This window comes from Ranitomeya imitator, chromosome 2 (assembly GCF_032444005.1).
Source record: "Ranitomeya imitator isolate aRanImi1 chromosome 2, aRanImi1.pri, whole genome shotgun sequence".
In the NCBI taxonomy this organism is placed as follows: domain Eukaryota; kingdom Metazoa; phylum Chordata; class Amphibia; order Anura; family Dendrobatidae; genus Ranitomeya; species Ranitomeya imitator.
Genome location: NC_091283.1, coordinates 288,107,971 through 288,220,078, shown reverse-complemented (window position 1 = coordinate 288,220,078; position 112,108 = coordinate 288,107,971). Strand labels below are relative to the sequence as shown.

Sequence of the window (112,108 nt, the reverse complement as noted above, 5' to 3'; positions counted from 1 at the left end):
TGTAATAAGCTGTTCCTATCTGTGCTCTTCACATATAAATCAGTTTTCAAAGAGGACCCAACCTTGTACACCAGTGTATCTAGGAATTGAACCTGTTCCTGAAAATGTGTAATTGTGAAGCTGAGTTCTGGAAAAATGTTATTTAACTCATGGTGAAAATCCAAGAGTTCACTAAGTTGCCCCTCCCAAACTACAAACACATCATCAATGTAGTGCCACCAGGCCTAACATGACAATTAGTAATCAAATATTCAGACAGCTTAGAGTCAATCAGGCCATCAGTCAAGGCCTCATTGACTATAAGCTGTAATTCTCTCTGGAAACGCAGCGTAGGATCCCCTGTCAATTTACAGTAGACATCAGTGTCGGCCAATTGGCGTACTATCTCTGCTTTATATTTTACAGTATCCATCACAACCACCGCCCCACCTTTATCGGCGGCCTTGACTGTAATGGATGTGTTATTAGAGAGATTGTCTAGAGCTCTCTTCTCATCTATGGTAAGGTTATGTTGACCACGATTTCTGTGTGCCCTTCTTAGTGTCTCAAATTCTTTTTCAACCAACTGGATAAATGCCTCAACTACATGGGTTTTAGTAGGTGGCTGGAACTCACTTTTACTATATAGACCAACGCCCTCTAGTGAAAAAACATCAATATTCCCAACATCAACCGGACTCATTGCATCTTGTTTTTTATCTGCAAAAAAAGATGTTAAGCGACACCTCCTAAAGAAAGCAAATAAATCGGTCTCAAGTTCAAACCAGTCAGGTAAATTTGTGAGGCAAAATGAAAGGCCCTTTTCCAAAACATTCAGTTCAATTGTAGGCAAAGTTACAGAGGAAATATTTTTTCATGTTCTTAATGCGGGAAATATTTTACATGGAATTTAACTCTTTATAAACTTCAGAGAAGTCACACAGGGGAGAAGCCTTTTTCATCTTCAGAATGTTGTTTTTTTTAACAGAAAGTTGCACCTTCTCATTTCTTATGTTTGGTCTCTTTACAATAAAAACACTCATACTTTCCTTCCATGCCGGTGCTGATCCATTGGTGTCGCGATTCGCATTCCCGCATTTCTTATCGAAGGGCTCATCGTCCCACTTCGGTGCCATTACTACCCCTGCTTGGATAGAAAAGCACTTTTAACCCTCACAATGCAAGACAGCTCAAGCCTGTAAGTCCAGCAATTTCTCCTTTCTTAATATCGGTTTGACAAGAAAATAGCGCAACAAATCTCCTTGGGTTCTCACCGAATCCCACTTACTGAGCAATGTTTGCTTCACATGGAAATTTACTTCCTCTCCTTCCAAGCCACAGGGGTTTCTGATATGGGGAATGCCATAATCGATTTGTATACCATATTGCATCTATCCCTATTAAACAAAACATAGAGCAATATATACAAAGGCCGGAGACCACATACAAAACATAAATACGTTCCCTCACTTCTAGCCTGTGTAGGGGTTGTACTCGCTCAGATGCATAGGAGGCACATTCTCTTCAGCGTTCATGTAGGTTTATTCACTCGTTGTCAGGGACGAAGCGGTTGCGAAACGTGCGTTGGAGTGGTGTGTGGGGGAGCTGAGGCGCGCACTCCTGGTCGGTATTCACGGTTTATTATTATTTTCATTTATTTATTTATTTTTTCTCTGTGCATTATCCATCACCTATCCTTTTGGATACTTATGTGCATGTCCATTGTGACACTCATGTCAAAGTGGAATTAAAACCGTTTGCCACACTTTTTGTGTTTGATGCATGGTTGATGAGTGATATAATCTATATATATTTTCCCACATTTCAATTCTGATTATATGCATATTGTTCATTTTATCAAATTTATCACTGCAATATATAACATATATACAGATATTAAACACTAATACACATATTTCACGTTTTTATTATTTTTTCTTTAATTAGTTGACACATATTTTTTGACACTTATTTATATATATTTTTTGCACATTAATTTTTGAATTTATATAGTTTGTAATATATATTTTTTATATCACGTTAATTAATTACAATATCACTGTTTTATTTATTTATATTTGTATTTTTTGTCAATTCGTCAATCATGCATCAGATACAGACTCATTACATATGGATATGCGCATAATTATAATTGGATAATCTTTATTGATTTTTTATTATTTTTTATTTATTTTTCAATTTTGTTTCATACACAAATTATTTATTTATACCATCACATGAAATGTTACTTATTTAATATTACTTATATATATAGTGCTCATATATTTCAATGTGAATGGTTGTTTTTTTCTTTAAGCCGTGATATTATTTATATTGTTTTATTTCTGCCGATCAGGTGTTGTACGCCCTGGCCCCCCCACATGCTGATCTATATTGCACATGCATATATATGTTTTTCTATTTTAGATTATACATATTCCAAATATATGGATATATTTTAATAAAAATGCTATTGATTGTGCTATGTCTGTTTTATAATAAAAATTTATTGAATTTCTAAAAAATTGTCTTGGTATTTGTTGTTAGTAAATATTTTCTTTTGGGTATTTGCTTAGTGTGGAATATTTACTCTTTTGGATATTTTTCAATATTATTTGGTATTTCTTTTCTATATAGGATTTCTTCATTATCTGCTGGCAACCTGCACGGGTTCCTGGGCACCTCTTGGGCTCAGAGGTGCCCAAAACACAATGTCTCTTTCTTTGTTTCACACTGACCCCGGTCAGCATACCACGGATCTCCATCCGTTCTCAGCTTTACAGCCCAAACACATTTTCTCACTGATCCCAATCAGCATAACACGGATCTCCATCCGTTACCTGTTGGTGCTGCACAGGTTCTCGGATACCTCTCTTCTCCTCGAAGGTATCCCACGAACAACAGTTCTCACGGATCCCGATTAGTATTTACTCACGGTTGTGGAGCGCCCCCAGACACAGGGCCACAAGTCACTCAGTACCGGTCCTTTCTGTCTCAGTTCTGGGGTTGTCACGGTGGCTGGACCCGGTCTGTGACCCTGCTAAGGGGCGTCCAATAAAGGGGTGTTGGTGCGTAGTGGGAGGAATAACGAGGACACAGGGTTCAGTTTCTTTACCTTTTACTGAAGGTTTCAGGCTCCTCAATCCAGGGCACTTTCAACAGGGCTGTCTGAGACCGGCCGGTCCGAGGGCACATCCAGAGATCTCTTTTCAGGTGGATATCAGTGTCTACCCACTAGCGCCTGTGTGTTGTAGTGCTTCCCTGCTGAGCATTCAAGATAGTCCTCACAACTGCTGTTCTCATCCGTTTTAGATCTTTCTTTCTCTCCATCCCCCAGATATGCTATGGCTAGGACGCACCCTTAGGACAGGTAGGCCTGGAGGTATTCTGGAACCCTAGTGTCGCACCTCTCCCACTTTGCCTCCTATGTCCTTCTTAGGTGTTGTATGGTAGACAGCCAAAATGTAATTAACTGTCCTGCCGTTGTTTGAAGTAATGCGTGGAGACTGTTACTTCTTTGGTTCTCTGGCCACCGACTATGCGCCTCAGTAAGATGTTGCCTCTCTCTCGGCACGACTCCTACTGGATCTCCTCTGTGCTGATCTCGTTTACACTGCTCCACCATATCCTACCTTTCTTGTCTCTTTCTTAGGGTACCGCCGCAAGGTAGTGCAGGCGCGGTCCCGTAACCATCTGTCCTTTCGCTAGGTACCTGCCAGATTTCCCAGGTCTGACAGATCCTCCCTGGAACTCTCCCAGGCTCGTTCTGCCTAACTTCCTGTCTGACCCCTAGTTTTACCAATGTGAGAAGTGGCCCAATAAATAAGCCTTTTGCTCCCCCTAGTGGCCGGAGTGTGAAGTGTAGTGTGTGCTTAGTGATACCTGGTCAGAAGAACTCCTTTAGTGCCATCAGACATACCATCACTCCCCTTAGTGGCAGAGCGTTCATGTAGGTTTATTCACTCCATAAACCATTTAAGTCAGCAACACAAAGGTAAGCAGTCTTACATCAGACAGACATAGCATAAAAGTCCTCAGTGTCCATAGTAGAGCTCCGCTCTTTCTCAGACCTGTAAGGTTACGTTCACATTAGCGTTTTGCGTGGTTGCGTCGGGAGCAGCGGCGGCGGCGATGCATGCGTCATGCGCCCCTATATTTAACATGGGGGGCGCATGGACATGCGTTGTGCTGCGTTTTGCGACACATGCGTTTTTTTGCCGCAAGCGTGGGGCGCAGAGGACGCAGCAAGTTGCATTTTTTTTGCGTCCAAATTTCGGCAAAAAAAGGACGCAGCGTTTTAGCGTGCGTTTTGTTGCGTTTTTGTTTGCGTTGTGCGTTGCGTCTCCGACGCAACATCGCACAACGCAAATGTGAACGTAGCGTTTAGCATTTAGCATTCAGGCTGTGCCATGTCCAGCACATAGGCTCTCCAGCCTAAAGATGGTCTCTGTGTGTTGTTCAGGACGCCTGTCCCCACGTGGAACCGTCCAACACACAGACCACTCTGCAGCGTCCAGCCAGGACACATGGAAGTTTGTCCACCCTGACAGACTTCCAAACACTCTCTCCACATGGGCTACACACACCTCTTTACATAAGTGTAACCACACCCAGATACCTGTCACATGGCCAGTCAGGTGAGTGTGACATCACCACAGGTCCTTCAACACAAAACCATCTTAGGTGTTCAAACACACCTCTTAGGGTGGGTTTGTAGGTGACTGAACCCACCCATCTCTCCAATCACCTGGAAGCCTTCCCAATGGAAACAAATCCCTCAGCAGTAGATCTGCTTGAGAAAAACATACCCAGGCTTCCATCACAGGGCCACCCACCTCTGCGATACATACCGCCCATTAATCACATGACCAGTCGCTATGCTACACCTGTCACAGCTTACTGACAAAGTACAGAGATTAGAGGATGATGTACACGTTTTGGACCATAAAAATGCTCATAAACAAACACTGGATCTTCACAGCTAGCAAATGAACCGTCTGTAGAATATGGTTGATGACAAAGGAAATCATAATAATATCTGGATAAAGGGTTATACCTGAAAGCATCAATATACAAGCGATTATGCAACCACTGGTCACATTATTCAATAATATCCTTGGTGATTCTATTGATAAGGAGCCAGTGGCGTAGGAAGGGAGGGGCGGGCCTCACCGGGCGGCACACTGCGGGGGGCGGGTCGCCGGCGCTGCAGGAGGAGGGAAAAAAAAAAAGATGTGTGCCCTTTAAATCTTCAAGCACCCCCCCCCCCTCCCCGTGCCAGCGCTAATACTCACCTCTCCTGGTTCCTGCGGCTGCGCGGTAGCTGCAGCGTCTTCAGCGCCCTCTGACTCTGCGACGTCTCAGGGCAGAGGGTGCGATGACGTCATCACTGCGCGCTCAGCCTCTGTCCTGAGCGTTGCAGAGCCGGAGAGACGTTGAGTGCACCGGACCTGCGCTGGGAACGGGAGAGGTGAGGATTTTACTTTTTTTTTTTCTTTGTCTGACTCTGTCTGTCTGGGGGCAATGCTGGAGACCCTGGGGCAGATTTCTGGACAGACTGGAGCAGATTTCTGGACACACTGGGGCAGATTTCTGGACAGACTGGGGCAGATTTCTGGACACACTGGGGCAGATTTCTGGACACCCTGTGGCAGATTTCTGGACAGACTGGGGCAATGCTGGAGACCCTGGGGCAGATTTCTGGACACTGGGGCAATGCTGGACACTGGGGCAGATTGCTGGACACGCTGGGGCAATGCTGGACACTGGGGCAGATTGCTGGACACACTGGGGGCAATGCTGGACACACTGGGGCAATGCTGGAGACCCTGGGGCAGATTGCTGGGCACACTGGGGCAGATTGCTGGACACACTTGGGGCAATGCTGGACACACTGGGGCAATGCTGGAGACCCTGGGGCAGATTTCTGGACACACTGGGGCAATGCTGGACACTGGGGCAGATTGCTGGACACACTGGGGCAATGCTGGACACTGGGGCAGATTGTTGGACACACTGGGGGCAATGCTGGACACACTGGGGCAATGCTGTAGACCCTGGGGCAGATTGCTGGACACACTGGGCCCGGGCAATGCTGGACACTGGGGCAGATCGCTGGACACACTGGGGGCAATGCTGGACACACTGGGGCAATGCTGGAGACCCTGGGGCAGATTTCTGGACACACTGGGGGCAATGCTGGACACACTGGGGCAATGCTGGACACACTGGGGCAGATTGCTGGACATACTAGGGCAGATTGCTGGACACACTGGGGGTAATATGCTGGACACACTGGGGCAGATTGCTGGACAACCTGGGGGTAATATGCTGGACACACTGGGGGCAATGCTGGACACACTGGGGCAGATTGCTGGACATACTAGGGCAGATTGCTGGACACACTGGGGGTAATATGCTGGACACACTGGGGCAGATTGCTGGACAACCTGGGGGTAATATGCTGGACACACTGGGGGCAATGCTGGACACACTGGGGCAATGCTGGAGACCCTGGGGCAGATTTCTGGACACACTGGGGCAATGCTGGACACACTGGGGCAATGCTGGACACACTGGGGCAGATTGCAGGACATACTGGGGCAGATTGCTGGACACACTGGGGGTAATATGCTGGACACACTGGGGCAGATTGCTGGACAACCTGGGGGTAATATGCTGGACACACTGGGGGTAATATGCTGGACACACTGGGGCAGATTGCTGGACACACTGGGGCAGATTGCTGGACACACTGGGGGCAGGACTTGAGGCATGGGCATAATGTAGATACAGGGCATGATTGGAGACACGGGGCAGAATGAAAGACATGGGGCAGGATTGGATCATGGGGCAGGATGGATACGATGGAGACAGATGGGGCAGGATGGGGAGATCATATGGGGTAGAATGGATACTCATGAGGGCAGGATGCGAGAACATATGGCTGGAGCCAGGAATGAGACACACGGGGCCAGGGTGGGGAATAGTATTACCATAGGGGCTAATTAAGGGATGTTATTACTGCAGTGATGTATTTATTTTATTTTTTGAGTATACTGTTTTAAATGGGGGGGGGGAGGGCGGTCCTGTTAGTGTGCAGAGTGACACTATATCGCCTTTTTTTCTTCATGTGGTGTAATGTAGAAGTTGTTAAAAATTAAGTAATGTGTTCTGCAAGCGGAGCTCGAGATAACTGTGTTATTTCCTGCAGAAACGAGTGCTGGCTGGGAGAAATGATGGCGGTCTGTGCTGGATGAAAGATGAATGAAGGACTTCATCTAGAGACGTCACTGGTGAGTCAGTGTTACCTATACACTGACACTATACACTATATACAGCGGTCCTGTGTACAATGTCACCAGTGATCACTGTATTACCTATACATTATATACAGAGCTCCTGTGTATAATACCACCAGTGATCTTTGTATTACCTCTACACAGACACTGCATACAAAGTACAGATCTCTTGTGAATACTGGCACTTATGGTGATAGTATTGTGTTTTTTTTTCTTTATTACTGATCAGTATTGTAGTATTCAGTCACTATGTGGTGGTAATATGTGGTCTGGAAATGGTGTTGTGGTATTTGTACCTTGTATGTGCTATTTGGTCACCAAGTGGTGGTAATATGTGATCTGGTCATGGTGAGGCGGTATTTGTCCCTTGTATATAGTATTATTCGGTCACTATGTGGTCTGGTCATGGTGTGGTGGTGTTTCTTCCTGTATGTGATATTATTGGTCTTGGTATAGTGGATTCTGTTGTGTATGGCGGTCATTTGTTCTCTCTGATATTAATTAATTAAAAGTCACAGGTTTGGCATGTGGGGGTGACACCATTAGGCCCAGTTTAAGTTCTACAAAACTGGAAAACTATTTTTGGTAAACTTTGTGTGTATTGAGCGGGGGGGCGGGGGGTTGGGGTGGGGGCGCCAAACTCGGGAGCAGCCCCGGGCGGCAAAAGCTCTAGCTACGCCTCTGTAAGGAGCTAGAGATCGATAGGTTGTACCGTACACTAGACAATCATGGCTCAGATTCTGAGAGTCCAATAGACATTATCTGTCACACATTTTTTCAATGTAAATGAGCCCATTCTTTGATGCCCTGGACATTCCCAGAATCCATATATCTGACTGGCCACCTGCTCCACCGTTGCCACAAAGCGCTCCAGCACGTTGCAGAAGACTTTCAATGGATCAGGAGCTTGATGGTGATAAATACAGATGGGAAAGGAACCTGTCAATCATATGAGCTCCTGAAATGAAACTTGTCTTATGTGATGAGAGAGACAGTTTGCAGATGTTTGGTTGTTTCTTTAAGAATAGAATTAAATATAGCTTAATAGAGTTTTATATGCCTCTCACCCACTATATAGAATGTCTCAGTTCATATGAGATCTTAGAAAGACATATAAGTTGAGTTCACATTATATTACTGTAATATCAGGCTGTATTACATTACTCACTATATATTCCATGGTTCTGAAGCGCCCCCCAGCGCCTAGGGTTTACTCGGTACCGGGTCCGGTCGTCGTTAAAGGGGTGGTCACGGTGGCAGCGACCCGGTCCGTGACCCTGGATGTCCAAATTAAAGGAAAGGATTTTAAAGGGGTTTATAGAATAAGAAATGTTTGTGACGCCACCTGTGGTATTCGGTCAGAGTTGACCGACGCTGCCTAAAGGGGTCCTCTGGGAGTGATGGCACTGCAGCAAGGATGGTATGGCTTCCCACAGGTGAAGCTGGGGTCCTCAGGGTTCCCGCTGCTGTAGTAGGGACATATGGTAGATGGTGTAGAAAGAACTAGAGGACACAAGGAGCAATCTCTTTACCTCTTTACTGGTGTAAGGCAGCTACAGTCCAGGGTAACGGATCACTGGTACTGGTATGGTCCGGCCGGCTTGGAAGCGATTCAGGAATCCCCCTAGTCAGGTGGGGTTGGACGCCTTCCTCTCTGCTCCGTGTTCTAGTCCCTTACTGCCTTAGGCCTCACACAAGGTCCTCAATTTCTCTATGTCCCCCTTGTTGGTAGGACACTACCCGCATGGCAGGTACCTCGAGCCTTTTGACAGGTGTCTCTCAGGTGTATCACAAATCTTGAGGAATGGATTATTCAAGAGCTTTGAACAAATAAAGGCCGATTTAAACCTTCCGTATAGGGTGTTTTACCAGTATCTGCAAATAAGAATAAACGCCATACTGATTTATAGATATCTCACAATAGATACCATTTCTACAGCCGTGGATACAAAAGGTCTAATATTCCTTATTTATAGGCAGTTACTGGACCTATGTTTGATAGTTAAGACAAAATGGGAGGAGGATGTGGGTCCCTTATCTGAGGAACAATGGGGGGAAAATGCTGTATTTGACACCTAAACTTTACATGTCGGAGTCACAAAGAATGTCCCAAATTCCTCATGCATAGGGAATATAGATCCCCAAGTATTTTGTATAAATCAGGTTTATTGAAGCAAATAAACAATACAAACAATAGTACAGTGCTGAAACAATTGTTAAACTCAACGGGGTACAACCCGCAGATCGTATAAAAAGAGAAAGTCTCAGCAAGTATTAAATGTAGTTAGCCACTGCCAACGATAACACTTTCAGGTTAGCAATGATACTTTTCATAATTGAAACAAATAAGCAGCATCAAAGGCAAACAAGCATTACTAGCTATATTAATCGTTTATATTAGTATAGAATGTCACTAGATATAAAAAGTAAGCAAAAGTAGAAAGAATTAAAGAAACGGAAAGAGGTGGAAAGAAAGAAGAGAAGAGAAAAAAAGGAAAAAAAAAAGGGGGGGGGAGGAAAGCGGGTGAAGGTAAGAGTGTACGCTAGGTATGAGGAGTGCGACACCCCTCCCGGGCTGATCCCAGGCCCCATGTAGTGGAGAGAAGAACATTGAGTCACCAACATTGGCTCTAAGCCACGACCGCAGATCCCCAAGTATTTTATTTAATATTGGAGCATGAACGGATGACACATGCACTAGATGTGGTCACAATGACTCCCACCTGATGCATATGATGTGGGGATGTGAGAATATTGGCGACTACTGGAAGGTGGGATCGCTCTTGTACTATCTGTATTTGGTATCCAACTTCAGTTGGAACCTAAAATCTGTATCCTAGGACTCCTGGGAGAGGACGTAGACCCAGACTCCCATATGGCAATAGCTCAAGAATATTATTCTAGCCAGAAAGTTGTTGGCACTATATTGGATAGACAATTCTCCCCCAATGATAACAGAACTATAACCCAGGATAAATATCACGCTATGCTTGGAAAGGGAAGATTATATTAAAGGAACGCACTCAAGAAATCCATCCACATATGGAACAATGGTTTACTACTCCCGGTATTGCTTCATTAAACCCCAGAAATCCTATACTGGAAATCGGGAATTTATATCCTCATACCCCAAGTGTCAGCAAAATAATATTTGTCTCAGTCCACACAATTGCCTCTTCTTAGATATACAACCCCCAACTAAAAGAGCCACCTTGATAGAATACAGCGTTAGTGCTGCACAAGGTGGCTCTTTTAGTTAAAAAACCCTGGGGCGGGTGACCTGTTCCCTTTAAGTATTTCAAAATGAGGTAATGTACAAATAACTAATAAGCATATTCCATAAGTTACTAGTGTTCTTCTAATATGGTAGAGACTACAAATATAGCAGCAAATCACCAAAGGTGGTTATGAGACAGGAAAAATAGAAACCAATGTAAGTCAATGGGTCAAAATAGTATATAAACCGACCTAATTCATGTTCAGACAGATCTCTTAACAGAATCTCCAACCCTGACCACATTATGCCTCAAGACCCCATATGTAAGAACCAATGAATGATTGTTTTCTCTTCTATGACCTAATACTTATTTTTGTGCGCTATGAACTTTTCTTTATTTTTGTAATCAATTTTTTTAATGAACATTAAACAAGATTTGTTTTATCCACACAATTCAATATTGCTTTCCTTTCTATCCTCACCATGCTCTTACTTAAAAAAGTAAGAAAGTGTTATTTTTTTCTAACAGCTGCCTTTAAGAAGATCTCTCAATGGTGATGCTATTATGTCGAAACTCGGAATAAAAAGCCGATAGTACTCCACAATTCCAAGAAAAGCCCTCACTTGCTTCTTGGAAAGCGGTTGCGGCCACTCTTGAATTGCCTTGATCTTGTTTAATTGTAGCATAATTTCGCCCCTCCCAATGACATAGCCTAGGTACTTGGCATATTTTTTCGGAATTATGGTGAACCCCGCATTTCTTAAAGCATCCAGAACCGTCAGTAATTTTGGCAGATGACAGTAAGGGCTAAAGACAACAATGTCATTTGAGGTATGCTGCAGCATACTTCTTATGCGGAGTCAGGATCCAATTCATCACCCTCTGGAAGGTTACCGGGGCCCCCTGAAGACCGAAGGGCATTCTGGTGTATTGAAAACACCCATCAGGTGTCAAGAAGGCCATCTTCTCCTTGACAATATGAGACATGAGGATTTACCAATAGCCCTTCGTCTAGGGTTGTAATGTACCTTGCGGAACGAAGTCTCTCAATGAGCTCGTCCACATAAGGCATTGGGTATGCATCAAATCTTTAGACTTCATTCAGCTTGCGGTAGTTGTTGCAGAACCGCCACTCATCAGGCTTTGGCACAAGGACGATTGGACTCGATTATCCACTTTTCGACTCCTCTCTCACCCCGAGATCTAGCATCCTCTTCACCTTATTTGAAATCACCTCCTGACGTGCTTCTGGAATTCTATAGGGTTTGAGGTTCACCCTGACATTCTGTCAACACGTCATGATCTACCACCTGAGTATGCCCTGACAGCTCCGAGAACAGGTCATGGTTCTGCTGCAGCAGCTCCCGACACTGTTGCCTCTGGGTGGCCGTTAGAGTCTCCGCAACAGTGACATCATCCACTCTGGCTTTGGGACTGGGTCACAGGCAAGGGGCGTCCAGCAATTCTCAGTCTTGCCAAGGTTTTAGCAAGTTCACATGATAGACTTGGTGCGACTTCCTTCGACGCGACTGTGGACCTTGCAATTAACTTCTCCCAGTTTTTCTACAACCTCGCATGGGCCTTGCCTCTTAGCTAGCAACTTGCTCTCCACCGTACGGATAAGCACTAGCATGGGGTTCCCGGGCTGAAACTGCCTCAGCCGTGCCTGTGCCTGGAGAAGATTCTCCTTCATGATAGTCATTACTTTCGCCATTCTCTCCTGCAGCTGCGAAACAGAATAATATTAGGAAGAAGAAAAAAGACACAAGACGATAATACACCGATAGGATTAATAGAGAGGAGATATTGGAGAGCACTACATGTAATATTCAGATGAATCCAATCATTATTTTATAGAAAAATTACTTATTAAATGAATCAAAACATGATGGAACAAAGCTCTGCTTCGTACACACACAGCTCAGCTCCGCACACGTCGTACACACAGAGCTCTGCTCAGTACATGTCGTACACACACGGCTGCGCTCCGTACAAACATGGCTTCTGTCCGTACACAAACAACTCTGCTTCGTACATACTGTACACGCACGGCTCAGCACTGTACACCCCGTACAGACGCAGCTCCACTCCATACACAGGCAGCTTTGCTCCATATATCCCATACACACACGGCTCTACTCCGTACACCTCATACACACACGGCTCAGCTACATCCACACTGTAAACCCCTCCTGACCCCACACATAAGCTTCAGCTCATTCAGTAACATTATAAGGCCTCTTTCACACTTCCGTCTATCAGCTCCCGTCGAAATACGTCGAAATTCAGGATCCTGCAAAAGAATTTGTAGGATCCTGCATTTTCCCATAGACTTGTATTAGCTCCGTATCGCGATGTATGGCCACACGTTTGATCCATCGTGCACTGGATCCTGCGGAATTTGACGGCCCGTCTTTTGAAAAAAGCATTCCATGAAAAGTTTTTTGTCTGCAGTGGAAAAACTTGCCCCGACGCCTCCTGCGGCATACGTCGTTCCACAGAATGGGAGCCTATGGACACTGGATCCTGCGCACACTGTGAAACCCCAGAATCCAGTGACGGACGCAGTTTTTACATCTGAGCATGCCTGGAAGCATATTTGAACCCGGGGAAAAGTCAGTCTCTCTCTCGTTTTCCACTATTTTTACAACGTCCATCGATACGTCGGTTCACCGCACTCTGACTCAGGACGACCACCGACGGAAGCGTGAAAGAGGCCTAACCAGCACAGTAGAGTAATGCGTACACCGAGGTCCCAGATCATGTGACCCCTGACTCCTCCCCTCCTGTGACCTCATCACAGGTCCTGTGCCCACACAGCAGCCATATATCTGGTGTGCAGCTCTGCAAGTGAAGGTATGTGGAGATTCCCCTTTACTGGCGCATTAATATTAGAAATATATTGCTTGGTCTTCCAGACCTTATCTTGACCTCTACTGTTCCTGGTAACTGCTATTTCTTAGTTACATTTCGAACTGAGGAAAGGGCAACTTGAAAACGCTTTGTTATCTTCTTATATCCTTCTCCTGCTTTCTGGGCCTCCACCATTTTCAGAGAGCTCGGCGGCTGCTTCTATGTCTTCTATATTTGCATCTCGCCTTCCTGTCTCCATTTCTAGCACTGTATTCTGTAAGTAGGGAGACTCTATTGTGGTGCAGGATGTCGTTACTCACATGCTCTGGGTACAATGTCCTTGTGTCTCTCCCACTAGAAGCTCCTGATTTTATCATCCATTATCAGTGTCTGTTATGTTCTTTATGTGCAGATATTCTCTTCATGTTGTCACTGTGGTCACCGGTCTATGTGGGATAAGACCCTTCCAGATGAGACACTTTAGATTTACATATTAGTTTTGTGTCTCCCTATTTGATAAGGCTAGTGATGAGCGAGTATACTCATTACTCGAGATTTCCCAAGCACGCTCGGGTGGTCTCCGAGTATTTGTTAGTGTTCGGAGATTTAGTTTTTGTTGATTCAGCTGCTTGATTTACAGCTATTAGCCAGCATTAGTACATGTGGGGGTTGCCTGGTTGCTAGGGAATCCCCACATGTATTCAGGATGGCTAACAGATGTAAATCATTCAGCTGCGGCAATGAAAATTAAATCTCCGAGCACTAAAAAATACTCGGAGGACCCCGAGCGTGCCTGGGAAATCTCGAGTAACGAGTATACTCGCTCATCACTAATGAGGACCAATCGTTTATTGACATAACAGTGCAGTGTAACATCCCCCACACATAGTGTATAGTGTAATAAACCCCCCATAACATACCTGGTAACATACACAGATCACCTCATTATACCACCATATCCCTACATACTGTATAATGTTTCCACAGTACCGCCATCATCCCACACATCGTACACCATGTATGCCTCCGCTCTGTATACGTGCGGCTCCACTCCGTACACCTCGCACACACACGGCTCTGCTACATCCACACTGTAAACCCCTCCTGACCCCACACATAAATGTACCCCTCATCCAGCACCATGACAACCAGCACAGCAGAGTCCTGCATACACTGAGGCCCCTGATCATGTGACCCCTGACTCCTCCCCTCCTGTATCCTCATCAGAACTCCTGTGTGCACAGAACATCCATATATGTGGAGTGCGGCTCTGCGGGTGGAGGTCGGTGCTGGAGGCTCCATTATTCTCTATATGGAGGTCGGTGCTGGAGGCTCCATTATTCTCTCTGTGGAGTGCGGCTCTGCGGGTGGAGGTCGGTGCTGGAGGCTCCATTATTCTCTATGTGGAGTGCGGCTCTGCGGGTGGAGGTCAGTGCTGGAGGCTCCATTATTCTCTATATGGAGGTCGGTGCTGGAGGCTCCATTATTCTCTATATGGAGGTCGGTGCTGGAGGCTCCATTATTCTCTCTGTGGAGTGCGGCTCTGCGGGTGGAGGTCGGTGCTGGAGGCTCCATTATTCTCTATGTGGAGTGCGGGTGGAGGTCGGTGCTGGAGGCTCCATTATTCTCTATGTGGAGTGCGGGTGGAGGTCGGTGCTGGAGGCTCCATTATTCTCTATGTGGAGTGCGGCTCTGCGGGTGGAGGTCAGTGCTGGAGGCTCCATTATTCTCTATATGGAGGTCGGTGCTGGAGGCTCCATTATTCTCTCTGTGGAGTGTGGCTCTGCAGGTGGAGGTCGGTGCTGGAGGCTCCATTATTCTCTATGTGGAGTGCGGCTCTGCGGGTGGAGGTCGGTGCTGGAGGCTCCATTTTTCTCTCTGTGGAGTGTGGCTCTGCGGGTGGAGGTCGGTGCTGGAGACTCCATTATTCTCTATGTGGAGTGTGGCTCTGCAGGTGGAGGTCTGTTGTGAATTCTGTGGCTGAATTCACTCCTGTGGTCACAAGTGGTACTGCAGCTTCTGAGCTTCTTCCCTCAGGTGTTCTGGTGAGCTCGTTAACTGCTTCGTTACTTAACTCCGCCTGATGCTGCTATCCCTGCTCCTTGTCAATGTTCCAGTGTTGGATCTGAGCTTCTACTGCTTGTTCCTGTGACCTGCTGCTCTGTATAGCTAAGTGCTTTTTTTGCTATTTTGTTGCTTTTTTTCTGTCCAGCTTGTCTTTTGTTTTGCTGGTAGCTCTGAGAAGCAAAGGGTGTACCGCCGTGCCGTTAGTTCGGCACGGTGGGTCTTTTTTGCCCCCTTTGCGTGGTTTTTGCTTTAGGGTTTTTTGTAGACTGCAAAGTTCGCTTTACTATCCTCGCTCTGTCTAAGATTATCGGGCCCCACTTTGCTGAATCTATTTCATCCCTACGTTTTGTCTTTTCATCTTACTCACAGTCATTATATGTGGGGGGCTGCCTTTTCCTTTGGGGTATTTCTCTGGGGGCAAGTCAGGCCTATTTTTCTATCTTCAGGCTAGCTAGTTTCTTAGGCTGTGCCGAGTTGCATAGGTAGTTGCTAGGCGCAATCCACAGCCGCTATTACTTGTGTTTAGGATAGGATCAGGTGTGCAGTCTACAGAGTTTCCACGTCTCAGAGCTCGTTCTTTGTTTTTGGGTATTTGTCAGATCACTGTGTGCGCTCTGATTGCTAGGCACACTGTGTCTCTGGATTGCCTTCATTACACCTTTCATTAGCAGACATAACAGAGGTCGGTGCTGAAGGCTCCATTATTCTCTATGTGGAGTGCGGCTCTGCGGGTGGAGGTCGGTGCTGGAGGCTCCATTATTCTCTATGTGGAGTGCGGCTCTGCGGGTGGAGGTCGATGCTGGAGGCTCCATTATTCTCTATGTGGAGTGTGTATCTGTGGGTGGAGGTCGGTGCTGGAGGCTCCGTTATTCTCTATATGGAGTGCGGCTCTGCGGGTGGAGGTCGGTGCTGGAGGCTCCATTGTTCTCTATATGGAGTGCGGCTCTGCGGGTGGAGGTCGGTGCTGGAGGCTCCATTATTCTCTATGTGGAGTGCGGCTCTGCGGGTGGAGGTCGGTGCTGGAGGCTCCATTATTCTCTATATGGAGTGCGGCTCTGCGGGTGGAGGTCGGTGCTGGAGGCTCCATTATTCTCTCTATGGAGGTCGGTGCTGGAGGCTCCATTATTCTCTAGGTGGAGAGCGGCTCTGCGGGTGGAGGTCGATGCTGGAGGCTCCATTATTCTCTATATGGAGTGCGGCTCTGTGGGTGGAGGTCGGTGCTGGAGGCTCCATTATTCTCTATGTGGAATGCGGCTCTGCGGGTGGAGGTCGGTGCTGGAGGCTCCATTATTCTCTATATGGAGTGCGGCTCTGCGGGTGGAGGTCGGTGCTGGAGGCTCCATTATTCTCTGTGGAGTGCGGCTCTAGGTGGAGGTCGGTGCTGGAGGCTCCATTATTCTCTGTGGAGTGCGGCTCTAGGTGGAGATAGGTGCTGGAGGCTCCATTATTCTCTGTGAAGTGTGGCTCCGCGGGTGGAGGTCGGTGCTGGAGGCTCCATTATTCTCTATGTGGAGAGCTGCTCCGTGGGTGGAGGTCGGTGCTGGAGGCTCCATTATTCTCTATGTGGAGAGCGGCTCTGCGGGTGGAGGTCGGTGGTGGAGGCTCCATTATTCTCTCTATGGAGGTCGGTGCAGGAGGCTCCATTATTCTCTCTATGGAGGTCGGTGCTGGAGGCTCCATTATTCAATGGGTCAAAATAGTATGTAAACCGACCTAATTCTTGTTCAGACAGATCTTATACCTTGAGAATCTCCAACTTGGACCACATTATGCCTCAAGACCCCATATGTAAGAACCAATGAATGATTGTTTTCTCTTCTAAGCCCTCACTTGATTCTTGGAAAGCAGTTGCGGCCACTCTTGAATCACCTTGATCTTGTTTAATTGTAGCATAATTTCTCCCCTCCCGACGACATAGCCTAGGTACTTGGCATATTTTTTCGGAATTATGGTGAACCCCGTATTTCTTAAAGCATCCAGAACGTCAGTAATTTTGGCAGATGACAGCAAGGGCTAAAGACCTCAATGTCATTTGAGGTATGCTGCAGCATACTTCTTATGCGGAGTTAGGATCCAATTCATCGCCCTCTGGAAGGTTACCGGGGTCCTCTGCAGACCGAAGGGCATTCTGGTGCATTGAAAACATCCATCAGGTGTCGAGAAGGTCATCTTCTCCTTGACAATATGAGACATGATTATTTACCAATAGCCCTTCGTCTAGGGTTGTAATGTACCTTGCGGGACCAAGTCTCTCAATGAGTTCGTCCACATAAGGCATTGGGTATGCATCAAATCTTTAGACTTCATTCAGCTTGCGGTAGTTGTTGCAGAACCGCCACTCATCAGGCTTTGGCACAAGGACGATTGGACTCGATTATCCTCTTTTCGACTCCTCTCTCACCCCGAGATCTAGCATCCTCTTCACCTTATTTGAAATCACCTCCTGACGTGCTTCTGGAATTCTAATGAGTTTGAGGTTCACCCTGACATTCTGTCAACACGTCATGTTCTATCACCTGAATATGCCCTGACAGCTCCGAGAACAGGTCATGGTTCTGCTGCAGCAGCTCCCGACACTGTTGCCTCTGGGTGGGCGTTAGAGTCTCCACAACATTGACATTGTCCACTCTGGCTTTGGGACTGGCTCCCAAGTAAGGGGCGTCCAGCGATTCTCAGTCTCACCAAGGTTTTAGAAAGTTCACATGATAGACTTGGTGCGACTTCCTTCGACGCGGCTGTGGACCTTGCAATTAACTTCTCCCAGTTTTTCCACAACTTTGCATGGGCCTTGCCTCTTAGCTAGCAACTTGCTCTCCACCGTACGGATATGCACTAGCATGGGGTTCCCGGGCTGAAACTGCCTCAGCCTTGCCTGTGCCTGGAGAAGATTCTCCTTCATGATAGTCATTACTTTCGCCATTCTCTCCTGCAGCTGCGGAACACAGAATAATATTAGGAAGAAGAAAAAAGACACAAGACGATAATACACTGATAGGGTTAATAGAGACGAAATATTGGAGAACACTACATGTAATATTCATATGAATCCAATCATTATTTTATAGAAAAATTACTTATTAAATGAATCAAAACATGATGGAACAAAGCTCCGCTTCGTACACACACAGCTCAGCTCCGCACACGTCGTACACACACAGCTCTGCTCAGTACATGCCGTACACACACGGCTGCGCTCCGTACAAACATGGCTTCTGTCCGTACACAAACAACTCTGCTTCGTACATACTGTACACGTGTTGAGGGAGGATCTAAATTGATCCTTCACGGTTGACTCAGTGATTTCCAAATTTACAGGGCGTTGCCGGCAACTGAAAATGACCAGACGGAGACGCGTGCCTCTGTGTGGGGGATCGAGCAGATCTCTGGGCCCCCGTTTATTGTGTTGCAGTTTTATCATATTAGCAAATTCTACTTCCACCAATCAGCATAAGAACATGCTCACAGTTCTTAACCTGTAAGAATGCAGGAAAAACTTAACCCATAAAGATACAGGAAAAAACGGAAACTACATATATGGTCGTGTCTTTTTGGCATAAAAAATGTATTAACAGGTGCCTCAAAGTCTTATCTAGCGATACACTCCCGAGTCCCCTCCCTGGCTCGAGTTAGAACACTCAAGGTCTTTATACCAATTATAAACCATAGCCTAGTTGAATAACAAAATATTATCTTCGTGAGAAACAGGACAGAGTTACTTCATAGCAGCTGTAACCTTCTACCTAAGTAAATAACAGAATTTATCTTTAACCAACAAGAAAATGGAGTCAAAGCACAAAATGGAGAATCTAGCACAAAATGGAGAATCTTTCATAATTTGTTCCTTCACATTCCCCCCTAGATAAATTTTGTTAATTAATGTCCAGCATCAGAGGTACTATCCCAGCTATAAGCTCGAGGGTACTGGTCTTCACATGACTGGTGCCATGTTACCAGCCATGGCTGTTGCGGCGCACCCGTCCCCCCTGTATACTAGAATTTACGAATAACAATTATTGATAACGGTGGTGAGGATCTTTTGAGGATAGCCATGCGCTTGGCTTCAACATCTTCATCAGATTTCTTTGTGAAATCGGTGTAGAGAAGAGCAGGGGTGGCAACGCTTTTGGTTTCATCATTAGTTGTCTTAGTGCAGGATTTCCTAATACATACAGAAATACACCAAAGAACAAGTTTTAGTATTACATGTATTACATAACAAGGATAAAGGCAGCGATGTGTAACAAGCTTTGCAAGATTCCAGCTATCCAGCCGCAAGTCCCTCAAACCAATTGGCTGGATTAAGAAAGGAGAAGGTGTCTGCCCACCAACTGTCCTTATTACAGTCATTGTCTCTATCATATTGATCTCTGACTTTTTGAATATCTTCTAACTTTAACTTTAGAGTACTATTGGGATCTGTATAATAACAGCATGCGGCTCCAATATTCTGACACATACCACCCTGTGCTGCTGTACTACAGTATATTGATTAGTGACTATGATAAGTTAGTTTTTGACAGCAACAGTAGTATTAAGTATATCCAATATATCCCCAAATTTGATCATCTAGATAGTCTGTAGCCCTAAGCAATTTATCCCACATTTGTGTAATCATAGGGTAAATGAAAATAGAACTGACAATTTTATTGGCTATACCCATCTGTACTACTAATCTTTCATGATATTGTACAAACTTATTATTCAAGGATATTGGAGAATTTAGACTGTCCCATGCGGTTACCAACATTATTAAATGGAAATACAAAAAACTAAAACATTATGTTCCCTTATTTGCTACTAGTCTGTTTGACCAGCTTGCAGTGCGATACGTGGATCCACATCGGCCTTCCTTCCAGCTTTACTGACATAGGAGTAATGAGGAGGACTTGGTAGGGACCGTCATACAAGGGTTCTAGTCTGTGTTTTCTGACATAGCTTTTCACGACCATAAAACCACCAGGCTTCAAATTGTGACAAGTGTCGGTTTCTGCTGAATCTGGAAGGGAAGAATAAACTAAAACATGGGTGTTAGCAAAATTTTTACCAAGCTGAATAACATATTGAACAGCACGGTCAGTTTCTTCTGATAACTACTGAAGCTGGAAACTTGTAACTGAGGGCCTAGCACCAAACAATATCTCATATGGGGACAGGCCATGTTTTGCAATAGGGGCAGTACAAATGTGGTACAGTACAATGGGTAGGAGCTCTGGCCATGGAGCCGTAATCTCCTGCATAATTTTGGTCAATTGTCCCTTCAGTGTGCCATTCAGCCTCTCAACTTTCCCACTGGATTGTGGATGGTACAGAGTATGGAGGGCTACCGTGGATCCAAGCAATGTCAGAACCTCCTGATACACATGAGAAGAAAAGGCCGGGCCTTGGTCACTTTCGACAACTTCTGAGACACCATATCTGCATATGACTTCCATCACCAGTTTCTTTGCTGTGATTTGCAGTCATGTTGGTAACAGGGAATGCTTCTGGCCAACTGGAGAACATGTCGACAACCACCAGACAATACTCATACCTTCCAGACTTAGGCAAAGTGATATGGTCCACCTGGAGCCTTTGAAAAAAATAGTTGGGCTTAGCAAGGTGCTTCGGGGATACACGTTGAAGTTGACTGGGATTGCAGGTCTGACAGATATTACATGCACGGTTGAGTGCTGTCAGGACTGTAGAAATACCTGGAGCCCAGTAGGATTTTTGTACCAGGTCAAGGGCCTGGTTTTTTCCTCGATGTGTGGGCCCATGTGCCCATGTGGCGATAGGGTACATCCGCTTAGGGAGACACACAAGTTGGTCCTTTTTCCAGAGACCATTGTCCATATGTGCTCCATCAGCCTTCCACTGCTTCACTTCTTCCTTTGGAGACATTCTCTGCATCGTCATTAGGCAGTCTCGCTGAGAGCGTGTGGTCACCATAGTTGGTATGGTCTGTTCAACGGGTAGGAGAGCAGCAGCTTTTGCTTGCATATCCGCAAAGGTGTTACCAACAGTCTGTGGACTGTTCCATAGTACCGTGCTCCTTAACTTTTTGATAATGGCCACCTGGGTAGGCAATTTGATTGAGTACATGAGGGTTTTAACAGCTTCAGCATTCTTCACTGGAGTTCCGGCAGTAGTAATAAACCCTAGATTGGCCCAGAGGCCTCCGAAACCATGAGCAATACCAAATGCATACTGTGAGTCCATGTATATATTAGCCCACCTGTCTTTGGCCAGAACACATGCAGTAGACAGAGCCTGAAGTTGTACTTGTGCTGACAGGGAGGGAGGGAGGGAGTGCAGCTCCGGGCACTACAGTGTCTTCCGTAGTAACAGTGTATCCGGTGTGGAATCTGCCAAAATCATCAGCATATCTTGAACCATCTTTCAGGGCATTGTAGAGAGGTTGCATTGTGCGGGATGCGTCCGGTATCCACTGACAACAATAAGTACATAGTCCAAGAAAACGCTGGAGTTCAGTCTCATCTTTTGGGAAAGGAAGGGAGCTGACGGATATTTTTTTTTTTTTTTCCTCTGTGAGGTGTCTGGCACCCTGAAGGAGACAGTGACCCAAAAATATCACTTGACCAAGGCAGAACTGAAGTTTCGAGGCCGAAACCCGACAGTTCAGATCTGCCAGATACTTGAGGAGGCTAACAGTGGCAACAATGGCTTCCTTCTCTGTCCATACACACAAGAAAAGGTCAGCCACATACTGAAGCAGCGTGACATAGGGGTGATTTAACTGCCAGGGTAAAAGACACTAGCCCATATTTTTTGCAAACTGATTGGGACTGTTTTGGGCCCCTTGTGGCATAACTGTCCACATCAATTGTCGTCCCTGATAAGTGAATGCAAACACAATCTGTCAATCTGGGTGTAATGGAATGCTGAAGAAGGCATTGGCGAGGTCGATAACTGTGAACCAAGCAGCATCCTGAGATATCTGGGACAAGAGTATGTGGATTAGGCACCACTGGAGTTTCTAGAACAGTAGCTGCATTAACTGCCCGTAGGTCTTGTACCAGCCGGTACACAGGGGGTTGGCTGGGTGGAGTCTTTTTCTTAACAGGAAACAAGGGCGTGTTACATGGAGAAACACAGGGTACCAGGGCACCATTATCGAGTAACGTTTGTATTTGCCCCTTGAGGCCCTTCTCCTGATCATATTTCAAAGGGTATTGATTTACTTTAGGAAAAGGGGCACCAGGTTTGAGAAACACTTTTACTGGTTCTACAGGCATTATTGGGGGTGAATCTGGGCCTATCAGGGCCGTCATAACCGTGGAAAGGACGTGTAAGATACAGATCTCATTATGTTCATCTGCATAGGGGTTATATAACGTAAGGACCATCATCTTGGAATTATATTCTGGAGCTTAACTGCGATAATAAATCTGCCCCCAGTAAATTTACCGGACATGTGGGCGAGATTACAAACTGAGCAGTAACTTCAGGGAAAGGTCCCACAGGGATGGGTTTTGTGAGAGTATATTTATTGGGTCTTCCATCTACTCTAATTAAAACAAGCTCTTGATCTGAGAATTGACATGGCAGGGCTTGGGAGGGAAATTCCCACACATAGGGTTAAAAAGGGATATTGGAGTATGGGACTGGATTTGTGTAAGGTGGGAGGGCAGGAGCTAAAGTCTGTTGCTTGGGCCACTGATAAGGAACGGAGCTGTGTCCTTGAAGCTGCGGCTCCTTGAAGCTGCGGTGGGGGCTAGAGAGCGAGCAAAAATCGCTGCAGCTGCTGATGTAACCTCTAATTTCCCTGCTGATGCAGAATGGGTTAAGTTCTTCTGAAAACTTTGTACTACTTTTTTTCAATGCATCGTCCAGAATGGAAGTCTCAATATCGGATCTGACTGACATTATTGCCTCTTTCAATTCAGATTTAAGGCCGTACATCAAAGCTGCCACAAAAAGGTGTGAATGGGCTTTATTATACAGTGAAAATTCCAGATCTTTAAATACTACCATAAGACGCCCATAGAACTTCTTGGCAGTCTCCCCCTTGTCCTGTGTGACATCTGTGAGGGAGGTAGCTTGGTCCGCTAGTCTATCTTGTGCCCAAACCTTTAAAGCATTACAGAAATCAACATCACTCTCATAGGTTCCCCCCGTTCACATTATACATTATGCCACACTCAATAATTGGAAAATACCCCTCTCCAGCCTTCACATGGAGTAAGTGTAACAGATCTCTCCGGGGAGTGGAATAAATCTCTCGATTCGCTGCTATTTGTCTATAGAAGGCCATGGGGGATGTTTCTGAATCGGGTAACTAAAGTAGGAGGGGGTGGATACTCATAACCACTAGCAATACTAGGCATAGCAGGGACTGGTGCTGGCGGTCGCTGATAATAAGTGCCGTCAGCGTTTAGCAAGGGAAAGGTGGGGGCTACAACTCCGGGTCTTCTTGCTTCACAATTGTAACAGACCTGTCTCCACTGAGAATTAGTAACTCTGCATACATCACAAATCCACCCGGCAGGATCATAGGGTGGGGGCGCACTGAGTTTTGGCAACCCAGGATATATTGGAGCTTTGGGGTTAAGGGGCACAGAGCTTACAGTCGGGAGAAGAGGCTTGATTTCCTGGGGAGGGACCTTATCATCTAGTAGGGAGACCCCCTGTTCCAGATCATCATTTTTAATTGTTTGTCTTTCTGACACATTATTCTCAATCGCTTTCTCAATACCTTCCTGCACCACAAAACATCCGGACTTTATCATAGGAGTAGACAGCTTTCCTTTTTCAACGTAGCAATAACAGAGACAATCAGAACTCACTTCCTCTGTTAATTCTTTATTTGCTATATATCAACCACTTAACTTGAAGCCGGTGAATCTTTTACCAATCTTTCAATTACACTGATAACCAAACAATCTCTTACAACTTTCCTTCTAAAACTAGGCACAATATTTTACCTTAAACTTACAATATTTCTTTCTACTTCAATACAATATTGTACTATTGCTTCAAACAAAACACAGATCTCCCAGCACATACTACACAAGGATAGAAAATTCAGAGAGAACGCAGCTATGTGCCCCCTCCATACCAGAGACACAGAACAGATAAGAACATCACAGCATTCCTCAACACAGAAAGAAGAAAGCAATAGCGCAGATGTTTGACCTACCCCTCCCATTGGGTATCTTAAAAATCTACACACAGTAACGGAATACAGCAGTTCTCAGACTTAATTTCTACAAAACCTTCATCCCACAATTCATATGCCAGAACACCTTAGAAAAACCAATGATTGAGAATATTTTCCTCATCTTTGGGCTAACAATATCAGATTCAACATACAAATACAAAGTCTTCTCTTACTTACATGGAAACATGATTCTCCTTTAGAGCTAAATATCCTTACTTTACTTGTGCACAATACCAAGCGGCCTTACGGTTTGTTTCACGGGTCTCTCTGTCCCCCACTGGGACAACCCATAAACGCGGTACTCAGTGAAAGGAGGAGGGTGTCTTAAACTTCCCTCCGGACACCTCTGGATATATATACTGTATACTTCTATATATTCCTGAGTTACGTATCCTACCCAATCTTCGATCGCCTCACCACGCCTTATTCTAACAATGATAAGGAATTCAGGATATTTTGACTATAAAGAGAATTACAATCACTGGTCAATCCGGGGTGTCCATCCCTTATGAGGTACGGTTCGAGCACTGGGCTCCCAACGGAACTACACCTCTATATGATTCCACCCAAGAATCACCCCACCATTGGGGACAAACCTCAGATCCTCTTTGCAGCAAAAACACAGGAAAACCACACCAAACGGTCAGTCTGGACAGTGTAACTGCCAACTTACCGTGGTTGTTGTGGGGGATGATCAGTCCCAATTTTCCAGTGCCTGTGTCCGCTCCGAGGGTCCTTTGTCTTGTTGTCGTCCGGGGGCTGAGGCGTTCCTGTTTGGGGCCCCACGTTACGGGCACCAAGCTGTTGAGGGAGTATCTAAATTGATCCTTCACGGTTGACTCAGTGATTTCCAAATTAATTTACAGGGCGTTGCCGGCAACTGAAAATGACCAGACGGAGACGCGTGTATCTGTGTGGGGGATCGAGCAGATCTCTGGGCCCTCGTTTATTGTGTTGCAGTTTTATCATATTAGCAAATTCTACTTCCACCAATCAGCATAAGAACAAGCTCACAGTTCTTAACCTATAAGAATGCAGGAAAAACTTAACCCATAAAGATACAGGAAAAAACAGAAACTACATATATGGTCGTATCTTTTTGGCATAAAAAATATATTAACAGGTGCCTCAAAGTCTTATCTAGCGATACACTCCCGAGTCCCCTCCCTGGCTCGAGTTAGAACACTCAAGGTCTTTATACCAATTATAAACCATAGCCTAGTTGAATAACAAAATATTATCTTCGTGAGAAACAGGACAGAGTTACTTCATAGCAGCTGTAACCTTCTACCTAAGTAAATAACAGAATTTATCTTTAACCAACAAGAAAATGGAGTCAAAGCACAAAATGGAGAATCTAGCACAAAATGGAGAATCTTTCATAATTTGTTCCTTCACACACGCACGGCTCAGCACTGTACACCCCGTACAGACGCAGCTCCACTCCATACACAGGCAGCTTTGCTCCATATATCCCATACACACACGGCTCTACTCCGTACACCTCATACACACACGGCTCAGCTGCATCCACACTGTAAACCCCTCCTGACCCCACACATAAGCTTCAGCTCATTCAGTAACATTATAAGGCCTCTTTCACACTTCTGTCTTTCAGCTCCCGTCCAAATACGTCGATTTTTGAAAAATTTGTGGGATCCTGCATTTTCCCATAGACTTGTATTAGCGACGTATCGCGATGTATGGCCACACGTTTGATCCATCGTGCACTGGATCCTGCGGAATTTGACGGCCCGTCTTTTGAAAAAAAACGTTCCATGAAACGTTTTTTGTCTGCAGTGGAAAAACGTGCCCCGACGCCTCCTGCGGCATACGTCGTTCCACAGAATGGGAGCCTACGGACACTGGATCCTGCACACACTGTGAGACGCCAGAATCCAGTGACGGACGCAGTTTTTACATCTGAGCATGCCTGGAAGCATATTTGAACTCGGGGAAAAGTCAGTCTCTCTCTCGTTTTCCACCATTTTTAGAAGGTCCATCGATACGTAGGTTCACCGCACTCTGACTCAGGACGACCGACGGAAGCGTGAAAGAGGCCTAACCAGCACAGCAGAGTAATGCGTACACCGAGGCCCCTGATCATGTGACCCCTGACTCCTCCCCTCCTGTGACCTCATCACAGGTCCTGTGCCCACACAGCAGCCATATATCTGGTGTGCAGCTCTGCAAGTGAAGGTATGTGGAGATTCCCCATTACTGGCGCATTAATATTAGAAATATATTGCTTGGTCTTCCAGACCTTATCTTGACCTCTACTGTTCCTGGTAACTGCTATTTCTTAATTACATTTCGAACTGAGGAAAGGGCAACTTGAAAACGCTTTGTTATCTTCTTATATCCTTCTCCTGCTTTCTGGGCCTCCACCATTTTCAGAGCTCGGCAGCTGCTTCTATGTCTTCTATATTTGCATCTCGCCTTCCTGTCTCCATTTCTAGCACTGTATTCTGTAAGTAGGGAGACTCTATTGTGGTGCAGGATGTCGTTACTCACATGCTCTGGGTACAATGTCCTTGTGTCTCTCACACTAGAAGCTCCTGATTTTATCCTCCATTATCAGTGTCTGTTATGTTCTTTATGTGCAGATATTCTCTTCATGTTGTCACTGTGGTCACCGGTCTATGTGGGATAAGACCCTTCCAGATGATGCACTTTAGATTTACATATTAGTTTTGTGTCACCGTATTTGATGAGGCTAGTGATGAGCGAATATACTCATTACTCGAGATTTCCCAAGCACGCTCGGTTGGTCTCCGAGTATTTGTTAGTGTTCGGAGATTTAGTTTTTGTTGATTCAGCTGCTTGATTTACAGCTATTAGCCAGCATTAGTACATGTGGGGGTTGCCTGGTTGCTAGGGAATCCCCACATGTACTCAGGATGGCTAACAGATGTAAATCATTCAGCTGTGGCGATGAAAACTAAATCTCCGAGCACTAAAAAATACTCGGAGGACCCCGAGCGTGCTCAGGAAATCTCGAGTAACGAGTATACTCGCTCATCACTAATGAGGACCAATCGTTTATTGACATAACAGTGCAGTGTAACATCCCCCACACATAGTGTATAGTGTAGTAAACCCCCCATAACATACCTGGTAACATACACAGATCACCTCATTATACCACCATATCCCTACATACTGTATAATGTTTCCACAGTACCGCCATCATCCCACACATCGTACACCATGTATGGCTCCGCTCTGTATACGTGCGGCTCCACTCCGTACACCTCGCACACACACGGCTCTGCTACATCCACACTGTAAACCCCTCCTGACCCCACACATAAATGTACCCCTCATCCAGCACCATGACAACCAGCACAGCAGAGTCCTACATGCACTGAGGCCCCTGATCATATGACCCCTGACTCCTCCCCTCCTGTATCCTCATCACAGGTCCTGTGTGCACAGAACATCCATATATGTGGAGTGCGGCTCTGCGGGTGGAGGTCGGTGCTGGAGGCTCCATTATTCTCTATGTGGAGTGCGGCTCTGCGGGTGGAGGTCGGTGCTGGAGGCTCCATTATTCTCTGTGGAGGGTGCTCTGCGGGTGGAGGTCGGTGCTGGTGGCTCCATTATTCCCTATGTGGAGTGCGGCTCCGCGGGTGGAGGTCAGTGCTGGAGGCTCCATTGTTCTCTCTGTGGAGTGCGGCTCTGCGGGTGGAGGTTGGTGCTGGAGGCTCCATTATTCTCTATGTGGAGTGTGGCTCTGCGGGTGGAGGTAGGTGCTGGAGACTCCATTATTCTCTATGTGGAGTGTGGCTCTGCGGGTGGAGGTAGATGCTGGAGGCTCCATTATTCTCTATGTGGAGTGCTGCTCTGCGGGTGGAGGTCGGTGCTGGAGGTTCCATTATTCCCTATGTGGAGTGCGGCTCTGCGAGTGGAGGTCGGTGCTGGAGGCTCCATTATTCTCTCTGTGGAGTGCGGCTCTGCGGGTGGAGGTCGGTGCTGGAGGCTCCATTATTCTCTATTTTGTGTGCGGCTCTGCAGGTGGAGCGTCCACACCAGAACTGTAGCAGGTAAAGACCCCAATATCCACAGGTGTCCCTTCTAATTGGGGGGAAACTATCATCTAATAATCCTCGGACAGTTCTGACAAACACGGAAAAGTGCCCCTTTATGGAGGTGACAGAAAGTCTGTTTAGTCACTTTAGCTTCATAGTATCAGCTCTAATTAGTGATGAGCGAGCATACTCTGTACTCGCCCGAGCATCCCTGCACTCGTGTTACTTGGCGAGCAGTGAGCATTTTTGTGATTATTCGGCTGGAGCTCGGGTTCCCACCCTGCATGTTTGGCGCTCTTTAGAGAGCCAATCAGCATGCAGGGATTGTCTGCCACGCACTGTAATGCTGTAGCCATGTTGGTTGTGGCATTACAGTGATTGGCTGGCCGCACAGCGTCATCAAGTCTATAAGAGACCTTGCTGTTACGTGTTACGGAGCCACTCAGCACCCAGAATATGTTGTGCAGTTATATGTATGTATAATAGGTTCCATGTGAGATGCATGTCCCTAATGCATCAACCAACAGGCTGCGCCCCTGGGCAGAGGACACGATATTCCCCTTTTGTCCGGCCCCCCCCCCCCACCTTTGTAATACCCACAGTAAATATCGGCAGGCTCCGGCCACCTTCGGCTATTGTAATGTATTTCTGGCCTGCCGCTTTTCTATTGGCCTACCCTCTGTATCTGTGTGATATATTCTGTGTCCTGTGAGTAAAGTGTTGTCAGACTGGAAATACGTGGCGAAACAGTGATCTTTTATATGCGCCCATGTAACCAAGCAATTCCAGCCAGCGTCCTTCATTCAGACTCCAGCCAAAGCAGAGTAGACCTCCGGAAACACGGGGTGGTACTGAAAGAGGTACCCCAGATTGGTAGACCCCGTTACACTGATGGCAGACACCGGGATATGATACCCCTTCCACAGGAGGAAAGGAACGAATGGAAAACAACTACCAGAAGTTAAAGAGGACTACATTAGAAGATCTGGTGGAAGCCCGAGGGTTGATCGCCAGCAACAAAACAAAAGCAGATTTGATAGCAGCCATCATGGAACGCGTCAGTGCAGCGCCCCCCAATGTGAACGTGGAGGAGACTGAATTCCAGAGGGAGGTAAAGAACAGACTGGCGTTCTATGGCCCAAACCCTGCAGTAGAGATCATATGAGAGGTGATGGCTGATGTGCGCACTGATCTGAAGGAAAAGACGGCCGAGTGGACCAGGATAGAGCTAGCCAAGATGGAGATGGCAGGGCGGAGAGAGGAGAGTCAGCGAGCAGGGGCAGCTCTGGCCTTCGACCAGGTACCTTCAAAAGTAAGCCACAAAAAGATCCAGTATAATGCCTTCCGACAGTTGGGGGAGGCAGAGGAAGACATTGATGGCTTTCTGCAGGACTTTGAGCGGCAGTGTGCCCTTCATCAAGTGAAGCCGGAGGAACGGGTTCAGATTCTGGCCAGCAAACTGACAGGCTGGGCAGTGGACGCCTATCGCACGGTACCTGATGAGGACTGTATGGACTATGAGTGGATCAAAGAAGTGATCTTGGCCCGGTATGCGCTGACACCAAAGGCATACCGCCAAAAGTTCCGCGGACTTATAAAACGCGTAACCGATACCCATGCTGAATGGGCCTGTAAATTACGGCGGTCACTGCTACAGTGGGTACAAGGGAGCCAAGCAACCACTAAGGAGGACGTCCTCCAACTCTTCTTGTTAGAACGATTCTTTAATGGACTAACCCCCGAGACACAGGAATGGCTTCAGGACAGGCGGCCAACGACTCTTGAGGAAGCCGCTCATCTGGCCGATGAACATCATGATGCCAGGAGGCCTCAGTTGTCCGGATCAAAGATGGTCACTAGGGGTCTGCCCATGGACATGGAGGGCCCCAAACCACCGAAGATTGTAGGGAGACCAGCTAGAAACCCAGTCTACCACAGTCCCCCTGGGGCGCGATGCCACACCTGCCGTCAGCTGGGCCACCTGCAAAGACAATGTCCCAACCGGACTCATCATACCCAGTGGCCAAAGGCGGGAACAGCTACCTTCAGCCGGGCTGCTGTACACTGCTACCAAGGCGAAGCTGACCTGGCATTGGGGGGCTACGACTAACCAAGGGGTGGAAGAGATGGAGGAAGTGCTGCATGAAGTATACCCCGTGCAGGCAGCCCGGGCAGATAATCGACAACAGCATCGACAGGTCATGTCGGTTAATTTATTATTATACATTTTTATAGCGCCATTTATTCCATGGCGCTTTACATGTGAATACGGGGCAAATATAGACAAATACATTAAACATGAGCAGATAACAAGGCACACGAGTACATAAGGAGGGAGGACCCTGCCCGCGAGGGCTCACAGCCTGCAGGGGGTGGGTGAGGATACACTAGGAGAGGGAAGAGCTGGCTGTGTGGCTGTTCAGTAGGTTGAGGATCACTGCAGGCTGTAGGCTTGTCGGAAGAGGTGAGTCTTCAGGTTCTTTTTGAAGGTTTCTATGGTAGGCGCGAGTCTGATGTGTTGGGGTAGAGAGTTCCAGAGTATGGGGGAAGCACGGGAGAAGTCTTGGATGTGGTTGTGGGAAGAAGAGATGAGAGGGGAGTAGAGAAGGAGGTCTTGGGAGGATCGGAGGTTGCGTGTAGGTAGGTACCGGGAGACCATGTCACAGATGTATGGAGGAGACAGGTTGTAGATGGCTTTGTATGTCAGTGTGAGGATTTTGAACTGGAGTCTCTGGGCGATAGGAAGCCAGTGAAGGGCTTGACATAGGGGAGAGGCTGGGGAATAGCGGGGGGACAGGTGGATTAGTCGGGCAGCAGAGTGTAGGATGGATTGGAGTGGTGCCAGAGTGCTAGAGGGGAGTCCAGAGAGTAGGAGGTTGCAGTAGTCGAGGCGGGAGATGATAAGGGCATGCACTAGCGTTTTTGCAGTGTTGCGGTCAAGGAAAGCACGGATTCGGGAAATATTTTTGAGTTTGAGACGACAGGAGGAGGCAAGGGCTTGGATATGTGGCTTGAAAGAGAGGGCAGAGTCGAGGATCACCCCGAGGCACCGGGCGTGTGGGACTGGGGATAGTGAGCAGCCATTGACATTGATGGATAGGTCTGGTGGAGGGGTAGAGTGAGATGGGGGAAAGATGATGAATTCTGTTTTGCCCATGTTCAGTTGTAGAAAGCGAGCAAAAAAGAAGGCTGAAATGGCAGACAGACAGTGCGGGAGTGGTAAGCAAGGAGGAGAGGTCGGGTCCGGAGAGGTAGATCTGCGTGTCATCAGCGTAGAGATGGTACTGCAAACCGTGGGATTCTATGAGCTGTCCCAGGCCGAAAGTGTAGATGGAGAAGAATAGGGGTCCCAGAACAGAGCCTTGAGGAACACCGACTGACAAGGGGCGAAGTGAGGAGGTGGTGTGGGGGAGGGAGACACTGAATGTTCGGTCTGTCAGATATGACGAGATCCAGGAAAGGGCCAAGTCTGTGATGCCAAGGGATGAGAGGATTTGTAGCAAAAGGGAGTGGTCTACAGTGTCAAAGGCAGAAGACAGGTCCAGGAGAAGGAGGACAGAGTAGTGTCGCTTGCTCCTGGCAGTTAGTAGGTCATTGGTGACTTTAGTTAGGGCAGTTTCAGTTGAGTGATGGGAACGGAAGCCTGATTGTAACCGATCAAAGAGGGAGCAGGAGGAGAAGTGGGAGGACAGTTCAAGATGGACGTGTTGCTGCAGCAATTTTGAGGCATAAGGGAGAAGAGATATCGGGCGATAGCTAGACACAGAGGATGGGTCGAGGGAGGGCTTTTTGAGGATGGGTGTGATCTTGGCATGCTTGAAGGATGAGGGAAAGACACCTGTTGTGAGAGAGAGGTTGAAGAGGTGCGTTAGGGTTGGGATGAAGACCGTGGAAAGGTTAGGGATGAGGTGGGATGGGAGCGGGTCAAGCGTGCACGTGGTGAGGTGTGATCTTGACAGGAGGGTGGAGAGCTGATCTTCTGTCATGGTGGAGAAGCTGGTTTTTGAGGAGCAGGGTTGAGGAGCTAAGAGGGGTAGTGGGCGCTGTGGGCCAAAGCTTTCTCTGATCGTATCTATCTTCTGTTTAAAGAAAGAGGCGAAGTCATCAGCAGAAATGAGGAGGGAGGGAGGAGGTGCGGGGGGACGGAGAAGAGAATTGAAAGTGTTGAAAAGCTGTTTGGGGTTGTGGGACAGGGAGGATATGAGAGATGAGAAGTAGGTTTGTTTTGCGGCAGTGAGCGCAGACTTGAAGCTGGCGAGGGACTGCTTGTATGCAGTGAAGTGGTCGGCAGAGTGGGATCGCTTCCATCTCCGCTCGGCAATCCTGGAAGCCCGTCTCAATTCTTTGGTCAGGCTGGTCAGCCAGGGCTGCCTGTTAATTGTACGAGTTTTACTATGCATGAGTGGGGCGGCCGAATCGAGTGTTGCTGTTATTGTGGTGTTATAAAAAGTGGCAGCAGCATCTGTGTCATGAAGGGAAGCTATGTCTGTGAGAGGGAGAAGGGACTCAGAGAGTGATTGTAAGTTGAGATGTTTGAGATTTCTGCGAGGGTGAGTGAGTTTGTGGAGTGGGGGTTGCACACTAGGAGAGGAGAGGGACGAGAATGTCAGTAGGTTGTGGTCAGACAGGGGGAGGGGTGTGTTAGTGAGATTAGTAAGGGAGCAGAGGCGGGTGAAGATGAGGTCCAGCGTGTGGCCATCTTTGTGAGTGGCCTCAGAGGACCATTGAGTGAGGCCGAAGGAGGCAGTCAGTGATAAAAGTTTAGAGGCAGCTGAGGTGAAAGTGTCAATGGGGACATTGAAATCACCCATGATGATAGTGGGGATGTCAACAGAGAGGAAATGAAGTAGCCAGGTGTTGAAGTGGTCGAGAAAGGTGGAGATGGCTAGTTCTGGGGGCGGTAGATGACAGCCAGCTGGAGGTTGGAGGGGGAATAGATGCGGACAGAGTGCACCTCAAACGAGGGAAGAGAAGCGGAGGGTGGTAGCGGTATTGGAGTGAAGGAGCAGGTGTCGGACAGGAGCAAGCAAACTCCTCCACCGCGTTTGTTGCTGGGGCGAGGGGTGTGAGAGAGGTGGAATCCGCCATAGGAGAGCGCAGCTGGAGAGGCCGAGTCAATGGGAAACGGGAATGCAGGGACTGAGATTCCAGGGCAACTTTGACCCTTGTGAAGCCTCATCTCGTCCGGGACCAAGAGAAGATGGACCGGATAGTGGCAGTCCGTGTTGCAGGGGAAGCTATACATCGACTGCCCACTGCCAGGATTCACATGAACTGGGGAGTCGGGGATGGCCTTGTTGAGGTCGGCTTGATGGAGGATTTGCCTGCAGACGTCTTGCTGGGAAATGACTTGGGGCCCATGTTGTCTGCCTTCTCGATTGCCCCACTGGCTGAGACATATCCTGTGACCACCCGGAGACAAGCTCGAGCTGCGGAGGCGGACTCACACTCAGAGGAGGCCCAGGTAAGACATCCCAGCCCTACACGTATTCTCATAGCCAGACACATTTCTTGGGCCACCCCAGATGAATTTAAGAGGGAGTTACTTGAGGATCCTACGTTGGAGGGATATCGAGGGAAGGCACAGGAGGGGAGAGGGGTACTGGAAGGGGAACAGTTTGTATGGAAGCAGGGATTCCTCTACCGGATCACATAGCAGCACCACACAGGGACGAGCCCCACTATAAAACGACAGCTGGTAGTTCCCAAGAAGTATAGGCAGGAGTTACTGCGAATCTCTCATGACATACCCTTATCCGGGCACTTAGGCGTCAGTCGCACCAGGCATCGTCTGACACAAAACTTCTTTTGGCCTGGGGTAACCTATGAAGTTCGTCAGTACTGCCAGACCTGTGACAATTGCCAGCGCATTGGCAAGAGGGGAGATCGATGCAGGGCCAAATTACTCCCCCTCCCCTTTGTGGAGGAACCATTTAGCCGAGTAGCGGTCGATCTGATAGGGCCGTTAGGCAAATTCAGTCCATCAGGGAAAAGGTATATATTGACAGTGGTAGATTATGCCACACGGTATCCAGAGGCGTTTGCGTTACCTAACATACTGGCAGAGACGGTGGCGGCCGCCCTGCTCCAGGTTTTCTCACGGGTTGTATTTCCCCGGGAGATTATCTCGGACCAGGGTACTCAGTTTACAGCAGAGGTGACCAACATTTGTCATCTTCCCCCACTTATGTATTTGGAGGCTATGTATATAAAAGTTGTTATACGGATTTTTTTGCTAAATTCCTTAAGACTGTGTTAACATATTTTTGTAGTACTGTAAACATTTTTTGGAGTGTCTTATACAATTTCGTGACACCATTTTGCTGGCCAAAAATATTTAGCTGCAGGACAGACATTTTACACTGGGCTTTGCCCGCCACACGGATCACATATCATTGTGCTCAAAATTGTGCCATTTCAGGCCTCCATGGAATTGTTTTTGTTGTGTCTTAGCCTACTTATTGACACAATTTTACTGGCTGACAAAAAAAAACAGGCCAGATATTTGAATGCATGGTGTATCCGTCACACGCCTCATCTATCTGATGGCTACAAATTGTGGTGTTTGAGGCTTCTATTCAACTGTTTTTGCTGTGCACTACCCTAGTTAGTGACACTATTTTGCTGTAAAAAAAAATAGAATTAATTCTATCGGTAATTCGGTTTCTAGGAACCTTTCACAGGAAACGCAAAGAGGTTAAATAACCCTCCCCTTCCTGCTGTCTCCAGTGTTTTTTCTGGAGACACTAGCATGTATAGTTACCCCCAAAATGCAGGAATCATCCTAAAGGAGTATCAGATAGGGAGGGAAATTAGTGCTGTTGTGGAAGGTTCCTAGAAACTGAATTTCCGATAAGACAAATTCTTTTTTTTCCAGTCATCTTCCATGACAGTCACCTTGGAGTCATACCAACACTGATTTCTTTAGGGAGGGACCACAGCTTGAAGAACTCGTCTGCCGAATGTTAGATCCCTGTCAAAATTTAGTCTGTAGTGTCTGGTGAAAGTATGTACAGAAGACCTGGTGGCGGCTCTGCATATCTACTCAGATGAAGCGTTCCCTCATGCTGCCCATGATGTAGAGACTGATCGAGTGGAGTTAGCCTTTAGCGAAGCAGGAGGAGCGAGATCTTTTTCCGAATATGCTAGAAAGATGGCCTGTTTGATCCAGTTTTCAATTGTGCTTTTTGATGCTTTCTTTCCTTTAGTTTGGCCTGAAAACTTAATAAAAAGATTCTGTTCAATCATCCAAACCTTGGACTGTTCAAGGTAATGGAGGACCACCCTGCGAACATCCAGAGTGTGGAAATTTTCTTCCTTCGAATTGGAAGGTTTTGGGCAAAATGAGGGCAACACAATATCCTGACCCCTATGAAAGTCTGAGACAACTTTGGGCATAAAAGAGAGAGCCAAACGCAAAAGAGTTCAGAGATAGGTAGGGCTCTTCTACAGACAGGGCTTGCAATTCTACTATGCATCTAGCCGTGGTAATTGCCACAAGGAAAACAGTCTTAAGTGTTAGGATTTTTAAAGATATTGAAGACAAGGGTTTAAATGTGACCTTAAGTTAGGCAAGGTTCACATTGCATTGATGGCAATGCACTGACTGCATCCGTTACATAGTGGCACTAACGCTATGTAATGGATGAGTTAGCGCACTCATTGACTGACATTATGTAGCGCATCGCTAGCGTATGTCATAATTGGCATGCATTAGCAATGTGCTGTTATTCTGTGATGGACCCTCGGACTCGGTCTGCAGCGTTTCAGGGTCCGTCACCGCGCGATCGCATAACGCGAACTTTAAAAGGCACTTTTGTTGTGCAGTCTGTTTAACACATGCATTGAACAGACTGCACTTAACGCAATGTGATCCTTAGACTGTTGAGCACTAAATTTAGATCCCAGGGGGGAACATGGATAGGGAGTCTAGGATGTATCCTGCTTGCAGAGGTCATAAACCATTTGATCAAGCGGTACCCGGCCAGGTCCTGGTCAAAAAAGGAACTAAGAGCAGAAACCTGAACCCTCAGTGTGCTTGGGGGTAAGCCCTAGCTCTAATCCTTTCTGGAAGAAGTCTAGGACCTGAGCAATGTTGGGATGGAAGGGATCAGGGACGTTGGGAAGACACCAGGAAGAGAACTTCCATACTTTGCCACAGATGGCATTGATTACTGGTTTTCTGCTTTTTTGGAGAGTGTGGATTACTCTGTCCAAGAGACCTCTGGCTTTTAGGATGCTGGCCTCCGTAACAAAGCCGCAAGGTTCAATCTGTTGAGGTTTGGGTAAAGTAAGGAACCCTGATAAAGGAGGTTGGTCTTTTGGGGCAGAAATAAGGGACCTTCCTGGGCCATATCCATCAAAGCGCTGTACCATCTTTGCCCTGACCACATTGGAGCAATTAAGATTGTCGTGACCTGGTCCAACTGGATCTTCTGCAGCGTCTTCGCCAGCATAGGGATTGGTAGGAAGGCTTAAGCCAGGTTGAAAATCCATGGATGGGCGAAAGCATCTATTCCCTGAGCACCGTACGCATGACTGAGGGAGAAAAATGTTTTTGATTTTGGATTTTGAGCATTTGCAAATAATTTGACCTCTGGGTTCCCCCATCTCGAGGTCAGGGATAGGAAGACCGCTTGGTTCAGGCACCATTCTTCAGGATGGACGTCCTTCCTGCTGAGGAAGTCCGCCTGGATATTGTCCAAACCCTTCAGATGCACTGCTGAGATGGACAATAGGTGTTTCTCTGCCCAGAGAAATATCCTTGCCGCGATTCATTTTAAGCTGGCATATTTCATGCCACCTTGGTGACAGAGGTAGACCACCGGAGTTGCTTTGTCGGAGTAGATACGAACATGATGGTTTTGGTTGAGAGATGAAGCAGCTTTCAGTGCTTCCTCCACTGCCTTCAGTTCTTTCAGGTTTGACGATCTGGATCTTATGTCCGGGGACCACAGTCCTTTGAAATATGCTTCCTCCACCACGGCTCCCCAACCTCTTTGACTGGCATCTGTACAAAGTACTTTCAGGGGGAGCTGATCCCAATTCACTGCCCGCTGCAGGTTTCGGCAATTCAGCCACCATGAGAGCGCCGACTTCACGTGTCCGTGAAGCGGAATTTTCCTGGACAGAACGTTCCGATACTTCCGTGAGAGTAGAATGACGTGGGATTGAGGGTTTGTGTATGTGCCTGAGCCCAGGACACTGCCAGAATACACGGTTAGGGACCCCAGAATGGACATGAACTCTCTTAAGGTTGGTGACCTTTGCTGTTTGAATCTGTAGATTCTCTGATGAAGGTCACGCTGACGATCCTCTGGAAGGAAGGATGTCTTCTTTTCTGAATCTAAGAGAATCCCCAGGAATTTCTTCCTTGGGGAAGGGTGTAGGTCTGGCTTCTGAAAATTCAGGATCCACCCTAGGGATTCGAGGATCTCCAGGGTTTTTGACTCATCCCGATTCAGCCGAGATATCGATGGAGCGACGATGAGGAAGTCGTCTAAATATGGAACAACACATATTCCCTGAAGATGACTGCTTCGCTCATAACCTTTCAGAACACCCTCAGTGCTGAGGATATGCCGAACAGGAGCGCATTGAACTGGAAATGGGTGATCCCCCGGTTGTGGGAGACTGCGATCCTGAGGAACTTCCTGTAATCCGGATGGATCGGAACATGGTAGTAAGCGTCCCTCAGGTCTATCGTAGCCATCACCCAGTCTTGTCCAATAAGAGGGATTGCCATTTTGATCGACTCCATCTTGAACCTCCGGTATTTGATAAACTGATTCAGGGGTTTTAAATTTGATAACCCTACATTTTCCGGAGGGCTTCCTTATGAGGAATAGGTGAGAATAATGGCCTCTGCCTATCTCTTGCTGGGGTACATGTGAGATTACTTTTTTTCGCAAGAGATCCTGTACTTGATGGAGTAAGGAATTCTGGAAATCTGGAGACTGTAACGGGGTAATTCTCAGACACTGGGGGGGTACTCTCGAATTCCAAATTCAGTCCAAATTGTATGGTGTTGAGGATCCACTGGTTTGTGGATATGGACTGCCATTGGGCGAGAAAATGCAAGAGTCGACCCCCCCCCCCCCCTCACCAGAGAGTCACTGTTTGTCCGGGGTCTGCTGTTGTTGAGCAACAAGGATGTTCTTGCCTCTACCCCCCTTCGGGTAGCTCCACCGTCCAGACTTACCTTTTCCCCTGAACTCCTTCTGGGAGGACTGTTCACGAGGGGGACAAAAAACACACTTCCTAGTAATTTTCTGTTTGGGAAGCTATGTATTTTATTTCCTTATCCAAAGCTTTTTCAAGGATATCATCCAAGACTGGCCAAAACATATGGTGTCCTTGAAAGCGGATGGCACAAAGTTTAGTTTTAGAGGTGATGTCACCCCCCTACGATTTCAGCCAAAGGGCTCTCCTAGCTGAATTAGCGAGGACTAAGGACCTTGCTGCCACCCAAACAGATTCTCCTGAGGCATCAGCTAAAAAGCCCATCGCCTTTTGGAGAAGGGGTAGGGAGTCCAGGATCTCCTCTCTGGGGTCCCCTGAGAGAGGTGTTCTTCCAACTTGCGAAGCCAGAGAAATAGGGCTCTGGCGACGCATGTAGAAGCTACATTTGTTTTGAGCAAATTAGTAGAGGCTTCCCAGGACATTTTTAGGTGGCTTTCTATCTTCCGATCCATAGGATCTTCTAATTGGGAAGAATCCTCGAAAGGGAGAGACATCTACTTGGTTACTTTAGAGACCTGGACGTCTACCTTAAGGTACCTTCACACATAACGATTTCGTTATCGATATCGTTGCTTTTTGTGACTTAGCAACGATATCGTTAACGAAATCGTTATGCGTGACAGCGACCAACGATCAGGCCCCTGCTGGGAGATCGTTGGTCGCTGGGGAATGATCAGGACTTTATTTTGGTCGCTGATCTCCCACTGACATCGCTGAATCGGCATGTGTGACGCCGATCCAGCGATGTGTTCACTGGTAACCAGGGTAAATATCGGGTTACTAAGCGCAGAGCCGCGCTTAGCAACCCGATGTTTACCCTGGTTACCATTGTAAAAGTAAAAAAAAAAACATTACATACTTACATTCCTGTCACGTCCCTCAGCGTCAGCTTCCCTGCATCCCCCAGTGTCAGCGCCGGCCGGCCGTAAAGCAGAGCACAGCGGTGACGTCACCGCTCTGCTTTCCGGCCAGCACTTACACAGTGCAGGGAAGCTGACGCTGGGGGACGCGACAGGAATGTAAGTATGTAGTGTTTTTTTTTGTTTTTTTTTACTTTTTCAATGGTAACCAGGGTAAACTTCGGGTTACTAAGCGCGGCCCTGCGCTTAGTAACCCGATTGTTTACCCTGGTTACCCGGAGACTTCGGCATCGTTGGTCGCTGGAGAGCTGTCTGTGTGACAGCTCTCCAGTGACTAAACAGCGACGCTGCAGCGATCGACATCGTTGTCTATATCGCTGCAGCGTCGCTAAATGTGACGGTACCTTTAAGGATTTCACAATTAGAATTGTCACTTTCAAGGGGAAAGCGATTTCTTAATTCCAAGGGTACGCTAAGTCCCCTCCCTGGGGGGGCCCACTCCTGGGAAATAAGATTTTGGACATTTTCATGAATAGGAAACCCTTTTTTACCTCTGGGTTTCAGCCCCCCAAACATCTCATCTTGGACTGAGTGCTTCACCTCCACTTCCTCAACCCCCATGATGTTTCTCACTATGGAAACAAGCTCTTCCATATCCTCAGAAGAGAAATGGTATATTTTACTATCGGGTTTAGGGGTGGATGTGGAGCCCTCATTTTCCCAAATATCCTCTAACCCTGAGGTATGAATTTCACCCGAGTCTGAGTCGGTTTCAGCCGGTGCGATTTTCCTCTTTTTAGGGAGAGGGAGGTGCAGCACTGGGGACTGGGAAAGGGCTGCCATGAAGGTTTGCACCTCCTGCTTAATGAGCATTTTAATACTGTCCAGAAGGAGGGCTGCTCAGCACGTAATATGTCATTCGTGCAAGGTTGGCATAATGTCTTCTTGAAAGCAGAAGGAAGCCTGGAATCAAACACCACACTTGCGGCTGCGTTTGCTCTTTGGGGCAGAGACCTCTTCTCCCTAAAAGAGAGAGAAGGCATACTAAATGACCCTTAGCTCTCAATGCCTAGGCAGTGAAGGACCAGCCCCGCTACTCACAGTAGGAGGGTGAACGCTGGGCTATGCAGACGCAGCTGTAGGTTTGTCGCAGTCCATGGTCAGAACTGTCACACAGAGACACTGCGTCTTACCTGGAGGCTCCTGACCAGGATATGAAGACATCGTGGTCCAGGGTCAATTGTGTGCCCCTCCTCTCCTTGGTCCACAGGGAGGATCCCAAGAACGAACCCTGTAGCAGCAAAGGCACCGGAGCCCCTGGATCGCAAAGCAGCGCGAGCTTTCCAGCGTGGACACCTGAGGACGCGAACCGGAAGTGCGCCGTCGACGTCACTTCTGGCGCGCATGGACTCTGTAACTTCGGCAGCACTACGGGACGAGGATGCCAGGGAGCTTCGGGAGGATCCCGGCTGTTATGACCTGGTGGTTAGGACAATAATGGACCTGGTGGTTAAGAGCACATGGCATGACCTGATAGTTACCAATAATATAGGACGAGCTCTGAGACGTGGGAACTCTGCTGACCGCAATCCCTGACCGCAATCCCTAATCCTATCGCACACACTAGAAATAGCCGTGGATTGCTCCTAACGCTCCCTATGCAACTCGTCACAGCCTAAGGAACTAGCTAGCCCTGAAGATAGAAAAATAAAGCCTACCTTGCCTCGGAGAAATTCCCCAAAGGAAAAGGCAGCCCCCCACATATAATGACTGTGAGTAAAGATGAAAATTACAAACACAGAGATGAAATAGATTTAGCAAAGTGAGGCCCGACTTACTGAACAGACTGAGGATAGGAAAGGTAACTTTGCGGTCAGCACAAAAAACTACAAAAAGACCACGCAGAGGGCGCAAAAAGACCCTCCGCACTGACTCACGGTGCGGAGGCGCTCCCTCTGCGTCCCAGAGCTTCCAGCAAGCAAGACAAAAATCAAAATAGCAAGCTGGACAGAAAAATTGCAAACAAGAGAAAAACAAGCAGGAACTTAGCTTCTGCTGGGAAGACAGGTCACAAGAACGATCCAGGAGTGAACTAGACCAATACTGGAACATTGACAGGTGGCATGGAGCAATGATCTAAGAGGAGTTAAATAGAGCAGCCAGCTAACGAATTAACCTCGTCACCTGTGGAAGGAAACTCAGAAGCCGCAGCCCCACTCACAACCACCAGAAGAAGCCCATGGACAGAACCAGCCGAAGTACCATTCATGACCACAGGAGGGAGCTTGACAACAGAATTCACAACACCCGGCCACGTCACCACCCCACTTTACCTCACAAAGAGGTGCGAGAGGGGCGAGAAGGAGGTCCTGAGTCGCATCAGCCATGGAGAGGGGAGCAGCCACGTGGAGGAGGAGAGGCGGGCCACCCGACCTCGGCTGCCCGGCGTGGTAAGGCTTTTCTAGGGCTCCACTCGCCGGCCACGGCAGCAGCTGAGATGAGCCTCTTCATTTTTTTTCTCATTAATGTACACTTTCCACCCCTTCTTGATGTAAAAAAAAGACAGAAATGTATTAATTTTAGCCAATTTCTTAAAAAAGAAAAACCAAAATATCTCATGGTCATAAGTATTCAGACCCTTTGCTCAGACACTCATATTTAAGTCACATGATGTCCATTTCCTTGTGATCCTCCTTGAGATGGTTCTACTCCTTCATTGGAGTCCAGCTGTGTTTAATTAAACTGATAGGACTTGATTTGGAAAGGCACACACCTGTCTATATAAGATCTCACTGTCCCGATTTCCTCTCTGTTTCTGTCTTTTTGGGTCTGTGCTGCAATCACCTGTGTTCATTTTCCTTAATCAGGATTCTATTTAAACACGCTAGTTCCTCCCCTCAGTGTCAATCATACACTTGCTGTTGCCTGTGGAACATTTATCCCTCTGTGCCTGACCCTGCTTGACTTGATTCGCTTCCCGGACTCTTACCTTTGCTTGTGACCTGACTTTGCTTGTGCCTCTTCCCTGTAACTGTTTTTTGTCTCTCTGGCTTTTCTGACCTCAGCTCGTGTATTGGACTTCGTCTCTGACTTCCCTTTGTCGTACTGCGCAATTTTCTGGACTTGACCTCGGATTGTTTGACCTCCCTTTACCTACAGTAAGTAGTATACATAATTACTGCCATGACTCACGTCACAATACGGTTGACCGTTAAAATTTTTTCAGTTTTCCACCTATGGATCTGTTACATACCGTATTTTTCGGACTATAAGATGCACTTTTTTTCCACCCAAAATGTGGAGGAAAATTGGGGGTGCCCCCTATAGTCTGGATATATGGGCTCTGGCTGTGGTGGGGAGGTGGGGGAGCGGTTTCGGCGGAGCATCGGGTCAAAGGAGGCTTGAGCCGGCTGCTCCAGCTAGCTTCTGTGCCCGCTGCTAAAGAGAAATGAATATGCACTGCATTCCACGCCCATGGCTGTGGAAGGCAATGGATATTCACTTTTTTAACATCCTGCTATAAATGGCACCATCCTGTTCCTGGTATGATTGGTCCCATCCTTTTACTTTTATAATTGGCCCCATCCCGTTCCTGGTATCCATGGCCCCATCGGGAAAGATTAAAAAACAAACAAAAAACATTACACTCACCTACACGGCGCTCCCTCACAGTGTCCTGCTCTGGTGCCAGCAGCTGCTTAATGCTTGTAAGCAGCGCATGGCAGGGACGTCATGCGCTGTTCACAAGCAGAGCACAGCTGCCAGAATACTCACTGGGACTGTTCATTGCAGAGAGCGGTGAGTTTCCATTTCTCTTCAGCAGCGCGCAGTGTCAACTGGAGCCTTCCTGCTGCGGCTGGCGGTCACGTATTAAGTTAAGTATCGGCACACGTGACCACCGGCAGCAGCAGGACACTGCGCGCTACTGAAGAAGAATGGATACTCACCGCTCTCTGCGATGAACGGTCCCGGTGAGCGCCGTGTAGGTGAATGTAATGTTTTGTTTTTTTTGTTGTTTTTTTTTTAAATCTTTCCTGATGGGACCATGCATTCCAGGAATGGCATGGGGCCAATTATACCAGAAAAGGGATGAGACCAATCGAACCAGGACTGTGATGGGGCCAACCATTACAGGATAAGGATGGGGTCATGCACACCAGGATAGAGATGAGGGAGCCATGCATACTAGGATAGGGATGAGGGTGCCATGAATACCAGGATAGGGATGATGGGCCATGTGTATCAGAATGGGGATGAGGGGGACGTATATACCAGGATAGGGGATATTGCAGTACAGAATTGACCATTTTTTTGCTTCAATTTTTTTTTTCACAATTTCCTTCTCTAAAACCTAGGTGCATATTATGGTCCGGATCATCTTATAGTCTGAAAAATACTTTGTGTAATCAGGTAGCAAATCTGACTCTGTCCAGGATTTAGCCTTGGAACAGAACATACTGGCTTCCTCTCATGCTCAATTCTGGTACTCTTACTGCTCCTCAGAATCCCTCTTTTCAGACCGCTGTTATGACTCCTGTACCATCTGATGTCTCGTTCAGCCCCTCTGAACCTGCTATTGCACTCCCTGACAAGTTTTCAGGAGAAAAGGATCAGTTCAGAGTTTTTAGAGTTGCAAATTATTGTTTGTCTTGCGCCCCCGGCCAGCAGGGAATGAATCACAGCGGGTGGGAATTATAATGTCACTTTTGCTGGGTGGTCCCCAGACCTGGGCATTTTCCCTACCCTCTCTTGCTCCTGAACGTCTTTTTTGATGCTTTAGGACAGATCTATGATGAACCTGACAGGGTCAAGGTGGCAGAGACAAGGATTATGAACCTGACACAGGGGAACCGCACAGTTGAAGACTATTGTACTGGGTTTCGTCAGTGGTCTTCTGAGGTCCTGTGGAATGACGCAGCTCTCAGATTCCAATTCCTCAGGGGTATTTCGGTGTCTCTTAAAGACGGTCAGGCTCTACATGCTCCACCTGGTTGTTTGGTGGTGGCCATGACTCAGGCTATCCGCATGGATCAGAGGATGCGGGAAAGACACGAGCTGCAAAAAGAGGCTCCATTTTGTCCAACTGGCCCGGCTTGGGCACCTGAGGTGGAACCTATGGAGGTTGGTGCTGCAAACTCTAGGATTAAGGAGAGGAGAGACCGGCGGGAACTTGGACTTTGTCTCTATTGTGGCCAAGCTGGACATTTCTTAAAGGATTGCTTGGCACGACCTGCAGCAAACAAGCCATCGGGAAAAGCCCAAGTCTGGGTGATTGTCGAGGAGGTCACTCAGAATTACAGGTACCCTTTTACTCCTCTGATAAGGTGTTGAATGCTGAACTTCTTTTTCAAGATCAGAGTCTGTTCACATTTGCCTTTATTACTGCGGATCTGTTGCTAATTTCATAGATGCGGGACTGGTTCTGAAGTTAGGATTAGGGACAGTTAAGCTAGAAAGCCCTATTGAAATTGTGGCCGTTGATAGAACATAGTGATGAGTGAGTATACTCGTTACTTAAGATTTTCCGAGCACGCTCGGGTGGTCTCTGAGTATTTGTTAGTGCTTGGAGATTTAGTTTTCATTGCCACAGCTGAATGATTTACATCTGTTAGCCAGCTTGATTACATGTGGGGATTCCCTAGCAACCAGGCAACCCCCACAAGTACTTATGCTAGTAGCTGTAAATCATTCAGCTGCGGAGATGAAAACTTAATCTCCGAGCACTGACAAATACTCGGAGGACACCCGAGCGTGCTCGGGAAATGAGGCATCCACATACATTCGCATGGCCTGCATACCCAATGTTGAAAATAGGTACGCAGGATGCATGTTGACGTAGGCGGAGCTGAATGGAAGAGGTGCGGCAGTGGGCAGGGCTTAGCAGAGGAACTGTGCAGCCCTCCGCAGCTCTGCCCTACGCAAATGTGAAACCAGCCTTAGAGCAAATTTATTAGAGGATTTTCTCAGATCGTCAAGCCTCTTATGGACCTCTCATAAAGGGGCAGAGCTAAAGGTTTGGTCGTTGGAAGCAGTTGGGGCTTTTTAAAATGTAAAGAAATGTTTTATGTCTGCTCCTGTTTTGGTGCAACCAGACCTCCAGAGGCCTTTTATTGTGGAGATAGATGCTTCTGAGGTCGGGTGGGTGCTGTCTTGTCTCAGGACTTTGAGACTTTAACTAACCTGCAACCATGTGCCTTCTTCCCTAAAAAATGTTCTCCTTCTGCGAGAAACTATGATGTGGGTAATCGGGAGTTGCTTCTGGTCAAATTGGCCTTTGAAGAGTGGAGGCATTTTTGGAGGGAGCTGTTCATCCAGTCACTGTGGTGACGGATCACAAAAATCTTGCTTATATTGAGTCTGCAAAGCGGTTACACCTAGACAGGCCCGATAGTCTTTGTTTTTTCACAATACAATTTTTCTATTACTTTCAGACTAGGGTCTAATAACGTGAAGGCGGATGCCCTGTCTCATAATCTTGATTCTGTAACTCTTCCAGAACCTCCTTCCTCCATTCTTTCTCAGGGTAGTGTTGTGGCCATGGTTTCCTCTGAGCTGGAAGCTGAGATTCGTACTGCTCAGTCCTTGGCTCCTTCCAATATCCCTGAAGGCAAGCTGTTTGTCCCTGTGCATCTCAGATTACGCCATTTGCAAGAATTTCATGATTCTGTGTTGAGTGGTCATCCTGGGGTCACTGCCACCCAGAAAGCAGTTGCTAGACACTTTTGATGGTCCGCCATGTTTAAGGATATTAGAGATTTTGTGTCTGCTTGTGAAACTTGTGCACGCGCTGAGGTACAGCATTGCCGGCCAGGGAATTGGCACCTTTGCCAATTCCAGAAAGGCCATGGACTCATTTGTCCATGTATTTCATTTCAGATTTACCAAGGTCTGGGGGGATGACTGCTATTTGGGTGGTAGTCGATCACTTCAGTAAACAAGCTCACTTCGTCCCATTATCTGGATTACCCAATGGTGAAACTCTCTCCACACTGTTTATTATTCATGTGGTACGATTCCATGCAATTCCTCAAAATATTGTATCTGATAGGGGTGTACAATTTGTCTCTAGATTTTGGAGGGCTTTCTGCAGTAAACTGGGGATTCATTTGTCCTTTTCCTTATGCTTATCATCCTGGGAGTAACAGTCAGACAGAGAGGACAAATCAGTCTTTGGAGCAAATTTTAAAATGTTTTGTCGCTGATCAACAGGAGAATTGGTCATCGTTTCTTCCGCTGGCTGAGTTTGCCTTTAACAATCGGGTTAATCAGTCCACGGGGACCTCGCCGTTTTTCTGTAATTACAGGTTTCATCCTCATTTTGGTGAGTTCTCCAGGATAAGTTCTCGGTGTCCTTGGGTGAATTTCACCATTCAAGAGCTGGGGGATGTTTGGAGGAGAGTTAAAAAGAACATTGGGGTGGCTCAGCATCGGCAGAAGTGGAAGGCCGATGGAAGGCGCTCGTCAGGGGTCGCCTTGAAAGTGGGAGATAAGGTATGGCTTTCCTCTAAGAATATTAAGTTGAGGGTGCCCTCGCTAAAGTTGGGTCCTAGATTCATTGATCTATATGAAATTTTGGAGGTGGTCAATCCAGTTGCGTTCCTGTTAAAGCTCCCTCTGTCTTTCAGTATTTCTAATATGTTCCACAAGTAATTGTCGAAGGAATTTATTCCCCCTGTTCAGTCATCTTTGCCCCGCCTTATCCAGTTTCTGTTGACTGAGGCTTGGAATATGAGGAACAGAGGATCGTTGATTCCCGAATGGTCCGGAATTCCCTTCAATATCTGGTACTTTGGAAGGGGTATTGACCTGAGGAACGATCCTGGGTTCCAGTTCATTCTGCATGGGCTGATCGGTTGGTCCAGGCCTTTCATCGGAGGTTTCCTGGGAAACCTGGGGGTCTGGTGGCGGTACTGTCACGGTTTCCACTCTTTCTGTCTTTTTTATACTTTGTGATGGGGCTGTCAGTCTGTGCTGGGTCTGTGCTGCAATCACCTGTGTTCATTTTCCTTAATCAGGATTCTATTTAAGCATGCTAGTTCCAATCCCCCCCCCCAGTGTCAATCGTACACTTGCTGTTGCCTGTGGAACATTGATCCCTCTGCACTCTGTGCCTGAACCTGCCTGATTTGATTTGCTTCCCAGACTCTAACCCTTTGCTTGTGACCTAACTTTACTTGTGCCTGCTCCCGTTAACTGTGTTTGTCTCTCCGGCTTTTCTAAGCTCAGCTCGTGCGTTGGACTTCGACTCTGACTTCCCTTTGTCGTACTGCGCCATTTCCTGGACTTGACCTCGGATTGTTTGACTTCCCTTTACTTACAGTAAGTAGTATACATATTTACTACCATGACTCGCGTCATACTCACAGCTCACAGTGCATGACAGACCAAATGAGAATCATGAGGTCAAAGGAACTGGCCACACAGCTCAGAGACAGAATTGTGGCAAGACACAGACCTGGCAAAGGTTACAAAAGAATTTCTGCTGTACTCAAGGTTCTGAAGAGCACAGTGGCCTCCATAATCCTTAAATGGAAGAAGTTTGGAACCACCAGAAGTCTTCATAGACCTGGCCGTCCAGCCAAACTGAGTAATTGTGGAAGAAGAGTCCTGGTGAGAGAGGTAAAGAAGAACCCCTAGATTACTGTGGCTGAATTCTAGAGATGCAGTTGTAGATAGGAGAAAGTTCCACAAAGTCAACTATCACTGCACCAGTCGGGCCTTCATGGCAGAGTGGCGCGACGACAGCCTCTCCTCAGTGCAAAACATATGAATGCCCTCATAGAGTTTGCTAAAACACAGGAAGGACTCCCAGATTATGATAAATAAGATACTCTGGTCTGATGAGACGGAGATGGACCTTTTTGGTGATAATTCTAAGCAGTATGTGTGGAGAAAACCAGGCACTGCTCATCACCTGCATAATACAATCACAACAGTGAAACATGGTGATGGTAGCATTATGCTATGGGGGTGTTTTTCAGCTGCAGGGACAGAAGGACTGGTTGCCATTGAAGGAAACATGAATGCTGGCAAGTACAGATATCATGGATGAAAACCTCTTCTAGAGTGCTCAGGAACTCCGACTTGGCTGAAGGTTCACCTTCCAACAAGACAATGACCCTAAGCACACAGCTTAAATAATAAAGGGGTGGCTTCAGAACAACTATGTGACTATTCTTGACTGGCCCAGCCACAGCCCTGACCTTAACCCAATTGAGCATCTCTGGAGAGACCTGAAAATGGCTGTCCACCAACATTCACCATTCAACCTGACGGAACTGGAGAGGATCTGCAAGGAAGAATGGCAGAGGATACCAAAATCCAGGTATGAAAATCTTTTTGCATCATTCCCAAGAAGAATCATGGTTTGTACTATCTCAAAAGGGTGCTTCTACTCAATACTGAGCAAAATACTTATGACCATATGATATATCAGTTTTTCTTTTTTAATAAATTTGCAAAAATTTCTACATTTTGTTTTTCAGTCAAGATTGGGTGCAGAGTGTACATTAATGAGAAAAAATGAACTTTTTTGAATTTGCCAAATGGCTGCAATGAACAAAGAGTGAAAAATGTAAAGGGGTCCGAATACTTTCCGTACCCACTGTATCACTGTATCTTTTGCTGTGTCTTAGCCTAGTTATAGACACTATTTTACTCTTTTAAAACAAAATACAGGCCAGATGTTTTAAAGTGTGGTATCTCCATTACACGCCTCACTTATCTGTGGGCTAAAAATTGTGTCATTTGAGGGTTGCACCAAGATGGTGAGCGACGATGATGTTATAAACATCACCAGCCCACTTCCCTGTGTTCTGAAACGCTCTCTGCTCACAATCAAAGAGGATGCATTGCAGGAGTAGATTGATGAGAAGGAGCAAGGAACGATACAGGGTAATTACACACTCCCCAGCCTCATCTCATCCCAACGTGGATTGGGTGACAATGAGGAGGAGGAGGTATAACAGGAGCTACTTTAATGCACTCTAGACGGTACTACAAGCACAACTGTCATTCTGTCTGTTCAGCGTGGATGACCTGAGGACAGAGAGGAAGAGGAGAGCATTGTCATTCGTCCTCTTGGTGAGGACACAGAAGTCTTGCCTGTTAGTAGTCTGGCACACATGGCTGAGTTTATGTTACGCTGCCTTTCCCGTGACCCTCGCATTCTCAAAATTTTGGGTGTCATACCCACGCTACAAGGAGAATTTTCTATCTCTTATTCCAGAGGCAGACAGGTCTACTAAAATGGTGCAGTACCAGAAGGACCTTGTTGCGGAATTATTAAAAAAGTTCTCATCTGAAAACGCTGGCAGCAGAGGTCACAGTTCGTTAGACAACCAAAGAGTACAGGCGAGAGAGACACAACTCCAATCCAGGAGAGGCAGGGGGAACTCTGGCAAAGTTCTGGGAGAGTTTTCTCAGACCCTTCCATCACACAGGCCCTGAGGCACAGAGTACTCTCACAAGGAGTGCAAAGTTTTGGAAGATGATGAGGGAGTGTCTTGCTGACCGAACCAATGTCCTCTGTGATTCCTCTGTGCATTATAGTTCTTGGGTATCTAAGCTGGATACGTGGCATGAACTGTCTCTCTACACCTTGGAGGTCCTAGCCAGCCCTGCCGCTAGCGTTTTGTCAGAGCAGGTGTTTAGTGCTGCTGGTGGAATTATAACTGATAAGCACATCCACCTGTCAACTGAAAATGCCTACAGGCTGACACTTATAAAAATGAACAAGGGCTGGATTGGGCCAGACTTCTGTACACCTCCGAGTGATAGCAGCGAAACATAAACTGTAATCCAGTCTCTTTTTTTGGAAACTCTATTACCATGCACCTCTTCACACCCAGACATGGGTATACGCTTCCTGATTTTGCCTATTTGCTGTTGTCATCGTCCTCCGCCTTCTCCTCTTCCTCATCATCCAGCACCACTAGATCACCAGGGTGAACGTGGTCCGTGATGCAACAACCACGTTGTTGTGTTAAAGGGTGTTTTTGATATCAGCAAAAAAAGTTTACACATTATGTTGATGTGTACTTCCCCCCCCCTCCCCCCCCCAGGGTGAAATGTTTGTCAGCCCATACACTTAGTACATGGTTATTACAAGTATAGGCGACCCGCTCCTTTGTAATGATAATTTTTTTATTTTAATGAGGCCCTCCTCCACTTTTCTTCCTAGGGGGATAGGGGTGCGTGCAAATTTGGGGCAGGCCTTGCATTCACTGTATAGCCAACAGTATGGGAGACCCAGTTCATAATAGTGGGAACTGTAGCGTTGGTCAGCTGCTTCAATAATGCAATTCTCAACTTTTGAGTCTTCATCCTCAATACTGAGATTCTGCACTGCAGGTTTTCCAGCTTCAACATTGAATTTCTCCACTGCAGGTTCTTCATCCTCAACACTGCAATTCTCCACTGCCAGGTGTTCTTTGGCCTCACCATTGCAATTCTCCACTCCGGGTTCTTCAGGCTCACCACTGCAATTCTCCACTGCTGGCTCTTCATCCTCAACACTGCAATTCTCCACTGCAGTTTCTTCATCCAAAACCACTGCAATTCTCCGATGGAGGTTCTTCAGGCTGAACACTGCAATTCACTGCATAGTCAAACAGAATGGAAGTACCAACTTCCTAATAATGGGAAGTTTGGTTTCATGTGGCGATCCACTATGTCACTTCAAAGGGTTATTGGGGTGCGTGTAACCTTGGGGCAGGGCAGGCCTTGCATTCGATGCATTGGCAAACAGTATGGCAGTGCCAAATAAATAATAATGGGAAGTTTGGTTTCATGTGGCCATCGACTATGTCAGTTCAAAGGGTTATTGGGATGCGGGTAACATTGTGGCAAGGCGGGCCTTGCATTCGATGCATAGGCAAACAGTGTGACAGTACAAAATTTCTAATAATGGGAACTTTGGTTTCATGTGGCCATCCACTACGTCGGTTCAAAGGGTTATTGGGGTGCGTCTGACTTTGTGGCAAGGTAAACCTTGGATTCAACGAAAGGGCTAACAGTGTGGCAGTACCAAATATATAATAATGGGAACTTTGGTTTCATGTGGCCATCCATGACTTCAGTTCAAAGGGTTATAGGGGTGCGTGTAACTTTGGGGCAAAGCAGGCCTTGCATTCAATGCATAGGCAAACACTATGGGAGACCCACTTTCTTATAATGGGAACATTTTTTCATGAGGCCCTCCTGTACGTCTCGTCAAAGGGGTATTGTGGTGCGTCCTCATTTTTGGCACCCCTGCCACTCACTGCATAGACAATAACAGGATAGGAGACCCACTGTTTAATAATGGGAACAACAAAGCATAGCTGGCTGATGGCTCTCTAAGAATAGTGAGGACGACCTTTAAGAATAGTAATGGCCGCCTGATGGCCCTATAAAAATCGGCTTTGTGACTATGAGTCCTTCCTTCATAAATGAAACAGGATGTGTCAGATGATGTGTCACACACCACACGGCCAGATAAGGTTGTAAAATGTTAAAATGACATTTCCCAGTGAATGCATTTGTGCTGGATGAAAGCAATGCTAAAGTTGAAAAATGCATCAAAAACGCTACGTGTGAACATAGCCCAAGTGGTGGAGGTATTTTTTTTGTGGGGGCTATTTATTTTGCCTTACATACAAGTCATTACCCTGGAAAGGATGTTCCTTAACATATTTCATAGGAAAATCCATTTTGGTTACGTTTTTGTATGTTTTAGTGTGCACCTGTAAAATTGGCACAACACTCTAACATTGTTCACAGCAGTGAAGTAGGAGTCAGAAATGCTTCCAGGGGTCATCCCCATGATGATCCCATGTCATTTGAGCAGTGTTCCCATTGATTTCCATCATTTTTAGACCCTAAAAAGACCCCCTGGGGTTTGCGGCAAAAATGCTCAGGTTTCCCATAGACTTGCATTGGGCTCGTTGCTCAGGTTGAGCACCCGAGCATTCCAATTAGCCCAACCTGAGCAACGAGCATCCGAGCATTTTAGTGCTCGCCCATCACTAGGTCTAATCCAATGGTGAGATAGGGATTTACCCTAAAGAGTAACAAATTGTGGGTTTGTTATAAAAATGTTATATTTAGGGGGGTTTGTGTTGTCTCCTTATAAGGGTGTATTTCCACGTTCAGGAAACGCTGCGTGTTTGACGCTGCGTAGAGCCGCAGCGTCAAACACGCAGCGTCCAGATGTTACAGTATAGTTGAGGGGATTTCCTGAAATCCTGTCTCCACAATGCGTTAAAACACGCATGCGGCAGACCCGCGTAAACAGACATGCGGCGCGTCTTTTCAGAACGCAGCATGTCTGTTTACAATGCGGCGACGCTCTGTCGCCGCACCGTAAATTTCCCATAGATATTCGTTAGATGCAGTAAAATCGCATCTAATGATTAGTCACATGCGTAGTAACTGCATAAAGGCAGCTTACTACGCATGTCTCCTAATTTACATGCCGCCTTACCTGTCACACCGCCGGAAGTCCCACGTCCACTGCACTTCTCGCGGTAAGCTAAGTTATTGCGATAACTTAGCTTACCGCGAGAACTGCCGTGCACGTGACCGGGGGGGTTATCTCCGGTCACACTAGGCTGGTTCTCACGGTCAGCCGACCGTGAGTGCTAGAATTTAGGTGATCGCTGGAGAGTTATCTCCGGCGATCATCTACAGGCTCTGCTTGTCTGGATGTCAGTTACATATGTCTGCGGTCAGATATACACACACTTATATGTTTGTGTATGTATGTATATTTATTGATACACAATTGCATTTTTTCATTATCTAAAATGTGTTTCTGGTGGATGATAGACCAGTTTATTTTTTGATCTCTATATTAGTGAATATTTTGGCTTGTTTTCATTATGTCATATTATTTTGTAGATAATCACCTTGACAAAGGCATCACTGGCCGAAACGTTGGTGCAGTATATGACTGGTCGCAATATCTATTCAATAAAAGAATTTTTGTCATTGACTACTAGTGGTCCTCGGATTATTCTACGGTATTGCATTATTTTTCTGCTACATTTTGTACTGCCATCCACTTATCCTATTCTTTCTAGGCAGCTGAACGCAGCGGTCCAAGTGCCGGCGGCAGTGCCGGGTATTGAGGCGAGAGACTCGTGTGAGTTTCTCGCAAGTGTGACACTGGCCTAACGCAGATTTCGTGCGTGTGTCTTTATTTAAGGCCGGTATCACACATGTGAGAAACTCGCACCAGTCTCGCATCTTAATACCTGACACTGGCGCCAGCACTCGGGACGAGTGTTGAGCGATACCTTCCGATATCGGAAAGTATCGGTATCGGATTGGATCGGCCGATATTCAAAAAATATCGGATATCGCCGATACCCGATCCCAATGCAAGTCAATGGGACGAAAATATCTGAATTAAAATAAACCCTTTCTTTCCTTGTAGGTTCATTCTACATGAAGGAAAACAACTAAGAATAATGTAGGATGTATTGGGGGAGGTGGCGGAGACATTAAAGGCATAGAGGTTTAGCCCAATCAAATAGAATAGCAGAAATTTTAATTTTTTTAAAGACGTTCGGAGTTACAAAGATATTGACTATGTTAAGAATTTTTTATTTTGGCAGATATTGATGTTTCACTACTTCCACGCCCATCACCTTTTTTATTTACTTTTCCCACACATTCTTCTTCATCATCATCAGCATCTTTGACATCAACTTCTTCTTCACCTTATTCATCTTCTTCTTCATCTTCTACCTATTTTTTTTTGTTAAATTCTTCATATTCTTTTTATTCAACTATTATTATTCTTCATATTCTACTTCTTCATCATATTCTTATTTGTGACAGGCATTCCCGTAGTTGTTATCTATAAAAGTTTGAAGATTATACCTTCCGTTCTGCCTGTCACAAAAGAGTAACATTTGTCCGCGTTCAGTTTGGCCTGCAGCATCAGGCTTTATCCAGGGGCACCACGAGGAGGAACGGACTCACCCCCATACACTGCTTAGTCTTCTTCTGCATATAATTTAGATAATATCTTTTGCTCTGATATTAAGTGTTATGCTTAATGTTCTTCTGCTCTTTGTTATGCAGCCTCTTGTTCTTCTGCTTCTCGGTCTTCCATGTCGTCGTCTCCAGGGTCGTCGTCGTCATCGGGGTGGTCTTCAGGGTCGTCGTCTCCAGGGTCGTTGTCATCTCAGTGGTTGTCGTCTCTTGTGTCGTCGTCATCTTAGGGGTGGTCTTCCGGGTCGTCGTCTTTAGGGTCTTGAACTTGGATATGTAGCAGAAGTGTTGTGAATTCTGTTGTCGAACTCCCTCCTGTGGTCGTGAATGGTACTTCGGCGAGTTCTGTCTATGGGCTCCCTCTGGTGGCTGTGAGTGAAGCTGCTGCTTCTGAGGTTCCCTACACAGGTGACGTGGTTTATCCTTTGGTTGACTGCTCTATTTAACTCCTCTCAGATCGTTACTCCATGCCAGCTGTCAATGTTTTTGCATTGGTTCAGTTCGCTCCTGGATCTCTCTGGTGACCTGCCTTCTCCTGCAGAAGCTAAGTTCCTGATAGTCGTTATTTGTTCATTGTTTTCTTGTCCAGCTGGTTTTCATGATTTTGTCTTGCTAGCTGGAAGCTCTGGGATGCAGAGTGGCCCCTCCGCACCGTGAGTCGGTGCGGAGGTCTTTTTTGCACACTCTGCGTGGTCTTTTGTAGGTTTTTGTGCTGATCGCAAAGTTACCTTTCCTATCCTCTGTCTATTTAGTAAGTCTGGCCTCCCTTTGCTGAAACCTGTTTCATTTCTGCGTTTGTGACTTTCATCTTTACTCAAAGTCAATATATGTGGGGGGCTTCCTTTACCTTTGGGGAATTTCTCTGAGGCAAGGTAAGCTTTATTTTCTATCTCTAGGGCTAGATAGTTCTTAGGCTGTGACGAGGCGCCTAGGTCTGGTCAGGAGCGCTATTTCTAGTGTGTGTGATAGGATTAGGGCTTGCGGTCAGCAGAGCTCCCACATCCCAGAGCTCGTCCTGTATGAGGTTTAACTATCAGGTCATTCCGGGTGCTCCTGTTATGATAGGCAATTCAGTAACACAATGTACATAGCGATCAGAGCACATACAGTGATCTGACAATAACCCAAAATAATAGAACGAGCTCTGAGACGTGGAAACTCTGTAGACCGCAATTCCTGATCCTCTCCAAACACAACTAGAGGAAGCTGTGGATTGCGCCTAACGCTTCCTATGCAACTCGGCACAGCCTGAGAAACTAACTAGCCTGAAGAAAGAAAAATAAGCCTACCTTGCCTCAGAGAAATACCCCAAAGGAAAAGGCAGCCCCCCACATATAATGACTGTGAGTAAGATGAAAAGACAAACGTAGGGATGAAATAGATTCAGCAAAGTGAGGACCGATATTCTAGACAGAACGAGGATAGGAAAGATAACTTTGCGGTCTACACAAAACCCTAAAGAAAACCACGCAAAGGGGGCAAAAAGACCCTCCGTACCGAACTAACGGCACGGAGGTACACCCTTTGCGTCCCAGAGCTTCCAGCAAAACAAATAGACAAGCTGGACAGAAAAAATAGCAACAAATAGCAAAGAAGCACTTAGCTATGCAGAGCAGCAGGCCACAGGAATGATCCAGAGAAACACAAGTCCAACACTGGAACATTGACAGGAAGCATGGATCAAAGCATCAGGTGGAGTTAAGTAGAGAAGCAGCTAACGACCTCACCAGATCACCTGAGGGAGGAAACTCAGAAGCTGCAGTACCACTTTCCTCCACAAACGGAAGCTACCAGAGAGAATCAGCCGAAGTACCACTTGTGACCACAGGAGTGAACTCTGCCACAGAATTCACAACAGTACCCCCCCTTGAGGAGGGGTCACCGAACCCTCACCAGAGCCCCCAGGCCGACCAGGATGAGCCACATGAAAGGCACGAACAAGATCGGGAGCATGGACATCAGAGGCAAAAACCCAGGAATTATCTTCCTGAGCATAACCCTTCCATTTAACCAGATACTGGAGTTTCCGTCTTGAAACACGAGAATCCAAAATCTTCTCCACAATATACTCCAATTCCCCCTCCAACAAAACCGGGGCAGGAGGCTCAACAGATGGGACCATAGGTGCCACGTATCTCCGCAACAATGACCTATGGAATACGTTATGTATGGAAAAAGAATCTGGAAGGGTCAGACGAAAAGACACAGGATTAAGAACCTCAGAAATCCTATACGGACCAATAAAACGAGGTTTAAATTTAGGAGAGGAAACCTTCATAGGAATATGACGAGAAGATAACCAAACCAGATCCCCAACACGAAGTCGGGGACCCACACGGCGTCTGCGATTAGCGAAAAGTTGAGCCTTCTCCTGGGACAAGGTCAAATTGTCCACTACCTGAGTCCAAATCTGCTGCAACCTGTCCACCACAGTATCCACACCAGGACAGTCCGAAGACTCAACCTGTCCTGAAGAGAAACGAGGATGGAACCCAGAATTGCAGAAAAACGGCGAAACCAAGGTAGCCGAGCTGGCCCGATTATTAAGGGCGAACTCAGCCAAAGGCAAAAAGGACACCCAGTCATCCTGATCAGCAGAAACAAAGCATCTCAGATATGTTTCCAAGGTCTGATTGGTTCGTTCGGTCTGACCATTAGTCTGAGGATGGAAAGCCGAGGAAAAAGACAAGTCAATACCCATCCTACCACAAAAGGCTCGCCAAAACCTCGAAACAAACTGGGAACCTCTGTCAGAAACAATATTCTCTGGAATGCCATGCAAACGAACCACATGCTGGAAGAACAAAGGCACCAAATCAGAAGAGGAAGGCAATTTAGACAAGGGTACCAGATGGACCATCTTAGAAAAGCGATCACAGACCACCCAAATGACTGACATCTTTTGAGAAACGGGAAGGTCAGAAATAAAATCCATAGAGATATGTGTCCAAGGCCTCTTCGGGACCGGCAAGGGTAAAAGCAACCCACTGGCACGAGAACAGCAGGGCTTAGCCCGAGCACAAATCCCACAGGACTGCACAAAAGTACGCACATCCCGCGACAGAGAGGGCCACCAAAAGGATCTAGCCACTAACTCTCTGGTACCAAAGATTCCAGGATGACCAGCCAACACCGAACAATGAAGTTCAGAGATAACTCTATTCGTCCACCTATCAGGGACAAACAGTTTCTCCGCTGGGCAACGATCAGGTTTATTAGCCTGAAATTTTTGCAGCACCCGCCGCAAATCAGGGGAGATGGCAGACACAATTACTCCTTCCTTGAGGATACCCGCCGGCTCAGACAAACCCAGAGAGTCGGGCACAAAACTCCTAGACAGAGCATCCGCCTTCACATTTTTAGAGCCCGGAAGGTACGAAATCACAAAGTCAAAACGGGCAAAAAACAACGACCAACGAGCTTGTCTAGGATTCAAGCGCTTGGCAGACTCGAGATAAGTCAAGTTCTTATGATCAGTCAATACCACCACGCGATGCTTAGCTCCTTCAAGCCAATGACGCCACTCCTCGAATGCCCACTTCATGGCCAGCAACTCTCGGTTGCCCACATCATAATTTCGCTCAGCAGGCGAAAACTTCCTGGAAAAGAAAGCGCATGGTTTCATCACTGAGCAACCAGAACCTCTCTGTGACAAAACAGCCCCTGCTCCAATCTCAGAAGCATCAACCTCGACCTGGAACGGAAGAGAAACATCTGGTTGACACAACACAGGGGCAGAAGAAAAACGACGCTTCAACTCTTGAACAGCTTCCACAGCAGCAGAAGACCAATTGACCAAATCAGCACCCTTCTTGGTCAAATCGGTCAATGGTTTGGCAACACTAGAAAAATTGCAGATGAAGCGACGATAAAAATTAGCAAAGCCCAGGAACTTTTGCAGACTTTTCAGAGATGTCGGCTGAGTCCAATCATGGATGGCTTGGACCTTAACCGGATCCATCTCGATAGTAGAAGGGGAAAAGATGAACCCCAAAAATGAAACCTTCTGCACACCAAAGAGACACTTTGATCCCTTCACAAACAAAGAATTAGCACGCAGGACCTGAAAAACCGTTCTGACCTGCTTCACATGAGACTCCCAATCATCCGAGAAGATCAAAATGTCATCCAAGTACACAATCAGGAATTTATCCAGGTACTCACGGAAGATGTCATGCATAAAGGATTGAAACACTGATGGAGCATTGGCAAGTCCGAACGGCATCACTAGATACTCAAAATGACCCTCGGGCGTATTAAATGCAGTTTTCCATTCATCGCCTTGCCTGATTCTCACCAGATTATACGCACCACGAAGATCTATCTTAGTGAACCAACTAGCCCCCTTAATCCGAGCAAACAAATCAGATAACAATGGCAAGGGGTACTGAAATTTAACAGTGATCTTATTAAGAAGGCGGTAATCTATACACGGTCTCAGCGATCCATCCTTCTTGGCTACAAAAAAGAACCCTGCTCCTAATGGCGACGATGACGGGCGAATATGCCCCTTCTCCAGGGATTCCTTCACATAACTGCGCATAGCGGTGTGCTCAGGCACGGATAAATTAAATAGTCGACCTTTTGGGAATTTACTACCAGGAATCAAATTGATAGCACAATCACAATCCCTATGCGGAGGCAGGGCATCGGACTTGGGCTCATCAAATACATCCCGGTAATCAGACAAGAACTCTGGAACCTCAGAAGGGGTGGATGACGAAATTGACAGAAATGGAACATCACCATGTACCCCCTGACAACCCCAGCTGGACACCAACATGGAATTCCAATCCAATACTGGATTATGGGCTTGTAGCCATGGCAACCCCAACACGACCACATCATGCAGATTATGCAACACCAGAAAGCGAATAACCTCCTGATGTGCAGGAGCCATGCACATGGTCAGCTGGGTCCAGTATTGAGGCTTATTCTTGGCCAAAGGTGTAGCATCAATTCCTCTCAATGGAATAGGACACTGCAAGGGCTCCAATAAAAACCCACAACGTTTAGCATAATCCAAGTCCATCAAATTCAGGGCAGCGCCTGAATCCACAAACGCCATGACAGAATACGATGACAAGGAGCATATCAAGGTAACGGACAGAAGAAATTTTGACTGTACAGTACCAATGGCGGCAGACCTAGCGAACCGCTTAGTGCGCTTAGGACAATCAGAGATAGCATGAGTGGAATCACCACAGTAGAAACACAGCCCATTCAGACGTCTGTGTTCTTGCCGTTCAACTCTGGTCATAGTCCTATCGCACTGCATAGGCTCAGGTTTAATCTCAGGTAATACCGCCAAATGGTACACAGATTTACGCTCACGCAAGCGTCGACCGATCTGAATGGCCAAAGACATAGACTCATTCAAACCAGCGGGCATAGGAAATCCCACCATGACATCCTTAATGGCTTCAGAGAGACCCTTTCTGAAAATGGCTGCAAGCGCAGATTCATTCCATTGAGTGAGCACGGACCATTTTCTAAATTTCTGGCAATATAGCTCTATCTCATCCTGAGCCTGACAGAGAGCCAGCAAATTTTTTTTCTGCCTGATCTACTGAATTAGGCTCATCGTACAGCAATCCAAGCGCCAGGAAAAACGCATCGATATCACTCAATGCAGGATCTCCTGACGCAAGAGAAAATGCCCAGTCCTGAGGGTCGCCACGCAAAAAAGAAATGACGATCCTAACCTGTTGCGCTGGGTCACCAGAGGAGCGAGGTTTCAAAGCCAGAAACAGTTTACAATTATTCTTGAAACTCAGAAATTTAGTTCTATCTCCAAAAAATAAATCTGGAATAGGAATTCTCGGTTCTAACAAAGAATTCTGAACCACAAAATTTTGAATATCTTGAACTCTTGCCGTGAGCTGATCTACACATGAAGACAGACCTTTAATGTCCATTGTAACACCTGTGTCCTGAACCACCCAAATGTCTAGGGGAAAAAAAAGACAAATCACAGTGCCAAGGAAAAAAAATGGTCTCAGAACTTATTTTTTCCCTCTATTGAGAATCATTAGTACTTTTGGCTTCCTGTACTGTTATGATAGGCAATTCAGTAACACAATGTACATAGCGATCAGAGCACATACAGTGATCTGACAATAACCCAAAATAATAGAACGAGCTCTGAGACGTGGAAACTCTGTAGACCGCAATTCCTGATCCTCTCCAAACACAACTAGAGGCAGCTGTGGATTGCGCCTAACGCTCCCTATGCAACTCGGCACAGCCTGAGAAACTAACTAGCCTGAAGAAAGAAAAATAAGCCTACCTTGCCTCAGAGAAATACCCCAAAGGAAAAGGCAGCCCCCCACATATAATGACTGTGAGTAAGATGAAAAGACAAACGTAGGGATGAAATAGATTCAGCAAAGTGAGGCCCGATATTCTAGACAGAACGAGGATAGGAAAGATAACTTTGCGGTCTACACAAAACCCTAAAGAAAACCACGCAAAGGGGGCAAAAAGACCCTCCGTACCGAACTAACGGCACGGAGGTACACCCTTTGCGTCCCAGAGCTTCCAGCAAAACAAATAGACAAGCTGGACAGAAAAAATAGCAACAAATAGCAAAGAAGCACTTAGCTATGCAGAGCAGCAGGCCACAGGAATGATCCAGAGAAACACAAGTCCAACACTGGAACATTGACAGGAAGCATGGATCAAAGCATCAGGTGGAGTTAAGTAGAGTAGCAGCTAACGACCTCACCAGATCACCTGAGGGAGGAAACTCAGAAGCTGCAGTACCACTTTCCTCCACAAACGGAAGCTCCCAGAGAGAATCAGCCGAAGTACCACTTGTGACCATAGGATTGAACTCTGCCACAGAATTCACAACATGCTTCTAACCACCAGGTCATAACACAGAAGGTACAAGAAGGCTGAGAAAATGCCGAGAACCAGCTGATGGAACTGGAACTCGGATGGCTACCCGAAGGTCCAAGAGCCAATGGAACTACTGAGGACCAGCTGATGTTACTGGAACCCGGATACTAAGCAGGAGGTACCCGCGCTAAAAAGCACTACCAAGGACCACCTGGCGTTGGCGGAACTCGGATATTCAGAAGGAGGCACCTAAGCCAAAGGCTCTGCCCGCAACCAGCTGACGGTGCTGGAACCAGGATGTGGACCAGAAGGTCCACAGGAGAAGAGAGAACAGCTAGGCCGCGAGGCTGCCGCAGTTACCGAACACCAACAGTCCTACAGGGGGAGCTTGGCCTACTGGCACTACAGAACCAGCCTTGATTGCCAATTCCTGCATCCCACATAGGAAGCTCCTAAACTGGAGGCACCATGGAGTTGGCTAACCCGACCACAACACGACGGGACAACGTATAGGCGTGTAAGTGACCTTGACACTACCCAGAACCAGCTGACTGTGCTGGAACCAGGCTGGGCAGGAGGGAGTACCCGTGACAAAGACACTGCCGAGAACCAGCTGACGGTACTGGAACCCGGATGCGTTGGCCAAGTGTGCAAGAGCCAATGGCACGACAGAGGACCAGCTGACGGTGCTGTAACCCGGTTACTAAGCAGGAGGTACCCGCGCTAAAATGCACTACCAAGGACCGCCTGGCGTTGGCGGAACTCGGATACCCAGAAGGAGGCACCTAAGCCAAAGGCTCTGCCTAGATCCAAATGACGGTGCTGGAACCAGGATGTGGACCAGAAGGTCCACAGGAGAAGAGAGAACAGCTAGGCCGCGAGGCTGCCGCAGTTACCGAACACCAACAGTCCTACAGGGGGAGCTTGGCCTACTGGCACTACAGAACCAGCCTTGATTGCCAATTCCCGCAGCCCACATAGGAAGCTCCTAAACTGGAGGCACCATGGAGTTGGCTAACCCGACCGCAACACGACGGGACAACGTATAGGCGTGTAAGTGACCTTGACACTACCCGGAACCAGCTGACGGTGCTGGAACCAGGCTGGGCAGGAGGGAGTACCCGTGACAAAAACACTGCCGAGAACCAGCTGACGGTACTGGAACCAGGATGTGGACCTATTCAAGATTGTCTTTCTAGAGCCCCAACTAGCGGTGTTGGAGCAAAGGGTCAGCAGGGGAGCAGAGTGTAGGCCGAAGCCTGCACTGGAGGCAGCTTTGTGTCTGCGTTGCGTTTACAGGACACGTTGCCGGCTACACAGCAGGGGAACAGCTGGCATTGCTGAACCCCACTGACACAATGGCGGGTGTTTTCTCTGTGCAGCCAGCACTTCCGGGCACCAACTGGCGGTGTTAGAGCCCAGGGTCTGCAGGAGGAGCAGAGTGTAGGCCGAAGCCTAATTGAACCAATTTCAGAGGTAACCTTTAACCCCCCCTCAGGTGTTACAAACTAGAAGAGCCACACCTTGTGCTGCAGTAATGCTGCACAAGTAAAAGGTTGCTCTATGAATTTTGCTCCTTGCACACGCTGAATGAAACACATATCCAATTTAGCCCCTTATACAGTCAAACTGTCTTGGAGGCGTGACTTGCCTTCTTAATGAGACGCAGCACAGCTGTCAAAAAATCACACCTTGGTGCTGGGCGCAGCCTCCTGAGCGTCGTTATTTGCTGTACAGGAGTCTGTGCTCTTGTGTTATCCCTTGGCCATGCGCTTTTAGCGCTGCCCGTCTTCTGACCTCATTTCATGTCGGCCGGTGCGGTTAGCGATGGCCATGAATCCCAGACCCGCAGTGTCTTTTCCTAAATTCACACTGCGGGGCTGGGATTCATGGCCTTGCGCAGTAAATATGTTCGCCTCTCACTCATGTCCTTACACCTGCTTCAGACTGTGCGGCGTCAGCTGATCCCTTATCGCATGCCACGGCCATGAAGCTGCACAGTCTGAAGAAGGCGGAAGGAGATGAGTGAAGACAGGCGAAGATATGCACTGCTCCTGCCCATCAATCACACCCTCGAAGTCAAAATAAATAAGACAACGAGGGGTGTTGTGTCGGGCAGGGCAGACGCACAGGCGCAGCCAGCCTACCAATGATGTCAGAAGATGGGCAGCGCTACCAAGGGGGTTGCTGCGTATCATTAGAAAGGAAAGTCACACCCCGGGTACGGTGTAATGGTCTCAGGGGACACATTTTTTACGTGTTGAGTTCGACGTGTGCAAGGAGAAAAAAATTTGAGCCACCTTGTACAAATGCAGCATTACTGCTGTACAAGGTGGCTGTTATACATACAAACGCCTGGGGGGGGTGCAGGGTCCCTTTAATTTCAGTTCAGGTGTATGCGTGGCATTTGCAGGACACGTTGCCGGCTACACAGCAGGGGAACATCTAGCATTGCTGAACCCCACTGACACATTGGCGGGTGTTTTGCTCTGTGCAGCTAGCACTTCCGGGCAACAACTGGCGGTGTTAGAGCCCAGGGTCAGCAGGAGGAGGAGAGGAGCAGAGTGTAGGCCAAAGCCTGCACTGGTGGCAGCTTTTGTTCTGTTGTGCCAGCGTGGCTTGTGCTGGACACGTTGCCGACTACACAGCAGGGGAACAGCTGGCGTCTCGGAACCCCACTGACACATGAGCGAGTGTTTTTTCTGTGTAGACAACACTTCCAGGTGACAACTGACAGTGTTGAAACCCAGGGAATCAAAGAGGAGCAGAGTGTAGGCCGAAGCCTGCACTGGAGGCAGGAAAATGTCTGTTATTGTGCCAGCGTGGCTTGTGCTGGACACGTTGCCGGCTACACAGCAGGGGAACAGCTGGCGTTGCTGAACCCCACTGACACATTGGCGGGTGTTTTTCTCTGTGCAGCCAGCACTTCCGGGCACCAACTGGCGGTGTTAGAGCCCAGGGTCAGCAGGAGGAGGAGAGTAGCAGAGTGTAGGCCGAAGCCTGCACTGGTGGCAGTTTTAGGTCTGTTGTGTCTGCGTGACGTTTGTAGGACACATTGCCGGCTACACAGCAGGGGAACAGCTGGCGTTGCTGAACCCCACTGACACATTGGCGGGTGTTTTTCTCTGTGCAGCCAGCACTTCCGGGCACCAACTGGCGGTGTTAGAGCCCAAGGTCAGCAGGAGGAGCAGAGTGTAGGCCGAAGCCTAATTGAACCAATTTCAAAGGTAACCTTTAACCCCCCCTCAGGTGTTACAAACTAGAAGAGCCACACCTTGTGCAGCAGTAATGCTGCACAAGTAAAAGGTTGCTCTTTAAATTTTGCTCCTTGCACACGCTGAATGAAACACGTATACAATTTAGCCCAATATACAGTCAAACTGTATTGGAGGCGTGACTTGCCTTTTTAATGTGGCGCAGCACAGGTGTCAAAAATAACACCTTGGTGCTGGGTGCAGCCTCCTGAGCGTCGTTATTTGCTGTACAGGAGTCTGCGCTGTTGTGTTATCCCTTGGCCATGCGCTGTTAGCGCTGCCCGTCTTCTGACCTCATTTCATGTCGGCCGGTGCGGTTAGCGATGCCCATGAATCCCAGACCCGCAGTGTCTTTTCATTAATTCACACTGCGGGGCTGGGATTCATGGCCTTGGGCAGTAAATATGTTCGCCTCTCACACATGTCCTTACACCTGCTTCAGACTGGGCGGCCTCAGCTGATCCCTTATCGCATGCCGCGGCCATGAGGCCGCACAGTCTGAAGAAGGCGGAAGGAGATGAGTGAAGACAGGCGAACATATGCACTGCTCATGCCCATCAATCACACCCTCGCAGTCAGAATAAATAAAACAACGAGGGACGTTGGATCGGGCAGGGCAGACGCACAGGCGCAGCCAGCCAACCAATGATGTCAGAAGACTGGCAGCGCTACCAAGGGTGGTGCTGCGTGTCATTAAAAAGGAAAGTCTCACCTCACGGACAATGTAATGGCCTCAGGGGACACATTTTGTACGTGTTGAGTTCAACGTGTGCAAGGAGAAAAATTGAGCCACCTTGTACAAATGCAGCATTACTGTTGTACAAGGTGGCTGTTATACATAGAAACACCTGGGGGGGCAGGTTCACTTTAATTTCAGTTCAGGTGTCTGCGTGGCGTTTGCAGGACACGTTGCCGGCTACACAGCAGGGGAACAGCTGGCTTTGCTGAAACCCACTGACACATTGGTGGGTGTTTTTCTCTGTGCAGCTAGCACTTACGGGCACCAACTGGCGGTGTTAGAGCCCAGGGTCTGCAGTAGGAGCAGAGTGTAGGCCGAAGCCTGCACTGGAGCAAGTTGAAAGGGAACCTTTAACCCCCTCCCCCTCCCAGGCGTTTGTTGCTGAAAGAGCCATCTTGTACAGCACTAATACTGCAAAAGGAAAAGGTGGCTCTTTAAATTATGCTCCTTGCAAACGCTGAACTACACACTCATGTAATGTGTCCCCTCACACCGTTAAACCGTCCCGGAGGTGGGACTTTCCTTTGTATTGTGACGCAGCACAGCCGTCATTCCTACCCCCTTGGTGCCGTGCGCCGCCTCCTCAGCGTTGTTTGATTCTGTCACGGAGCCTGCGCTGTAATATTATCCCTTGGCCATGCACACTTAGCGCTGACCGTCTTCTGACATCATTTAGGTGTCAGTCTGGCAGTGCCTGTGCGTCCACGCTGCCCGAGATCCCACCTCGCAGTGTTGTCTAATGTAATCCCACTGCGGGCCTGGGATACATGGGCATGCGCAGTGCATATCCTCGCCTCTCACTCCCCTCCTTCCCTCTTCTTCAGACTGTGCGCCGTCACGGCCATGGCATGCTATTAGGGATCAGCTGACGCCGCCTAGTCTGAAGAAGCCGGTAGGAGGGGAGTGAGAGGCGAGGATATGCACTGCGCATGGCCATGGATCCCAGCCACCTTGTACACAAATGATGTCAGAGGACGGGCAGCGCAAACTGTGCATGGCCAAGGGATAGCATAACAGCGCAGGGTCCATGACCGAATCAAACAACGCTAAGGAGGTGGCGCACGGAGACAAGGGGGTAGGAATGACGGCTGTGCTGCGTCACATTACAAAGGAAAGTCCCACCTTCGGGACGGTTTGACGGTGTGAGGGGACACATTACATGAGTGTGTAGGTCGGCGTTTGCAAAGAGCATAATTTAAAGAGCCACCTTTTCCTTGTGCAGTATTAGTGCTGCACAAGGTGGCTCTTTCAGTAAAAAACGCCTGGGGGGGAGGGGGGACACAGGCTCCCTTACATTTTAGTTGTGCCAGCGTGGCGGTCGCATGACACGTTGCCGGATACACAGCTGGGAATCAGCTGACGTTACTGAAACCCAATAACACGGCAGCAAGTGTTAACTGTGCAGCCAGCACTTCCAGGCACCAACTGGCGGTGATAGAGCCCAGGGACAGCAGGAGGAGCAGATTGGAGGTATTGCCGCACACACAGCTGGGGATCAGCTGACGTTACTGAACCCCAATAACAGAGGAGCGACTGTTGACTGTGCAGACAGCACTTCCAGGCACCAACTGGCGGTGTTAGAGCCCAGGGACAGCACGAGTAGCAGAGGAACAGAGTGTAGGCCGAAGCCTGATTGGAGTAAGTTGAAAGTGAACATTTAACCCCCCCCCCGCCAAGGCGTTTGTAGCTGAAAGAGCCATCTTGTGCAGCACTAAGGATGCAAAAGGAAAAGGTTGCTCTTTTAATTATGCTCCTTGCAAACACAGAAGTAAACACTTATAAAATGTGTCCCCTGATACCGTTAAAACGTCCCGGAGGTGGGAATTTCCTTTGTAATGGGATGCAGCACAGCCGTCATTCCTATCCCCTTGGTACAGTGCGCCGCCTCCTCAGCATTGTTTTAAGCTGTCACGGAGCCTGCGCTGTAATGTTATCCCTTGGCCATGCACACTTAGCGCTGCCCGTCTTCTGACATAATTTAGGTGTCAGGCTGGCAGTGCCTGTGCGTCCACGCTGCCCGAGATCCCACCTCGCAGTGTCGTCTAATGTAATCCCACTGTGGGCCTGGGATCCATGGGCATGCGCAGTGCATATCCTCGCCTCTCACTCCCTTCCTTCCCTCTTCTTCAGACTGTGCGGCGTCACGGCCATGGCATGCTATTAGGGATCAGCTGACGGCGCACAGTCTGAAGAAGGCGGAGGGAGATGAGCGAGAGCCTGAGGTGAAGATATGCACTGCGCATGCCCATGGATCCCAGGCCCGCAGTGTGATTAAATCAGAAGACACTGCGAGGCGGGATCTCGGGCAGCGCGGCCGCACAGGCGCAGCCAGCCTGACACCAAATTATGTCAGAAGACAGGCAGCGCTAAGTGGGCATGGCCAAGGGATAACAGAACAGCACAGGCTCCATGACCGCTTAAAACAATGCTGAGGAGGCAGCGCACGGCACCAAGGGGGTAGGAATGACGGCTGTGCTGCGTCACATTACGAAGGAAAGTCCCACCTCCGTGACGGTGTAACGGTATCAGTGGACACATTTTATAAGTGTTAAGTTCTGCGTGTGCAAGGAGCTAAACTAAAAGAGGTACCTTTTCCTTGTGCAGCATTACTGCTGCACAAGGTGGCTCTTTCAGTAACAAACGCCGGGGGGGGAGGGGGGACAGGTTCCCTTACATTTCAGTTGTCGTGTCAGCGTGGCGGTCGCAGGACACATTGCCGGCTACACAGCTGGGGATCAGCTGACGTTACTGAAACCCAATAACACTGGGTCGTATGTTTTGACTGTGCAGCCTGCACTTCTGAGCCTCAACTGGCGGTGTTGGAGCCCAGGAATTGCAGTTCAGGTGGTAGAAAGATGAACACATCAGGAGACCTGGATGACACCCAATTACTTAATCAGGCAGAGGAGTGGCAAATTCCTGCGAGATCCAGGCCTGGTTCATTTTCAGAAAAGTAAGCCGGTTAACGTTATCGGAGGATAGTCGCATGCGACGGTCTGTTAGTACAAGCCAGCACCTCCAATGCATACTGGCTTAGCTCTGGCCATGTATCCAGCTTAGAGACCCAAAACTTGAAAGGGGAAGAGCCGTCTGGGAGTACAGTAAGAGGGCAAGACATGTAGTCTGTCACCATCTGACGGAACCGTTGCCTCCTGCTGACTGGAGCCGCCGGTGATGGTGTAGACATTTGGGGCGGGCACACAAAAGTGTGCCAGAGTTGTGCCATACTGGGCTTGCCTTGGGCAGAGGCACTGCTTCTGCTCCCTCTTTGGGCAGAGCCTCCCCCACTGCCTCGACGCACTGAGCTGCTTTGTAAAGCACTAGCAGCACTCCTCTCAGTTGGACAGGAGAAGATGATGGAATTCACCAGTGTGTCTTGGTACTCACGCATTTTACGCTCCCAGGTCAACGCTGGGATAAGGTTTTGGACGTTGTCCCGGTAGCGAGGATCGAGGAGGGTGTACACCCAATAATCAGGCATGTTGAGAATGTGGTCGATGCGGTGGTCGTCTCTCAGGCACTGCAGCATGAAATCAACCATCTGCTGCAGACTGCCAACTGGCCCAGAAACGCTGTCCCCTGCTTGAGACATGATCTCTGCCCGCTCTTCATCACCCCACCCTCGCTGTACACACTGACTACTGGACAATTGTGGAACTCCCTCCTATGGACGGAGGTCTTCCTCCTCCATTGACTCCTCCTCATCCTCCTCACAAAGTGTCCCCTGCCTACGCCTTTGTGAGGAACAACGTGGCGCTGACTGTCCAGAAGCTGATGGAAATGGTGACTCCTCATCCTCCACCTCTTCCACAACATCATCCCTTAGCGCTTGCAGTGTTTGTTGAAGCAGGCAGATAAGGGGGACAGTCATGCTGACTAGTGCATCATCTGCACTTGCCATCAGCGTGGAATAATCGAAGGGACGCAAAACCTGGCAGACGTCCTTCATAGTGGCCCACTCTGTGGTTGTGAAGTCTGAACGGCGCGGAGTGTGACTTCTTTGCGCCTGATGCAGCTCGTACTCCATTACTGCTTGTTGCTGCTCACACAAGCGCTCCAACATATGTAACATGGAATTCCACCTGGTAGGTAGGTCACATATGATGCGATGTTCCGTAAGGCGGAATCGGCGCTGCAGAGCAGCAATGTGCGATCTTGCCGTGCTGGAACGCAGCAAGTGAGCACACTCTAGGCAGGCCTTGTGCAGCAGTGCATCAAGATCCGGATAGTCCCTCAGAAAACTCTGCACAACCAAATTGAGCACATGTGCCAGACATGGGATGTGAGTGAGGTTGCCAAGGGCCAAAGCTGCCACCAGATTTCGGCCATTGTCACACACTACCATGCCTGGCTGGAGATTCGCTGGCACAAACCACACATCGCACTCCTGCTTGATGGCATTCCAGAGCTCCTGCGCTGTGTGGCTTCGATTCCCCAAAGAAACTAATTTCAAGACGGCCTGTTGACGTTTGGCCACGGCTGTGCTCATGTCGGTCGTAACAGGTAAACGTTCACGGGTCCATGTGGAGGTGAACTGCGACGGCTCCTGCAGCGATGATTCTGAGGAACTTGTGTATGAGGAGGAGTCAATGCGTACAGACTGGATTCCTGCAATCCTTGGAGTGGGCAGGACACGTCCTGCGCCACTCGCACGATCTGTACCCGGCTCAACAACATTAACCCAATGGGCAGTGAGGGAAAGGTATCGCCCCTGTCCATGTTGACTGGTCCACGCATCGGTGGTGAGGTGGACCTTGCTACTCACGACGTTCAGTAGCGCGTGTTTTATGTGTCCCTCCACATGCTTGTGCAGGGCAGGGACGGCTTGCCTGCTGAAATAAAAGAGGCTGGGCACCTTGTACTGTGGGACTGCCAATGCCATCAAGTCATGGAAGCTGTCAGTCTCCACCAGCCTGAATGAGAGCATTTCCAGTGACAGAAGTTTGGCAATGCCTGAATTCAGAGCCTGTGCTCGAGGATGGTTTGCCGAGAATGGCCGCCTTTTCTCTCATGCCTGTAGTACCGATGGCTGTAGACTAGGCTGGGAGTGTGATGATGACTGGGAACGTGGTGCTGTGGGTGGAATTACAGTGGGTCTCTGGACAACAGTGCCAAAGGTTCTTCCATGGCGATCCTGGGAGGAAGCCGAACCAGCTGTGTGTGAGCTGGAGGAAGAGGCAACACGAGCTGAAGAGGTGGTAGCTGCCGCTGTTGGTTGGCCTAGGTCTTCAGTGTGTTTTTGTAACTCCACCGCGTGCCTGGTCCGCACATGTTTCCACATATTTGTGGTATTGAGGTTGCTGACACTTTTCCCTCTTTTGACTTTCTGATGACACAGCTTGCATTTGACAAAGCAAATGTCATCTGCAACTGTGTCAAAAAAGGACCAGGCACTGCAAGTCTTGGGAGCGCCCTTTTTGGCTTTTGGAAGAGACCAGCTCCTAACGGGTGCCAAAGTAGAGGCTACAGGCTCCGCAGTCTTCCCCCTCCCTCTCCGTCTTTGGCCCGTTCGGGGAATCTCTTCCTCAGAGCTGCTCCCACCACCTTCCTGTACCTCACGTCATGATGGGTCAAGGACCTCATCATCTCCACTACCCTCTGCCACCAACTGCTCCTCATGGGTAGTCTCGGCAGCACAGTATGCACCAGAAAGCGGCACCTGAGTTTCATCATCAGATGCGTACTGCGCTGTGGTGACCGGAGGCACTGGCCCACCCGCCTCTTCAGAGTCAGAGAGACAAAGCTGTTGGGCATCACTGCACACTGCCTCTTCTTCCATTTCTCCAATGCTGCTTGGCTGGCCCCGTTTCCAAGCCAAGAGATTCAGAGAACAGAAGTAGAGATGGCTCCTGTCCTGGGCTCTCTGACTGCCTGGCCAATTTGGCAGGTGGTGAAGAGACAGATGGCTGGTCTCCAGTGCTCTGTGCCTGAGAGGATGTGGCACTAATTGAAGTCGATGCGTTAGCTGCCATCCATCCGACAACGGCTTCAATTTGATCTTCACGCAGCAGCGGTGTACGGCGCTCTCCTACAAAGCTGCGCATGAAGGACTGTTCCCTGCTGAAACTGGGTGATGATGAGTCACCGGTGCCCGCAGCAGGCACAGAATCACCACGTCCTCTCCCTGCTCCGTGCCCACACCCACGTACCTTACTTCCTGCCCTCTTCATCTTGGTTGACAGATAAAGATAAGCAGAAAAGTACTAAGGCCTTAGTGTGTTTATTCCTGAACAGCAGGTATAAGAAACACTAATTTTCTAAAGTGTGGACTAGACTTTATTATTAGTTAATGTCGCCTACACAACTGTTAAGTGGTGTGTTTGGTGAACTTTACTTTTATTTTTTGGGGGCAGATCAGACTACAGAGCAAGTTTCACTCACACGGAGACCGTGCAGACAGCCGTAAACGGCGCTGCAAGGCCCAAAAACCCTCCTATGTTATCCTATGTAGTGTTTTTCCACAATTTTGCTGGAGACGGGTGGAAAGCCACTAATAGGAAATTTTTGAAAAAATGTGCAGCAGGCTGCACTATTAGCAAAAAAGGACAATGGATAGAACAGTATGAGGCAGTGTGAACCCCCCTGAGCTGAATACAACCGGCTATGGCTGCACACAGACTACAGAGTGAGCTGCACACACACACACACACACACACACACAGAGACCTTGCAGAACGCTGTTAAAACAGCGCTGCAAGGCAAAAGCAAGGTGAACACACAGCGGTTGCTTAATTAGCCTGGGAAAAGCGTAATGAAGCAATTCGCTATCTCAACTGGCCCTCAGTCAGAACACAGCGTCCTGTCCCTAACTGAATTCACAGCAGAGTGAGCGCAAAATGGCGGCAGCGTTTTTTATAGTGCCTCATGACATAATTTCAGCAGCCAATCACAGCCTTGCCAGTAGTTACATGCCCACCATGCTAAACAGGATGTGCCCACACTTCCAATCATTCCTCATTGGCTGCATGCGTGCAGTTTGAATTCTGGGAACTTCCGATTCCGGTATCCGATATGCGGTAAGAATCAGAAATCGGTATCGGAATTCCGATACCGCAAATATCGGCCGATACCCGATACTTGCGGTATCGGAATGCTCAACACTACTCGGGACCAGAGTGTGCGGCTGTATGTATTTCTATGCAGCTGAACGCTCTGGTCCCAAGTGCCGGCGGCAGTGCCGGGTCTTGAGAAGAGACTCGTGTGAGTTTCTCGCATGTGTGATCCCGGCCTAACTCTTTATTAGCATTTTATTATGTTTATTACTAAACAGCGGGCTTGGTATTTATCTATCATATCTATTATCTATCTATCATATCTATCTACTATCTATCCATCATATCTATCATATCTATCATATCTATTTATCTATCATATCTATCTATTATCTACCGATCTATCTATCTATCTATAAATATATCTATCTACAGATAGATATATCTATAAATAGCTAGATAGATCTATCTATATACGGTATATCTATCATATCTATCTACAGTATCTCAGGTATATCCATCTATTGTATCTATCTATCTATCTATCTAGCTCTATCTAATCTATCTATAGATCTAATCTATTTATCTATTATATATCTATCTGTGTGTTTAAACATTATTCTTCAATGGAGTATGTAAATGAAGAGGTTGGACAAGAAATGACATCACAATTCTTTTTTTTTTGTATATCATTATTTAGCTTACAATACACACAAATCCGCATAAAAAAACGCATGAAAAAACGCAGGTGGCCTGCCAGTGACCTCAGGTGCAGATTTTACCTGTGTCAAATCCTGATGCAATCCTGACCGTGGAAACATACTCTAAGGGTATGTGTCCGCTTTCAGGATGGCCGGCGGTATCGTCAGAGCGGCTTTGCTGCTATGCGGTAAGCCCCGCCCCCTTCTGGGACGCGATGATGCCGGATGTGTTCACAGCACACATCCGGCATCATCGCACCCATCGCATAGGGCCCTGTGCTATATCTTGCGGCGACGCAGCGTCGCCGCAAGATATACGGACATGCTGCGATCTGAAAAGACGCGCAGCATGTCCGGAGTCGCAGAGCCGCCGCGTGCGTGTTACCACGCATAGTGGAGACGGGATTTCATTAATTCCCCTCCACTATGCTGTAACATCTGGACGCTGCGTGTCTGACGCTGCGGCTCTATGCAGCGTCAGACACGCAGCGTTTCCTGCACGTGGAAACATACCCTAAATGTACCGTCACACTAAGCGACGCTGCAGCGATACCGACAACAATGTCGATCGCTGCAGCGTCGCTGTTTGGTCGCTGGAGAGCTGTCACACAGACCGCTCTCTAGCGACCAACGATGCCGGTAACCAGGGTAAACATCGGGTTACTAAGCGCAGGGCCGCGATTAGTAACCCGATGTTTACCCTGGTTACCATCGTAAAAGTAAAAAAAACAAACACTACATACTTACCTTCTGTTGTCTGTCCCCGGCGCTGTGCTTTCCTGCTCTGACTGTGAGCGCAGCGGCCGGAAAGCAGAGCGGTGACGTCACCGCTCTGCTTTCCGGCTGGCCGGCGCTGACACAGGATGCAGGAGGAGTGCAGAGAAGCAGAGCGCCGGGGACAGACAGCAGAAGGTAAGTATGTAGTGTTTGTTTTTTTTACTTTTATGATGGTAACCAGGGTAAACATCGGGTTACTAAGCGCGGCCCTGCGCTTAGTAACCCGATGTTTACCCTGGTTACCAGTGAAGACATCGCTGAATCGGCGTCACACACGCCGATTCAGCGATGTCTGCAGGGAGTCCAGCGACGAAATAAAGTGCTGGACTTTCTGCAGCGACCAACGACATCACAGCAGGATCCTGATCGCTGCTGCGTGTCAAACTGAACGATATCGCTAGCCAGGACGCTGCAACGTCACGGATCGCTAGCGATATCGTTCAGTGTGACGGTACCTTAAGAATCACAATGTTTTTTTTTTTTCCTTTTCCGCTGATAGATACAAACGACGCAACTATGAAAGATGGAAACCAAAGAAACATGTATTACTCTTATAGTATGGGGCTCCTTTATTGGCCCCTACACAGCGTAATATTCACACAGTATTGTTTTTTTTTCAGGTGTTTTTCATGTAATATATGGAAACGTACAGGAAAATGCTAAAAAAAAATCCAGAAAAAAAAACACTGTACATTGAGAGATTATCATCAAATAACTCTTGTCTTGGTTCTTACAAACCATCTTTTCTAAAAGCCTCAAACTTCTGTGTGTGAATCAGACCTGAGATCTAACGTGATAGAAGATTACAGTGCGGGGAAGACGGGAAACCTTCATATAGAGGCCGGTGGTGATGGAGTCAGTAACGGACTCTGGACAAATCTGTTTCTAGAGCCGTAGTAGAAGATGAAGATGTCGTCCTCATCATGAAGTAGTTATTTCTCCTGTCACGTGTAATGAATATCTCCTGCAGTATTGCTAATGCCGATTCCAGTGTCGGTAAATGAGACGAGAGTTAGTGTTATGGAAGATGAGTCTATGAGGAACGTATTCAGCTGCCGACTCCGAGGAAGAAACTGCTTGTTGTCTGTGGCCTAAAATATATAGGTTTTATTAGTAGATGTAAAGAAGAAAACTAAATACTGTAAAATAATAAATCTCATATGTTTCCCCTTATTATCTCCAGTAATTGTATTATTACACAGGATTTTTATGATATTACATCGGTTCATCTTCTTCTCATTCAGGTCTCTACAATATCGGATCCTCTCAGTGAAGATCTTCTGTATAAGAGAATTTTCCTGATTTACTCATCAAGGATGGAAATGGATAGAGAAAAGATGGCGGAGAGGATATTACACCTCACCCTAGAGATCCTCTTCCGGATTACTGGAGAGGTGAGAGTTTCTGATGACGTCACATTACATCATTCTTATCTATGGGAATAACAGATGGACAAAACTGGAGAGGTGAGGACTCTGGAAATGTCTGTAGTGAGATTCATTAATGTGTCTCTCCATAACCAGCATTACACAGTAGTGAAGAAGACTTCTAGTGAGCGCTGTCAGGACCCTGTGTCTGAGGGATGGGGAAGACCCCTGAGCCCAATCACGGGGTTTCCACCTCACTCCATAATACACAAAGACATCAATGTCCAGAAGATCCTAGAACTCACCTACAAGATGATTGAGCTGCTGACTGGAGAGGTGACACTGCTGGGAATGCTGGGACATTATACAGTAACGCTATGAAGGGATCAGGGAATGACGGTATCATTGTATGTGTCAGGTTCCTGTAAGGAGTCAGGATGTCGCTGTCTATTTATCCATGGAGGAGTGGGAGTATTTAGAAGGACACAAAGATCTGTACAAGGACATCATGATGGAGGTTCCCCAGCCCCTCACATCACCAGGTAATAGACAGGACTAAACACATACGGCCTATAATTATCTGTATGTAAAGAATGAAGTCAGTCCCTGTATGTGTTTCCTCTAGATCTGTCCAGTAAGATGACAACACCAGAGAGATGTCCCCGTCCTATTCTTCTACAGGACTGTAACCAAGAAGATCCAAATGTTCCTCAGGATCATCAGGTAGATGGAGAGAAGGTGTCATGAGATCTCCCCTATGTTGTATAGATAGTTGTGAAGGTCTTGTGCTTAGTCTTGTTTTATCGACCAATATTATTTGCTTAGTCTTGTTTTATCCACCAATATTATATATTTTTTTTTTTTACTTGTGTAATGAGAACAATGGAGATGGCAGAATTAGAGATGATAATAGCTGTGAATTCTCAATCTGTCTGTGACTTTTACAATATTTATTTTAGGGTGAAGATCTGACCCATATTAATACTACAGAGACCTATGTGAGAGATGATAAACGGTGTAAAGAGAAGATTACTACTTATAACTGGTCAGGTGAGTAGTAACCACTAAATATAGAGAAGTCACAGATTCTTCTCAGTCACCGGCTGTGGCTGCTTTATCGGTGGTGTTGTCCGGCCGTATCACAATCGTGTGATCACCATTTTGCCTCTAGACCACAATATGTTCCTCCACCCAAAACGGTTCAAATGACATTGGTCATTGAAAGCCCTTTTCTATAGAAGTTACAACCTGGAGGCTCCACCTACCCCCTGGGATTAGAAGACGCTGACCGTTATCTGCACAGATCTGTAAACTAAAAAGCCAAATGACCGTAGAACGTGCTGACAAGTTAGAAAATCACTTGAAGAAAAATATTAAAATGGCCTCTAAGAGAAAGTGTATGGTAATGATGCTGTTGGCTTCCTAGAACCCTGATATCTTATTGGATGAATCTACCTTCTCTCCCTCCTGTGCTGCTGAATGTGCTCATATGGTCCCTACAAGACCAGGTCCAGTCTTTCTTGCCAAACTTCGCTTTTGTGATCAACATTAAATGTGCAGTGAGGCCAAGTGTGACTTTCTGTACAATAACAACAGAGTTTCCCTTTATCCTGACTTTTCAATATAAAAATGGCTAACTTCAGAAATGGTCATGAGAAACTACATAAAAATATTATACCTGTGCCATGATATGTCTCTAAGCTGTGCGTAGCTGATGTCTGTAATATACATTTATTCACGCCTGCAGGAGATGTGTTGGAATGACTCGAGCCCTGGTTTCATGGATTGACTCCACATCATAAATTTCATTATGTTTATAATCCTAAGGAATTCAGATTACTCCACAATCTCTCCTGAAATGGGGGAGCTAATACTTTCTCTACTCTTCTGGTCAGCACTCATAGTAGCTCCAATGGTCCACCATAAATGAGTGCAAGTCCTGTTTAGTATTGGAGCTTGCCCCTCATGCATACGTTCTTGTTAAGGATACAACATGTTTTTTTTTGTTCTATGTCTGTTTATTTAGTTTTTTATATTGTATGAGTCGTTCTGGAATTGGCCTGCCTCAGTTATGTGAGCCTGTAACTTCGTAGTAGTGTTTAATAAAAGGTCGCCTTTGCGATGCCAGAGATCTAAATTTTATTTGCAATATTATAAAAAGTCCTCCTTGAATGTCTAATACTTTTTAAAGAAACTTATTTAATGGAAAATATTGCCCGAGATCTAAATTTACTTGCTATTCTGTGGTGTGACATGGCAAGAAGCATGGTCAGATAGCTATGTCACAACCAGGAGGGCAGAGAAAATACAAAATTAGAAGATACAAGAGTAGTCAGTAAACAGGCCGGGATCACAACAGGAAACAAATACAGAAGCCGGGAGCTGAGCACAGATGACTGAAACAGAGGAGAACAAGGCTGTAACTGGCAGCTTCCGGCAATACGCTTTGATTTTTAGTAGGGTGTGGGGTTTTCCAATTGGCTGAAGCAGGAATAATAATAATTTTATTTCTATAGCCCCAACATATTCCACAGCACTTTACATTTTGTTCATGTAAAGCTGCATGAACCGGTTATCAGTCTAAGTATGTAACAGTACAGACGCAGAGGGCTATTAAATAAATAAAGAGTATGAGAACATGATACGAAGAACCTGGTTATGGTAGAAATTTTGAAAGGGCAACACAGGGGATAGTTAGATTATTGTGTTGAGGCAGTAGGCCAGTCTGAAGAGATGCGTTTTTAAAGCACGTTTAAAACTGTGGGTATTGGGGATTAATCGAATAAACCTGGGTATCACATTCCAAAAAATTGGCAAAACAAGTGAAAAGTCTTGGAGACGACGGTGGGAGGTTCTGATTATTGAGGATGTTAATCTCAGATGATTAGCAGAACAGAGGGCACGGGTAGAGTGGTAGACTGAGACGAGGGAGGAGATGTAGGGTGGTGCTGAGCCATGGAGTGCTTTGTGGGGGAGAGTGATAAGTTTATACTGAATTCTGGAGAGGATGGGTAACCAGTGTAATAACTGACACAAGGCAGTGGCATCGATGTAAGGGTTGGTGAGGAATATGATCCTGGCTGCTTCATTCAAGACAGATTGGAGAGGGGAGAGTTTGGTAAGAGGAAGACGGATTAGTAGAGACCATAGTCCAGATGAGAATGAATAAGAGAAATAGTAAGGCTGTGTGCATACGTTGCTGATTTTTCGCGTTTTTTTTCCGCGATAAAAACGCTATAAAACCGCAAAAAAACTGCATACAATATCCATCCCATCATTTTGAATGAATTCTGAATGTTTTGTGCACATGATGCATTTTTTTCCACGAAAAAAACGCATCCCGGTAAAAAACGCAGCAGGTTCATTAATTTTGCGGGGTTTTTTTGGCGGATTTCCCACGATAAAATGCATTGGGAAATGTCCGGAAAAAAACGCATCAAAACCGTGGCAAAAACGCGCAAAAAATGCATGCAGATTTCTTGCAGAAAATTTCAGGTTTTTCTCAGGAATTTTCTGCAAGAAATCCTAGACGTGTGCACATAGCTTAAGAGTTTTGCAGCATTGAAAGTAAGAAAAGGTCGAATTCTAGAAATGTTTTTGAGGTGCAGAAAACAAGCGCGAGCCAGTGATCAGATGTGGGGGGTGAATGAAAGCTCTGAATCAAGTATGACCTCAAGGCAGTGGGCATATTGCTGGGGAGTAATGGTAGAACCACATACGGAGATGGCAGTGTCAGGCAAAGGTAGGTTAGTGGAGGGAGGAAACACAAGGAGTTCAATTTTTGACAGGTTCAGTTTCAGATAGAGGGAGGACATTATGTTGGAGACAGCGGTAAAACAATCACTAGTGTTTTCTAAAAAGGCAGGCGTGATGTCAGGAGAGGAGGTGTAAATCTAGGAGTCATCAGCATACAGAAACCAATTCTACTGATTGTTTGTCCAATAGGGGCAGTATTCAAATGAGGGGGCCTAGGACTGATCTTTGATGAACCCCAACAGTAAAGGGAAGATGAGAGGAGGAGGAACCAGCAAAAGATACAGTGAAGGATGAGTCAGAAAGATAGGAGAACCAGGAGAGAACGATGTCCTTGAGGCCAATGGAGCAGAGCATAGTGAGGTGGAGCCGATTATCCACCATGTGGAATGCTACAGAGAGATCCAGGAGAATTAGCATGGAGTAGGGACTATTAGATTTAGCTGTTAGTAAATCATTAGGTACTTTAGTGAGGGCAGGTTCAGTAGAGTGTAAAGAGCAGGAACTGGATTGAAGAGGGTCGAAAAGAGAGTTATCTGAGATATAGCGGATAAGGCGGGAGTGGACCAGACATTTGAGGAGTTTAGAGATGAAGGGAAGATTAGAGACAGGTCTATAGTTAGCAGCACAGTTTTGGTCCAGGGATGGTTTTTTAAGTAATGGATGTATGATGGCATGCTTAACCCCTTTCTGCCAGCTGACGGAATACTACGTCAGCTGGCAGATCCCCTGGTTGTTGATGGCCGATTGCTTTGAGCGCCACCCTGTGGTCGGCGTTCAAAGCAACCCTGCATTTCTGCTACATAGAGGTGATCTGTACTTCACCTCTATGTAGCAGAGCCGATCGAGTTATGCATGCTTCTAGCCTCCTATGGAGGCTATTGAAGCATGCCAAAATTAAAAAAAAAAAAGTGATTAAAAATTAAAAAAAAATAAAAAAATATATAAAAGTTCAAATCACCCCCCTTTCGCCCCAATCAAAATAAAACAATTAAAAAAAATCAAACATACACATATTTGGTATCGCCGCGTTCAGAATCGCCCGATCTATCAATAAAAACAAATGATTAACCTGACCGCTAAATGGAGTAGCGAGAAAAATCAAAACGCCAAAATTACGTTTTTTTTGTTGCCGCTACATTGCATTAAAATGCAATAATGGGCAATCAAAAGAACGTATCTACACCAAAATGGTATCATTAAAAACGCCAGCTCGGCACGCAAAAAATAAGCTTTCACCTGACCCCAGATCACGAAAATTGGAGACGCTACGGGTATCGGAAAATCGCGCAATTTTTTTTTTTTTTTAAGCAAACTTTGGAATTTTTTTTCACCACTTAAATAAAAAATAACCTAGACATGTTAGGTGTCTATGAACTCGTAATGACCTGGAGAATCATAATGGCAGATTAGTTTTAGCATTTGGTGAACCTAGCAAAAAAGCCAAACAAAAAACAAGTGTGAGATTGCACTTTTTTTGCAATTTCATCACACTTGGATTTTTTTCCCGTTTTCTGTTACATGGCATGGTAAAACTAATGGTATATTTCAAAAGTACATCTCGTCCCGCAAAAAATAAGCCCTCACATGGCCATATTGACGGAAAAATAAAAAAGTTATGGCTCTGGGAAGGAGGGAAGCAAACAACGAAAATGAAAGAGCGGAAAAAGCTCCGGGGGTGAAGGGGTTAAATGAGGAGGGAAAGATACCAAAAGAGAGAGCGAGAAGTTGAATTTTTTTGATAGGTGAGTGGTGACAGCTGCGGAAAAGGACTGGAGGAAATTTGATGTAATAGGGTTACTGGTGCAAGTAATAGGGCGAGAAGATGCAAGGAGCCTGATCACGTCTTCGGTGACTGGTTCAAAATCAGAGAGTGAGCTAGATGCAGTGGGGGAGGGAGGACAGTGCATGGTATGAGGGGATTGGGAGAAAATTTCCAGTCAGACAGGGTCAATTTTTTTTCTTTGAATTAATTGGCCAGATCGTCAGCGCAGAGATCTGTGGTTGGGGCCTGCACTCTTGGGTTGAGTAGGAAGTGAAAAGAGTCAAGGAGACGTTTAGGGTTACTGGACAGGGAGGTGATGAGGGTGTTGAAATAGGTTTGTTTGGAGAGGTGAAGGGCAGTGTTGTATGTTTTAAGCATAAACTTATAATGGATAGATTGGATTTTCTCCACAGCTGTACGGGGCACCTGGAGCACCGCTGTAGGAAACGTTTTTGCAGCGCGTGCCAGGGTTGTTGCCATCTGTGCTGAGTTGTTCTATGTATAGGAGGTGCGGTTTCATCCAGGGCACTTTGCAGTGTTTCATTATAATGCTTCAGTTCAGAGTCAGGACATGGGGGAAGGAGATAGGGGCCAATGATGACTGCAAGTTCTTCATAAGATTTTGGCTGTTAATGGCCTGTATATTTCTAGAAGTGTGGAAAGTGGGGGTGACCTGAGCAGGATAGCAGTTCTTAACCGAGAATGAAAGAAAGTTGTGGTCCGAGAGTGGGAGAGGGGAGTTTGGAAAATCATACACTGAGCAAAGCCGGGAGAAAAACAAGTCAAGGGAGTTTCCGTCTTCATGTGTAGGAGAGTTAGTAAGCTGCGAAAGGCCAAACTAGGAGGTTAGAGGTAAAAGGTGAGTAGCAGATGGGGAGAGGGGAAAAGTAATGGGGATGTTAAAGTTTCCTATGATGAGGGTTGGGATGTCACCGGAGAGAAAATATGGAAGCCAGGTGCCAAAGTGATCCAGGAACTGATGGGAGGGACCCAGAGAATGATACACAACCGCTACTCACATGGAGAAGGGATGTATAGTCTGACAACATGGACCTCAAAAGAAGGGAAGATAGGTGAGGGTACTTGAGGGATAACCTGAAAGGTACAGGATAGGTGCAGACCAACACCTCTACTTGCTCTGTTGTCCGATCTTGGGGTATGAGAAAAGTGTAGTCCACCATATGAAAGGGCAGCAGCAGCGGTGGTGTCTGACTGCTGGATCCAGGTCTCGGTAAGAGCCAGAAGGTTAAGAGAATCAGAAAGGAAGAAGTCATGGATGAAGGAGAGTTTTACACACTGAGCGAGAATTCCAAAGGGCACAATTAAGAGACCTAAGACACACAGGGAATGTTAATGAGATTTGAGGGGTTTCTGAATGTAGCAGTAGAGGTGTGTGACTTACTATAACATGAGGGGCCAGGGTTGGGAGAGATCTCCTGCGACTAGGAGGAGGATAGATAAACCTATAGGGAGGGCAATCAAGGTAAATGCTCCGCCATGATATATATATATATAAGAAAACCAACAATAAATGGACACACGAGCTAAAAATTAAGCAGTATTTATTGGAGAAAAAATCTAAAAAAGGTATATAAATACAACAATACAAATTGAGTAAAAAAGATACAATGAAGAAAAAGAAAGGCAACACTAGTGCCACGCACGGATACAATAATCAAGTGAGGAGCAGATCAATAATAATCGCTATACAAAAAGTATACATATATATATGTGAGTACCTATAAATAGCACATATTTGTTACCTGGTTACTCCGGATCAAATCAGAGAAGTAATTATACCAATAAATCATAAGGCATAGGAGCAACCACATTAACCCCTTCCCGACCTTTGACGCATACGCTGCGTCATGAAAGTCGGTGCCATTCCGACCCATGACGCAGCATATGCGTCATGGAAAGATCGCGTCCCTGCAGGCCGGGTGAAAGGGTTAACTCCCATTTCACCCGATCTGCAGGGACAGGGGGAGTGGTAGTTTAGCCCAGGGGGGGTGGCTTCACCCCCTCGTGGCTACGATCGCTCTGATTGGCTGTTGAAAGTGAAACTGCCAATCAGAGCGATTTGTAATATTTCACCTAAAAAACTGGTGAAATATTACAATCCAGCCATGGCCGATGCTGCAATATCATCGGCCATGGCTGGAAACACTTATGTGCACCCACCCCACCCCTCCGATCGCCCCCCCAGCCCCCCGATCTGTGGTCCGCTCCCCTCCGTCCTGTGCTCCGCTCCCCCGTCCTCCTGTCCGCTTCCCCGTGCACCAATCACACCCCCTGTGCTGCAATCAAACCCCCCCGCACTCCGATCCCCCCCCCGCACACAGCGACCCCCCCCCCCCGTGCTCCGATCCACCCCCCCCGCACAGCGATCCCTCACCCCGTGCTCCAATCCTTCCCCGTGCTCCAATCCTCCCTCCCGTGTTCCGATCCACCCCCCCCATGATCCGATCCACCCCCCCGTGCTCCGACGCCCCCCCCGTGCCCTGATCTCCCCCCCCTTATACTTACCTGGCCGCCCGAGGTCCGTCCGTCTTCTTTCCTGGGCGCCGCCATCTTCCAAAATGGCGGGCGCATGTGCAGTGCGCCCGCCGAATCTGCCGGCCGGCAGATTCGTTCCAGAGTGAATTTTGATCACTGAGATAGGATATATCTCAGTGATCAAAATAAAAAAAATAGTAAATGACCCCCCCCTTTGTCACCCCCATAGATAGGGACAATAAAAAAAATAAAGATTTTTTTTTTTTTCACTAAGGTTGGGGTAAGAACTAGGGTTAGGGTTAGGGGTAGGGTTAGGGGTAGGGTTAGGGTTAGGGGTAGGGTTAGGGCTAGGGTTAGGGGTAGGGGTAGGGTTAGGGCTAGGGTTAGGGGTAGGGTTAGGGCTAGGGTTAGGGTTAGGGGTAGGGTTAGGGCTAGGGTTAGGGTTTCGGTATGTGCACACGTATTCTGGTCCTATGCGGATTTTTCCGCAGCGGATTTGAAAAATCCACAGTGCTAAACCGCTGCCGATTTATCGTGGATTTACCGCGGTTTTTCTGCGCATTTCACTGCGGTTTTACAACTGCGATTTTCTATTGGAGCAGTTCTAAAAGCGCTGCGGAATCCGCAGAAAGAAGTGACATGCTGCGGAATGTAAACCGCTGCGTTTCCGTGCAGTTTTTCCGCAGCATGTGTACAGTGATTTTTGGTTCCCATAGGTTCACATTGAACTGTAAACTCATGGGAAACTGCTGCGGATCCGCAGCGTTTTCCGCAGCGTGTGCACATACCTTTAGAATTAGGCTATGTGCACACGGTGCGGATTGGCCGCTGCGGATCCGCAGCAGTGTTCCATCGGGTTTACAGTACCATGTAAACATATGGAAAACCAAATCCGCTGTGCCCATGGTGCAGAAAATACCGCGCGGGAACGCTGCGTTGTATTTTCCGCAGCATGCCAATTCTTTGTGCGGATTCCGCAGCGTTTTACACCTGTTCCTCAATAGGAATCCACAGGTGAAATCCGCACAAAAAACACTGGAAATCCACGGTAAATCCACAGGTAAAACGCAGTGCCTTTTACCCGCGGATTTTTCAAAAATGATGCTGAAAAATCTCATACGAATCCGCAACGTTGGCACATAGCCTTAGAGTTGGGTTGGAATTAGGGTTGTGGTTAGGGTTAGGGGTGTGTTGGGGTTAGGGTTGTGGTTAGGGGTGTGTTGGGGTTAGGGTTGTGATTAGGGTTACGGCTACAGTTGGGATAAGGGTTAGGGGTGTGTTGGAGGTAGAATTGAGGGGTTTCCACTGTTTAGGCACTTCAGGGGGTCTCCAAACGCAACATGGCGCCACCATTGATTCCAGCCAATCTTGTATTCAAAAATTCAAATGGTGCTCCCTCACTTCCGAACCCCGACGTGTGCCCAAACAGTGGTTTACCCCCACATATGGGGTACCAGCATACTCAGGACAAACTGCGCAACAATTACTGGGGTCCAATTTCTCCTGTTACCCTTGAGAAAATAAAAAATTGCTTGCTAAAACATCATTTTTGAGGAAAGAAAAATGATTTTTTATTTTCACGGCTCTGCGTTGTAAACGTCTGTGAAGCACTTGGGGGTTCAAAGTGCTCACCACATAGCTAGATAAGTTCCTTGGGGGGTCTAGTTTCCAAAATGGGGTCACTTGTGGGGGGTTTCTACTGTTTAGGCACACCAGGGGCTCTGCAAACGCAACGTGACGCCCGCAGACCATTCCATCAAAGTCTGCATTTCAAAAGTCACTACTTCCCTTCTGAGCCCCCACGTGTGCCCAAACAGTGGTTTACCCCCACACATGGGGCATCAGCGTACTCAAGAGAAACTGGACAACAACTTTTGTGGTCCAATTTCTCCTGTAACCCTTGGGAAAATAAAAAATTCTGGGCTAAAAAATTATTTTTGAGGAAAGAAAACGTATTTATTATTTTCACGGCTCTGCGTTATAAACTTCTGTAAAGCACTTGGGGGTTGAAAGTGCTCACCTCACATCTAGATAAGTTCCTTTCGGGGTCTAGTTTCCAAAATGGGGTCACTTGTGGGGGGTTTCTACTGTTTAGCCACATCAGGGGCTCTGCAAACGCAACGTGACGCCCGCAGAGCATTCCATCAAAGTCTGCATTTCAAAACGTCACTACTTCACTTCCGAGCCCCAGCATGTGCCTAAACAGTGGTTTACCCCCACATATGGGGTATCAGCGTACTCAGGAGAAACTGGACAACAACTTTTGGGGTCAAATTTCTCCTGTTACCCTTGGGAAAATAAAAAATTGCGGGCTAAAATTCATTTTTAAGAAAATAATTTTTTTTTTTTATTTTCATGGCTCTGCGTTATAAACTTCTGTGAAGCACTTGAGGGTTCAAAGTGCTCACTACACATCTAGATTAGTTCCTTTGGGGGTCTAGTTTCCAAAATGGGGTAATTTGTGGGGGATCTCCAATGTTTAGGCACACAGGGGCTCTCCAAACGCGACATGGTGTCCGCTAATGATTGGAGATAATTTTCCATTTAAAAAGCCAAATGGCGTGCCTTCCCTTCTGAGCCCTGCCGTGCGCCCAAACAGTGGTTTACCCCCACATATGGGGTATCTGCATACTCAGGACAAACTGGACAACAACATTTGTGGTCCAATTTCTCCTATTACCATTGGCAAAATAGGAAATTCCAGGCTAAAAAATCATTTTTGAGAAAAGAAAAATTATTTTTTATTTTCATGGCTCTGCATTATAAACTTCTGTGAAGCACCTGGGGGTTTAAAGTGCTCAGTATGCATCTAGATAAGTTCCTTGGGGGGTCTAGTTTCCAAAATGGGGTCACTTGTGGGGGAGCTCCATTGCATAGGCACACAGGGTCTCTCCAAACGCGACATGGTGTCCGCTATCGATGGAGATAATTTTTCATTCAAAAAGTCAAATGGCGCTCCTTCCCTTCCGAGCCTTACCATGTGCCCAAACAGTGGTTTACCCCCACATGTGAAGTATCGGTGTACTCAGGAGAAATTGCCAAACAAATTTTAGGATCCATTTTATCCTGTTGTCCATGTGAAAATGAAAAAATTGAGGCTAAAAGAATTTTTTTGTGAAAAAAAAGTACTTTTTCATTTTTACGGATCAATTTGTGAAGCACCTGGGGGTTTAAAGGGCTCACTATGCATCTAGATAAGTTCCTTGGGGCGTCTAGTTTCCAAAATGGGGTCACTTGTGGGGGAGCTCCAATTTTTAGGCACACGGGGGCTCTCCAAATGTGACATGGTGTCCGCTAAAGAGTGCAGCCAATTTTTCATTCAAAAAGTCAAATGGCGCTCCTTCCCTTCCAAGCCCTGCCGTGCGCCCAAACAGTGGTTTACCCCCACATATGAGGTATCAGCGTACTCAGGACAAATTGGACAACAACGTACGTGGTTCAGTTTCTCCTTTTACCATTGGGAAAATAAAAAAATTGTTGCTGAAAAATCATTTTTGTGACTAAAAAGTTAAATGTTCATTTTTTCCTTCCATGTTGCTTCTGCTGCTGTGAAGCACCTGAAGGGTTAATAAACTTCTTGAATGTGGTTTTGTGCACCTTGAGGGGTGCAGTTTTTAGAATGGTGTCACTTTTGGGTATTTTCAGCCATATAGACCCCTCAAACTGACTTCAAATGTGAGGTGGTCCCTAAAAAAAATGGTTTTGTAAATTTCGTTGTAAAAATGAGAAATCGCTGGTCAAATTTTAACCCTTATAACTTCCTAGCAAAAAAAAATTTTGTTTCCAAAATTGTGCTGATGTAAAGTAGACGTGTGGGAAATGTTATTTATTAACTATTTTGTGTCACATAACTCTCTGGTTTAACAGAATAAAAATTCAAAATGTGAAAATTGCGAAATTTTCAAAATTTTCACCAAATTTCCGTTTTTATCACAAATAAACACAGAATTTATTGACCTAAATTTACCACTAACATGAAGCCCAATATGTCACGAAAAAACAATCTCAGAACCGCTAGGATCCATTGAAGCGTTCCTGAGTTATTACCTCATGAAGGGACACTGGTCAGAATTGCAAAAAACGGCAAGGTCTTTAAGGTCAAAATAGGCTGGGTCATGAAGGGGTTAATAACAATAGCTCCAAAGCGATATACACATATGCGCAGGTTCAAGATATAAATGTAGGAACAAAGAATCTGATATAATCCTAATACAGTACGGATCCCCATCTAGCCCACCAACACCAGTACATATTCGGACATATTCCGGGAAATCCCATTGTAAGTGTGGCCAGAGCTAATACTGCATGGTAGCAGAGGGGAGGAGGAAATAGATAGGTAGCTAAGACTAAAAGCAATGAACCAACCTGCTGCCGTGCGTGGAAAGAGGGGCCCCAACGCGCGTTTCGCAAACGTTGCTTCCTCGGGGGGCGCTCAGGAGGAGGATAGAAAGAGTGAGCAGATGGTTAAGAGACTTGTGAAAGCGTCTCTTCTGTTGAATGGTGGGACTGAATGGATCTGTGCAGTTTAGCAATGTGAAAAGAATGCTATACATAGTAGAGGAGAGGACTGAGGGGCCGATGTGGATGAAGTGTAAAGAGTTAATGCATGCACGGTGGGTGTGTGTGAATGCAGCAACCAGAATATAAATGATACAAATGCATATGGTATTTGTTGCATTCCAAATGTACTGGGAACAGGTTTGTTTAAATGTCTTACCTGTCTCTTGCCCTTTCTAACTGCCATGTATAACTGCAAGATACTTTGAAAAATGTACTTTGAATAAATGTAGATAAATGCCACCCCTACATAAATGCATCCCCAAGCTGTGTCTGAATATAGAGGATGCTTGCTCCTAGATCTATCACTATTTTACCTCGTTAGCAATCAATCAACCAAGTTAAGACAGCAGGAGACAATAAATGGAGAGACAAATAAACAACTTTGCAGGCCTACATGGATCATAAACCTCTTTGACAAAGTTACATGACCTTACAGCATTAAGGGAAATGCAGAGTAAGAAGAAACTATATACCATTAGATATGCTTTCTGACATAGAATAGAAATGACTGGAGACATGCAGGATCTTTGCAGTAGTTGAATGTTGTGAATTCTGTGGCAGAGCTCCCTCCTGTGGTCACAAGTGGTACTTCGGCTGATTCTCTCTGGGAGCTTCCGTTTGTGGAGGAAACTGGTACTGCTGCTTCTGAGTTTCCTCCCTCAGGTGATCTGGTGAGGTCGTTAGGTGCTTCTCTACTTAACCCCACCTAATGCTTTGATTCATGCTTCCTGTCAATGTTCCAGTGTTGGACTTGTGTTTCTCTGGATCATTCCTGTGGCCTGCTGCTCTGCATAGCTAAGTGCTTCTTTGCTATTTGTTGCTATTTTTTCTGTCCAGCTTGTCTATTTGTTTTGCTGGAAGCTCTGGGACGCAAAGGGTGTACCTCCGTGCCGTTAGTTCGGTACGGAGGGTCTTTTTGCCCCTTTGCGTGGTTTTCCTTAGGGTTTTGTGTAGACCGCAAAGTTATCTTTCCTATCCTCGTTCTGTCTAGAATATCGGGCCTCACTTTGCTGAATCTATTTCATCCCTACGTTTGTCTTTTCATCTTACTCACAGTCATTATATGTGGGGGGCTGCCTTTTCCTTTAGGGTATTTCTCTGAGGCAAGGTAGGCTTATTTTTTCTATCTTCAGGCTAGTTAGTTTCTCAGGCTGTGCCGAGTTGCATAGGTAGCGTTAGGCGCAATCCATGGCTGCCTCTAGTTGTGTTTGGAGAGGATCAGGGATTGCGGTCTGCAGAGTTCCCATGTCTCAGAGCTCGTTCTATTATTTTGGGTTATTGTCAGATCACTGTATGTGCTCTGACCTCCATGTCCATTGTGATACTGAATTGCCTCTCATAACAGTACAGGAAGCCAAAAGTACTAATGATTCTCAATAGAGGGAAAAAAGAAGTTCTGAGACCATTTTTTTTTCTTGGCTTTGTGTTTTGTCTTTTTTTTCCCCTAGACATTTGGGTGGTTCAGTACACAGGTGTAGCGATTTACATTAGAAGTCTGTCTTCATTTGTGGATCAGCTCTCGGCAAGAGTACAAAAGATTCAAGACACTATTGATCAGAAATCTATGTTAGAACCAAGAATTCCTATTCCTGATTTGTTTTTTGGAGATAGAACTAAGTTTCTGAGTTTCAAAAATAATTGTAAGTTGTTTCTGGCCTTGAAACCTCGTTCCTCTGGTGATCCAGTTCAACAGGTTTTGATTATTATTTCTTTTTTGCGCGGCGAGCCTCAGGACTGGGCATTTTCTCTTGCGCCAGGAGATCCTGCATTGAGTAATATCAATGCGTTTTTCCTGGCGCTCGGATTGCTGTACGATGAGCCTAATTCAGTGGATCAGGCAGAAAAGAATTTGCTGGTGTTAGGAGTCGAGTTTCCTCTGCTGCACAGGGGGAATCTCGATCTGTGTCTGCTGCGGTCTCCCATTCGGTATCGGCCGCAGTGGGCTCTGCTCAGCGGAGACGTCGCTCCCAGCGTCTCGCTGGGGCTGATTCGGTGCATAGGGTCACTACTGCCTTTTCTGGCTTTCCTATGGTACCCTGCACTGATCTGCGGCGAGCGAGCCTCTCTGGGACTAAGTCCTTGTTTACTCACACTGAGCATGCCTAGGGTAGGGTCTCCCATTGGAGGTTGAGGGCCACATGTTCGGTCACATGCTCAGGTGCTGCAGTACATTCCATTGGTCCTTCTGGTAGGTCCTGAAAGGGCAAAACATGCTCAGGTACTGCAGCACTTTCCATTGGTCCTTCTGGAAGGTCCTGAAAGGGCAAAAACTTCAGTAGCAGCTTCCTGTGCTGCAACTATATAAACTGCGCATGACCGCACGGCCATGCGCTAGTATCGTCTTTTGCTATATGCTTTGCGCCAATGTGGTCATGTGTTTGTATGTGTTCAGGGACCCGGCTGAAATAAGCCCCTAGAATGCTGGCACCTCCGGCGAGGAGATTGTGTATAAGAGTGTTCAGGGACCCGGCTGAAATAAGCCCCTAGAATGCTGGCTCCTCCGGCGAGGAGATTGTGTATGCATGCATGACCACTCACTGCTCACATCTGGGTAGTTGGCCTGTGCCTCTGTGAAAGTCTAACAGGGCACAGAGCTCATCTCTCGCGGTTACTCTGTGAAGCTAACAGAGTTGGTATATACCGCCATATAGAGCCGCCATTATTTAGCAGCAGGTACTTTCCTGCATGGTGAATCCCGGGTTGCGAACGCACTAATTCCTTTTAATAAACAATATATTTGGTGCGTTCCGCCAACCCTAACAGTATACTAGCGCCAGGATCTGGCTAAGTAATGGCGGATGAACAGCGATTGCAGGGGTACATCCAGCTGCTGGAGGGCCGGTTGGCGTCTCTTGAGCGTGCAACCTCGGCGGTGGATGTTACCGCAATAGTTGTTCAGGCTGCTAGCGTGTCTGCAGCAGCTTTACCCACTGCCACCTCTGTTCCGACCCTATCTCACCTTCCTTTGCCTGAGAGATACTCTGGGGACAGTAAGTCCTGTAGGGGTTTCGTGAGCCAATGTGGTATACACCTCGAGCTTCTGGCTGCACGTTTCCCTACTGAGCGGGCAAAGGTGGGATTCATAATCTCTCTCCTGTCGGACAGAGCGTTGGAGTGGGCTACGCCGCTGTGGGAGCGCAACGATCATGTGGTGCGGAGTGTTCCTAGGTTTCTGGACACTCTGAAACAGGTCTTTTTAGGACCTCAAGTCACCCATGATACAGCGCTCCATGTTATGAAGGCAATCCAGTGACACAGTGTGCCAGAAGTCAGAGCACATACAGTGATCTGACAAAACCCAAAAACAATAGAACTAGCTCTGAGACGTGGAATCTCTGTAGACTGCAAACCTGAACCTATCCTAAACACAACTAAAGGTGGCTGTGGATTGCGCCTGAAACTACCTATGCAACTCGGCACAGCCTGAGGAGCTGACTAGCCTGAAGATAGAAAAACAAGCCCGGAAGGTACGAAATCACAAAATCGAAGCGGGCAAAAAATAACGACCAACGGGCCTGTCTAGGATTCAAGCGCTTGGCAGACTCGAGATAAGTAAGGTTCTTAGGATCAGTCAATACCACCACGCGATGCTTAGCTCCTTCAAGCCAATGACGCCATTCCTCGAATGCCCACTTCATGGCCAGCAACTCTCGGTTGCCCACATCATAATTACGCTCAGCAGCCGAAAACTTCCTGGAAAAGAAAGCACATGGTTTCAGCACTGAGCAACCAGAACCTCTCTGTGACAAAACTGCCCCTGCTCCAATCTCAGAAGCATCAACCTCGACCTGGAACGGAAGAGAAACATCTGGTTGACACAACACAGGGGCAGAACAAAAACGATGCTTCAACTCCTGAAAAGCTTCCACAGCAGCAGAAGACCAATTAACCAAATCAGCACCCTTCTTGGTCAAATCAGTCAATGGTTTGGCAATGCTAGAAAAATTACAGATGAAGCGACGATAAAAATTAGCAAAGCCCAGGAATTTTTGCAGACTTTTCAGAGATGTCGGCTGAGTCCAATCCTGGATGGCTTGGACCTTAACCGGATCCATCTCGATAGTAGAAGAGGAAAAGATGAACCCCAAAAATGAAACTTTCTGCACACCGAAGAGACACTTTGATCCCTTCACAAACAAAGAATTAGCACGCAGGACCTGGAAAACCATTCTGACCTGCTTCACATGAGAGTCCCAATCATCTGAGAAGATCAAAATGTCATCCAAGTAAACAATCAGAAATTTATCCAGATACTCACGGAAGATGTCATGCATAAAAGACTGAAACACAGATGGAGCATTGGCAAGTCCGAACGGCATCACTAGATACTCAAAATGACCCTCGGGCGTATTAAATGCAGTTTTCCATTCATCTCCTTGCCTGATTCTCACCAGATTATACGCACCACGAAGATCTATCTTAGTGAACCAACTAGCCCCCTTAATCCGAGCAAACAAGTCAGATAACAATGGCAAGGGATACTGAAATTTAACAGTGATCTTATTAAGAAGGCGGTAATCAATACACGGTCTCAGCGAACCATCCTTCTTGGCTACAAAAAAGAAACCTGCTCCCAGTGGTGATGACGATGGGCGAATATGTCCCTTCTCCAGGGATTCCTTCACATAACTGCGCATAGCGGCGTGTTCAGGCACGGATAAATTAAATAATCGACCTTTAGGGAATTTACTACCAGGAATCAAATTGATAGCACAATCACAATCCCTATGCGGAGGTAGGGCATCGGACTTGGGCTCCTCAAATACATCCTGATAATCAGACAAGAACTCCGGGACCTCAGAAGGAGTGGATGCCGAAATTGACACAAATGGAACATCACCATGTACCCCCTGACAACCCCAGCTGGATACCGACATAGAGTTCCAATCCAAAACTGGATTATGGGTTTGCAGCCATGGCAACCCCAACACGACCACATCATGCAGATTATGTAGCACCAGAAAGCGAATAACTTCCTGATGTGCAGGAGCCATGCACATGGTCAGCTGGGTCCAGTATTGAGGCTTATTCTTGGGCAAAGGTGTAGCATCAATTCCTCTCAATGGAATAGGACACCGCAAAGGCTCCAAGAAAAACCCACAACGTTTAGCATAATCCAAATCCATCAGATTCAGGGCAGCGCCTGAATCCACAAACGCCATGAGAGAATACGATGACAAAGAGCATATCAAGGTAATGGACAGAAGGAATTTGGACTGTACAGTACCAATGACGGCAGACCTATCGAACCGCTTAGTGCGCTTAGGACAATCAGAAATAGCATGAGTGGAATCACCACAGTAGAAACACAGACCATTCAGACGTCTGTGTTCTTGCCGTTCAACTCTGGTCATAGTCCTATCGCACTGCATAGGCTCAGGTTTAATCTTAGACAATACCGCCAAATGGTGCACAGATTTACGCTCGCGCAAGCGTCGACCGATCTGAATGGCCAAAGACATAGACTCATTCAAACCAGCAGGCATAGGAAAACCCACCATGACATCCCTAAGAGCCTCAGAGAGACCCTTTCTGAACAAAGCTGCCAGCGCAGATTCATTCCACAGAGTGAGTACAGACCACTTCCTAAATTTCTGACAATATACTTCTATATCATCCTGACCCTGGCACAAAGCCAGCAAATTCTTTTCAGCCTGATCCACTGAATTAGGCTCATCGTAAAGTAATCCGAGCGCCAGGAAAAACGCATTGACATTACTCAATGCAGGGTCTCCTGGCGCAAGAGAAAATGCCCAGTCCTGAGGGTCGCCGCGCAATAAAGAAATAATAATCAAAACCTGTTGAACAGGATTACCAGAAGAATGAGGTTTCAAGGCCAGAAATAGCTTACAATTATTTTTGAAATTAAGAAACTTAGTTCTATCACCAAAAAGCAAATCAGGAATAGGAATTCTTGGTTCTAGCATAGATTTCTGATCTATAGTATCTTGAATCTTTTGTACATTTATAACAAGATTATCCATTGAAGAGCACAGACTCTGAATATCCATGTCCACACCTGTGTCCTGAAACACCCAAATGTCTAGGGGAAAAAAAAAAATGAACACAGAGCTGAGGAAAAAAAATGATGTCAGAACTTCTTTTTTCCCTCTATTGAGAATCATTAGTTAGGCTCCTGGTACTGTTATGAAGGCAATCCAGTGACACAGTGTGCCAGAAGTCAGAGCACATACAGTGATCTGACAAAACCCAAAAACAATAGAACTAGCTCTGAGACGTGGAATCTCTGTAGACTGCAAACCTGAACCTATCCTAAACACAACTAAAGGTGGCTGTGGATTGCGCCTGAAACTACCTATGCAACTCGGCACAGCCTGAGGAGCTGACTAGCCTGAAGATAGAAAAACAAGCCTGACTTGCCTCAGAGAAATACCCCAAAGGAAAAGGCAGCCCCCCACATATAATGACTGTTAGCAAGATGAAAAGACAAACGTAGGGATGAAATAGATTCAGCAAAGTGAGGCCCGATATTCTAGATAGAGCGAGGATAGCAAAGAGAACTTTGCAGTCTACAAAAAACCCTAAAGCAAAAACCACGCAAAGGGGGCAAAAAGACCCACCGTGCCGAACTAACGGCACGGCGGTACACCCTTTGCGTCTCAGAGCTTCCAGCAAAACGAATTGACAAGCTGGACAGAAAAAGTAGCAACAAAAGCAAAGAAGCACTTATCTAAGCAGAGCAGCAGGCCACAGGAAAGATCCAAAGCTCAGATCCAACACTGGAACATTGACCAGGAGCAAGGAAGACAGAATCAGGCGGAGTTAAATAACAAAGCAGCCAACGAGCTCACCAGAACACCTGAGGGAGGAAGCTCAGAAGCTGCAGTACCACTTGTGACCACAGGAGTGAATTCAGCCACAGAATTCACAACAGCTCCAACTGCTGGCTTTGACTCAGGGTTCAACCATGGTCAGCCATTTTGCTGTTCACTTCCGGACATTAGCGTCTGAGTTGGAATGGCCAGATAAATCCCTCATTCCCGTATTTTGGATGGGGCTGGCTGACCATGTGAAGGACGCTTTGGCCACTAGGGAGATTTCCGCCACACTGGAGGAGCTCATAGCCGTATCTACTCGTATTGACCTCCGTTTTAACGAGCGGAGGTTGGAGCGAGCCCAGTGTAGGCAGAGGTTTCGGCTGGCTCCCACCTTCGCCAAACCTTTGGAATCTCCAGTCCAGGCATCCGAGTCACATGAGGCCTTAGAGTTGACACGAGCGGGATCCAAGTCTCAGTCTGCCCGTGCACATAAGGTCCGTCATGTTTGCCAGCAGTCAGGACACCTTGCCTCCAAGGGTCCTCAGCGGTCGGGGAAACGTCAGTGTCTAGTGGCAGTTGGAGGAGGTACACTAGACACGGCGACGTTTGCCTCAAAGTTGTCCTTCAAGGGGATAATTACCATAGGCCCATCCACTCTTATGGTCGAGCTATGCGTGGATTCTGGGGCAGAGGGTAACTTTGTCTTCCGCCTTTGCCCAGCGTCACGCAATACCCTTGGTGATGCTCGCCAAGCCGGTAACCGTTCGAGTGGTAAATGGGTCAACACTACCTTCACAGATTACCCACCAAACCATTCCTTTCACGCTATCTGTGTCTCCATCACATCAGGAGATAATCTCCCTATTAGTCATTCCTGAGGGAATTGATGAGGTCCTGTTGGGGATACCATGGCTTCGCTATCATTCTCCTCATATTGAGTGGTCTTCTGGGAGAATTTTGGGTTGGAGTAAATCTTGCGAGGGTAGATGTCTGAGGGAGTGCGTTCAGGTTGCTACTACACAGGTACCCGCAGATCTTTCCTCTCTCCCCAAGCACTATTGGCCCTATGCAGACGTGTTCTCCAAAAGAGCTGCGGAGACCCTTCCGCCTCACCGCCCCTATGACTGTCCTATTGACCTCTTGCCTGGTGCTGAGCCTCCCCGGGGTCGAGTCTATCCGTTATCTCTCCCGGAGACGGAGGCAATGTCCCAGTACATCCAGGAGAATCTGGCAAGAGGATTCATTAGGAAGTCAGTGTCACCGGCAGGGGCAGGGTTCTTCTTCGTACAGAAGAAGACTGGAGACTTACGTCCATGCATAGACTACAGGGGTCTTAACGCCATCACCGTTAAGAACAAGTACCCACTACCCCTGATATCTGAGCTGTTTGATAGGCTACGGGGAGCGAGGGTATTTACAAAGTTAGATCTGCGGGGTGCTTACAACCTGATTTGCATCCGTGAGGGGGATGAATGGAAGACGGCTTTAAACACCAGGGATGGGCACTATGAATATCTGGTGATGCCCTTCGGGCTCTGTAATGCCCCAGCCGTTTTCCAAGACTTTGTGAACGACATCTTCCGGGATATGCTCACCACCTCGGTCGTAGTCTATCTGGATGATATTCTCATCTTGTCTCCAGATATTGACTCCCATCGGAGAGATGTTCGCAAAGTCTTCGACCTCTTACGGGCAAACTCCCTCTACACCAAGTTGGAGAAGTGTGTGTTTGAGCAGGAGTCCTTGCCTTTCCTTGGTTATATCATCTCTGCCCAGGGTTTGGCTATGGATCCTGCCAAGCTACAGGCTGTAATGGACTGGCAGGAACCCCATTCTCTTAAAGCGGTGCAGCGCTTTATGGGGTTCATTAATTACTATCGCCAGTTCATTCCACACTTCTCAACTTTGGTAGCTCCCTTGGTTGCCCTCACCAAGAAGGGAGCAAATCCCAAGTTGTGGTCAGAGGAGGTCTCCAAAGCCTTTCTCTCGATCAAGTCACACTTCGCTAGCGCTCCCATCCTACATCGCCCCGATGTTGATAAACCATTTATCTTGGAGGTGGATGCCTCATCCGTTGGTGCTGGAGCAGTCCTTTTCCAAAAGGATGCTCAAGGTCGGAAGCATCCTTGCTTCTTCGTCTCCAAGACCTTCACACCAGCGGAGAGGAATTATTCCATCGGGGACAGGGAGTTGCTGGCCATGAAGTTGGCTTTTTCAGAGTGGAGACATCTCTTGGAGGGAGCTCGCTTTCCCTTCCAAGTCTTCACTGACCACAAGAACTTGGTGTATCTGCAAACGGCCCAGCGGCTGAATTCTCACCAGGCTAGATGGTCCCTGTTCTTCTCCCGGTTCCATTTTACTCTCTATTTCCTCTCCGGGGAGAAGAACGTTCGTGCTGACGCTCTCTCCCGCTCCGTGGTGTCATCGGAGGAGGAGGAGCCTCGGCTTATTGTCCCTTCTGAGAGCCTGAGAACTGTAGCTCCGGTTTCGCTAGAGTCTGTGCCCCCGGGCAAGACTTTCGTACCAGCTAACTTGCGACTGGAGGTTCTCTCTTGGGTTCACTCCTCCAGAGTGGGTGGGCATTTTGGGACCAAGAGGACATCTGAGCTTCTGGCGAGAACATACTTGTGGCCGCATATGGCCCGAGATGTCAAGGACTATATTCAGGCGTGCGTTTCTTGCGCCCAGAATCGGTCTCCTCGGCAACGGCCTGCTGGGTTGCTTTACCCTCTACCGGTGGCAGACAGGCCCTGGGAGATGGTCGGGATGGACTTTGTGGTGGGTCTACCCAAGTCGCGTGGCTGCTCCATTATTTGGGTTGTCACCGACCATTTCTCCAAGATGGTGCATTTGGTGCCGCTTCCTCGGTTACCCTCAGCACGGGCCTTGGCGGTGTTGTTCATTAAACACGTTTTCCGTTTGCATGGTATGCCTGATAAGATTGTCAGCGATCGGGGTCCCCAGTTCGCATCTCGGTTTTGGAGAGAGCTCTGCCGTTTACTCAGCATAGAGTTAAACCTCTGCTCTGCATACCATCCCGAGACGAATGGGTTGGTGGAGAGAACCAACCAGACTCTGATGACATATTTGCGACATTTCGTCTCTGCTAGGCAGGATGACTGGGCATCTTTGCTACCTTGGGCGGAATTTGCCCTGAACAACGCCGTAGCCGATTCCACTGGTCAAACTCCTTTTCTCCTTAATTACGGCCAGCATCCGCGTGTCCCTGTGCCCATGCCCGTGTCATCCACCGATTCTAGGGTGGCAGACTGGGCGGTGGAGGCACGTGACATCTGGGACCGCACTCAGGATGCCATCCGGGCCTCCAAGGAGAGAATGAGGGTTTCGGCTGATACACACCGGCGCCCCGCTCCGGTCTTTGCTCCTGGCGACTTAGTGTGGCTCTCCGCCCGTAACATCAGGCTGCGAGTTGAGTCCACTAAGTTTGCTCCTCGCTACATTGGCCCGTTTAAGGTTCTGGAACAGGTCAACCCTGTGGTCTACCGTTTGGCTATTCCTCCACGCCTTGGTATCACCGATACTTTCCACGTTTCCCTCTTAAAGCCCGTTTATTTGTCCCGGTTTTCTGAGTCATCTGCTGGGACATCGGGTTCATCCACGGATGAGTTTGAGATGAATGCTATTGTGGGGTGCAAGGTGGTACGTGGCAAGAAATTTTATCTGGTGGACTGGAAGGGTCACGGCCCAGAGGATAGAACCTGGGAGCCTGAGGAGCACATTCGGGCTCCGCTGCTTATCGCAGCTTTTGAGCGTAGTGAGGCTCAAGGAGGGGGGGGCCCTAGGAGGGGGGGTAATGTTAGGAGTCGAGTTTCCTCTGCTGCACAGGGGGAATCTCGATCCGTGTCTGCTGCGGTCTCCCATTCGGTATCGGCCGCAGTGGGCTCTGCTCAGCGGAGACGTCGCTCCCAGCGTCTCGCTGGGGCTGATTCGGTGCATAGGGTCACTACTGCCTTTTCTGGCTTTCCTATGGTACCCTGCACTGATCTGCGGCGAGCGAGCCTCTCTGGGACTAAGTCCTTGTTTACTCACACTGAGCATGCCCAGGGCAGGGTCTCCCATTGGAGGTCGAGGGCCACATGTTCGGTCACATGCTCAGGTGCTGCAGTACATTCCATTGGTCCTTCTGGTAGGTCCTGAAAGGGCAAAACATGCTCAGGTACTGCAGCACTTTCCATTGGTCCTTCTGGAAGGTCCTGAAAGGGCAAAAACTTCAGTAGCAGCTTCCTGTGCTGCAACTATATAAACTGCGCATGACTGCACGGCCATGCGCTAGTATCGTCTTTTGCTATATGCTTTGTGCCAATGTGGTCATGTGTTTGTATGTGTTCAGGGACCCGGCTGAAATAAGCCCCTAGAATGCTGGCTCCTCCGGCGAGGAGATTGTGTATGCATGCATGACCACTCACTGCTCACATCTGGGTAGTTGGCCTGTGCCTCTGTGAAAGTCTAACAGGGCACAGAGCTCATCTCTCGCAGTTACTCTGTGAAGCTAACAGAGTTGGTATATACCGCCATATAGAGCCGCCATTATTTAGCAGCAGGTACTTTCCTGCACGGTGGATCCCGGGTTGCGAACGCACTAATTCCTTTTAATAAACAATATATTTGGTGCGTTCCGCCAACCCTAACAGCTGGCTCTTTGTCAGGGTCAGGATGAGATAGAGGTATATTGCCAGAAATTTAGAAAATGGTCAGTGCTCACTCAATGGAATGAATCTGCGCTGGCAGCTATGTTCAGAAAGGGTCTCTCTGAAGCCCTTAAGGATGTCATGGTGGGATTTCCTATGCCTGCTGGTTTGAATGAGTCTATGTCTTTGGCTATTCAGATCGGTCGACGCTTGCGTGAGCGTAAATCTGTGCACCATTTGGCGGTATTACCTGAGCTTAAGCCTGAGCCTATGCAGTGCGATAGGACTTTGACCAGAGTTGAACGGCAAGAACACAGACGTCAGAATGGGCTGTGTTTCTACTGTGGTGATTCCACTCATGCTATTTCTGATTGTCCTAAGCGCACTAAGCGGTTCGCTAGGTCTGCCACCATTGGTACGGTGCAGTCAAAATTTCTTCTGTCCGTTACCTTGATCTGCTCTTTGTCATCGTATTCTGTCATGGCGTTTGTGGATTCAGGCGCTGCTCTGAATTTGATGGACTTGGAATATGGTAAGCGTTGTGGGTTTTTCTTGGAGCCCTTGCAGTGTCCTATTCCATTGAGAGGTATTGATGCTACGCCTTTGGCCAAGAATAAGCCTCAATACTGGACCCAGCTGACCATGTGAATGGCTCCTGCACATCAGGAGGATATTCGCTTTCTGGTGTTGCATAATCTGCATGATGTGGTCGTGTTGGGGTTGCCATGGCTAGAAGCCCATAATCCAGTATTGGATTGGAAATCCATGGCGGTGTCCAGCTGGGGTTGTCAGGGGGTACATGGTGATGTTCCATTTTTGTCAATTTCGTCATCCACCCCTTCTGAGGTTCCAGAGTTCTTGTCTGATTACCGGGATGTATTTGATGAGCCCAAGTCCGATGCCCTACCTCCGCATAGGGATTGTGATTGTGCTATCAATTTGATTCCTGGTGGTAAATTCCCAAAAGGTCGACTGTTTAATTTATCCGTGCCTGAGCACACCGCTATGCGCAGTTATGTGAAGGAATCCCTGGAGAAGGGGCATATTCGCCCGTCATCGTCGCCATTAGGAGCAGGGTTCTTTTTTGTAGCCAAAAAGGATGGTTCGCTGAGACCTTGTATAGATTATCGCCTTCTTAATAAGATCACTGTTAAATTTCAGTACCCCTTGCCTTTGTTATCTGATTTGTTTGCTCGGATTAAGGGGGCTAGTTGGTTCACCAAGATTGATCTTCGTGGTGCGTATAATCTAGTGCGAATCAGGCGAGGCGATGAATGGAAAACTGCATTTAATACGCCCGAGGGTCATTTTGAGTATCTAGTGATGCCATTCGGACTTGCCAATGCTCCATCAGTGTTTCAGTCCTTTATGCATGACATCTTCCGAGAGTACCTGGATAAATTCCTGATTGTGTACTTGGATGACATTTTGATCTTCTCGGATGATTGGGAGTCTCATGTGAAACAGGTCAGAACGGTTTTTCAGGTCCTGCGTGCTAACTCTTTGTTTGTGAAGGGATCAAAGTGACTCTTTGGTGTGCAGAAGGTTTCATTTTTGGGGTTCATCTTTTCCCCTTCTACTATCGAGATGGATCCTGTTAAGGTCCAAGCCATCCATGATTGGACTCAGCCGGCATCTCTGAAAAGTCTGCAAAAGTTCCTGGGCTTTGCTAATTTTTATCGTCGCTTCATCTGCAATTTTTCTAGTATTGCCAAACCATTGACCGATTTGACCAAGAAGGGTGCTGATTTGGTCAATTGGTCTTCTGCTGCTGTGGAAGCTTTTCAAGAGTTGAAGCGTCGTTTTTCTTCTGCCCCTGTGTTGTTTCAACCTGATGTTTCTCTTCCGTTCCAGGTCGAGGTTGATGCTTCTGAGATTGGAGCAGGGGCTGTTTTGTCGCAGAGAGGTTCTGATTGTTCAGTGATGAAACCATGCACTTTTTTTTCCAGGAAGTTTTCGCCTGCTGAGCGGAATTATGATGTGGGCAACCGAGAGTTGCTGGCCATGAAGTGGGCATTCGAGGAGTGGTGTCATTGGCTTGAAGGAGCTAAGCATCGCGTGGTGGTATTGACTGATCATAAGAACCTGACTTATCTCGAGTCTGCTAAGCGTTTGAATCCTAGACAGGCTCGTTGGTCGCTGTTTTTCGCCCGTTTTGACTTTGTGATTTCGTACCTTCCGGGCTCTAAAAATGTGAAGGCGGATGCTCTGTCTAGGAGTTTTGTGCCCGACTCTCCGGGTTTATCTGAGCCGGCGGGTATCCTCAGGGAGGGAGTAGTTGTCTGCCATCTCCCCTGATTTGCGGCGGGTGCTGCAAAAATTTCAGGCTAATAAACCTGATCGTTGTCCAGCGGAGAAACTGTTTGTCCCGGATAGGTGGACAAATAAAGTGATCTCTGAGGTTCATTGTTCGGTGTTGGCTGGTCATCCTGGAATCTTTGGTACCAGAGAGTTGGTGGCTAGATCCTTTTGGTGGCCGTCTCTGTCGCGGGATGTGCATTCTTTTGTGCAGTCCTGTGGGATTTGTGCTCGGGCTAAGCCCTGCTGTTCTCGTGCCAGTGGGTTGCTTTTGCCCTTGCCGGTCCCGAAGAGACCTTGGACACATATCTCTATGGATTTTATTTCAGATCTTCTCGTCTCTCAAAAGATGTCAGTCATTTGGGTGGTCTGTGATCGCTTTTCTAAGATGGTCCATCTGGTACCCTTGTCCAAGTTGCCTTCCTCCTCTGATTTGGTGCCATTGTTCTTCCAGCATGTGGTTCGTTTGCATGGCATTCCAGAGAATATCGTTTCTGACAGAGGTTCCCAGTTTGTTTCGAGGTTTTGGCGAGCCTTTTGTGGTAGGATGGGCATTGACTTGTCTTTTTCCTCGGCTTTTCATCCTCAGACTAATGGCCAGACCGAACGAACCAATCAGACCTTGGAAACCTATCTGAGATGCTTTGTTTCTGCCGATCAGGATGACTTAATAATCGGGCCAGCTCGGCTACCTTGGTTTCGCCATTTTTCTGCAATTCTGGGTTCCATCCTCGTTTCTCTTCAGGACAGGTTGAGTCTTCGGACTGTCCTGGTGTGGATACTGTGGTGGACAGGTTGCAACAGATTTGGACTCATGTAGTGGACAATTTGACCTTGTCCCAGGAGAAGGCTCAACGTTTTGCTAATCGCAGACGCCGTGTGGGTCCCCGACTTCGTGTTGGGGATCTGGTTTGGTTATCTTCTCGTCATATTCCTATGAAGGTTTCCTGTCCGAAGTTTAAACCTTGTTTCATTGGTCCTTATAGGATTTCTGAGGTTATTAATCCTGTGTCTTTTCGTCTGACCCTCCCAGATTCTTTTTTCATACATAACGTCTTCCATAGGTCATTGTTGCGGAGATACGTGGCACCTATGGTTCCATCTGTTGACCCTCCTGCCCCGGTTTTGGTGGAGGGGGAATTGGAGTATATTGTGGAGAAGATTTTGGATTCTCGTGTTTCAAGATGGAGACTCCAGTATCTGGTTAAATGGAAGGGTTATGCTCAGGAGGATAATTCCTGGGCTTTTGCCTCTGATGTCCATGTGGCTCATCCTGGTCGGCCTGGGGGCTCTGGTGAGGGTTCGGTGACCCATCCTCAAGGGGGGGGGTACTGTTGTGAATTCTGTGGCAGAGCTCCCTCCTGTGGTCACAAGTGGTTCTTCGGCTGATTCTCTCTGGGAGCTTCCGTTTGTGGAGGAAACTGGTACTGCTGCTTCTGAGTTTCCTCCCTCAGGTGATCTGGTGAGGTCGTTAGGTGCTTCTCTACTTAACCCCACCTAATGCTTTGATTCATGCTTCCTGTCAATGTTCCAGTGTTGGACTTGAGTTTCTCTGGATCATTCCTGTGGCCTGCTGCTCTGCATAGCTAAGTGCTTCTTTGCTATTTGTTGCTATTTTTTCTGTCCAGCTTGTCTATTTGTTTTGCTGGAAGCTCTGGGACGCAAAGGGTGTACCTCCGTGCCGTTAGTTCGGTATGGAGGGTCTTTTTGCCCCTTTGCGTGGTTTTCCTTAGGGTTTTGTGTAGACCGCAAAGTTATCTTTCCTATCCTCGTTCTGTCTAGAATATCGGGCCTCACTTTGCTGAATCTATTTCATCCCTACGTTTGTCTTTTCATCTTACTCACAGTCATTATATGTGGGGGGCTGCCTTTTCCTTTGGGGTATTTCTCTGAGGCAAGGTAGGCTTATTTTTTCTATCTTCAGGCTAGTTAGTTTCTCAGGCTGTGCCGAGTTGCATAGGTAGCGTTAGGCGCAATCCACGGCTGCCTCTAGTTGTGTTTGGAGAGGATCAGGGATTGCGGTCTGCAGAGTTCCCACGTCTCAGAGCTCGTTCTATTATTTTGGGTTATTGTCAGATCACTGTATGTGCTCTGACCTCCATGTCCATTGTGATACTGAATTGCCTCTCATAACAGTTGAATGAGCTATATACCTGTATGAAGAGAATAGGAAGCAGATTACTGCAGTTGGACACCATGCAATCCCATACTGCTAGACTGGATGGTTGTTGTGAATTCTGTGGCTGAATTCACTCCTGTGGTCACAAGTGGTACTGCAGCTTCTGAGCTTCCTCCCTCAGGTGTTCTGGTGAGCTCGTTAGCTGCTTCGTTATTTAACTCCACCTGATTCTGTTTTCCTTGCTCCTTGTCAATGTTCCAGTGTTGGATCTGAGCTTCTGGATCTTTCCTGTGGCCTGCTGCTCTGCTTAGATAAGTGCTTCTTTGCTTTTTGTTGCTATATTTTCTGTCCAGCTTGTCCATTGGTTTTGCTGGAAGCTCTGAGACGCAAAGGGTGTACCGCCGTGCCGTTAGTTCGGTACGGTGGGTCTTTTTGCCCCCTTTGCGTGGTTTTTGCTTTAGGGTTTTTTGTAGACTGCAAAGTTCTCTTTGCTATCCTCGCTCTATCTAGAATATCGGGCCTCACTTTGCTGAATCTATTTCATCCCTACGTTTTGTCTTTTCATCTTACTCACAGTCATTATATGTGGGGGGCTGCCTTTTCCTTTGGGGTATTTCTCTGAGGCAAGCCAGGCTTGTTTTTCTATCTTCAGGCTAGTCAGTTTCTCAGGCTGTGCCGAGTTGCATAGGTAGCGTCAGGCGCAATCCACAGCCACCTTTAGTTGTGTTTAGGATAGGTTCAGGTTTGCAGTCTACAGAGATTCCACGTCTCAGAGCTCGTTCTATTGTTTTTGGGTTATTGTCAGATCACTGTATGTGCTCTGATCACTGGTACACTGTGTCACTGGATTGCACTCATAACAGATGGTACTACAGGTCCCAGGCAACCTAATCTTATTGGAAGGACAGAGCCTGTGCCATCCAGAGTTTCTGGTTGCTATATCTCCTGCATCACCAGTGCTGCCTGCAGAATGAATAAGGTGGCACCTGGTGGCAGAAACGGACATTGCAGGAGCAGTAAAAAATGTGACACATCATTTTCAGAAGTCCTAATATGACAAAATAGAAAACCATAGAAAACCATAGCAGTAGAAAACCCAATAAAGTGGCTCAGTTTTGGAAATTATAGCCCCATGGGAATTAATCTTTAGGAGTAGTGACTATTTTTACACTTCACAGCCACTTTCTGGAAATTAGCACCGAGTGGATGTTGGAGAGTAAAAATGGCACATTTGCCATTTTATTACCCTACACATAGTGCCCAGATTGTGCTAAAGGAGACACACCGTAAATGAAGTGGGTTCTTCTCAATATTGTATTGCCAAATACATGGATGTTGAATGTGGTTGGGGCACACGGCAAGGCTCAGAAGTGAGGGAAAGATTTGACTTTGGGAGAGCAGATATTGCTGAATTGGTTTATGGAAATCATGTTGCTTTTCAAGAGCCTTTGAGCCACTAATAATGTGGAAACTTCTGTTTTTCCTCTGGCAGATGATGGACCTGAGTGGGGCTTGTTTTTTGTGAGATGAGTAGAAGTATTTATTGTTGTTATTTTCACCTACTTTTGGGAGGCAGAATGAACAAACAGTCGAACACCACGCTCTACTGGTTCATGCTATGAGGTTTTCTATCAGACTGTGAAATGTCATTGTCTTCGTGAATAATTAAACTTTTTTAACATAACTTGCATGTTTACAGATAGTTTAAGAAGAAATGTTAAAAAAATATTTTATTTATTATTTTAATATAAGTTTCAAGGATTTTATTCAAAAATAATAATTGGTTTTATTCTTGGCAGATGACTGTACCAGGAGATCAGAGGGACAGCTGACATCTTCAATTTTTAAATCAGATGATCTTGAGATCCCACAGGATACAATTGAAGGGAATGCCATTACTCCAGATATACCATCATCCTTTCGCAGCAAAGATTTACCATCTGATCCTTGGAAACAGATCCTGTCTTCTGATTCATTACCGACCTCTGAGGAAAATCTAAGTCACAAAATAAGCATTAAAAAACAAACTGATAAAGCAACAAAGCCATTTTCACGTTCAGAATATGTAAATAATTTTCCCCTCGAAAAGTCTTTTCTTAAATATCAAAACATTCACACAGTGGAGAATAGATTTTCTTGTTCCAAGTGTGGGAAATATTTTAGCCATAAATCACATCTTGTTACACACCAGAGATGTCACACAAGTGAGAAGACAATTTCATGCTCAGAATGTGGAAAATGTTTTACAGAGAAATCAACTCTTGTTAGACATCAGAGAACTCACTCAGGGGAGAAGCAATTTTCCTGTTCAGAATGTGGGAAATGTTTTAACAAAAAAGCAAATCTTGATAGCCACTATAGAACTCACACAGGGGAGAAGCCATTTTCCTGTTCAGAATGTGGAAAATGTTTTAACCATAAATCAATTTTTATCACACATCAGAGAACTCACACAGGGGACAAGCCTTTTTCCTGTTCAGAATGTGGGAAATGTTTTACCCAGAAATCACATCTTGTTACACACCAGAGAAGTCACACAAATGAGAAGCCATTTCCTTGTTCAGAATGTGGAAAATGTTTTACCCAGAAATCAAGTCTTATCACACATCAGAGAACTCACACAGGGGAGAAGCGATTTTCATGTTCAGAATGTGTAAAATGTTTTACCCAGAAATCAATTCTTATCACACATCAGAGAACTCATACAGGGGAGAAGCCATTTTCTTGTTCAGAATGTGGGAAATGTTTTATCCATAAATCAAATCTTATCACACATCAGAAAACTCACATAGGGGAGAAGCCATTTTCATGTTCAGAATGTGGGAAATGTTTTACAGAGAAATCAACTCTTGTTAGACATCAGAGAACTCACTCAGGGGAGAAGCCATTTTCCTGTTCAGAATGTGGAAAATGTTTTAACCATAAATCAATTTTTATCACACATCAGAGAACTCACACAGGGGACAAGCCTTTTTCCTGTTCAGAATGTGGAAAATGTTTTACCCAGAAATCAAGTCTTTTCACACATCAGAGAACTCACACAGGGGAGAAGCTATTTTCATGTTCAGAATGTGTAAAATGTTTTACCCAGAAATCAAGTCTTATCACACATCAGAGAACTCACACAGGGGAGAAGCCATTTTCCTGTTCAGAATGTGGGAAATGTTTTAACAATAAATCAAATCTTATCACACATCAGAAAACTCACACAGGGGAGAAGCCATTTTCCTGTTCAGAATGTGGGAAATGTTTTAACAAGAAAGTATATCTTGATAGCCACCATATAATTCACACACAGGAGAAATCTTTTTCATGTTCAGAATGTGGAAAATGTTTTGAGAAGAAATCATCTCTTCTTAGCCATCAGAGCAGTCACACGGGGAAGAAGCTTTTTTCATGTTCTTAACGCGGGAAATATTTTACATGGAAATTAACTCTTAATAAACTTCAGAGAAGTCACAGAGGGGAGAAGCCTTTTTCATCTTCAGAATGTTGTTTTTTTTAACCGAAAATTGTACCTTCTCATTTCTTGTGTTTGGTCTCTTTACAATAAAAACACTCATACTTTCCTTCCATGCCGGTGCTGATCCATTGGTGTCGCGATTCGCATTCCCGCATTGCTTATCGAAGGGCTCATCGTCCCACTTCGGTGCCATTACTACCTCCACTTGGAAAGAGAAGCACTCTTAACCCTCACAATGCAAGACAGCTCAAGCCTGTAAAGTTTTGAAGTGAAGGACAGCATTCAATCCAGGTGAAGACAAACACTTTATTGTGCCAAAGGTGCAACGTTTCAACCTCAGGGGGTCTTTATCAAGCATACATAATAGTCAACATGATGGCCTTAAATAGGAAGTGGATAACCACCACCTGACAGGTCCGCCCACAAAATTTACATTCATAACATCTGGTGATCATAATAACAATAGAAAAATGTGTACACAGTGAAACATATAATTAAAAACACGTTACAATGTTACTAAAATCCCCCGTTGTGGACAATACTGTTCGTGATCATAGTAGTAAACACATGTAAGAAGTTGGAACGTAAACAAACAACATTGCCTGTCACATCTAAGCCTATCAAAAAGCTCATGGGGGCCATTATATACACAAGCTGCCTATCCCTGAGCTTGTATCACGTCTCTCATAATCCACCAATCCATGCCTGTGATGTAGGTCCAATCTGGGGTACTGATACATAACCAGCCCCATGCAGTGAAGCCAATCCAGGCTCTATACCTGCTTAACTTGAACCGCCTCCCAGGCTGATCATATTACCTGCTATCCGTGACATCAGAGGCTCACCTGGCTCACCGCTTAAGGCGAGAGTCCCAAACCTAGTGTGCATGCCCGCCGGCTCCAGAGCAACGCATAACATGAGGAAACATGCAGCGCCGCCACGGACAGCCAAAAGGCACGCCCACCGGCGCCAATACATTACCCGCCCCATATAATAGAGCCAATCAAGGCTCCATACCTACATCTGTCGAACCACCCCCACGTTAGTCACATGACCGGCCATCCGTGACATCCCAGGCTCACCTGGCACACCGCATAGGGAAAGAGTCCCAAACCTAGTGCGCATGTCCGCCGGCTCCACAGCGACGCATCACATGAAAAAACATGCAGCACCGCCATGGAAAGCAGAAAGACACGCCCACCGGCTGCTAGACGCCACCCCACATCCAGGCAGACCAGAGCCTGTGTACTACAGATCCACCAGCACAGCTCCCAAACGCAAAGCGCGCATGTCCACAAACATAAGGGCTTACGGAAAGATATATACAGACATTAAGGTCCCCCAATTATACATAATAAAAGCGGCTCCCACAGATAACAACCAATGCCATGTTAAAGACTAAAAATAGCTCAAACCCATCTTGATGGGAAATAACTACATGGAGAAAGGTTTAAATATATAAATAAACCGTCTTATCTAATATACCGCCATATCCATGGCTATGTAATCAATACCCATAAGTGGGAATACCCCAAATTTAATAGAAAACCCATCAACTCCAAGGGACAGGGGACAAAAAAGCATATCAGGCAATATAAGCCAATTCATCCAACCAGTTCACATAACCCATAGAGGTCATCACAGGGGAAAAACAAAACATAACCAATCACCACTTAAAAACATATCTATACGAATGCGAGCCGCACGAACCATATAAAGATAGATCAAGATACACATTGCAGAAGATTGTAATCAACATTTAACCCTCCGGGCCGGCGAGAGCCCAATTTCGATATCCATCTAAGTTCTTTCTTTTTTAATAATTTAACCCTGTCACCACCCCTACGAAGAGGAGGCACGCCATCAATCACCCTAAACCGTAGCTGACTGACTGTGTGTCCACTCTCAATGAAATGTTTAGGTATCGGTAAATCCACCATCTTAGTTCTAATGGTACTTTTGTGTTTGCTGATGCGTGCCTTTATTTCCATGGTGGTCTCCCCCACATATGTAAGTCCACAAGGACAGACAATAAGATAAATAACAAAACTTGAGGTACAAGTGTACCTCTCCCTGATGGAAAACCTCTGGCCTGTGCGAGGATGATTGAAAAAATCTCCCTTTATCATATTCCCACAACACGCACATCCTAAACAGGGAAAATTTCCACATTTCGGGGGACCCAAAGTCCTGTAAACTAACCACCGTAGGACCAATGTCAGATTTGACTAATTTATCATTTAAATTATGTCCTCTTTTGTAGAACAAAATCGGTGGCAGGGTAAATTCTTCAATGTCAGGTAAACCCTGATGTAAGATATGCCAATGTTTCAAAATCATATTCTTCACATGCCCACTGGCTGTACTAAAGGTGGACACAAAGGGGATCCGCTTATCTCTAACCCTGATTTTCTTTTCCCTTACAACAGCTCTCGATGTCACCTTCACCCTCTCCACATGTTTTCTAATTCCATTTTCAGGGTAAACTCTATTCAAAAATTTATGGCACATCTCATCTAATCTGGAGTCAATAGCCAGTGACTATTTTTCTCACTCTAAGCATCTGGCTCCAAGGTAACGACTCAACCATATTCCTCGGATGATGGCTATTAAATTGTAATAAGCTGTTCCTATCTGTGCTCTTCACATATAAATCAGTTTTCCAAGAGGACCCAACCTTGTACACCAGTGTATCTAGGAATTGTACCTGTTCCTGAAAATGTGTAATTGTGAAGCTGAGTTCTGGAAAAATGTTATTTAACTCATGGTGAAAATCCAAGAGTTCACTAAGTTGCCCCTCCCAAACTACAAACACATCATCAATGTAGTGCCACCAGGCCTAACAGGACAATTAGTAATCAAATATTCAGACAGCTTAGAGTCAATCAGGCCATCAGTCAAGGCCTCATTGACTATAAGCTGTAATTCTCTCTGGAAACGCAGCGTAGGGTCCCCTGTCAATTTACAGTAGACATCAGTGTCGGCCAATTGGCATACTATCTCTGCTTTATATTTTACAGTATCCATCACAACCACCGCCCCACCTTTATCGGCGGCCTTGACTGTAATGGATGTGTTATTAGAGAAATTGTCTAGAGCTCTCTTCTCATCTATGGTAAGGTTATGTTGACCACGATTTCTGTGTGCCCTCCTTAGTGTCTCAAATTCTTTTTCAACCAACTGGATAAATGCCTCAACTACATGGGTTTTAGTAGGTGGCTGGAACTCACTTTTACTATATAGACCAACGCCCTGTAGAGAAAAAACATCAATATTCCCAACATCAACCGGACTCATTGCATCTTGTTTTTTATCTGCAAAAAAAGATGTTAAGCGACACCTCCTAAAGAAAGCAAATAAATCGGTCTCAAGTTCAAACCAGTCAGGTAAAATTGTGGGGCAAAATGAAAGGCCCTTTTCCAAAACATTCAGTTCAATTGTAGGCAAAGTTACAGAGGAAATATTTTTTCATGTTCTTAATGCGGGAAATATTTTACATGGAAATTAACTCTTTATAAACTTCAGAGAAGTCACACAGGGGAGAAGCCTTTTTCAACTTCAGAATGTTGTTTTTTTTAACCGAAAGTTGTACCTTCTCATTTCTTATGTTTGGTCTCCTTACAATAAAAACACTCATACTTTCCTTCCATGCCGGTGCTGATCCATTGGTGTCGCGATTCGCATTCCCGCATTTCTTATCGAAGGGCTCATCGTCCCACTTCGGTGCCATTACTACCCCTGCTTGGATAGAAAAGCACTCTTAACCCTCACAATGCAAGACAGCTCAAGCCTGTAAGTCCAGCAATTTCTCCTTTCTTAATATCGGTTTGACAAGAAAATAGTGCAACAAATCTCCTTGTGTTCTCACCGAAGCCCACATACTGAGCAATGTTTGCTTCACAGGGAAATTTACTTCCTCTCTTTCCAAGCCACAGGGGTTTCTGATATGGGGAATGCCATAATCGATTTGTATACCATATTGCATCTATCCCTATTAAACAAAGCATAGAGCAATATATACAAAGGCCGGAGACCACATACAAAACTTAAATACGTTCCCTCACTTCTAGCCTGTGTAGGGGTTGTACTCGCTCGGATGCATAGGAGGAAACCAGAGGCACATTCTCTTCAGCGTTCATGTAGGTTTATTCACTCCATAAACCATTTAAGTCAGCAACACAAGGGTAAACAGTCTTACATCAGACGAAAAAGTCCTCAGTGTCCATAGTAGAGCTCCGCTCTCTCTCAGACCTGTAAGCATTCAGGCTGTGCCATGTCCAGCACGTAGGCTCTCCAGCCTAAAGATGGTCTCTGTGTTGTGTTCAGGACACATGGAAGTTTGTCCGCCCTGACAGACTTCCAAACACTCTCACTACATGGGCTACACACCTCTTTACATAAGTGTAACCACACCCAGATACCTGTCACATGGCCAGTCAGGTGAGTGTGACATCACCACAGGTCCTTCAACACAAAACCATCTTAGGTAATCAAACACGCCTCTTAGGGTGGGTTTGTAGGTGACTGAACCCACCCATCTCTCCAATCACCTAGAAGCCTTCCCAATGTAAACAAATCCATCAGCAGTAGATCTGCTTGAGCAAAACATACCCAGGCTTCCATCACCCACCTCTGCGATACATACCGTCCATTAATCACATGACCAGTCGCTATGCCACATATTCCCCCCCCCCCTCTGCCTAAAGCAGTGGGGCTTGGCACTTTCTATTACCCAACCAGAGATCCTTCTCAGTCGTCCCTGACAGTCAAACCGTCTGTCAAAGTCAGGGCCTGTTACTGAACCCTTTCGTCGGCATTCGTCAACCATTTCCGTCACCCCCTTTGATAAAGATGTCCCCT

The 112,108-nt window shown here is 46.8% G+C and overlaps 1 protein-coding gene across 1 annotated transcript; it reads left to right on the top strand.

The window, feature by feature from the left end:
- Positions 1-26,702: 26,702 nt before the first annotated feature.
- LOC138663213 (oocyte zinc finger protein XlCOF7.1-like) lies at positions 26,703-107,361 on the top strand. The gene is made up of 8 exons (XM_069749375.1): positions 26,703-26,777; positions 42,777-42,869; positions 75,244-75,393; positions 75,523-75,702; positions 75,785-75,908; positions 75,992-76,089; positions 76,326-76,416; positions 105,585-107,361. Exons 3-8 carry the CDS (start codon positions 75,316-75,318, stop codon positions 107,189-107,191), a joined length of 2,178 nt encoding a protein of 725 aa, XP_069605476.1. The 5' UTR covers positions 26,703-26,777; positions 42,777-42,869; positions 75,244-75,315; the 3' UTR covers positions 107,192-107,361.
- The last annotated feature ends 4,747 nt before the right edge of the window (positions 107,362-112,108 follow it).

Excerpts from the sequence above, each read along its gene's own strand:
- LOC138663213 (XM_069749375.1), top strand. The coding sequence starts at position 75,316 with ATGGAAATGGATAGAGAAAAGATGGCGGAGAGGATATTACACCTCACC. Across the intron at positions 75,394-75,522 it reads TCTTCCGGATTACTGGAGAG|CATTACACAGTAGTGAAGAA; the intron begins GTGAGAGTTTCT and ends CTCCATAACCAG. Across the intron at positions 76,417-105,584 it reads TACTACTTATAACTGGTCAG|ATGACTGTACCAGGAGATCA; the intron begins GTGAGTAGTAAC and ends TATTCTTGGCAG.